Source organism: Corvus hawaiiensis, chromosome 21 (assembly GCF_020740725.1).
Source record: "Corvus hawaiiensis isolate bCorHaw1 chromosome 21, bCorHaw1.pri.cur, whole genome shotgun sequence".
Taxonomy (NCBI): domain Eukaryota; kingdom Metazoa; phylum Chordata; class Aves; order Passeriformes; family Corvidae; genus Corvus; species Corvus hawaiiensis.
In genome coordinates, this window is record NC_063233.1 from 296,145 (window position 1) to 428,156 (window position 132,012).

The following is a 132,012-nucleotide window of genomic DNA, read 5'->3' on the forward strand; positions in this document are numbered from 1 at the left end:
CAGCACATTTATGCCTCATGCAAAACAGAACAGAATGAAAAACACTTGTTTGCCAATCATGGTCTAGACTTGAAATTTGGCACTGCAATACCTACAAACAAATGTAAATGTTTTAATCTCACACCTCAGAAAAAATTAAATAAATCTGTCTTGTAAGCACCTTTAGTTTTAATTATTTAAGATCAATACTAACCTAAATGCCTCTGCCCCTAACATGCATCTCCTCTCCAGGGTCATAGACCTTTCTTGTTCTGAAATCACTGGCTTTCTCCACAAATACTGTTAACCAGTTTCCTCAGTATCATATGCATAAGGGCTATAAACTAATGAGCAGATCTAGGTTATGTAGAAAAAGTGTAGAAAGGAAACAAATGTTGAACGTCACATTTACATTAACTTCTCACAGTTCAAATGGCAATTTATCCACAACATAGTATGAATCATGCAGTAAGAAAAGGAGGAATCTCCAGTTTCTTTGATTTATTTGTCATATGGTTGGCTGATGTCAGTATCAGTGGCTTAAAAAAAAAAGTTTAGACATCCAAAAGAAAGGAAGAGAGAAAGGAGGAAAAGATCTAGCTTTCCACAAAATCCATTTCCTTTAGGATGATGAGCTCAAACCAAACCAGATCAAAGGCTGAGGACGAGCAGGTTCTTCTGTTCCTTCCGTGCTTGTCTCGTGGTCTGGCGCAAGCTGGGAATCAAGGGTATGGGACAGATGGATGTGTTTTTTTTCTCTATATATGTATGTACGTAGGTATTAAAATATATATACATACATACACATATACGCAAACAGAGACAGTCTTCCTAAAAAAATGCTCTTTGCAGTCCAGAGGCAGCAGAGTCACTGTGAAGGAAGAGCTGGGCAACATATGGCTGTAGAGTCTGCACTGGAAAAGTCACTGGCTAAACACACGCCGGCTGTTAGTTTTCTTTATTTTCATGAGGCGAAATAGGAGCTCTGCATAGAGTACAGCCTGTCAATGGGGTTTCCTACTCTAGCCTGCATGGAGTTAACTTCGGAAGAGGCAAGAAAACAGTCGCTCAAGCTAGTTAAAGAGGTATCACTGTCGATATCATGAAAAATGGAGTCGTTTCCTGCAAATGAAATGTACATGTTAAGCTGGATGCTGCGCAGCCAGGGGAGGACACAGTACACACGGATGCTGACATGCTGCACGCTGCAGCAAACGGGAACACTCCTGGTTCTGTAGCCACATGTTAACCTGCTCTGGCTCTAAGGGTCTGACCTACAAGGAGGAGGGCTTGGAATCAACCCACAGGGGTCAACTGGCAGCAATGCCCCCAGACTTGCCAGGATTTAATTTCAATTTCAGTAAGCAGCACATAACAGAGTCTTGGCTGACAACGGGAGCAAACGGTGCTGGGGAGGAGCAGGTCCCCAGCTTCTCCATGGGCTCTGGCACTCGTGGGAGCACTGGGACTGACAAGAAAGGTGGACCAGATATTGAGTGCCCATGACAGGGAAGCATGGCTCAAGAGCCATAATCATACTGGTCTTCATATATACACAAGGTAAAAGTTCTACCAGTGTGACAGGACCCAGAAGAGACCCAGCTTCCCTGGCCTCAAGTGAGATACAGTTGTAAATATGCTCTCCTTTGAGAAAATTCCACTCTTTTAGGGCTGGTTTGGAACAGCACCTTTTATTTCCCTTAGCAACTAAGATTTCAGCTTACCTCAACACTGAAGGCACCAGAAAAAGCTCTAGCTCGAGTCCTGGGGGCTCTGCGAAAGTGTTAGTCTGCTTCTTTTTCCTCACAGACTCATTCAAAAGGGCTTTGTGCCATCCCCTGCACTCCTTTTGGAGCACAGAACCCACTTCCCAACGAGTTTTACTCAGAAAGCCAAGCAAACCAACAAAATCACAAGCCACCTAATGCTCAAGGGCACTTCATATGTCCTCAGCTCCTTACAGGACCTCCCAAATTTCCTGGTGTGCACCACGGACTTGTCTCAGTGGCAAAAGTAATGACACAGACCCAAAGCAGATTTCCTGTTGGCCTGTGCACGCTGTGCTGGGGACACTAATGCACATGTGAGCCTCTACAGTGAAGTGCTCCTGGTCAGCAGAAATGAGTCTGAAACAGGCCCTTGTGGGCTACCGCAAGGCCGAGAATCACAGTCTGAAAAATCCTCTGACATTCTTTTTAAATGCCACACTGCAATTGTCCAGAATCAATAATTGAGCATTTAGTGCTTGTAATGCGTTTGATGTGTGGTCAAGCAATCGTGAAAGCAAACCGTCATCTTGATTTGGGACAGAGAATAAAACTATGCAGGAGAAAAGTCCTGTGGTAACCCATCTCTTAGTAGCTCAAGAACTGTTCTTTAACAAATCCACGCATCCAATCTGAGTGGTCTTACAGGGCTGCTTATTCATTTTGTAATGAATAGATTACTTCTCTTTATTGAAGGCACTTTTTCCTCAAAGCTTCTAAGAAAAAAGGAAAAATTTGTGAGGGAGCTAGAATTTGGTACTGTTTATTTTTCAGTGTCTTGGACAGTGGTTTTAAAAAGTGGAGCTTGGAGAGGTGCTTGCTTTATCATTTATCAGAATTATACTGTGAAATAGTTTTGAAAGGTGTCCAGAGCTTTGTGATGAGCTCTGTTCTACCCTCTTATGTGTACAAGAAAATACACACATAAAACTGACTGGAACAAATTCCCTGGTACAAATGCCAGAAAAAATATTCTAAAAGCCAGTAATGCTGCTGCCCCTGTGGTGCGTGATCCAGCGCACGGACCCAGCTACTTCGGATGTGGCAGAATGAGGCATGCCTTACCATAGGGGTTCATGTGGTCGCCTGGCATTTGTGGAGGGGTAAGACCCTGCTGAAATGGGTCTGTGCCATAACTGCTTTGCTCCATTGCTACAATCTGCTGCTGTGGTGGTGCAAGTGGTGTGTAAGATGTCATCATCCCTTCCATTCGGTTGGACATTACTTCTGCAAAGCAAAGAGGAGGCACAGTTACTGCTGGGGCAGAATCAGTGGCAACAATGAACCCTAGCAAATGCAGTCAGGGGTATCCTGTCAGTCAGAGAAACTTTCCAAATTTTGTCCAAGTGTAGAACCCTGAGCAATAAGCTGAACAGCTTGTAATTTCTGACTACATGATTTCTGGAGCTCCTAGGTGCTTGACCCTATCCTCCTAAAGTCTGTATACTGTGTGTGACAGAGCCCAGTTATTCTCTAACTTCTGATGGTCTCAGTTTTTCTGCCCTGGGTAAAGTGGAGGATTTGAGGCTGCAAGGTCTTGGGAGCTGGAGATCCTCAAGAGTACCCACAGAGCAGCAGGGCAAGCCCTGGTGCCTCTGTGCAGTGCCTGCCCCAGGGTCCAGCCACCCGTGGGGCACAGGAGGGACTCCCTGTGCCTCAGCTGGGGCAGTAAAGCTGATGCCCGTGCAGATTCCCAGCTGAGCACCATGCCCCTTACTGCAGTAGAAAACAAACTGGAGAATCTAGCTGGAGCAAGCCTCCTGAAGATTTCCTCCGGTGCAAGCACCTCCACATAGTACATTTCTTCTAGAAACGAGGTAACAGCTTCCGCGTGAGCCCCTCTGGGGTCTGATCCCACCAGGAGAACTTGGGGTAACCTGGTGTGAGCACAGGTACACCTTTGTGTCCATCCACTGCTGATGGCACATGTCACTCACAGACCTGCGTGCACCCTGGATTGCTGTACTAAAGTATCATGTGGGAAAGACACTTCCAGACAACGGCAGATTCTTTCTCTCTCACTTCGCTTTATCACAAATCCCCTACCTTGTCCTAGTCGCTGCGAGTTCTGTTGCTCCTGCTGCTGTTGGTGCCTTCGTGCTAGCTTTTTCATCTGAAAAAAGCAGAAGAACAGAACAATCTTGTGGCTCCAAACGCAACAATTTTGTTTCCTTACAAAACTCTCTGCAAACATCTTATCAGTTGATACGGACCGTTTATACTTATGCACACACTGTTGCGGGTTCAGTTTCAATTCTAAGCTTAAACATTTCAGTTTCCAGTTCAGATTTGCATGTAAAATTTACTCCCAACCCTGAGTTGCTTTGAGCAAATATGAATTTAATGTTTGTGTCCCGAAGTTGCCTTTCTAGTGTGGATGTAGAGAGCAGAGCAGGCAGAACATGGACAGTTCAGCCATGGGACTTCTGCATGTGTGAGCTGCATGTGGGGCAAGGGCCCCTGTTGAGGCACAACCTGCATTTGACTTTTGATAATGTGACAAACAGCCTACCTTTGCTCTTTGGTTTTGAAACCAGACCTGGACGACTCGCACGCTGAGCCCTGTTTCAGCTGCCAATGTTTCTCTGACCTGCAGGAGGAAATGCTTAACGATGCAATTTTTCATAAATTAAAAAAAAAACCCCAAAACCGAATCAGTTTTGTTAAGAGGAGAATTTGTACTTACAACAAAAATTGCATGTATAAAATTACTTTTAAAAATTAATCATATATCTTCATAGTGTTGTCAAGTTCTGCCCCTGATGGCACTACCAGTTCTGTAACTACTGAACAAAGAGTCTGAGCTGAGGAAAATGACACTAAGTCATTTCTTGTTTTTTATTTTACCCGCAAAAGACTTCTCTGCAAAAAGAGTGCTCTGCCTTCACCCCAGGAGAACTGCTATTGCCCCAGGAAGGGGCAGGGCTGTCTGGGGCTGTGGCCTGGTGTCAAGGCTGACTCAGTCCCTGGTGAAGCACCTACCTTTCTACAGGGTTTAGAAGACACTTCAAAGGATGCTTTGAATGCTCGTCTCTGTTGTGTAGTTAGTATTGTTCTTGGTCGTTTAGGTCTTCTTGGGTCCTTCCCATCATCACTTCCTTTTCCTTGGGTTACTTGGCCCTTGGTGGGCTTAACATCTCCATCTTCATCATCACTTTTGACTGGTGAAAAAAGGATATATAATTGCACTTGTTCCACCAAGAAAACAGGATGTTTGAGAACTGCTCTTCAGTCAACAGGTTCAACTATTGTCCCATGGTTATTTGAATACCTAAAGCAGCTGTGGGCAGGAAGAGACTATCTTAGATCTGTGTGCTCTGCCTAAATCAAATGCCACAAAAGCATAAAAATGTTTGCAATTTTTAATTTAGGACATGGGACTGATCAGGGGATGGAAACTCAGAATATGCTTCAGTATTTCCAGGAATCAGGCACAGAGAGACTTTGTGCCTTTCCAGGATCTCTTGGTCCTGTGTGCTCACCTGCTCCAATCTCACCACCAGATAAACACCTTTACCTTCACAGCTGAACTCCAGCTTCTCCTGAAGCATTATCTGCAGACAGGTACTACTGCCTGCACTGCTACAGCAGCAAAACAGCATAAAGCAAGTATTACACACGTATCTCAAAGCCCATCTAACTAAATATAGTGCAGATTCCAGTTACTGAATATTGTTTTGAATGTTTTGAAGCTCCAGAGATAATATTAAATATAATCTTTGTCATCTCATTTCCACTTCCCCCAGAAAACATCAGTAATCTTCCTCTGTGCATTAAAATGTGTCTGTATGTGCAAGCACAAACTTCTCTTTCTCAGTAAATACGTACAAGTATCTATGTGCTTCTGCAGACCAAAGAGTTTCTTTGTAAAGAGATTCTTTGTATTTTCTATCATTAAATTCTGAATATTCATACAATCCGGTGATATTACGTGTTAGTATATTGTCCTGGGAAATCTCAAGCACAGTGGCAAAGGCTGAGGGGTAAATAAATTTCACATTTTGTTGTGAAAATCAACTTTTCAACTTTTTATTTGAACAGACTACTGATTTTTCTTCCAGAAAACACCATCAAGTATTATAGGGACTTCAACACGAAGAAACACGCTGAAATTTTTATATACTAAAGGACTACATTTGGGGAATCAACAAATTAGACTTTAATTCATTTTAGGGTCTGATTATTATGCACCTAGCAGTCTAATCACCTTTTACTTTAATAAGCATCTTTGGCCTAATGATTAAAGAGAAGTTCAGTCATTTTAATAACCATGACATTATTAACTTTCCAGCATGCCTTTTCTAAGGAAAGGTTTGTGAGGATTAATACTGCTCATTGGAGAGTTACTTTTGTGTCCAGTGGATAAATATTTGATTGAAGCAGGACACATTCTCAGCCAGGGCTTTGCAGATCGTGTGCTCTCATGCAGACCCCTGGGAGATCAGTGTTTTCAATGTGTTAGACAATGGGAGACAAACAACTCATTTAATTTGTCAGCTTGTTTTTCAGGTTTGGGTTTGGCTAACAGAGAATAATGAAGGAAAAAAAAAAGCATCTCCAGGAGTAAGGAACTCCCCTTTGTGCCAAAGGGAAATGAAATTGAAACCAAGACTAGTTTGTGCTACTGTGGTAGCTCCTCACTGATGATCACAAGCCAGATCTGGTCCTGAAGAGGAGCTCACCCCTGCTCAAAGCTGATGCCAAATACAGCTGCCAGCACCGGTTGTGTGAGTGAGGACAGCAGTGGGGGAAGATGCCTGTGACCAGCCCCAGCGTGGGGACAGCCTCGCACGAGCTGGTCGAGGGGGTTTGGCTGGACATGAGGCAGGTGCACAGCAGGTCACTGGAGCTGGTGGGGGGGAAGTTTGCTGACGGTCAAGGAGGAAACTCAAGTGCCTCAGGCACGTTCACCGAGAGCCCAGACCCTACGATGCGAGATTTACTGAGCAGAGCACTCCAGGTCCTGCAAACGCGGCATGGCAGTAACTAAACCACTGCTCTAAGAATGGCCCTGGTCCCATGCATTGCTGAGACTGCAGAGACCTTTGTCCTGAGGGATTCCTAATGCGGAAATAAAAATTTTAGCAATGTGGAGAATATGACTCTCAGATTAGAGATTAAGGATAATTTTTGCTCCCAGTTAAAATGGAGTAATGCATTTTCCCATAAACCAGAGGCAAACATGTGATTTGTACATTTAATGGTATGGTAACTGTTGATTTTCCTGCATATTTTCTTGGGAAAAAAAGTGTGTGATTTTGATGGCACAAACCCACATCTCAGTTACTTTTAGATTCTCTTCAGTATTTCTATATTGTACTTGCAATCTTTCTTAAAGGAACATTTGTAATTGGCAGAGAGATTCCTCTCAAAAATCATATTACTGCTGTGCTCATTTCCCTAATTTAGTGGTGAAATTGTATGTGCATAAGATCCCCTGAAAAATATATTAAGTGGATTAAAGAATGCCTGAGGAGAACAGCATACTTATGCCTCACTTGAGTGAGGCCTCACGTAGCTAAATTCAGTCCGATTCAGACTTTATGATCTTATAGAAAAACACTTCGATGAAAGCAAAAAGATTTTGTCTTTTACTAAGCAGGAAGTTAAGGGAGGGAGTCAGGTTAGGGAAGGCAGACTGCCAGTAGGAATGTTTTCAGCTGTGCCTGCAAATTTGCATAGGGGGCACATGCATTTGGATAAAGTGGATGTGAAAATGAATGCACTTTTCTATGAGAAAGCTCTACAAACTCATGCAGCTTCTCCGGTCAGAGCAGGTGTGGAAAAAGCTCACCTGAGTCTGAGTCGTCTGGGCTGACCGAGCTCAATAAGTCTTTCTCTTTCTCATAGTCACTTTTGCAGAGCAGCTGCCCTTCCTTGAGGACAAACTCGTCCCCTTTCCTCAGCTGGCGCTCGCACACGCAGCAGCAGAAGCAGCTCAGGTGGTACACGCACTCCAGGGCTCGCATCACAAACTCCGTTGGAGCGATCTTCTCCATGCAGCCGCTGCACTTGGCAGCAAACAGCCTGCAAGGAAGAGACAGCACAGTCAAAGGGAGCGTCAGATCATACCCCGTGTGGATCTAAATCAAGCAATATCTGCACAGATCCACCTGGCTCATGCTTCTGCACACTGCAAGACTTGCATCCTTAGGCTTGGAAATGTCATAGGCATGCAATTTTTTCAAATCTCAATCTCTTTGGTCTTGAGATTCCCTAAATCACCTTTGCTGGACAAAGCCCACTAAGATCTGTCCTTATCTCAGTGGTTTTTTCCTTTTCAAAATAAGAAAAAAATGGAGCTCCCAAAGTTGGATAATTGCTCAAACCCAAATGTATTTTAATTCACTTTTAAAGGAAGGACCAGCTAATGCTTTGTTTTATGCAGGGTCTCTGGTTTCAGCACTTAAGCCCTATTCTGAAGAGATTTCATGACTTCCCATTTTTGGTATTGTCTGTCTCTGAGGAGGCGGATAAACACAGAAATGAGCATGCAAACTTTGTGCTTTTGCTGAGGCAAAGTCAGCATGTGCACATGCACACACGGTTGTACACATGCAATCAATAAAGAGAGGAGTGAAATAACCCAGCTTTTCTTTGGATGTTGAGTTATTCCAGAACAACCTGTCTCTGAAGGAAGTACTGTGCATTTTAAATGGTGTGAAACATCCTTTGGCACAGATAGGCAGTGATACAATCTGTCAAATTACCAGTATAATCACAGACCCTAGAACACACACTGTATCCAGACTAGTTCTTATTAGTGCTCTATAAACCCTGTCTTTCATCCGTCATTAATTTTCTAGGCTTAAGTTAGAATTATTTAGATTAATTTTATTTTGCTTTTCTAATGGCAACTGGGAATCTCCCTAAGTGAGATTTCAGAAAAGGGCTGCCTTCAAATAAAGACGAATTGCTAAGTTACATCCCTGTGTCACATGGTGTGCTAGTGATTTGAAATTCAGTGTCTTTTATGGCAATACATCACAGTGCAAGGTGCATGAACATTTACATTTCAGCAAGGAAATGAACACCACTGCACCAGTGTGTTCACAGGAAAAAAATTAGATTCTGCCTTTTAGCATGGGGTATGCTGCCTTTTTTTTTTTTAATCATCAAAACTATAATTTTTCACAAAAAAAGGCAATTGTCTTTGATTTTAGAAGGCTAAGACTGCGGTAGTTATTCATTCCTCCAGAGCCTCCATTTTGTCTGAGCTGAGAAGTGCAGGAAAATGGCAGTCACAAGCCCTCGGCAAAGGGCTGGAGTCAGAGTGGGCAGGAGGGAAAAGCAAATGTCAATACGGTTGCACACGACATCCAGAAAACGGCTGAGAGACGGCAACTGGGGTGTTCCCCAGCTGCACCTAAGGGTGACTGCCCTGGCAGCCTGGCTGGCTCAGCGCACACCTTTGCACGACCACAACCTCAAGGTAACAGCGGTGCAAGGCAGACTGAGTGGCTCTTTTTCAGGCAGGTAATGAATTAAATCTATCAGAAGGAAACTGATGCCACACAGGACCCTGGGCACTGCCGTGAACAGGCCGGCTTATTTCATACCCTCCATTTGCTTTGTCCACAAGGTTTTCCTCACAATGCTTTAGCCAGCAAATTCCTAAGCGGAAAACATTTTTATCTCTACACAATTTTATATCCGAAAGGATTAATACACAAAGAGGAAAAAAAAAGGTGCACTGAAAAAAGTTGTTTCTATTTAACTGCTTAAACCTATTAGACTCATTTAACCAAGCCTGGCCTCTCTGTTCGAGGGGGTGTCCTTAGGACGGGGCACACCTGGAGAGCTCAGGTGCGAAGGCATTGTCCCCCCGAAGCCACCCCCTCTCTCCCGTCCCCGCCGGGAGGGACGGGGCGGCCCCGATGTGCCGGTGCCCGCTCGTACCGGCCCCGATGTGCCGGTGCCTGCTCGTACCGGCCCCGATGTGCCGGTGCCCGCTCGTACCGGCCCCGATGTGCCGGTGCCCGCTCGTACCGGCCCCGATGTGCCGGTGCCCGCTCGTACCGGCCCCGATGTGCCGGTGCCCGCTCGTACCGGGACCGCGGCGGCTCCGGCCGCCTCCGGGCTCCGCCGCCCATCGCGTGTCCGGTCACAGCGCCGCGGGGCTGGGAAACGTTCAGAAACGGGCTCCAGGGACCCCGCCCTATCGCCACCGCCGCGGGCAGGTGCCCACCTCCCCACTCCGGCGAGGGGAGAACGGGGAGCCTTCCCCGGGCGGGGTCTGGCGCCGGGGAGCGGCGATGCAGCCGGAGCCGATGGGTGGAGCGGGCCCGGCGCTGCGGTGCGGGCGCGGCGGCCCGGGCAGGGCTGGCATTGGCCCTGGCGGGGCTGTGATCGCTCCAGCTTGGGCTGCAAATGCCTCCAGTTGTCTCCCAAGCAAACCGCATGATATGCCACCGTCCAGTGACAGTGGAAACACAAATGTAACACAGTTTACAGATAATTTCAAGAAGAAAAGCCCAAGAAAGCATAAATCCCCTGCACCTTCCCTCAAACTGGGACACGAAGATAACCTCCTTGTCCTGTGGAGCGTGTTGTTTTCCTGACCAGCACCTTTGCTGTCATACTGCCTTAGCGACTGTTTGTGTTTTTTCTTTTTCTTCAACATAAGTATATCTAACACGAACAGAAAATACTTCGTGTTATTTACTGGCAGCCGACTATCCCCAGAAAGCTGGTGCTTTTGCAGCAGCGCTTCCCAAGGCAGCCTTTTAGCTATAACGAATTACACTGTCATCAGGGTATATTAACTCATTCAAATGAACATTAAATTGACCTGACAATACTGCATGGACTTCATATCCCGAAATTAACTCTTCTCAAGAAAACTCCCTCCCCTGTCCACAGGTACTCTGTATTATAACATGCATCCGCACAAATACACACACACACACAGAGCAGCGTGTTGGGTTGAATTCTGAGATTATAAAATCTTCATTAAACCTATCTTATAGGGTGTTTATAGGTATTTTTTCAGCTTCCCAAGAGGAACACAAGGTTATGCACTCTTTTTGCACAAGGCAATCTCACAACAGGAAACTAATCTTGACAAATGACCAGACTTTGATAGCTGTGATCTAAACCACTGCTCGTTAGACTGTTCATTTTATAAATGAATGGTAATAAACCTGTTGGGAAGTGTAGGATAGCAGGAATACTTTACAGATCACCCCTTTACAGGTTTCAATCAAAGCCATAAATTTGAAGGGGAGCACACAGATATTCTGTGCTGAGACAAAGACTCTGTCCCACACCAACCACATTTAAAGGAATAGTTCTTTTGCTTTCTATACATTTTACAAATAATTTGCATAACTCTGGCTTTTTACCCCCATGGCTGATTATCTCCAGCACTCCTAAGCTAATGTCAAACCTCAAAATCCTTGGATGTGTTAAAGTATGTGGAGAGTGGAAATCAAATGCCTTTATTAGAAGCCGCAGGAAATCTCTGACTCCTAAGCACAACGAAAACATTCCAGAGAAAACCGTTCAAAGAGGACAAAGAAGAAAAGCAGAACAAGAAAACCTTGTTTTGAATCAATGATTGCGGAGTTTTATAAATAAATTCTGTTGCCTGGACAATTTTGAAAGACAACTCAATAGGTTTAGGAGTTTTTAAGTGTGTTTGCCTCTATGCCTGGAACACTTGGGGGACTCAGCCAAGCTAAAGCTCAGAACAATGGCCTGTCTGTCCATCAGAGTATTTACAATAAATGCCATGAAGCAACTTTACAGTACTAGATAATAAAAAACTCTTTACCAGCTAAAACTGTGTGAACTTAAATTAATTTTGCATATGTGTCAAGGGCAATGCAAATGCTAAGACATGTCCTGACTTTAACCAGTAGATGAAAATTTTCACCAGCGGAAGAGGCCATAAAGATTTTATTTGTTAGGATATCCCTGTGAAGGCAGGCTGAATCAGTAATCCTCAGAAACAACCACAGTTACATGATCCACTGTGCCTTCCTGCCTGGCACAGCCATCTGGAGTGTAATACGGACCCCTGATTTATTATATCCCGTGCAGTTATCTCGCAGTAAGTTTGACCCTGCTTTGCTCCTGAGAATCATGGCTCTGCTGTTTACTCTCCTGGTGTCCTGACAACCCACCCTTTACCTTTCTGTGGCTCAGCCAGGTCCTTCATTTCCTCCTGTCTGTGGACAAATAGATTTTAATTGTTTTATTATAACTAATTTAATCTGTGCTGAAAGATGTCCGTGTGCAGTGTGAAATTTGCTGTTCACATTAAGTGTGGTTCAAGAGGCTTGTTATACAGGACAAAGGTAGAAAAATAGACTAATTCAGTCAGGTTGTTCATTTACTGGGCCTCTGCCGTGAAGCAGTAAATAGGAAGTTATTAAGCTGTGTTTGATGTATGCAAGAGGACAGATGCTGCTACTTACCTATCAGAGACCTTCTGCCATTTCCCTTTCTGTGTTATTCTGACATTACATGTTGCAGCAACCACAGCAGACACCTGGCTTTTCTTCATTTAATAAACATGCAAAGGTAGTGGTCACAGCTTTTGTAAATGCTCTTGGTGTAGTCTCTATGCCTGATGCTTTTCCCTCTGCTCACACCCGCCTGGGACACCCCGGTTGGCCTACTCTGATGCTGGGAGTTTGCTCCGCACTCCTGTGGTATGAAACCGGGTAGAGCTAGAGCAAAATATATTATGCTTTTCACACAACTGAGTTTTATTAAGAGAAGAAATTAAATTACTAATGAAAGACATCTGTTCCTTGTTCTTTGGGAGAAATTTTGATATTTCTTTCTTTAGATGACATAGGATTGGAAAAACTACGCATGGGGCTTTTCCAGCATAGGACTTGAATAATTTTTGTAGCGTCTTACAGCTCATGGGTACTTATAAAGTGGAAAAACTGTTCCTTGGTTGCACTCAATTCTGAACATACAAAACATCTTGAATACAGTAAAGCACAACAGGAATATTATAAATTTATTACTTGAAACCCCCTTCTTAAAAAAGAAATAATCCATTTAAAATATTTTCCCTGCAGAAGAAATAATTACATAGTTTATTAAAGCCAATTTCATAGCTGAAACTTCAGTATAAGAAAGATAATTCCCTTTCATCGAGTAGTAATAAAATGTGCAAAAATTAAAAGTTTCTAGAAAAAACCCTGTAATATTTAGAGAGAAACTAAAACAAAGAAACTTTTCTTCTCTAGGGAGAACTGAAGAAAATATTTATTAACCCTCTATCCACAGGTGCTGTAGTATGAACACTAGCTACTGGTGAAAGCTCGTGTTAAATCTGCACTTCACAACGTGGATTTGGACTCACAAATTACACATTGCCTATCTTGGTAATGAGTGACTTTTTCTTCACTTAAGTATTTAACCTGTATTTCCATGACGAGTGCTGTAGTCCCCTGCCAAGACAAGCTGATGGCTAAAGTAGCAATAGGGACCACATATTATCCCATGCCAAATCTTGCTCTGAAGCTGGTGGGACTTTGACCATGGTCACTGTCAGAGCCACCAGCTCCCATCCTCTGCCCACCAGAAACAGACCCTCCAACATGGTGCCAGGAGTACTTTAGGCTGGCCATACCCAGACAGCAGTCTGTGTCAAACAATGCCCACAAAAATACCACCCTTCATGTGATTTTCTTCCCACTGAGGCCTCTCATGATCCCTCTGCAGGTGGCCCAGCACTCGCTGGCCTCCTCAAACCTGTGGGCATCAGCAGCTCTGGGGCAGAACTGGGATGCTTAGACAAGCACAAAGACACACAGAATTTAAAGCTTACATCCTAACGAAACTTGCTCAAGTGGGACCAGAATGACCTAAATAGTTACATCTCCCTTAACTATAAAGTACAACATAAAATGCAAAGTGCAGAGCAGTTTCTCGCTTTGAGCAGAATGTGACAGAATGAATTCTTCTCTTTGCTTAATTTTCATCCCCTAATTGACCACTTTGTTCAACTGTCTTCCATCACTGCCATGCTGTTCTATTTTATAGTATTTTTCCATACAACACTTTGATGGAAAAATTTATGAAGAATAGAATTATTGCTGTTAGAAGGGAATTAAAACAATTTTTCATTTACAAAGTCACTGATATTGCTCTACTGTGCTCCACCTTTGGGAATCCAATTGCTCTTCTCAGCTACTCCCATTCCTCTTTATAGCACAGCAATTGCACTGTACAGATTATGGCTGCAATTTTCTCCTAATCTTTTCTGTAGAACAGAAACTGTTATAAAAGTTAAGGGCACCAATTGAATTGATAAAGCTGGGACTGCAATTAGGAAGCTTTAATGAATTAACAAAATATGATGATTTTGTTAGAATTATATTTTTAGGCAGTGCAAACATTTGTGAAATAATGTTATTTTTGTCCATGAGTTTCAAAGAGGCTAAATGGGCTTCTGCTGCTGTGTTTTTTTACATTCTCCAAATCACGCTGATGGGCTACAAAAGCATGATATGTGTCAGGGCGTTTGTGCTTCTGCCACAGCTCTACCTAGCTGGGGGGCAGTGGTCACCAAAACTGACCAGGCACTCCTTTTCTTTTTTTCCTTTGGATTTTTATTCAGTTGTTTGCACAAATTAAATTGTATCCACATTCATCTTCTCCCCTTATGCCCTCACCAATATCCAGTGGATGAAGCAGCCTGTGGAGGGGCCCTGTGGAGCAGCCCCGCTCGGGGCCGGGATGCTGGCTCCAGCCTGCAGAACAGTCTCTGCTCTGACAGACATCTTATCCTTCTTGTTCACTAAATGGCACACTGAATTTACATCACCAACAACACAGGGAAATTCTTCTAATGCAATTTTTATACGAGATTTCACCCTAAAGGGCCCATAAGCAGGGAAATTGTACTGTTGTGATTCACTGGCTCAGTCTTCACTTTTACAGAAAAAAATAATCATGTGTCAAAGCAATTCAAATGTAATTTCTAAGTTATTTCTTGGCTGGCAAGAATGACTTAGGGAAAGAATTTACACAAGGCTTTCCTCGCAACTAAGAACATCAAGACGAAGAAACCTTATTTGCCAGTATAAAACAAAATCACTTCCTGTGCCTGCTGCAGTGATGCTGGTGGAGAGCTTGTGCCCAAACTCATCAGCACAGCCAATTTAGCAACTGATTTGCAAGGGAAAGATACCTTAGTCCTGTGGTGTTAATGTCTTTGCAGTGGGGGGTCTATTGCCAGCTTCTCCAAACTCATCAACACAATCTATTATTAATACCCAGAAAGGCTTTATAGTATCTTTATAGCACAAGGCAATGAAAGCTCTGTGGTGCAATCTGTTATCTATATTGCAAAAACATGTGAAATAAAACAAAACATAGACACTTCATAAACAAAGTGTTTCATCTATTATATCTCTCTGCCTCCCCTGTATATAAAGCAGTGGGGTGCAGGAAAGGCATTCAGAGAGATTTGCTGTTAGATGTGGCACTGGCTCCTTTTTAAATTCTATTTGTATTGTGACACATTTTACGCTGAATGAAAATTTCTGCTTCTTTCACGGAGATGGAAATATTCAGATATTTGCAAAATTAGGCTGTGTTTTGTCAGAAGAGCAAAGGGGGGTAGGAGCAAAATACAGCTTCTAAACTCCTACAGGAAAACTACAACACAGGGATGAGCTGGCTGAGCCAAAGTGAGGAGGCAGCTGCAGCGGAGTGAGGAGGGGGCACAGCCTGGGGCAGGGCCAGGTAAGAGGTGTCAGGGCATTGCCATGGCATGAGCTAAAGAATTTGCCTCCAGTAAGCAGCAGCAAAATCAAGTGCCCACTGGAGGCAGTTATTTCTCTGGAAAGCATTCAAGAACAGAATTTGAGCAGAGCTGGATCTTTTCTTCTACTACTGATATGCATGACAATGTTTAATATGAAAAGCCCAGAATTACCCTACCTTTAGTCCCTAGGAACAGACACAATTAGAGACATCATTTAACAGCAAAGAAGTAAACACGCAGTTTAAAACCCAAGAAGGTTTTGTTTCAAATAAACAGATTGTGGCAAAGGTAGAACCAAGAGGGAAGCAGGAAGCAGTTTTGTGTACTTGGTGCATGTATGTTTGCAATACAGTAAGAACCAAAAAAAGTCCTCGACATAGGGCTGTGTCTTATTTCCCAGATGCCTTTTTATGTTCTTTGCCTGTTGAAAATAAATTGTTCTTTTGTAGTGTTTGTCTTTTCAGTCCAACTGTCAGCTATTATTTTTCTATTTCCTCTTTTTGTCACTTTGCATTATTTTTGGTGCTGTAATTCCCATTTGTTCCCACTCCTATCTTCCTGTCTCCCATTGTTCCAATTTTTAATCCCCAGTTTTACTCTTCTTTGGCTCTTTTTTGGCCCATTCTCAGTAGGGTTTGAGAGAATACCCAGGCGTGACTCCCTGCTATAGCAACCACACCTCCCCAGGAAAGCCACAACAATCTCTTCGGGAGGAGGAAAGTCTTTCACAAGCTGGCAGCAAAAGTAAATCCTTCTTCAAGGAACAAGAAGGATTAGCAGGGAGCAGTGGGCTGCAGACTTAACCCTACCCCTCATTTCTTTAGAGCACCAGTCACTCAGAACCCTGCTGTGATGTACAATTAAACAGAACCCAAAAAAATCCTGAATGACACAAGAGCAGGATTGTGTAAAGGTTTAATTCCACTTTAATACCTTTCCAAGTTCAGAACTCAAAGATAGCAATTTAACCCAAGAATCCCCATCCGAGCATGAAAAGTTGCTGCTTGTCTTACAAAAGTCCCAGCTATATTCTGCTCTAAATCGTGCACTTTTAGGCTGACCCTTAATGGATGAAATTTTTCTCCCCCAGTCATCTCACATGGTTTCTCTTTATTGTCCTCCTTTCACAAACTTTGTTGTTCTGATAAAAACAGGAGGCTCTTACCAGAGGCATGGCGCTTTGTAAAAAGGACCACTGAAAAAGGAAAAGGAACACAAAAAAGCCCCAACTCAAACCCCCAAAACTCAGGTAACTAAAGGTGTCTCCTGCAATGTCTAAGAATGGTAATTTATTCTTGTAATGTGAAGTGACTCTTATTATGTCGATTACTTACTATTAATATTAGGACGGAAAATAAATATCCCTCTTAATACAGGGTTTTTTTGAAGACTCGAAATATCTGATTCATCTTTTCTAAATTAAAGAACAGACAAGCCTGGTCATTCTAGTATGGATGACTACTAAGGTTTCTCTATAAACTGAATTTTTAAGATTAGACACAGAACTATGAAAACCTCCTGGCTTCTGTAAGGCCAAATATGGTTGACAGAGTCCTAAGACTCAGCTATCAGCATCTGTGTTTGTATTCAGGCTTTAGTAAACTAGATGCTCTAAACCCATACAAAGAGATTTATCAGTAAGCAGGGCCCTACAGCACGCCCAGACCCTCCTCCTGCCTCAAACGTCTGCACAGGTTTTAAGTCATTCCAGCAGTCAAACATTTATCACACAGGACACTTCCACATGTGTGAAAATGAAATCCCATTAGACACCAACAACATTATTAGGCATGCAAAGAGGATTATTCCTTTAAGCTCACAAGACTGAAAGGTTTGTCTAAACATTTTATTAGCTTTTTCAGATTTTTTTTTAATTAAATGAAAAGTTGTAAGTAGGTCAAAGCTGAAATACTTAAATTAAATACTACTTAACTTTTGGTTGTGTATGTATATATATTATAGACACATAGAGAAAAAAATAGAGATGCCTGTTACAGAAAAAGTGTACAAAATCCCCTCATATCTTAACAGCACATTCCTTTCTTTCAGCAAGAAAATTTGTATGGCTTGGAATTCTACAAAAGCACCAAAATGTTACATGGTGTTGCTCAGGGTTCCATATATGTTTCCAAAAATGAGGTGCTTTTTTGAATATCTGGTTGAAAAGAAATCCTGCTCTGACTGCACTGTCCTTTCTACAAAGTTGACAAAGCCCTTTTCTTCAAAACACAATATTTGCTGAAATGCATCGAAGTTTGCTCACCGGGAGGTCTGATGTTCTTAAGATCATCTGTTAAAGAAAAACAAGGGAGGAGAAGCTGCGTCAGCTTTTGCTTCAACTAAGTGAGATGCAAACTCCTTAGGGAGCATCAGGAACAGGACTGGGTCCTCATTCACAGGGAAGATGACTTTAGAAACGATCGGCTCCATCGGCAGTTTGGTCCTACACTTTGGCATTTAAGTGTTGTTCATAGTATCTCAATTTGTTATTGGAAAGAAAACAATTCTCTTTTTGGATCTCACACCAACACACATGACAAGTCACAGAACAGCCTGCCCTGGGAATGTGAGGGCCGTCCTTGCTGGTCATGAGACACATTCCGGTTCATCACGGACGGGCAGGGCTGACCTACACATTGCTCTTGTTCTCACTTCACTGACAATAGACGTTAAAATATTTAAGATTTGCTTCTAGCACTGTATGGAGCAGGCAGGAAATGTAGAAGCTTGGGTGTACAAGTTAATGAAATATGGTTGGGTGAACATAAGCTCTTAATTTAGACAATAACAGTTACCGCCACAGTGTCTTTGTGTCCGCTTTATGAAAGTCATAAACTCTCCAAAGAAAAGCAGGAGCTATTTCACCCTGATGGTCTTTGACTCCCTCTCACTACCTGCTGGCACAGTTAGAAAGTATCAACTGCCTTTGAACAGATTAGGACCAAGTTAAAGTGTGACAACATCTTAAGCTTTCTCCACATGTTGCCAATGATTTCCAACTAAAGATGTTACCCTCATCACTTCTGCCACAATGATAAGAATCTATAGCCGGCTCACTTGAGGAGATAAAGGCAGTTTAGCTGGAAGTATAAAGTACTCCAACTTGCTAAGCTAAGTGGCTGGCTGTCCCAAACTAGCTGAATTTTTTTCCTCTACAAAGCACAAAATCCTTATCATTAGGGACTTAAGCTGCTTTTTATTTTGAGACAAAAAGAATACTGTTTATTGGCATCCAACTCAAACCAGCTGTAAACAGTTGCTTTGATGAAGAAGCAGCTACAACTTCAGTGTGCCCGAAGGCACAAACCCACCGAATGTCAATCATTAAAGGAAGAATGTAAGGTGTATAGAGGGTCAAAAGAAGGCCAAGGGACATTTGCAACCTCAGGGATCTTGGATAGCTCACTTTGCCTTTAGAACCAGAAGAGGAATTGAAGCTATTCTGCTGTATGACCTCCATCTCCAGCAGCAGCTCTGGGCTTGGCTCAGCCCTGAGTTTACCCACAGGAGCAGCAGACCTGCAGTGTAAGGCTTTTCTCCCCAGCATGACTGTGGGAGCCACATCATGAACTTTGATTTGGCAGAGCCTGAATGGCTTCAGGATGCTGTACCTCATGGCACCCATACAGAACCCACACAGAAGGCTCTGGCAGCAGGAGTCCTGTTAGCGTCCATAGACATTTGAATCACTGACGTGCAGGTAATTTTAATTCTTCTTGTGACATTTCTTTCATCAAGAAACACTTTACTGGTTGCAACAACTATTTAAATTAAGATGCCACCAACAGTTTTGGTGTTGCAGCCAGACTGATATGGACCCTTACGGAGTTAAATGCCAGCTGCTTTGGGCAGCCCAGGAGGCTGGGCTGGCATCCACTGTTGGCCCTCCTGCCACCCTTCTTCTTCCTCCTTACCCTTCTGCCTAGTAGATACTGATGTCTCTCAGTTGTTCCAGGCTTCCTCCCACTTCCCATCCCTGGCACAGCATCAAAGCTTTCCTGGAAAGAGCCGCAGCACAAAGGGTTTCAGCATGGAATAGCAGTGCTGGCTGGTGGGGCATGGGGTTCCTGGTCCTTTATACGATCAGAGTGGCTTTTCAGAAGGAATTCAAATGCTGAGTGAACTCAGCTACTGGGTTGCACTTGCAAACCAGCTCTCACTCATGCCACATGAGCTGGGATATTTTATAGGAACATGCTGTTTCTGTAGAAGGACCTGGTACCACCAGAGATATGGCTCCTCCAGGTACAGGCTCAGCAGCTCCTCCTCCTCCCAATGCTGAGAAGATACACACCAGCACTACTAGTTCCTCTGGCAGAAACAGGGTGCATCTCCCTGCCCACATCCTCACAGACACCACAAACACATAGCTTTGTTTGGGGGATTCAGTTCAAAATTGCTGCCCGGGCCTGGAGCCCTCTCCCAGACTCCTTCCAACCCGGCAGCCTCTCCCTGGCCATACCTGCACCCACTGTCCCGCACTCCTGCTGCCCACTTGCACAGCCACACCGGGAGCCAGGCTGTCCCGCTGCTTCTCAGCCCCACCTCTTCACTCACCACATCCTCGGTAACACCTCTGGCCCCTGCTGGTCCCTGCCTGGCTTCAGCTCCAAACAGCCATGCAATGCAGCAGCAGCTCCTCCCAAGTACTCCAACACAACTGGAATTGCAGGTATTATTTTGGGCTCACATGATAGGCCAAAGGCAGTGGAAGGTTTGCAGTGCTGTTAGATTATACAATATTACATACATAATACAAAAAGAGTAAGTATTTGTAATTTATTCTGTTAAGAAATTTTCCTATATAAAACCTCATAGTTGTTTTTTTTAAAAGAGACAGTGGTTCATCTTTATTGTCACATTGATATCTTTATAAACTTACTCTAGTGATCTACAGGAAAAGCAAACCAGACAGCTCTGTATTTATGGGCATATTTGAAAAGCCTCTTATATTTAACAACTGCATTTAGCTGTGTTAACTGTGAGCTGCAGTAATAAAGGCTCTGCACACTTCGATGCTAAATTAAAAAAAGTTCTGCTGTTCAATAATACATAGATGCTGGTTTTTTCATTACTCTTTAATATCATTTCCATTTAGTTTATAAATAATTGTAGCTAGCTAATGAAACGAAATAAAACCTGCCTCCAACCCATTCCCTAGAGCAAACTAAACTCCTCTTTTTAAAGCTTCTTAATCACCGCCCAGTTCTTACAAAATTAGCATAGTAATGGGCTTTAAATTGAGCCTCTTTGTTTTTTAATTAAGCTCCCAGCAGGTAAAAATAAAACAGATTATTGAAGAATATGCCAACCCTAATAGCCTGCAACTCTTTTGACAATTAAAAAGATCCCATGTTAACCCTTTTGAGGAATCCTGCATGCTAATTAGTCACTCCAAGGCCCAAATCCGTCAATATTCTATCCAGACACCTTGTAAAGTTGAGATGGCTGGTCTGTGTCCATACCTGCCCCATTCCCCACAGAAGGTGAGGAACGAACCCTCGGTGGTGGCCAGATTCCACGGACAGCTGTGTGCCAGGACAGGATGGCATTGCAGCGGCCGGAGCTGCCACCCACCTTGTGCTGGCCAGTGCCCCACAGCTCGCCCTGTGCCCAGAGAGCCCTTCTCCCATGCTGTAAACTCCAGCACCGTTTGGCAATGCCTCCTTGGAGCCTCTGCCTCATTTCATACAACAGAAGGAATGGGGTGCCAACAGAAGCAGCCCCCTGTCCAGCCCTGGGGCTGGTTTGGAGTGTGTGCAGCAGCACCATTGCCCCAAACATGCCAGACGCACAATGACTGTGTTTTGCTTAGCAACACTGCTGCCTCAGAGGCAAAGGTAAATCCTAAGCAGAACAAAGAGGTTAAGAAAGTCCAGTGTCGGAGCCATGTTGTGGGCAGCAGTGATTCTCTGGGAAAATTTACTAGACACTGCTGGCAGCCTAGAAATAGGAATAGCACTGCACTTCCCTGGCAGTTCTCTGTCAAATATTTGGAAAGCTCTGTCCGAGTCCCACGCTTTATCTTCACTGTCTGCTCTGAGCATCAGTGCAAAGTGCTGGCTGTCCTCCACTCGCATCCAGCCAGGATGATGAATCGCCACGGTTGGAAGTGTTGTGTCCATCCAGAAATGAAATCATCAGCATGAAAAGCCCATTCATTTCCACAGACACTGATCGCTCTGCATCCTTCAGAGACTCCCAACAAATGGGGCTGAATGCTCTTGTGTACCCACTAAGGCCCTGCCAGGTCCCGGCAGCTGCAGGAACTACTGTCAGTTGCTGCTTTATATTATACCTTACAGTGTAAGGGTCACTGTGATGGAGTTAGGGGCCCACAGAGAATGGGATCAGATTTAAGGGCAGACTCCAGCCATGAATATATGCTGCCTTCTTTCACTGAAGCATTTGGGAGCCTCTACATGTACTAACATTGCATTTTCAAAGGTAAGTGACATTTCTTGTGTCTCTCAACTGCTATCAGAAAATTTGGAGAAAGAAGGATGCACCTTGCTTATAATGAATAGAAGTACATTTGGCAACGACCTTCATTTACCCTCTCTGCAGGGACAGGCCTTACCTTACTGGGCACCTCTGGACTATGCCCTGTTACAAATAAAACTTGCCAGCAGAATCATTCAACACAATGTAGATCCATCACAACAGAATTCACTTCCCCTGAGCTACGCTGGAGGAGATCACAGTCAATGTACATCAGAGCCAGAGAGGCCAGACTGTGAGATGGTGATGGTGACTTGAAGTTTCTCAGGTGGGATCTTCAGTCCCACAGCCTCCCCACTCACCTCTCCCACTGGGCCTGATGGACAGACAGCATATGTACAGAGATGTTAATTCCTCCTGGGACCATTTCAATTGAGGGAACCTCTCCAGGAATATATTTAGTTTAAAATAAAAAGCTACAATGTTCAGAATAAACTTGCAATATTCCCATCACAACTTGTTGAGACCAGCTGGAGAGGCAATATTGGGTACAAACTTCTCTATCCCTGGCTCAAGATTTGTCAGCTGTTGGTGGGGCTGCAAAGTGGCTGCAGAAGAGCAGCAACTTGTGAGCGAAGCATTTCCCAAATTCCCAAGAGCTGACTTTAGAGAATGCAGCATCCCCTGCACCAAACAATTGCACTCCCACCACTTCATGCTGAAAGCTTCCCAGCAAACTGAGGACAACAATTCCCAATGCATACAAGATTCATATGACAGATTTCAAGCTGAAAAGCATGCTTTTACATTGTGCATTACATACCTTGTGCCATGTCACATGAAACAATCTATTTTACAAAACTCTGCTGCCAAAACCACTATGGAAACATGGATTCACCCCAACGCATCTTGAGAATACAGAATAGTGCATTTAAAAACGTTTCTGCCTTTTTTTAGGATTTTTACCAAGCCCAGAGACATTCCTTACTACATCAGTAACTCCTTCTCTGCCAGAGAATCAGTCAAAATGGGAGAAACTTTTTTCCGTGTCTGATCCTGACTGGATTTCAGCTGTGACTGCAGACGGAGCTAAAATAAACCCACCACCTTCTGCTCTGCGTGCACAGACTCTTATCTCCACCAGCTCTGACCTTTTGCAGATGTGATCCAAAGTGACCTTTCAGTATTATTGAAGCACTAAATGCAGTTTTTCAAGTAATCCTCACTGGAGCATGTTCTACATCAGTAGTTGGTATGCACTGGAAAATCCAACCTTTCTGCTGTGTCAGGTTTATTATCATGGCCATGTCTATGGAGCTGTATGATTTTATATGAGCCTTATATGATCCTGGCATTCTTACTGCCAAGCCATTGGCAAGCAACACCTTTGAACGGGCAGTGCAGCTGTCCAAACAGTGCCTGGTGTACCTGGACAGCACAGAGGTACTTGTTTACTCTCTTCCAGAGTACACAGAGGTAATTCTTCTGGATTTCATCACTGTCCATTGTTTTATGCTTTATATTCAACTTCTCAGGAAATCAGAGGAAGATAGTATTTCCTAACAAAAATATCTGTGATCTGATTGCAGCTGGCAGCCTCAGCCTCTCTCTGTACCCTAAGTGTGGGCTTTGGTTTAATGTCTCCTTGTCAGGAATGTGTTTTATACTGGCACGGTGTGATACGGTTTCTTTTGCATAAAGGATATCCGACCATTGCTTGTTGAAAGCGCCAGTGACAAAACTGCTTTTGCCCACCCTTGTGGGTGAGGACAATCACACTTTCAGGGGCCTGGGGGGCTTTGAGAGCAGTTTCCAGGTATGTGCCTGCTGCAGCCATTAGCACGATTCATACAGGAAAGAAGATGAGAGCACCATTAGCAGCTGCAGTTCACATTTTCTTACCAAAAAATAAATGTAACTTGACAGTAGAAAGGAAAGGGACAGGTCAGGTGTCAATTCTTTTGGTCAGGAAGGCACCATCTCACAGCTGTATGCTATGAAAACCTGTGTTTGCTAATGCTAATGTGATTAAATTTTACCATTGACTTAATTTATGAACTTTACTGAAATCTGATGCTTTCACATGAGTAAATCGATACAAACAAAATAATTTGGCACAAAAATGCTAAGAACAAACACAACCAGTTCACCTTCCACACTCTTTAAGGCACATCTAAGTGAGATGACGGGTTGAATCACTGGAGTTGCAATCTCATTTAGAAAATAGATATTAATTTTTATTTCCAAATTCTGTCAGAACTGAGAGAAAGACTGTGCAGGTTTGGTAGTTAATAGCAATGCAGAAATCAGCATTTTCCAAACACAAGACTCTAGACAGATGTTAAAATATCAAGACTGTGTGCAATAGTCACCAGTAAGAAACTTCCAGACTGGTCAAGAAAAGATCCTGTCTCGTTGTGAGTAAGTACAGGAGGAGCTGCCCCGTGGCCGTGCAGCATCTCGGGTTCCCAGAGCCGCCTACAGCCCCTGGCTTTGCCTTGCTCTGTGTGAGCTGACTTTGGTCATCAGCTGCCAAAGGGCAGAAACTGCACAGGACAGAAATAGCCGGGGCTGAGCACCAAGCCCACATGTGTCATTTACTTTGGTGGTTTCTTCTGCTCTCCCCACATTCCAGTCTCTGATGCCTCACAGAATGCACTGGCCACGACTATCACGGAATTCCAGTAACGATCCCTTGAGTGAGGGTGAACTCTGATCATTTCAACTGAATCTAACTCAGAGAGAACCAACTACCTCTCAAGCTGTCATTTCTCATCGTGTGACCATTTCTGCCACCCCATGAAGCACACTCCCTACAACCTCCAAGTCCATCCTCCACCTGACCAACATCAGCCCTTGGAATTCCAGCAGTTTTTTGTGATTCCCATTAAAAAGATCAAACTCTGCAGTTTTGTGCATAAGGCAGACTTCTATCTGGCAGTAACTCTGCAAACAATTCTGTAACTCTGAAAGATATCATTAAATTAAAAGCAGGAAAATATTTGAAGGCATTGTCTTCAAATTTTTTCCTCTTATTTTTAAGCAGTATTTTCCAATTTAATTTTTGTCTATCTTAAATTGTCTGAAAGTGAGAAAAGCTACCATGAATATTTTATTAGGCTTGGTATTATGCAAATTAGAGAAGTTTGGACTTAACTGTAAATTACCTCTCAGCCCCCAGAGAACTGTTTCCATGATTTCCCACCTACTAAACACTGACCTTCAGCGTTCTTCTGCTCTGGGAAAGCTCAGTGCAATTCCTGACTTGACCTTGTATGGACAGAGAGAGTGAGGTAGGTTGGAACTTTAGGAGCCAGCCTGGACAGCAGAGCTCCTGTGGCTGCTAATAGAAGTGCAATTGTTTTTTAAAACCTTCCAATGTAAGTGACAAACAGCAAAGAGGCAGAAACACTATTTGTATGAATCCCACACTCTGAAGCAGTGCTTTTAATTGGGCTCATAGCACTGTAGTGGTTACTTCAGTGATTCTTGCCACTCATCTCACAAATAGTAGGGAAATCCATAATTAAAGGCCTATTGAAATGCTGAATTCCAAGTCTTCTGACACGCCTGTTCCTCCCCTGAGATGTACAACATGCATCAGAGTAGCACCTATGTGCAAGCACAGCCTCGCAGTAACCATCAGCCTCCTGATCCAAAAAGGGGAGGAAACAGAAAGGTATTTCTTAGGGAAATGATCATTACATATAACGCACAGTTTATTTGCAACTACCAAACACTCCAGGCTGGATAAATCTCCAAGCTCTTCTTTTTGTTACCCCCCAGAATTAGAAGTATGATATACTTAATTTAAACCATACTTCTCCAGCCTCTAAGTGCTTTGACAAAGCTGAAAAGCTCATCAGTTGTAGAAAACAATTTTATGTCATTTTTCTATCAAAAGCACTAATAAGTAAACTGAAAAACTAGGTTTCGAATGCATTTGTACCCATGCATATATTCTTCCTTTCACCCACGTTTTCCTGAGCTCATAGCAGACTTTCTAACAGCACATTGCAGCATAGCAAGATGCATTTGCTACAGGTATGTAACTTAAAACTGTTTGTAAGAAACATCCTAAACATGTCCCTTGCTGTAAATGTGACATCTTTACAGCACATGCTTAGTAAATGAAAGCCCTGGGAAAAGGAGGAAAGTCAGGATACCTCCCATATAACTGATTGTAAATTCTTGGGCACCAGGTTTATATTCTTAATAACCTACTAGTTAGACTTAGTGTGTCTGTTCCATCTAAGTCAATTTAAATGAGGTGTACCAGATACAGTACATAAAGTGTTTCATACTCGTGGAGATATGTTTAAGTATTGTTTCTTTAGGAAAATCTAATAGCTAGCTCCAGTTAATCACTGTCAGATGTTCTACATGCTGCAAGTGGTAACTTCCTTGACACAAACTGCTTTTAATCAGGAATCTCCAGCATATCTTGCACACATCTCAGACTGACTTTTGTGATACATTAAAAAGTCTTTATAGCATTTAGTTTTTGTTCCTGTTACCCTGGTTTACTCTTTGCTTTACTGTGTAGGAAAAACCCTACAAAATAACTTCTTCTTTCCCTGGAAAAGGAGATGAATTCCACAGGGTTTCATAAAAATGAAACCACAAATGCAACCCCCCAGCCTCCCCCTCCCAATGGTGCTCCCCACACTTAGCTGGAGTCAGGGTTATACAACCAACTCTGTGAAAGCAGTGCCAAGCCCAGCCATGGGCCCAGGGCAGCATTCCTGCTTCCCCCGCCCCCATCCCAACCCTTGTTTGTAAACACATCTTGGCTGAGAGCACGCGGATGGAGCACTGATAATAAGAGCCTTCAAACTATGTTCTTTAACTTCTCTGACTCTAAAAAGGCAATCAAAGCCACCCCACAATGTGTGATTAAATATACGCAGGGGATAATCTCTCCTTCGAAAAGCTGGAGAAAAGGTGGTGTTGAGACTGGTTTGAAGTGGTCTCCTTAATAGAAAAGGACGGTCCCTTTCTGTGTACATCATGATTTGCTTTGGGATTTCTGTTGTGCCCCGTAAGCCTACAGGATATTACAGCAGCTTTTGTGTCGCTGGTGACCCAGCTGTTCATTATTGAAAAATTCCACTGCTTGATGCTAAGGGCAGGAAGGCTGACCCCTCATCTTATGGACGTTACTATCTTTCAAAAGATACAGGATTAAAGGGCCGAGCAAAATCTGGAGGAAAGCTATGTCTGGTTTTCTGTGTTTTCATTGTCTTTTGCTATATTGGCCCAGAGAGGGATGTTTGTACAGGATTTAATTAGTTGGAATCAGGCTGAGATTATTGTTGAGACTATTTACTCAGCAAATCTCCAGTCTGAGCTGGAGCTTGAAATGAGTCTGAATAAGAAAATCGAGGAGTGCTCAGCCTTACCGCTCATATTCTGTAACGAGCGGCAAGACACAGACATGAAGGGTCTGCTTATGTGAGGTGCTGAATGCCCTTCATTCCCACTGGGATTGACAAACCATGGGGGGAGCTATCACTGCATCACATGATTGAGCCTTAATCAGCTATATATAGCAAGTGAGAAAATCACAGAGGCCACCAAGGTTTAAGAAGAACTTTACCTACAGTCTCTTGGGGAGCTACAGCACTAGCGCGTGATGCAGCACAGGAAGCAAAAAAAGGCATGTTGCTATCACTACTGCAGCTGTGGGGTTCCACCATTTCATACAGATCAAATTTTGTAATAAGAAGGTTAGAAATATAAATTTTTTTACATTTTTTTTTTTTAATTAAAGCATCAAGACATAAGACTTGACCCATCAGCTTCAGTGGAAAAGAAGACATCGCATCTGATAGATGCAAGTAAGGTAGCTAGAAGAGCCATCACTAAGGGAGAGAGCAAGGAATACTGTTCTGTAGCAGGACATGACATCTCTGGGAACACTACGCATTCACTGTCTCCCCTGGTTCAGGGGGGAAAGAGATTCTGGCAGGAGATTCCCTAGGATTCATATCCAAAACTCCTCAGTAATTCCAGACCCTTTGCTCTCTGCGTTTCAAGGGGAAGGTGGTCATTCTTAGGGAAGATTGGTAAAGATCAATAAGCTGCTGTTCATACTTTGTACAATTAACACAGGTTCTTCAGGCCTGTGTGCAAATGCGGCAGTACTGACCGGGGTGCTTCTGGAGCTCTAGAGGGTGCAGAAGTGGCTCCTCCATCTACTCTTCCAGCAGTGCTCTTCTATGCAGCGCTCAGGTGGGAACCATGGTGATACAAAGTCCCTGGTCTCCATTCCCTTGTAGGAGGGCCTCTACCAAAATCAGAAATAGCTGCTTCCAGGCACAAGCAGTCACTGTCCAGTGATTAGAAGAGGCATTAAGATTGCTGAGAGAAGAAAAATGCATGAGGTCAGCTCCCCTTAGACAGGCACAATTCTCATCAAAAAATTACCCCCTCTGATGTATTATGCTTGAAAACTTCGTGATGACCCAGAGCTAGTTGCCAGGACCTCGTCTTGAACACTAAACCAGTCCAACAGTATTACTGCAGCAACACCCCACGGCTGGTTGAGAGTGCAGGAAAAGCAGACGGTTGCAGGCAGAGGATGTTTCAGGTGAGGTGGCCGTTGCTCGGGCTGCACCGGTTACTATGGCACGGATCTGGTGCTGCGGGCAGGGGCCGGGGGCTCTGCAGGCGTGTTGGGCTGCAGATGTTACCATTCACAAAGCTGCCCTCTGCAGAGGGGAAAAGCCCTTCCTGCAGGCTGGAGGCCCCTTGTTGCCCGGCTGCACTATTTCAGTCCAAATAATATTGTTTTAAACTTTCTAAATTGAAGAATAAGTGACAGAGAGAGAGCAAACACAGAACCACAGTGGATTCTCACCACATCAGACACCAGTGACCGCCTACTCCAAAAGACAAAAGCAGGTTCTTATCCAGCCTCAGAGCAGGAGGCAGGAGGCATACTGAACATCTCCTCAGCCTCCAGAAAATTAAGATCAAGCAAGGAAGTAGAATTCAGTGCTGCTCTTAGGTCCCAGCTGTGACTTTTTACCAGTTTTGAGCAAATTCTTGGCACTGGCTCAAAAGGCTTTTTGTGAGCAAGCATGTTGTCAGAATTTTTCCCTTAAAGACATATAACCTAAGGTAAAAGAATAAAGCTAGACTGGGATTTATGCTGCAGCTTGCTTTCCCCCCCTGCCCCCCCACTTTGGTAAATTACTGATGTTGCTGTATCAGCTCTCCAGGCTGTGGGCATGTGACTTCAAAGGCAGAGGTTTTCCCTTCCAGGAAAGAGGACAAGATGAACCCTTCCAGCACTGGGGGTGTGGATCCTGCAGCTGACCAAGGCAGAAAGGCATCTTATCTGTAGCTGCTGAGTAGCAGTGGGAACTTCCCAGACCCTTGCCAACTGTTCTCAACATGCCTGATGGATCACAGGGCCTAAGGAAATCATTGCCATGTTTATATTACATGGTTATATTATCTGCTTGCAGAAACCACAGCCCCTTTGTGCACTCAGACTCTTTCCTCTAAAGAAAGGAAGAAAATTTGAATAGAATAAAGTCTGAATAGCAGGGAGATGCAGGAGACAATGAACACAAAACCCTCTTTCAAATATTTTGCTGGTGATTTTGTACGAAACAGCAAGCCTGCATTCCTCCTTGCAATGCACTGTGAGCTTTCATAAACAAGGATTTTTTTGAAAGTCCAGATCTTATAAAATTCAGAATATGGAGGAAAAGCTGCCCGGCTCAGCTCCCAACCAGCGCCTGGGGGAACGGATCCAGCTTGGCAGCCAGGGAGATCAGGGGGATCAGGTGGGAAAGAGATGGCAGGGCTGAGCTCTGCGAGTGCTGAACAGGGATCCCGTCTTGTAAAAGTGGGAAAACAGTTCATCTCTTCCAAAAAGAAAATCATATCTACTCACAGAATTACTGAGAAATTAACCAGGAAGGTCTCTTTGTTTTTTTAAGTAGTGGGAAAAAAGAAAAGATCATTTTAAACAAGCAAAGGCCCTGCGAGGACCGACTCATTTAAAGCCACAGAGGCTTGCCTGTGTGTGAGCAGCAGTGAAACTCAAACCCTTTTGTTTCAAACCTCTGAAGCACAGAGTATGGCAGGAACTACATAGCCTGTGAGCATGTCTGCAGTAGGCACTGGACTGCCAGCACAGGCACTGGCTGGACACAGCACCACTGGAAAATGACCTGAGCGAAGGTTTGGGGGTGGAATATCTGCGGGACCTGGGGGTTTGATGTGCTTTGCAAGACACAGGTAGATCATGGACGCACAGCAGTACCTCAAGGGCAAACCATTCGAATCCTTTACTAGTGATGCAAACACTGTAATACCACTAAGCATTCATGGAGCACCACAGCTCCATCTCCAGCCACAGGCTGAGGGACATCAGGCCTTCACAGTCCCTCAAACAGTCAAACCACCCCACAGCCCCGGCAGCATCAGGATACCTGGCAGCTTTGGGACGCCCTTCCCTGGACAGCCGGGTTCTTTGCGCACATGCCAGGGCTGAGGACCAGGGCTGTGTGGCATGGAGGAAGGACAGTGTGGGCAGCTGAGGGACAAGGGGTGCCAGAGCACCCACAGCACTTCAGCAACGGGGATGCAGCAGCTTGGCTGCAGAGGGAATTCCACGCAGGCTGCGGATTCAGCACCACGCGTGTCTGTCCCTCAGATGACAAGAAAAGCACTGCAGCTAATGTTCGTTTCTTGGGCTCTGCAGCCACACTCACTCCTTTGTTGAGCAACAGGCACAGGAACAGCTCAGTGCCAGTGCCACGCTCTGTCCGTCGCAGCCTGGGTGCCCTGCACAGCCAGACAGCTACACACAGAGCACCACGAACCACATCTGTGACAGCCCTGCCCCCTCTCTCGCCCCCGCCCTTCTCTTCACAAAGGGCGAGTGGATGGTTAAAAAGCCCTGATCTGATAGCTCTGTCCAGGCTGCATCTTGAGAGAATGGACATCCAAACTGCTGACAGCCCTATCAACTCATCCTCCCATGGAGAGCAATCAGGGCCAACACTTGTGGTGATTTATAAAGAAAACTGTTTTCACAGACACAACGTGAAAGACACAAGCTCTAGATTACCACCAAGATTAGCATGCAAAAATGTATTTGAATTTCTGATCAGCAGGAGGCTTCAAAGGGCCCGGGCTCAGATTAGCAGGTGTTACGTGAAAAAGGAGAGAGAGCTTTTGTGCTACAAAGTTGCGCCAGCAAAACAAATATGTCTTTCACTTTGAAGAGCTGGGGAGGAATTTGTGGCCATTGCCATGGAAACTCAACAGGCCTTACACTGCAAAGCCAGATTTTGGAGACAGAACTGCTCTTATGTCTGTATGCTGCTGAATACAACATGTCTTTATCAGAAGGCTGCTGAGGAAAATGAAATGACAATGTGGCACCATTGTAACACCTTTGTTTGGTTCGGCTGAATTTCCTTTATTTGGAAAAGGAAAGAGCATAGCAGGCACTTGCTTTCAACAGTGGATCCCCTGAAACTACATTATTTAGAGAAAAAAATATACACATTTCAGAGAACCTTGATTATCACTAACATCTAGCTACATTTTCTGGGCCAATATGGTCCCACCCAAAAACTGTGTAGGGTCAGTTGTTGTGTGTTTGGCTGTATGTTTCAAATTTCTTTTTCCACTTCTTCTTTCATTCATCTTGTCTCTGCATCATAACTGAATGGCCTTCACGTGAAACACAAGGCCCTGACTAAATAGCAAACGAAATCAGGCTGGAGAGGATGCTGCCGCTGTTCTCAACACCCTTGGTGACCTCACTCGAGTTGTGACAAGCCCACCTCCCTGAGCTCTCCAAATGGTGCTGTGCTCCACGGCTGGCCATGTGGACAGGTGACTCCACAGGGCTGTCCTCATGCACTGGGCCCCAGGGACCATGAGCAGTTGAAATGTCCCCAAAAGGACATTTGGGAAGACAAGTCTTCCTCAGTGTAGCAGGGAACAGGAGCAAAGGGCAGCACAGAGAAGGCAGCAGACAGTGGAAAAGGTCCCCTCCAAGGGCCCACAGCACTGCAGGCTCTGGAGCTGCTCCTGCCCAAGTGTCTGCCTTTGGCTGCCCAGTGTACCTGACCCTGGTTACAGGTATTGTTTAGTAAACAGAACACATCCACAATTAACCAGTTAGTCCACCACTAACTCATCACCACCAGCACGGTTAAAACACACAATTAAATAGCTGATGCCAAGATATTACGCTGAAAGGTAATATCCACTCCCTCTGCAGTTCAGCCCTGGCTCATCTGGCAGCATGGGGTGGGGCAAAGACGGGGCCCCTGCTCGCAGACCCCTGCTGTGGGGGCACAGACCCACAGAGCCACCAGCTGGGGGACACAGGGCCTCCATCCCCAGAGGGCACCCAGCCAAGGTCCTACAGCCACAGGAAGTCTTTTCATGGCTGCTGCAAAACAAGGAGGCAGTGAAGGCAGAAGCTTCCTCCAGGGAAGGGCACGGCTGCTGGCACTGCCACCTGTGACCGCTGCCACGGCTGGTGAGGAATGACTGCTCGGGGCACCTGGAAGCACCTCACATAAGGTGCAACACATGAAGGCAAATAAAACTACAGAAGACTTGAAAAATCAGGACTCAGACCCACCCCCCAGGCCAGGGTCAGCAGGACCACGGCAGAGGATCCTGTCTCCAGGCACCTCTGAAGGTGTTCAAGATGCTGCGCGATGCTCCCAAAGGGCACATTCCCCAGGGACTTTCCAGCTTTAGGGGGCTGAAGGGCAGGCACAAGGCAATAATTCTTAGCTTTTCTCCACTTACATCTGGCCTTCCTAGAACACCTCAGGTGGAAGGATCCTGGCACCACATCAGGCATGAAACCATCTCAAAAAGCCCTGCTCACACACTGGGCAGTGCTGCTTTCTTTGCTCTCAGACAGGAGTGTCAGAAGATACTTCTTGGATGCACCAGGTTTTGGTTAGTCTTTTAGTGTTGAAAATCTGAATTGTTATTTAAAAATAATAATCTACTAGTATCTAAGTTAGCCTCATGCAAACCTTAAAAGGCCCTGCTGCATTAAATAAGAACACATTCTGTGAGAGGCAAAGCAGCAGCACTGTCCAGACATTAAGATATCGACTACCTGTGAAAAGAAATGAGTGCAACAGTAGTGTAACGAGTGTAACAAAGAAACAGGGAGCACTTGAAACCCAGTATACTTGCTAGAACATGTATTCACTGCCTTAGATCTCATTTTTAGCTTCCACAACTCCTTGCGTAAGAATACCAACTTCCTCTCCGGCCTGCCCCACCTTTGTGGGCTTCATTCACGTTTGCAAGAATGCATTTTGCCCCGAGAAATCTGGCAGAAAATGGAACTCCTGTCCTTCTCCCCTTGCTGGCTACTTATGAAAAGACTCACAGTATTAAAAGCTAAAGAACTGGTTCCACAGAATTCCACAGAGATAAACACGCAATTTGGTGCAGATACTGCCTGAATTTCAGTGCCATTTGCATTCAGCTAAGAGGAAGCAAAGACTTCTGGTTTTCATCACTAACTAGTCACATCCCTGAATACACAAAATAAAAGGCAAATAACACTTGCATGTGAAAAAAGAAGCATGTTTTAAAATATTCATCCATGAAGCATACTTTGTATGGGTCAAGCACTTCTAAACTAATGAGTTACATCCAGGTATTTTTTGAAAGCTAGTAAGGCAATATTTAGATCTTCCTTCATACCATGCATTTAGGAAAAAAGTATTCCTTCAAGTGTAAGCGTACAAGAAATATACAAACACATTATTTATCTAAATGAAATAAAAAATGCAGTCCTTAAATGTATAGCCTGTTTACATATCTAGTTCAAAATATTTAAATTAATATTTAATTCCAAGATATATATGACAGAATAAATATAATCAAACCAAATTAAAATAATTTCAATGTATGAGTTGGAAATGCTCAAAGATTATTCTGAATGAAGGAAGAAAGAAATTTTATGATAGAGATCTAGAAGTTGAGGGAATAACTTACAGTCAATTGCCAAGGTTTTACACTGTCAGTTATGTAAAACAGCGTAAGACAAGGCAGCTGAATTTGTAACTCACAAAACCCTGACAAGTGTGGTCAACCTCCTGAAAGCAGTAATTTATTATCAGAAATGTCACGCCTACACAATAGCCTTATTGTTGATTCATTAGGTAATTTCCCTTGAAGACCAGCTGTTTCTAGTGTGGTGGGATGAATAATGAGAAAGATATTTAATGTTCAGGGTACAAATGACAGACATAAGGAGGTTCTAACACCACCAGCGTCTCACTGCCTACGGCACCAGCTCTGTTCCAGAGGGTAAAGGTCCTACACCTCCCACTTGCACAGAAAACCTCCCAGGTGTCAGATATGCTCAGAGGGCAGGTTGCTGCGCAATACCTTCAATAGAATCAGGAGACCCATGTGATATGGCCAAGCAGGCCTTGGGCTCATTGTCACCTTCTATTTCCATTGACATGCCCCAGGGGTAGATACTTTCCCCTCCCAGCAGACTCAATTTATTCCCAGGTGCTTCGCTGAATGTCTCACCACCAGTGCAGCTTGCAAAAGACAGTCCCCATGGCTGCGCTCCAGGCAAGCTTTTATCCTGTTTTCCAGAAGTGCCTCTTTTTTAACCCTAAGCCAAGTACTATCTAGATAATAATTATTAAACTATAATTTACTAGAGCTAGTAGTACTATCTGCTAGTTGTTTGGTTTATTTTTTTTAATTTTACACAAATACATTATTTGTCCCTCAAATGATCCCTCTGAGGGCTACTTCTCCATCATGTTAAGTAACACTGCAATTAAAGTGAGTTAAATTCACCAATAAGCAGACAAGCACCATGTGCTGTATGGCTGGTGTTCATTATGCTCAGTACATTAATGCCAACAGTTTGTCACTGCTTCTCCTGTTACAGCCACCTAAACTGCAAGAACCAGAAAAAAAAAAGGAAAATTTGTCTAAAGGCTGCGATTGATCAGCCCTTTAATGTGATCCTGGAATACAAAAATCAGGTGGAAGCGTTTCTTTGCCTTTCAGAATGTATTTGTTTGGAAACACAGCTGCATGCCAAGCAGGACCACAGTGCTGCCCAGAGCAGGCTCCGAGGGGAACCACTGTGGCTTTGGTTGTGTTCCCAGAGGCTGCAGCAGGATGGAGCCTGGATGCTGACACGCTGGCAGCCACCTCCACAGCTGAGTCAGGAAACGTAACAGTGTGCTGATACAAGGTCCAAAACTTTCACTGAAATTGCGATAAAAAGGAAAATAACCACTCTACACCTTGTCTAGTGATGGCTTAAGCTTTGAGATGATGGGAGGACAATTCAAGTTCTAAAGGCCTGTCACTTGCAAGTGTCCCTATTCCTCCTACATTTTGCCTTCAGTTGCAATTATATCAACATTTTCAATTAGACGTGGCTTTAGGAAAAGGAACAGAAGCCCCAGACAGTAAATATTCCTTCAGTATTTCTTTCTGAGGCCAGATGCACTGACACGGCACTTCAAACACAATTGTTTTTCAGTGACAGCGCTATATAAGGTAAATAATTTAGTAAATATCTTCTGCTCAGATCTTACTTGTGCTGCAGCTGAGATCAAAATCAAGTTATTGTCTTTCTCCACCTATGGGGGGGGAGTGTAATAAAAACCTGGATTTACAGTTAATCAGATCTGCTGACTTTGTGACTTCTGTCTGCATTTTAGTACTGCACCACTGCTGAGTAGCTTCGTATCCTCTGACACTAGAGGAGGTGTTCTCAGTCATCTCTACCACACTGTAGTAATTCTGTAGTAAAACTACTTTACTGTAGTAAAGTAGTTGCTTTTAAAACTGTTCCCCTGAATGCTTTAATTGAATATAAACCACATTAAATATTTTTATTATCAGAAGAAAAGATGTGCAAAGACCTTTGTCCCCTCACACATGTGAACACTCGCCCTTAGTGCAAACTCCCCACTCTTGAGCTCTGTGTCTTCTCCCACAGAAAGGTGCCCATTGATTTGGGTGTTCGGGCCTCCCTTGGCAAGCTTGAAACTTTCCTCTGTGTTTGAAGTCTCCAGATTTTAAGAGTGGTTCCTATGATCCTTAAAACCCTGGCATAAGTCACAGCCTGATGCTATTCTCCATAGCAGGGATTAAATTTGAAGTCACTATTTGTCTAAATACAAATAGAGCTGAGACAACTGTTTGGGATTTATTGCTAGAACCTTGCCCTTGCATTCCCTTCAGTATGCATCTTTAAAACATGGATATAGATCCTGGTTTCCTCCAGTCACCAGGAAAAATCACAGGTACTCCTAAGAGGGTGGCACTGCAGCTCCAGGTGTGCTCCAGGGGCTCACACATTCTCCATACCCTCCACCCCAGGGAGGATGGGAATGTGGTCCTCCAGAAGCATTGTGTGGTCAGTGCTGTGGGCACTGGCCACTCTCATCTCAGTATAATCTCATTGCAATTAGCATTTAATAACGTACTTCTTTCTATCAGACATTTGTGATCACCAAAAACCCAACCCAAGGAACCTGTTTGCCCTTCTGAGAAGCTTCCCATGGCAGAAGCATCCCTTCTGTCTTGGTGCAAGGCTCCTTTCCATGACTGGTGGAGCATGCTGCATTAGGATCTGTACACATTAGGAACCAACAAGCACTGAAGAACCCCTCCTGGCCACTTGGCTCAGCAGTCCTACAGGGACACAAGCCATGACACCGACTGCCGAGATCTCACCATGTTTGAAGGAGGGGACTAGACCCCTTTTCCTGTTTTTTGGCCTATTAGACTTTCAAGTCCGAACATGGACATGTGCTCAGTGCAATTTCTCCATAAGGAAATTTATAAACTGTGCCCCATGACAGAATTCTGCCAGCAGAAGAGGTTTCACAATTAGCAAAACCTTGTTCACTGCTCTGTTTTAGAATCTGATTATTGTTCTACATTTATCTTAAGCAAAGCGGCTGACAAATAACTGCAAAATAATGTGATAAAAACCATTTATAATGCCAGGTTATTCCAGGTCTTTCTCCCTAACTATTTATGACAAGGTAATAATGCTGGTTATGCATTTGTCTGACTTTAAATTGGTTACTAACAGCCATGATGGATGAGGGGAAGGATCGCCTCATTCGGAAAAGCAGTTCTTGATTTCTGATCTCATTCTTGCAGGTAATGAATTATATCTAATTAGCAGGTTCCAAATCTAATCAAGAGGTTGAGATGTTGACCCAGAGCAGCAAAAGAGGGTGAGGAGGCCTCCTTTTATGTTTTTTGCTTATCTTAAATAAAGAATACTTCATAAATACAGTCTTCTGGAGAGCACTGACTACACTGGCTAAAGATGGAATCAATTCTAAAAGTCACTGTTTCAGTTAACAGCTTAATGAAACTCATCTCCACAGATGTATTCTTTCCATTGGGAATGTAAACTCCTTATTCCCCATTATGGTCTATTTATTTTATTATTTAGGAAAAGTATGAGATTTTGTTGTTGTAAGCAAATCAGGCTCCAAGTGAAAGAAATTATTTTTCATATGATGAAAAAATTCTGTGAGTTAAGAAAAATTTCCATCAGAATTCTTGAGAAATAAACAATTATTTTAAAAAAATAAAGGAGCTGGAGTGGAAAAAATAGCACAAGGAATGGACAGACTAAAAAATGTTTTTCAGTTTTATGTCACAATAGCTGCAAAGCAAAGAGAGCTCCACTTCTAATTGCATTTTGATCTTATAAGCACCATTTTCCCCACCAGAGACAGCAAAGTGAATATAGGAGTACAAAACCTACCCTGCAATTCCATCAACAAGACGTTTGTTACTCTTTGGCTTCCACACTTGATCTAAACCTACTATTTAACACCTAAACAGGTTCAAAGGTACCTGTGCAATGTTAATACCTGTGCTGCAATTAATCACCTGCCCAGCCCTGCTTCTGCCAGTGATGGGTCTGCAGGAGGATCCATGGCCACTGCATTGAGCCCTGAAATGCAGAAGGATCTTTCACAGCTTCTATTATTTTCCTTTTATGGTTATTTTTAAATTCTCTGTTAAGATCTTTTAAGAAGTCTCAGTTATGAAAATAAAATGAGCATTTAAAAGACAAATAACTTCTGAATTAGAAATCCAGACCTATGCCGTATGGTTTGTGTTCATAAAAAAAGACAATATATTATACAAGTTCTTGAGATGCTGTAGCTAAAGCTAAAATAAATCTCTGTTTTAACTGAAGTCCTAAAGAGGCCTACAATTTTCCTAAATATTGATCCAGTCTTTCTACCTTAAACTTACATGAGTCTGAAGTCTAGCAATAAACCTTAGTCTAAAAATGACAAAATCCTAACCCCTTACTTAAAATTTGTAGATTTTTCCCTATCCACAGCAAGCTCCAGCTGAATGTGACCACAAGAGCTCCAAGCCCATCTGACAGGAATCCCACCTGGCCAGCCCAGCGGCGTGCAGGCAAGGCCACTTTGGCCATGACGTCTGCTGGGGGAAAGCTAACAGAGCCAGGGTGGAAAGAAATGTCAGGAAAGTGCAGTGGCAGCAGGAAATGCCCCGAGTGCTCAGCTGAGCCTGATGCTTCAACGGGAGCTGGTGCACTGGCAGCCACGGGTCAGACAAATTGCCTGGTCTGGGGGGAAGGTGCTTCCCCACGGACCAAGCCACGGGCACAGCTGCCCACCCTGTCTGGGCTGGGCCAGCCTCTGCCTGGCTTGGTACAAGCCTGGGCCAGCTCCTTCCACAGGGCAGGGAGCAGGAGAAGCTTTAGGTCCTTCACCTGGATTCACAGCTTCTGCTGCACGTCCCAGGGATGGCTTGGCTTCACCCAGTTAGGACCTTTTGCTGTGTGAAGAAAATGATTCCGCAGAGAAGGACTCTGAGTGCAGCGGCTACACTTCCCCAAGTCTCAGGCAAGGTGATTGAAAAAAGGGCCAAACCCAAAGTGCAGCTCCACATACGATGGGCTGTGCTGTACCTGCAGTGAGCACTTTGGGGTAACAAGCCATCGGGTCTCACTGCTTTGCAGGGATCACAGGATGCTCAGGGAGAAAGTTGAGGCAAAGAGCTTCTGATTCATTACAGCATAACTTTTCTACAGCAATACAGAGATGGACTTGGAAGCCTTAGAGCATTATCAAGGTGGTCTGAATCCCTGTGCTTCTGTGGTGACACTGTGAGCATGTAGCAGCTCAGAGGACACAAACTCCCTCCTTGACCTGGGCAGCCTGAGTGCACCAGTCTCAGAACTGCTGACTGACCTTTGCTTTCCCAGGAACAAGGAGAACTTTATGTGATCTATTACAAGTGAAATAATCAGAAGTCTTCTGGTATTTTTACCTGCCAGAGTCACTATATAACTCTTATTTCTTGTTTTGATCATAATTTGAGAATCTCTTCAGTGCGTATGGTGTTCAGATCGCTGCCCTTTCCAAGGATGTTCTGCCAAGCCACGAACCAGCTTTGTGCAGTCAAACAACACGAGACACTTAAAAACCCCTAGTGATTGCCCAATGATTGCAAAGGGAGAGCTGAACGGAATGAACTAGAGCCATCCGGTGCCCCACTCACGTTTACCATTGCTAAGACAATGCTACAGCTTGATTAGTGCGTTTCCAAAAGCAAAGGACTTTATTGTTTTACACTGTAGCACCCATGCTCCCAGGCGTTAAGTCTGCCCAGCTCACCTTGTTCCAGGGCACTGCAAACAGGCACTGTTTGGGAAGAGGAGCATTTGCTTGCCAGGCAGACTAGTAAAATGATGGATTTATAGTGCTCTGTCTTTCATCTAATGAGGTTAATGACCAGTTCCAACTATGCCTGTTTCTCAGGCAATACCAGTTTTAAGAGCTCATTTTTAAAGCCAGACAACTTTACTTTGTGTATTTATCTATTTATTTATGCATTTCCGAAGATCACCACAATATTTACTCTGTTATTACACTCTGTGTCAGGCACTAATGGCCTGTAATTATCTTTTAAATTGGATTTGATGTTGCAAAGTTACATAGTACAGACAAGTGTCCTAATGATGTCAGAGTTTCATCATGAGAAACTGTTCTGATGCTGCAATTGACTTAGAAAACACACCTGCCATGCAGAGCATATGAAAACAGATCAACAATGAGCCTGACTTAAAAACCAAACTAGAGCCCAAATATCCCAAATCTGTATGTCAATCCACTTCAAAATGGCCAGAAAAAACCAGTTACCCATGCTCATATTCTGCTGCTTGTACTCCCCTGCACAGGCTTACATGGACGTATTACTACTTTTTCTTATTTAACAAAATAGTTCACAACATAATTCCACAAAATTAGCATAAAAACAAATGTTTGTGAGTGGTATTTTCTTTGTTCCCCCTGAGCCTGGCCGAACTAGCATATTCTATGTCATTCCTTCTTGTGAACAAATGACTGAGAGCTATTGCCTCCAATTCCCCATTAAAGCCCTTGCCCTCACTCATTCTGTCTGCAGAGAGACCAGAACCCCCCCCAGCAGCAGAACCCGCTGCCATTAATTCAGTTACCCAGGGAATTTCACACCTTTGCCAGGCCCTTTACGGTTCTCATTTTAGTGCAACCTAATCTTCAATGGATGCGGAAAGCTGTGAAGAAGGGCAGCTCAAGCTGAAGGCAGCAATTAAATGATAATTAGGGCTTTACTTCATCTTGTGATTGATAGAGGTTCACTGGACCTAAACTGCATCTTGTCATGTGCTAATAGGCCTGGCAAGATACTCCACTGCATCTGAAGGATTTTGCCTTATCTCAAGAGAGATAATCTACTCAACAAGTAATCTCCTGCCTGTGGTAAAGTGCCACTGTATATTTACCAGGCCAGTATTCTTCATGGTTCAGCTCTGAACAAGCCCTAGGAGTTCCTTAGGAGCAAGGGAGCCAAGACTTTCCTATTTTCAGGCTTCTGGGTACCCAGTTCTTGGGTCTCCCAGAACAGCTGCTTCATCTCCCTTAAGCACATCCCTTACCAGCACAGACCCTCACAGGAGCCACCACCTTTTAATCTCAGCCATGGAAAACTTCTGAACCATTTTCAGTCCATTTACTGCTCCTGAGGAAGTGAACAGTCCTGCAGCCGCAGCCCTGAGCCAGGCACATGGCAAGTGGGAGGCAGGAATGCCCATGGTCCAGGGCTGCAGCTCCCATACTCCTCTGTGTCTTTTGGGCCTTTGTCAGCCCAATTACTTATTATAAACAATACAGTTTATCTTTATCAGAATCATTATCTAAATTAGCTACATGACACATGCTGTTTTCCTAACTGCGCTCCCGGGAAAATGTGCTATAAAATCTGTGATTTTGTACTTTGTAATTATCCCTCTATGGGCTATAAAGCATTACTCTGGTGTTTAAAATAGGTATAGCTAGCATTTTCCACTCCTCAGAGTGAAACATTTATTCTACCCCAGAAAATAAAATGCAGCAGAATATTTGCTGCAATCAAGCAGAGGTTTGCTGCAGCCACATCCTGACTGCTGAGCTGACTCCACACACAAAGGAGTTTCTCATGACGTGCTCAATTTTTATTATGGAGTTTCTTTTACTCTGAGCAAGACAAAGATGACCTAAGATAGTGTGAAGTGAAACATGGCCTTAGCTGGCATTTTAGTCTGGAAATGATGAGGTGTCAACAATAACGGTTAACAGGATCATACTCCCAGTGCCATTAATTTTCTCTTTTCAGTATCCTCCACATTTCCTGTTGTAAAAATGCTGGCCAGTTCTTCCCTGGTGCTGACTTTTGTTTTCCTTACTGTTTTGAGAAATTCCTCCTTCCTCAGGATTTCTAAATCTATTTCACACAGTGCCGAGCCAGCAGCTCTCCCCATGATTAAAACAAAACACTTTAGTTCTAAAGAGCAAAGACCTCACCTCCCATCTTGCACAACATGAGGTGTCCCTGGCCTCTCTTTTTAGCTGATTCTGCTTGCTTGATGCACTTTCAGAAGTTCAGTAACTAGCAGTGGAGGGGTCATGTTTGCCCTCAAGTTGCTGCTTTTCATGCTTGACATGTTTTTCTACTGTCCAGTCCCTTAGCTGCAACAGGGTCAAGAGGATGGAGGGAAGGGTGGGGGTTACAGAAAGGGTATTGTATTACACAAACCCCAAAAGGTTTCGGTTACAGAACTTATATTGTCCATGTCTGTTGGGCTTGTGAAGAAGTATCAAGTTCACCACATTCTCATTTAGGGACTTTGATCCTTTCAGTTAAAAAGAAGCTGCTGAGAATTACTCTGCAGAGCAAAGAAATGAATCAGTTGTACTCTCTCACCCAGCACTGAGGAATGCCAATATTTCTGTTAGCCAGCCCAATCCTAGGGAGATTTACCCAGCTGCAGAGAGGCTGGAAGGGGCTTAAGTCTATCAACACAACCACAGGCTCCCCCTGCTTTCAGAAGGGCTCAAGCACCTCTTATGTTGCCTGACTTTTAGTGATGTGGAGCCCTTTATATGTCTCTGGGTTTGAGTATTTTTATGCTCGTTCTGCAGCTAAAGCAGCCGTGGGGACAGCAGCTGTGAATCTTGTCTCCTCTCCCCATCTCTCCTCCAGGTTATCCATGATTACCTAGGTATTCCTGCTTAGGTAATTTATCCGTCAGATAAAAATATATCTGGAATCACCACAGCAGTTGTTTTTGCTGCTCTTTCCTGTTGCCCTGAGAAAGGTTGACATGTCTCAATGAACTTTCATTCTCCCAGGAAGTACGAAATTCTGTAATTGTCTTTTCCCATAGGAGTCCCTGTATTTTTTGCCGGGAACACATTTATGCATATACTGACAATGTTTGGGGTTTTTTTCCCTTGCATTTACATTGGAAATCTTTGTTAATCTAATTTTTACGGCCTGGTGAGCTGTGATGTGCATGCTGGCATTGCTAAATCAGGGAGACCTTATTTATATATGGGGGTTTTGTCTGCATTTACTAAAATAAGAAAAACTTGGAGCCATCAGGTGTTTCAGGGTCCATGCCTGAGCAGTATCCTGAGGGCAGAACCTACTCATGACCTCGATGGGGACTCAGAATCTGCCACATTACAGAGCGTGGGAGAGTTAGAAACCGGCTTTCCTTTTGCTATGGAACAATCTCTTTCCTCTGGGCTCCCCCTGATCAGGACACAAGTCTGAGCTTTGCTGGGGAGCTGAATGTCCCAGTGCAGTGCTTGGACTGACTTTCAGAGGTGCCTTTCAGTATTTCAGGATCCCAGGGAGCAGCCACACGGAAACCCATGCAGTGCTTCTGTGCCCAACTGTTCTGTGTGAAGTGATGCTCCTGTGAATGGGGTCAGAAGGGACCCAAGAAAGGCATCACCAGGCGTTAGCTAAATTTTCAAGGAGCTCTGTTTTGTTGCATTAGCAATTTTCTACAGCATTAAGCGGTTTCATGGTACATTGTACTGCACTGCCCGAGATGGGACACAGACTATTTTCAGCCCAGAGAGGTGACAAATTTTAGACATCAAACATCATGCTGGACAGGGAGACTAGTAACCAAACAGCAGCCATCTGCCATAAGCTTTCCAGTTCACCAGACCTGGTCTCCCTTTTCAGATCTGCAGTCCCATCACAGCCCTGCTCCAGCCTTTTGGCAAACTGCTGCCTCAGTGCCTGGGAAAGTCCACATCTTCATTAATCACTACCTGGGCCTGTCTAACCTGTTCCCTCTCCTTGCTAGAGCCCTTCATCCTTTCCCTTCTTTCTTCCTTCTTACCGTTTCTCTTTAAATAGTCTTCATCTTCTTTTTTTCAGGGAAATTATCCAGAGATACTAACAACAAATAGAATAGCTTAGACAATTGTAGGGTCAAGAGCTTCCCTTTTATATGACAAATACATGTATTTCAGTAACTATTTCCAGCTAAATTTAGATTTCCACTTGTCTCTTCCAGTTACACAAGGAAAACAACCACTTACTGGTATTGCTGCCACAGTGTGAGCAGCTGTACAGGAGGTGTCTTAGGACAGATTTTAGGAAAAAAAGGACTCTCAGGAAAAAGGAAACATTACAGAAGGGCTAGACAATGGATCACCTGTATGCTGTAAACTGCACTCTTGACTTTTAAGAAATAAACCAGACCACATCAGTCTTGGCGTTTTAAAAAGAGCACTCAAGAGCAGCACGGGACACAATTCAACCTACACAACACATCTGGGCTCCACTAAACGGAGCATCATAAAGGGCCACACCAATGCACAGGAACTGCACTGCATCTGACTGAGCCTCTTCACGTGGGACATGGAAGCAGAACCCAGGATTATCTGCAGGCTTGATTGGAGGTAAGGAATTCTGCCTGACTACAGAGATCTTTTTTCTTTAAGATCTCACCTTTCAGAATCACATAACGTTTCTAAAGATAACAACAGTGATAATTTTATTGCTGCTTAATTTCCAGTTTGAATGTTCCAATTTGAAACAGGTTGGAAGTTCTGTCCCACTTAAAATTTCACAAGCATTATTAGAAATTATTGTTATAGAATTGTCACTGGAATATTTGATAGAATCACTGGCTCATAAAATATGCTGAGCTGGAAGGGACCCATCAGGATCAGTCCAGCTGTGCAGGACACCCCGAGAATCCCATCTTGTGCCTGAGAGTGTTGTCCAAACACCTCTTGAACCCAGGCAGGCTCGATGCTGTGCTCACTTCCCAGGGGAGCCTGTTCCAGAGCCCAACCCTGCTCTGGGTGAAAACCCTCTTCCTGATATCCAACCTAAACGTCCCCTGACAGCTTCAGCCGCTTCCTTGGGTCCTGCCACTGGTCACAAGAGCAGAGATTGGTACCTGCCCCTCTGCTTCCCCTCGTGAGGATGCTGAAGTTCACAATGAGGTCTGACCCCAGTCTTCTCTTCTCCAAACAAAGTGCCCTCACCTGCTCCTCATAAGACTTCCCCTCTCTGATTTGCTGAGATGTCTCTGCAGGGCCTCTCTACCCTCAAGGGAGCTGGCTGCTCCTCCCAATTTAGAGTCATCAGCAAGCTTACCTAGTATTGTTTTGAGTCCTGTGTCCAGGTCATCAGTGACGATGTTGAAGAGCTGAATAGAGCCCCACAGAACCTCTCTAGTGACAGTGCTAGGCTGATGTCACCTCATTCACTGTAACTCTTTGTGCTCCATCCGTGAGCCAGGTGCTCACCCATCACACGACGTGGTTATCCAGCTGTGGGATGGACAGTTTGTCCAGAAGGATAATATGAGAGTATCAAAAGTCCCAACAGATTACATCTACTGGCTTCCCTTGGTCATCTAGGTGGGCTATCCTGTCGTAGAAGGAAATCAGGTCTGACATACAAGACTTTCCCCTCATGAAGCTGTGCTAGCTGTGACCGATAACTGCCTTGTACTCCATGTGTTTTTCAATACCTCCCAGAATAATCTTTGCCACGATTTTACCAGTAAATGCTACATTTCTTGTTACCTTCTAGAAAACAACTTGACTAAATGGAACTCACCAAACCTGAACTTGCCTCACAGAGCAGTAGAAGGATGCCTTTTTTGTTAATCTACAAAAATTTTCATAAATTGTCAGAGGACATAACAGGCAGCCCTCCCTTCTCAGTCAGATAAAATCTGAATAAAAGAACACACTAAAAGGCATATAAAAGCACATGTGTGACAGAAGTGCTGTTCACTGGAAAGGGACACAGATAAAAAATCCCTGGAAATGTCATCATGCACTGTTTGTAGATACAGCTGTACCCGTATCTCTAAATTACAAATGATAATGAGGTGTAAAGATTTTATCAGATACCTGGCCGGCTCGAAAGACCTTTGTGTGTTGGCTGGTGTAGTCTCATATTAGGTGGTAGGAATTCTGTTTTCTTTTCTAAGTGGAACATCAGATTACACAGGTCTTATTTCACTGCTGATTGCACTCATCCACTTAACATCTTGACAGATATTCAAGAATGGAGCAAAGCTGGTGGTGCTGCTGAGTGAGGTGCACATCCATCCATCATCTGCTAGCAGATCACTTGGAGGTCCAGGCCTCATGTCATTACCCTGCAGCACACCACAACTTGGTGGCTTTTTTTTTTTTTTTTAATTCCTGCTAACTAGGTTTCTCAACAATTTAGGGACGGCCTATCAGCTGTCATTCCTACAAACAAAAACATAAAGTGAAACATCCTAGGTCAGATCTTGAGTAACACAGTGGGGGTTTCATATATTTTCTGCAGATTACACAGCTGTGTGATGTCTTAGTCTTTTTCCAGTGAATGTTGCCACTGCACAGTCTGTGGATCACCGAGCAGTCTCCAAATGCTTGGTTTACTTTTTACAGTAGCAGGACTGCTGTCACCTATTGCACCATCTCCTGTGCTCCCATCCCAGCCCACTCTGGACCTCCTGTGGAAGAAGATGGGCTCCCAGCTGAGCCCATGCCTCTGTCACCTGAGAGCACAGCAGAGAAGATGAGGGCAGGACAGTGCTCCCAGCAGCCACAGTCCCCAGTACCCGCTGCGGTCATGCCTCTGCTCTCAGCTGTGTTTCAGCAACGGCGCCCGAAAAACAGTCACTGCCTGTGATCTGATCCTCTCCTATCCTTGACTGATCTTCCTGCAAACCAGCTTTCCAGAAGGGTCTGGCTGAGGATATCCCTGACTCCAGGTGACCGCCACACCACCTCTCCTGGTACCGGCAAACCAAGTGCCCAACAATGCTTCAAACCAGTACAGGACAAAACCAGGATCTGAGAAAGACTTTTGCTCCATTGAAAGAAATATGGCAGTTTCTCCCCTAGATGATTACCTGTGCTCTTGTCACTCAGTAAGTTCAGAGAAAAACTGGATATTTTTCAAGGAAAATTTATTTAGGGGAAAGATTGAGATGTGTTAAAGATGTGATCAGTGTTTGCCACCACTGCCAAGCAAAGTGCAAGTGGCAGGAGCACCTCTGTTACCGTGCTGTGAGAGGCACTGGAAACCTCTGCAGCAGTAGGAACCTCATCCAAAAAGCAAACAGGTCAGTCAGCCCAATACTGAAGCTTTTTGTGAAATGCTGAATGTTCTATGTTCACTCATTACTGCTTTTGACACCTTGTTCGCTCTCCTTTGTGACTCCCTTTTTTGGTTATCTTTTCTACTTGGTTACATTAAAAGAGGAACTCTCTTCAACTTCTCTAATGTTTTTAAATTCATAAAGCACAAAGCATGTTCTACTTCTGTCAGCCTGTAAGAGGTATTACACAAACTGGACTTGTGTTCACACCTTTGTTGAAAGACAGAAACAAATTCTTCAGCACTCAAGAAAAAGAATAATTTCTTGTCAACGTGCTACTATGTAGTTTGACTTCACTGGACATCAGAGGAGAGTGATGTCTCTCTCTAACACTGTTCTCTGTGAAACAGTCTCTAACAACAAGGAATGAATACATATGCTACCTGTCCAGGTGAAATGGTTATCGCCCTGTCTGCTTTCATCTAACAGCACAAAAATATGTTTGCTTCTATTTGGGAAACACTCAGTGAAATCATTACAAACCATGGATGAAACCATATAAAACAGATTTGCATTTCCTTGTCCCAGAATACTTGACATAACAAAGGGCATATACTCCTTAATGTAAATAGATCACACTTGCACAACACTAGTCTAAATAAATCTGGGGCTAATGTAGTTTATGAGATACACTGAGGAGGTTAAATTGTTTCTGAGTAGGTGGTTAATTAAAGGATTTATTTTGCAGTTGCAGAGGACCCATAACTCATGAGTTACTGCACAATAAAAGTGTTGTAGATGTGTAAAATAACACCATGATTAACTCCCCCAAGCCACTCAGCCCCACACAGTTTTGTGTGCCCCTTCATTCTGCCAACGGCCCCAACCCAAAACTCAACCACACTGTGGCTTGGGGTTGGGATTGTTGGTGGTGGTGGGCTTGGGTTTTGTTTTGGTTTGGAGGTTTTTTAGTGAAATAGATGCATCTAACCAAGTGGTTGGTTCAGGACTTCTGCAGCTACAAAAGAGGAAAAAATGTACACAGAGGATTAATTATCAATCAAAAGTGCTCTAGAACAGAAGAGAGAAACGGCCAGGAAAGACTTTTTAATATAATAACTCTTATTCTGTTTCTCTCTCAAAAGGCTCCTGAGAAGCTGTGAGCTGTACAGTGAAGCTTCCATCATACAACACACTGCACTTGTGTTTTGTTTGGTAAGGTCAAGCATCTGTTTTACCATTTCCTCAAAGTAATCTTAATGTTTAATGGAAAGTGATAAAGAGGAAGTGTGAAAAAACACAACACGGTTTTCCTTTTAGTTAAAACTCTGTTTGTTTTGGTCCATATTAAAAAAATGATTTTCCTATATATTTAGTCCTCTAAAATCCATGCCATTCGGCTACGAGCATTAATGATGTTAGGATGAATTATACAGAGAAATCAAATTTTCCGTAGCATTTGAACGCCATTAAAATGCCAAACAATAAACTACCAGACTGCAAATTAGATCACTGGAAATATCAAACACATTGCGGTATAAAATCCATAATTGCATTTAGCGCTTTGGCTCCCAGGGGACAGGCTGCTAAAGATCATCACCGTGCCACATATGAGAAGCTATTGACAGAACGATAAAAATCGACAGGCTAACCAAATAAACACTGCAGGCTTCATTAAATATTCAGCAACTGAAATTTGACTATCATGTGCCTTTTTCCCACTAGATGTGTCCTGCTGCAGCGCTCAGGATTTCACCGTGACAGCAGTGTGGGCGGCTGTGCCCCGCAGGGCTCACGGCCGCACGGCGCAGGGCGCGGGCACCACCAGCAGGTACTGGCGCCATCAATAAACACACTGCAGCCCAGACAGGGTGATTATTCTCCCAAATACGTTATTAGTCTTGGCCCCAGGAATACCTCCAAAGACTTTAATTAGAGGAAGCATAATATCTGCAAAAGTTTAACACTCCTGCTAGGAGAACAGGGACATTTTGTCCCTAATGAAGCTGAGCATTAAATGGCCTCCTCTCTAGCCCCTTCTGCAGGTGGGTGCCACAGCAACTGCAGGACCCTGCACACCCTGAGACAGGCATGCCCAGCTGTTCCAGGCTGGCCAGGACTCCAGTGGGCACCTGTGTCTGAGGAGCACAGAGCGTGGTGCCCACCCCCAACAGCCTGACCCTAAGACCAGAAGGCACCCACAGGCACAAGCTCTGGGATGCTCATCAGTGCCTGGCTCTGACCTGGAGAATGGTAATCTGCTTTGTGTAGCTCTGTCTTGTACATGGTAAGAGGGACACAAAAGAAATGAGCGTCCCTGGCAGAAGACAGGATGGTACTAATTTTAATTTTTACTAACCACTTATTTTACTAACCACTTATTTTCTGTTGCTTTCTTGGATCACTTGCTGGCAGGAAGAGTGCTTTTGTGGCCTAAACAGCCATTCTTTCTGGTGACAGTGAGATAGAGCTACAAGAGAGTTGGTACAGGCAGAGGGCACAGAGCCATGCCATGTACTTGTGGAAGAAAATGGAACTTAAGTAAATCCAGTGTGCCTCAAGGAGTTCTAGAGCCCAACAGTACTTGCTGCTTGTGGACCCAGCCTGACCAAAATGGTGAGAAACTGGGACCTGGAACAGGGCTTGTGTACTACATTGTTTAAAATATTTAAAATACACTGTTGTATTTCTTAAAATTACATTGAATGTTTCAAATCCTGGAATGAGTTCCCACAACCCTGTCAAGACACATTTTCGCCTGCTTGCATGCTCATGCATGCAGAGTAGCACACTTACTGCTGCAAGAGAAAAGAAAACAACGAAAAGGCTGCACGTTTCCTGACTCTGTTCCTACAGGCCTTGAGTCTGAAATTAGAACAAATAAAATGTATAATGCATGCTCTGGAAGCACCCAATAGGGTTATAAGCAGCCATTCCCTCTTCATGGAGAAAAAGTTTATGTAAATGACTGATGACAGTGTTATTGTGTGAGGAATATCAATGGAGTAATTACAGTTACATAGCTTGCTGCTGCACTGCTGCTCTAAGCCTGTGTTAATTTTTCACACCACTCCCCTGGGAAGGATCGCAGTGTGCTCCTAAGAGCAGAGCTAATAATCGGAGCTCTGAGCCACTGCCGCTGAAACTAGCCCCAAGGTCTTTCTGAGCAGACTGCTAAACACTGCCTGTCTCCCCAGAGAGAAGAGAACAGAGATAAAATGATTAAAAACTGCCAAATTGGGCTGGCAATCACTTGGCTATACTGTCAGCCCAAGACAAGACAAATCTCAGTTATTTTTCCTTTTGTGAGCTGGAGAACAAGACCAGCACAAAGCAGCACGACTGCTAGCAGAGCAGCGGGATGACCACGTTCCTTCCAGGTCCTCACCACTTCTGTGTCAACATCTACAGACTCAAGTGATATCTCAGTGCTTTTATTTAACACCAGCACAAATCCAGAATCTGAGAAAACCAAATTCTATTTAGGCCTACTGGGACACTTACTAGAAGTCAATTCCACTTGTTTGATCCCAGGAAGAATTTCAGAACTGAGCAGATCACAGACCCAATAACTACATCTTCCTCCATATGAGCAGTTCTTTGGGGTTGCATACTGCTGATACCGTTTGTCCTGAAGTTTTAGACAAATGACATATTTTGTCCAGCTCTACACAGTGAGAGATAGCAATAGGATTAAGTGACAGAATACATATTAAGTGTGTAAATTAAAGCAAATGCGCTTTTAAAGACTTAGGTGAGGTATCTACACCTCAGTTGTGTGAGCACTGTGAGAGGGTCTTAAGCCATAGCTGATGATCAGTTACACAAGTTATCACTTCCCACAGGCTTGGAAGAAATACTCCATAACATTAAAGGAAAGTAGCCACAATTAAGCCTATCAACTACAAACCAGCATCCCACGTAAAGCAACCTTGCAGTCCTGACACAAATCACCTCACAAAGGTGCCTACACCTTTCCTGGTGAGGCGAAGAACAACAGCCAGAACGGCTGTGGAGAATCCCACAGACCTTGTGCATGGCTGGTCCACAAGCCCTGTGCAAGCTAAATTTCCTGTGCGAAATCTGTCAAAATCGGTCAACATCACTTCATCCCTGTAAAAGGGCAAAAGGGTGATAGCTAGGGACCTCTTCTACTGCTCATCACAGTATTTTTAGTTTGAGTTCACTGCATGAAATCCTAAGTGCAGATGTCAGCATTTGTGTAACCACCTAGCCAGATCCTTTTCCAGAGGCCAATTGTCAAGTGGCTCATGCATATTAATGACAAAAGTTACACCAGTCTGAACCTGGGGCTCCCCAACCCCTTCCTATCTATCCACAGAAAGGGGGATGACACACGGTCTTTTCTCCTATACCCCACAAATTTCTCAAACATTTGTTTGTGATTAAACCATTTGTTTGTTATTAAAAATACTTTAGCTAATACCCTTTTGAAGCAAGAGGAAGAAATCTGGCAAGATGGAACACTAGCAGCTGGTTGGGATAAACGGGCTACAGGAGGCAACTTGCTCTGATAAATCCTCCAATTTTTCCAGTTTTCACTGAAACATCAATTGCCACGCCTGCTCCCCAAACGTCTCATTTACTGGACAACTACTGGAGTTTCACAGGGATTAAAATGACCTCTCGTCTCTGTTTCTCTATAGGTCCATGGCAATGCCCCCAGGGCAGGGCACCCCCATGTGCCTGGCTGCATGTCTGCCGCAGTGAGGGAGCAAACCCTGCACCTGGGGCTCTGCCAGCCCCGAAACCCTGCCTGGGGCTGTGTCCAAAACCAGTTTCATGCACGGGCAAAACAGGGTTCGGTCCTCCACGTCCCAACAGAGATTTGGAAACAGGACATTTAAAAACTTGCAGGGGAGGGAGGGAGGGAAGCAAAGCTGGGGCACACAGGGACACTCGGGGCCCGGAGCTGAAACCCCTCCCCAGTGGGGATCAGCGGCACTGCTGAACTGTGCAGCCTCTTCCCCAGGAGAGCAGCGTGCCGGGGGCTGGGCCCTGCATCAAAACCACATCTGAGGCAGAGTATCCTCAGCTATTAAATAGGTTTTAGTTTATTTCATTAATAGGTCAAAAAGAATCAGCTAAAAATGAGCTATCTTAGAGTCTCGTCTGCCGTGCAGGTCCACCACGGCTCATTCTGGCTGTGTTGAAAAAGCCCATCCCTCTGTACACCTTTGGTTTGCATCAGACTAAGGTAAACGGAATCCTTTTCACCTGCTCCAAAACTGACCTTGCACAGAGACCAGACACCATGACACCAAGCTCTGTGAAACCACATTTATTACCTCCCAGTTATCTCTCAGTTAAAGCAAACATTTCCTCTGTAAAACAAGCTGTTGGGGAAAGCCTCTAAAGTAGCCAGGAATGATATGGCCACATCTACAGCCCCTTTACCCTCAGCTGGACACACTGGTATTCAATAAAGAGAAACTATTCAATTAAGAGAATCTAAATAGGCATGTACTTGCAGCCTGGAAAAGTTTAAGTTGCTGGAGCTGTCTGCATGGCATTTGTGGAGTGGAAATGGTTTAGGCTGCTGCATCTCAAGGAGAGTAAGGCCAGTCTTTGTGGATGCGACACAGCCCCGATGGACATTCCTCACCCCCTTGTCTTCAATGTAACACAACCTTACGGCCAGCTGACAGACATTTTCCAGTGTTAACAACATGGGCTTGCTTACTGTGTTTGTTTCCTCATTTCCACTCCTAAAAAAAAGATAAATCACTATAATCTTAACTTTGATACACGAAAATACACCTTTTTCACACACTAAATACATAGCCAATGCACACCAGAGGCATTTCACTTAGTTACTGTGAGCAGAGAGTCATATTGTAAACAGAAAAACAACTTTCTACTTCAGCTGCTCTAGATCCAGATGCTTTCTCTGTTCTGCAACACTCCAGACACTTATGATTAAAAAGAACATACCAGGTATTACAACTATTAAACTGTTAGATACAATTTACAATGGCAATAACCCCCTTGTCGTTGGTCTTTCCTAAAGTTAACCAGAGGTTTGTCAGGTATTTAACAGCTCACGGAGAGAACAGAGTTTGGGAGTTGTTTCACAGAAGTTTGGTCAGTTATTTCTTAAAATCACCAGCTTTTGGTTTAACTCAGTTTGTTCAAGTTAAGGAAAATGTGAGGCTAACTGGTATAGGTCTTTTTACTTTTGGTCTATTTGTACAGTGTCTCATTTCACTCATATTCAGAGCAGATCAGACCTGAGTCCTGCTCTGAGCTTGCAGACTTGGGGTCAAGCACCTCCCAAGGCAGGCAGGCAGGCAGGCAATGCACCCCTCAGCAGTGCCAGTGCCGGAACCTCAGCACTCAGCTCTGGACAAAACCACCGCCAAGCCCAGCGGCACCGGCTGACAGCACAGGCCGGGCAGGGGGTCTGCAGCCGGCCACAAGCCCGGCCCCTTGGGGCTGCCCATCCCACCATATCCCACCAAGGTAATATGGCTGGGGACTGTCAGCCTTGGTGTCCCTCCAGAAGTGTCCAAAGGGATCATTCAGAGGCAGAGGGATGTCTGCTGGATCATTCTCTGCAGCAAAGGCAGGGGAAGGCAGCAGACTGCCCTGAGTGATGTACTTCCCTGGCTCCCAACTGCACCAGGACATGCAGGGCACAGCTTTGGCATAGGGTAAGGTGGACAAGGGTGGTAGGACTGGCCAAAAGATAGGAGGAGAACAAGCACCCAGTGGTGTCCTCCTTTTATAAGAAATTTAGTAACTTTGCTAGAGAAGTACTAACCAGGAAAGCTGACAGTGCTTGTTCACTGCAAGTAATGAGGTTTGACAGATTTTTCTCAAGGATCACAGGTTATAGACTCCCCTACTCATCAGAAGCAAGATGTTGTCACGGTGGATGTCTATCTTTCCCAGAAAATATGAACAATTTAAACATGTGAGAGCATGTTGAAGTCATCATAAACTTCACAAATGGCTTACTGTCATTTCTGTCCCTGCTAGGGTGAGCACTGCAAATGCAAACCAGCCTGGCCTCAGGACACCCACCAGCATGATGCAGCCCTGGGAAGGATCAGCAAAAGCTGAAGATGAGAAAATGATCAGATTAACATTTTCTCACTACATGTCCCCAAGCTGACTGTGTTGCCTGCCACCTCCGGTTAAATTCACACAGAATTTAGCCCCAAGCTTCCCTGGATTTTTAGCTTAGCCAAGGATCCCTGGGTTTAGTAATTCCACCAGATGATAAGAGCAGTTTACAAAATGTCTTAGCTTTTCTGTTTCTGGAGAGCTGATAATTTAGGGCTTGACACCACGTGCAAGTCTTGCCTGAGCAGGAACCCTGCATGGTATAATTGCTTCCTGCTGCGAGGGCACAGTGTCTGGATCAAGGCTCACAGCTGACACACTCCTGCCTGACATCAGGCTGGAGCAGACACCTCTCCATGCCATCGGCACACTCCTGCAACCATTCCTCACTAGCTAACTTCCTCTTTCAGTGGCACGAGTGGTGTCAATGAGCTGGGTATTTTGATTTTGGAATGATCTGGGAGGTGCAGATTTTATTATGCTAATGAAATAAGAACACAATAGTCCTCTGAAGCATGCAAGCCAGAGGCCAGGGGCAGTGCTAAAAACTTCTCCCACAGGAAAAACAGATACAAGGCTGGCTTTGAGAGTGGGCGTCTTCTACACTAACCACTGCATTGTCAGAAACCACAGCTGTCCACCACATGAGCGAGCTCAGACAGGCCTGCCTTGGGCGTGCTGACAGGTCAGTGCCTGCGGCGTGGTGCTCCCCTGCAACACAGGGCAGCTCCTCAAGCTCTGAGCTGGCAACCTCGCAGCCCAGCACCCGTGAGGATACGTAGGGCACCAAGCTGAGCTGTGCCAGGGTTGCCCTGCCTGTCTTCCTAAAGGCAAGGGGCTGATCGGCCTCCCTGGGCATTTCTAACGCTGGCATTTACACACACAAACATGCTTCTCTTTGGCCCTTTTATATGTGGCACTTTTTACTAGCACGTGTCTTGCAGCACAGCATCAACGTGAGTCTGCAGAGCAAACCTCCAGCTGAGCACCTGCACAGTCCCCTGGCTGGCCCAGCTTTCGAGGTGCTGTGCATGATCCTTCTCTCGGTCTGCTCTTTGCCCTGTCATGCTCCTACAGTACACACAGAACAGCTTGGGTCTTCCAGGAGAAAAAACACACAACAAGCTATTATTAAAATTAGTTTAGTAAACAATAATCAGAGGAATAGTTAATAAGCACAGCTTTGCTGTGTTAAGTAGGAAATTAGATCCACTGCCCCATTACTATTTTGAGTGAGAAAGCAATGATGCCTTTAATTATGCATAGTCTGCTTTATTTGAACTGTGTTGGCTGTTGTGAAGGAAATAATCAATGTAAACGCCTCCTGAGGTCGCTCCTGAGGCAGCCGTGAAATGAACTAAGTGAGCAGAGCAGTGCGTATAATCATATCAAGCAAATCCCCAGGTACCAGCCTGAGAAACACACACATATGATTTATACACTCTCCACAACTCAACACTGACACCCCGAGCCATTTTAACAGCAGAGCCTACACATTGCTCTGAATTCTTACCTATACATGACAAGTCAAATTTTTGAAGCTGGAATTAATCCTGTGCATTTTAAAATTAACATAGCCTACCCTGAACTCTGTGGGAATCCTTCTTGATTAGAAATCGTGGAACTCAACTCCTGTTTAAAACCAGTTTGTATTCTAGGGACTTAAGCAGAACTCCCCAAAGAATTTCTGCACACTAAAGTTAATCTTCAGGAGAAGTTCAACATGAAATAAAGTTTAGAACCAAACTCTACCGTAGTGAGAGGGGCAAGATTCAGGCTGGAGGAATTATCTTTTAAGTTCTGTATTTATTTAATAGCAAACTTTTATCTAAATTTGTTTACAAAGCTAATCAGATTTTTGTTTTTTTATTGTTTTTCACATTTTTGAGTTCAAGCAAATATTTTAAGTACAAGTATCCATCTTTAGTGTGAATTGGCAGAACCTGTGTTAAACTGTGAAGGGGAGAATACAACACCCAAACAAGACTTTCTGTGCAGATTCCTTCACCAGCCACCTTTTGGTGACTGAGGTGCTGCGGCAGTGTCCCAGCTCACCCCACCCCTCCCCACGTTTTACTTCTGTGGAAGCCGCACCAAGAAACTTAGTTAAAAAAAGAAAAAAGAAATTATAAAAAGGGAAATTGTGTTGTGATCACAGCTTGTAGGGAAATCACGGTGTAGACATCAAGCCCTGGCACAGAGGCTGGAGCCTCTTGCTGCACTGCAGGAGCCCACGCTGCTGCAGAGAGTAGCACCCCAGAGGGGTCTGCAGCACTCAGCAACGGCAGCCCCAGCTGCCCTCTGCTCACACAGGTCAGGCAGTGGCCGGGAAGGCCACGCTCCACGGACCTGCCCAGAGCCAGGAGCCCTCTGCCCCCTCAGCTGCTTCCCTTCTGTGACACCTGCACGCTCACACATCGCGGTCTCTGCTGAACTTTCTCGCCGATGTTGCCCCCCCGCCGCAGAATAAAGTTTCTCAGCTGTCTCATGCAAGGCCTCCTGCTCCAAAAAGCACAGAGGAAAGATTTTTTTTCTCACAGCTGAACCGCCACAGAGTTTGTTCAGCACAGTTCCCTGACACCTTGTCACTGCCAGGGCAGGAACCATGTCACAGCAACACAGAGGTTTCCCAGTGCACATTTGGGTGGTTTTGTATAGACATCTGCTCTCCACTCCACATACAGGATTTCTGCAGGTCCCTCATTCATGTGCTAAAGGGAGTTTGATCTTTCACTGAGACGTGACTGGCGTGAACTTCACCCTAAGGAGTTAAATCAGCTTTTGCTGTGGAAACTCACATGATAAAAATAGATCCTCCTGCTCTACAGGATCTGTGCTGTGTGTGATTTAAGGGTCCTTACTGAACTACCCTGTGCGGTTTGTTTTGTTGCACAAAAATCATATTTGTCAAAAATTTCTTTCCCCAAGATTCATTTGAATAGGTGATGCTGTACTGGCCACAGAGGGAGAAAACAGCCTATTTTTCCCAAATGTAAAAGGAAAGCTTATGCTTCTTAGCATTTAGTATAGAAATAAAAGTTTTAAGGAGTAAGAGCATATGGTGGTTCATAATTTTCATACAACCCATCCCTAAACATGCTACCATAAATCTTTTAACACTAAGTAAGTCTGAATAGAGGTATCCAAGATCAGAAAGTAGTATTTTGTGTGACTTCAGACTTTTCAAGTCTACAATCAAAACAGCTATGTCCAAAACATGCTAAAAATTTCCAGCAGGAAGCTAGGGGCTATTGTTTGCATTCTTTGATGGATTTGGCTATTTAATGTTCTTAAAACTGAAATACTGTAATAGTGATTCTAAAAAAATATATTCATCCCCATGTTTTCTGAGAGTTGGGTAGACACAGATTTGGGTATCAGGACCTGTTTTTCAAGATTATTTGAAATGTTGTTGATTTATTTCAGTTTGAGGGTTTTTTTAAGAGGGCTGTTCTGGTCACCTGAAAAGGCACATCCAGTCACTACAGGCAGGAAAAATGAAACTGGCATGAGCTCTGAGTGAGGCTCAAGGCAATGACAGATGAACTATCACCTTACTACCTGCCCAAGCAGCACTCTGCATAGAGGGTATGATCTTTTTGAATAAGAGGTAGAGCATTTCTCATCCCAGCCTTGTGCTTCACCCCCCTGTAACATGTACAAGACATAAAGCACTCTCTCAGCAGTTTCTGAGCACCATGGAGTGATGCTCTGGTCACTGTGATGCTCGTGCTCATCTGTCAACAGGACTGGGACAATGGGCTCTGCCAGCGTGTGCAGCCCCAGAGCTACAGCTGCTCCAGGAGCCTTGGATGGGTTCCTGTGCCACACACAGAGCTGGAACAACCTGGAACTGATGTCCCCTCTCTTGAAATAATATGGGCAGAGGTGAACAAGATTCTGAGAGCAGGGTGTGCTGGAGAGGCCAGTCTGCCTGCAGGATGTGTCACAGGCGCTGCCACCACCTTCACCTGTGGGGCTGCACTGCCCAGGGGCACAGTGGGTCGTCCTACAGGCCTCCCTTCAGGCAGAACTTGAGGATCACACAGCCATACGCACATGTGCACACAAACACATCTGCACACACTCACATTTTCCAGCCCCTTAAAGAAAAAATAAATCGCATGAGCATCGTGCATATTTTAAACTGATACCCTGGGGGATTTTCAGACCAAAAATGCCTTAACCAGAAAACTTCATGTTTTCCTTGCTCTCAAAAACTCAGAAGAATTCATATACAAACGATGACAAATACTTCATTCAAACAGACAGTTACTCCCAGAGCAGAGGGAACAGGGCCAGCTCAAGTAGTTCGGATGGCTGCATGCAGCTAGGCCCTTTGCTTCAAGACCACAGGAATTGTTTATCACTGAGACTCTCCCAAGCTAATTGAAACCAGCCCTGACTTTTGAACCTGCCAGCACTAAAGAAACTTTAAGTGTTTTCTCCTACTGAGATTTGGCCTATGGGGACTGCTCATTGCTTACCCCTCAGTCATTTTCAGTTCTTTTTATTTCCACCTTGAATGGATCCTTGGACTAAAAGATGCTTAAGCAGTTCTCTGGTAAAACACTTCATTTAGACGACAATGAAATTTTGAGACCATGTTGCTCATTTTGCATCTTTAAGGACACTGAATCCAAGTTTGGATTCATCATTGAGGACTCTGATTATGAAACAGTGTCAATAGTTTGGGGTTTTTTGCGCTTTACAATTTACAAATGTAACTTGGGCAAATGACATTTGCAGCATACAGCATGCTCTCACTTAGGATTTGTACAAGCTCTTGGTAGCAAAAATTTAAGTAAGGAGTTGGGAAAACAGTCCAGTTAACCTGAAGGTGGTTTAACATTTTCTAAAAACAAGCTGAAAAACATTTCCATCCAAAGGCAGACCAGCCTGGTATGTGCTGTACTGGACAGGTATGCTGGCCTGCCCTACACAAATGGGGAATGAATTCTATGTATCTTCATTAGGATGCTGTTATAACAGGAGCACCAGTGTCTAATGCTGCCCTCCAAAAAAACACTTTGGAAAACATTGCAACTGTGATGCCTGACTGCTAACAGGCAATCCACAGCCTTATCATTGATAGAGAAATGGATACAGGTCGTAGCACCAGATTCTGGCAGCCTGACATCCCAAACTTGCTTCCAGCCCTCCTAATTCCCCCAGGACACTGTTCGGTGCATCACAGATTAAGTCAGGACAAGCAGGCAGGCAGCAGCACATTTATCTTCTCTGCAAACATCAGTTCCAAGAGATATTCCACAGATAAGACAAGTTCATTCAAATTCATTCATCTGAGAATAGAAACCTAAGCCAAAACTAACACGCATTTTATGCTTATTTACAGACCACCAGAGACTAAAGATTCACCAAGAAATTCACAGGTACCTTGTCTGCAGCAGCAGCAAAATGCCACAACTCATTCTCCTGGGAGGTTTCACCACACACCAGCCTGAAGTTCAGCCTTTCCCCACGGCTCTTCTTCCCCTGTGGTCCTGCTCCTCGTGCCGAGCTGACCTTGGTCCATGCAGCAGTGAGGAGAGCACTCTGTGCCTGGTGCTGTCTGGACAGACGATCCACCTTGACAGCAGTCAAACAACTGCAAGCCCGCAGGCCCTGAGAAACACTTGCAACGGGATCACAGAAACAACTTCTCTGCATTCTTAGACTTAAGCACATTTATCTGCCCAGAAACTCAGGGTGCCCTGAAGAGCAGCACCACCCTTGTGCCTACAGCCAGTCCAGCCCTGCAGCCCAGCCCAACCCCCAGGAAACAGCCAGGGTGGAGCTGCCATTTTCAAACTTCTGGGGAATTTGGCAGTAGGTGAAGCCAGTAACAAGGAGCTACTGGCCCTCACCTGTGCCTCTTGGGAGGAGAGGCACAGAGGTTCAGGGAAGAGTGAAAAAATGGTTGGGTGTTTGTCCCCAGGATGGTTCCAAGATGCACTCGTGATACTCTGCTGGATCCCTTGTTTAAAGTCCCGGCAAAGATCAGCTCCATCCCTGACACTTTCTGTACATGGTACATTCATTGCCTTGGTATATGGAATACAATTGATGGCTTGGAAAAAAAGAGGTGAATAAAATTTAAACTTCTGTGTAGGTTGTGTCCAGAGGAAGTCTGTGCCCAGATATTGCCAATTTATAAAGTCAGTAGCTAGGTCATGTCATAAGTGAATAAGGTAGTGATGATGTCAATGAACAAGAGAGAAGAAAGAGTTTTCTCAGTGAACACATCATGATCTTCTGTAGAGAAAAGAACAAATACAGTGCTCTTTTTCTTGTATGCACCTTTTTCCAACCCTGCCTCTTTTGAATGCGCAGCTGATAGTCCAAGGACCTCATCAAAAGAGGACACAGAGCAACCATACCTGTCCTTGTGGGAAGGACACAGCAGAGTAAACAGCGTATGACAGATGGTAGTCATAGTGCTGACACACAGTGAGATGTTGTTTGGGTCTGGAGATTCTAAACACTGAGACATTTACCTACTAACATCAGGAAGGTGAGAGGGCTTTTGTGCCTTTGAACTCCACATGCTCTGAGACTCAGCCACTGCAGCAGGGACCGCTGGAGCAGGAGCGAGGGAGACAAAACTATCCACAGGTGTAATGGGGCTCCAGTGAAAAGGGGTGCATGGGCTGGACCGTGTGCATGCATGGATATGGCTGAACCAACGTAACCCCTGTGTTCACAATCAGGGTCCTGTTCACTACGCTCATGGACACCAGCACACAGGTTCAGACAAGGAGGCTCTTGGCTATGCCCCTGCTCACCTCGTGAGCACCTCTCCAACGGGCTGCCAGCAGTGCTGGTGTACATCAGCAGGAATTACAACTTCCAGGAGCTCTCCAGACCACAGAACCAGTATTTTCCACACATGCCAATACTTTCCAACTGTGGGTATACCTTCTTGACAGGATTTGGGAATGCTTGGGGGCTTTGGATTAGCTCCTGGAGCTGGAACAGCCATGTCAGCACGGCACTGTGCCCAGGCTGAGAAATGTGGGGGTGTAAAAGTCAAGTTTATCTGGAAGTGGGACAGGGGGTACAACAGCTTGGGAAGTGCTGACAGAGGCTGTTTGACACTCAGCCTGTCCTGAGGAAGCTTCAGGAATCCTGCTCAGTATCATGCAGGGATCAGCCTGGCAGGCTCACACGTGCATACTAGTTATTTCCCCCAGGACTGCAGCAGCAGCAGCAGCAGCAACATCCTATCAGCTTGTGTGTGGGAGCAGTCCCAGTGCCAGTGTTGATTCAAGTGGAGAGTCACCCCCAGCTGGCACCAGGCCAGCCTTTTGAATTGTCTCCTCACCCCATGCATCCTCAGCCTTTATGAAGGGAAGAGCTTTCCACCACACCTCTGCTCCAGTTCCACTGCGGGCATCTGTGCCCAGTGCAGGGGTGCACGTGTGACATCTCACAACGTGCAGCACACGGCCCTGCCTCTGCCAAGGGGATGTCACCTGCATACCACATGGGGACAGTTCCATACAGACCTGAGAACGGTGCAAAGGGGCTGCTCATTCCTCCTTTGTGGGACATACATTAATGTATGTTATCTTACAACACTGCAAATAGTAATTAGGGCTCAGTTACGCGGTCCTATAGAGAGGCCTAGACCTGCAGGCTGCAAAAATGACATTTGTGGGCTGCAAATTTGTGGGTTGTGTGAGACATCAGCTCTTCCCTCCCCTTGAGAGGTTCACACCTTTCACCAGCCTGGAGAACACCCTCACCTGTGAGCTAGGGGGTGACACGGGCAGGTCCCATCTTCACCCTCCGCCACACAGATGAGTCACCGGGTGAGCATCCGGGGGCTGGTGTGATCCGGGTGGACAGCAGCGAGGGCACTCACCTGCTCGAGGCTACAGGTATCAATCCCTGCTCAAGGCTGGCCACCACTGCCCAGGCTGCTGTCTTGGGAGGAGCGCGGCAGCGAGCACTGCGGGTGCTGCAGGAGGGAGGAGAGGGGGGTGCACCACCGGCTCCTCCTCCGGCAGTGCTTTAAAAGAAGGTTTTGGCTGCCGCTGCATTTTGTGCGAAACCTGATCTTGTCAGCGTGCGCGGTGAGCTCCTGCATGCCTACCGCGGCGTCGAGCCCCGCGGGCCCGGGCGCAGCAGCAGCTCCTCTTGGCGAGCAGTCAGCTGGGAGCGGGCCAGGTCCTCTGGAGAGGCCGATAGCCCCGGCACCCAGGGAGTGCTGTCCTGGCACCCAGGGAGCGCTGCCCCAGCACCCGCGGACTGCCGTCCCGGCCCAGAGCGCGGCTCCCGGTGCCGGCAGCCAAGGGGCGTCTGCCCGGCGCAGCACCCGTGCGCCCCGGACTCGCTCCCTCTGGAACCACCTCGACACCTTTGGCTCGGCGCTGAGTGGGGCCGAACTGCTCACCGCCACCAAAACCTGTTTCTATTAATTTTAAACTATAACACATCTTAATTATAGCTATTAAAAGCTACTCTATATTTATACTTAATAACAGCACCTTTACTGGGGGCTTGAGAGTTCACACTCATCTGGCAGCCCTGTTCTGGAACGTCTGAGCTAGATAAAGTTGCATAAAGTTTGCACTAGTCTTGCTCTGCATCAAAGTATTGTCGATTTACACTACTGCCAGACAAAAAATTTAGATGTAAAAATGGGAAATTACAAATCCAATCGTTAAAAAATCCCACCATAACACAAGCCGAATTCAAATTCCTGGCACAAAATGTTTTCTTTTTAAAATCCTTCCATTTTTAAGCAAAAATCCATTTCAGCCCATGTGACCCTTTCTGGCAGCCAGCTTAGCACTGCTCCCTACTGTCAGTCCCAAACCCAACAGGAATTTACAGCCTTTCTTCCACTCAACGTTGTCACTGAACAAATTGCCGAAAATGAGCAGTGTTCCTCACCACAATTACTCTGTCTCTCTTTTGCACAATTGCCATGTTCTAACCCTAGTATTTGCACTCTGGCCATTATCCATCATAAGCTACCTCACCCTGCATCCATGTGTTGCTTTAGACAACCTCTATTCCCAACCATTCCAGCATTGCTAAATGCACATTGTGAGATTAATTTTGAAGAATAAACAATAGTTTATTTGTTTTGCTTTTCACAAACACGTGTACAAGTAAAGCTTAATGGCCAGCCCACTTCAGAAATAGGATGCAAAAGCATATTGAAAACAACTGCTTTAAAACAAGTAGTCAAGGGAAATGTTTCCCCCTTTCCCGTTCCCCATTGATGGGACACAGGGAGTGCTGCCCTAACATCCCTCAGTGAGGGAGCCAGGATCATGTCCCTGCCTCTGGCCACTTGCTTCCTTACGCTGCAAGTCTGTGACGTGTCTGGAAGAACAGAGATGGTGAGAAAAAGAGAGAAAGCTGCACCCAAGGTGACACAGAGCAGCCAAATGCTCCCGTCTGCCTGCCGAGCCTCACTGACACAGAGAATGTACACAGATTCACTCAAAGTGGAGATTCTACTAGTTCCCACCTCTTGGTAAAGAAACTAGCTAAATGTGGCATCATCCTGCACCTACCTAAGTTCTGCAGATCAGCTAACAGGACAGTGTACCCTTTGGGCAGGAGACATGGCATCAACATTTTCTATTTTTCCCCTCTGCAGCACAGAAATTCGGGTGTTTCAGCAGCATTCCAGCCCGTTCCCTACCCAGTTATCTTGGCAGGAATGCCAGCAGGGCTAAAACACAAGACAGCACTGATCCTCAGCCGTGACTGACCCCAACTTGATAGTCCCGTTTTTTTCATGGAGGATTAATTCATAAAAGATTCCACAGCTCCACCTAAAGCTCCTTCCTCTCTGAATTTCCTCGTGATGCAATCCATTGAAGTTTCAGGATGGCCTTTATTACAGCATATGCTGAGGCTTCAAATGTAAAGCAACATTTTGAAAAGGCAGCATCTGTCTGCAGGCAGGAAACCCCTTTTGTTGCCATATTGAACTCTTACACATAGAGAGGGATGCATTGCAAGCAGTAAACTCTTGATCTTCTCTCGAAAGTCTCTACTTTCACTTATCAGCCTGACATCTCACAGTGGGGCCACCTGAGCAGACGATGGGGCTGGCTCCAGGGCTCGCAGACTGGAACCAGACCTCCGAGGGACGGAGGTGGCCAGCTCCCTGGGACCCTCCAACACAGTTCAAAGTGACATGTTTCAAACAGCCCTCTCCTCCATACCCCATGGCCTTCAAAGCACAAACAGCTTTATTGCCTGGAGCATGTTGAGGATCCGCTCGGGGATGTGTGGCAGTTGCTGAGCCGAGGACGGAGAGCTCGGCAGGGACCTTTGCATCCTGTGCTCTCAGGGCTGTTTGTAAATGAGTTTAAAGTGACTCCACTCTTTGATTTCTGACATCCTATTTCTGCCAGATCCTTGCAGTTCTCTCTCAGAGTTCACACACAAAGAATTTTAAGCAGAAATACAGTAAACCCCCCAAATTTTTTTAGAAGTTTAATAAATAGATAAATAAAAGCTTCACAGCTATTGGACTCTGAAGTTCAAGACAAAACTCCTCTGAAGTAGAAAATGAGTTAACACATAATTAGGGGTTTTCCCAAAGAGACTGAATAATTTATGGAAAGTTACTGACATGTTCCTGACATGTTTGGTCCGGTTACACCTTTGCACAATATTAGGCTGTGACATCACAGCACTAAAAGGCAGTGTTTTCAAACAAAAAAATCAGTTATTGTCAAGCCAACAGAGCAGAAGCTACAGAAACTGCTAAACGTAGACCATTTTCCTAAATCACTGCTGTATAAAAGGAAAACATTCCTAGCTGTGTGCAATGTGTGCAGAAGTCACAGGATCCCACTTGTAACAACTTTCCTTCCCCTTGTCACAGCTCAAATTAATGGCACTTGGGAGGCAATGAGCAGAAGTAGAGTACTCTGCCCAGCTCCTCCAGCAATTTCTTATAAGAACTATTCCTAGAGCAGAGACCTACTCACCACTGGCCAGAGTCACTCTGTATCCAAACAGACAAATTTTCCAATACTGATAAATGGATTAATGGACCATACATTTTGCAGAAACCTGCAGGAAAACAACTGTCCTCAAACAATGTGAGGGTGCAGCTCTGTGTGAAGACACAGACACTGTTTATCTAATGGCTGGAAAGTTTACAAGAAAACAGCAAACTTCGTGCTGTGGTTGTTGAACTGAAGTAGTACTTTACTAGAACCAGGTTTTTTCGGTAATTTTGCGGTTGTAACAACTATTTTCTTTACATACTGCTATAGAAAAGGGACTCTTTTTAACTTAATTGAAGACACTATCAAGAATAAATATACTGGGGCTTTTAATAAAAACAGTATGAGGAGAACATTCAAAGCTAAATAATCAGAAGCAATTTGTGTTCATGAGCAGAATGATGTGTCATTTTTTTTTCCTTGCAATGCTCTGTACTGGATCAGTTTTGAGACTGTGGCAAACTTTAAACCTATCTTAAAATAATGAACAGCAGTGAGGGTTGAAGATAGTTTGAAAAATACACTGGAAAGAGAAAACATATGCCACAGAGTGTGGTGCAAAAGTCATATTTCATGCATGACTTTAGAGAATGTTAATAAGGATTAGAACCATACTTCAGCAGAATAACAATCAGTCAGAGAAGTGTAATTAATTTTTCTTTAGATCTCTGTTAGACAAAAATACAGGAGAGATAATAATGTTGCCTATAGATTTTGATCCAGTGAAGAAATACAGCTCTTAAATACTTGTTGCAATTGTACACTGTAACTGCAGTGCAGTACATGACTCATTTACTTTATAGTTGTTGATTTTATAATAGTATGAATCCAAAAATATTTTTTAATTTTTTTTTTTTTTGCTTTGGCCAATAAATATGATTAAGATAATACATCCAAAAACATATGTAAGCTGTGTATGTGAGACATATGGAAAGCAGATGTGTTCTTAATTTACATATGACCTAAAAAAATCAGCTGATTACCAGAGATGGTACTTTGTGGAGCTGTTTTGGAGGCAGAAGCATTGTTGCTAGCTCAGCACCATTTTAAAGTAGGCAGCTTGCTTCTCTTGTGCCTGAAACCCCAAAGTCAACGCAGCAGATTGCATCCCCGGAACAGTGATCACTTGGCTTCACACAGAACAGCCCAGAAAGGGAAAACCAAGGTCATTTGTTTCTAAACACGATTGTTATTGAAAACCTCTTTTGAATATCTTAAGTGTATGTTCCAGCATGTGCTTACAAAACTCCAGCTATGCCTGTAACAACGCTCCTTCAACCATAATGACAATAGAGGCCATGCTCAGATTCCATCATAAGCCAAACGCTGAATGCCAAAGTCAAAAGGCAAAACTGTGTCGGTCCCACTGGTGGGGAACCACACTGAGGTGGCAGCCACCTCTTCAAAACCACAAAGTTACTTTTATCACAGTCACAACAGATCATGGAAATGGCTTCTTAATTAAACCCCCTGTGACAGAAGTTCTCTGGGGGCTAAGTTCTGGTTTCATTTTTTTAGCTATACCCTGTAAGAAAACAGTAACTTACCGTCAGATACGAAAGGCCCAAAACACTTGGCTCTTGATAGCAAACACAACCAAGAAGGCATGTTCCCATTCCAGTTAGCATCAGAAGTCCAAGCTGGGCTGCAAAGGGGAGCACCAGAAATAAGCAGTTCCTACATTTCTTTAAAGCAAAACATTATCTAGTCTTTTCCTCAGCAGAGGTGGTTCAAATGGCAGGGGAGACTGCTGGAGCGATGAGACAGCTTTTCCAAAGCTCAGGCTAATTGAACGCATCACTGATGAATAAACACATATTTTTTTCAGGCAGGCATTTGTCACAGTTAGGAAATTCTCACTCTTCTGCCAGGCTCCAGCTTGGCAGCATCCATGGGAATCGTTCCAGCCAGAATCCCCTTCTCAGCAGTGCCAAGATGCAAACCTGCTGCTGCTGCCTTGCTCTGGCAGTCATGGTGCTCCACAGCCCTGCCTGCTCAGGGGCCGGGCAGAGTCAGGCACCCGCGCTGGAGGCGGCAGCTCTGGCTGACTCCGCCGCAGCCCCTTCACCATCCCCTCCTGTGCAGGGCACACCATCCTCCCAGCAAGACAGATCTCAGGAAGACCTTGAAGAGCCTCCGCACTCCCCCAAGCCAACAGGCAGTCGGTGCTTTTTTTTTAACAAAACAGTATTTTAAATTCTGTATCCTATTTTTTCACTGCAGATGTAATTCGAGATTTGCTGGTGCAGCAGTGGCTGCAGCAGACCCAGTGAGGTGAGCCCAGGCCCAGCCCCACTGCTCACATACTCTGGCAGCAGCACGGGATGGGGCTTCCCTCCGTGGAATCAGGGAAAGGCGCCCACTGTCACTTCCAGCTGTGTTGGGACTGACTGGTGAGAGCGTGAGGTGCTCGCACCCATGCCTACCTTGGTGCTCAGGGTGGTCTCTGAGGCATCTTCTCACTGCGATTCCTGCCTGGGAATAAAGCCATCCTCCAGCCCCACAGGGCCTCTGGTACCTAAAGCCCTGCACTGAGCTTGGGAATGGACATGGTCTCTGACAACACACACCACCAGCGTGCACCCAAGCACTACAGGACTGGTGTCTGCTGTTTCTCACGTATTAAGCTTTAGACCAAATAGACTCAGAGTTTGTTTCTCCAACTTGGGCTCCACAGCCTACACTGTTCTCCTGGTGCTTGTGCACGTGTTCAGTACATAATTCTGGCCTACTTCTTCACAAACCTGGATGCCAGACTCACACACCTCTTTGGCCCAGCAGTGATGCTGAGGGATGCTTTGCCCTGGATGCGGTGCAGGTTCAAATCCCTGTGCCAGGGCTAGGTCCCAGAGCTCCTGTCCCCAGGGTGGGTGCTGCCCCACCGGGTCTTCTCCACTCCTCCCAAGGCAGGAGCACCGAGATCAGCTTGCTGGGACTGGACAGAGCCAACATGGCCAGTGGTCAGTGCCTAGATGTTTAGCAGACCTACTGCTGAGTTAGGATCCTGAATGATTTCTCCTCCTCCTCCATCAGTATTTTTCTTTCCTTGTTCCAGACCCTGTCCTCCTTCCAGGAAACCTCTGTCTATATCAGAAAAGACAGTGGGACATGCCATTATTGTTGGACTCTTGTCCAAAAACTCTCGCTCTTCTCAGACAGCCCTCCATGGGCCACTGTCAGAGCTGGCAGCACACACAGCCCAGCCCCACCACCACTGCTCTGGGTGCCCCTGCCAACACCCATGGGGCAGAGCAGTAACCCACTTCCCAGTGGGAAATTAAAATCCCACCCTGCTCATCAGAGTTACCTAACACAATAAGTACCATGATTCTTCCACAGTAAATCCTAAAAATGTAATCCTGTGAGATGTGACAACATTATACAAGGAAAAAGAGCTGCAGAGAAGACCCCAGCCCAGAGGCTGTTAGGGGCATTTTCTCATCATCATCAGAGACCTCATGATCTGAAACATCTGCATTGTCTTACACTGGTCATCAAGACCCACTGTCCCTCTGAACTCCAAATGTTTCCCTTCTCTGCTGCTTGATGCCTCCCTGGGTCACAGGCCGTTGCTCACAAATCATTTCAGCCTTCAGAGGGGGCTGAGAGTAAGGCAGGGAGGCTCTGAAATTCAATCCCCAAAGGGTTTTTTGTTTGGTTTTTTTTGGTCCAAACAAATGTTATTTTTCTTTCAATGAGAATGCTGTAGAATCAAGTACTGCTAATGCAGGAACACCAGTCCAAACTCACTGTGGATGAATGTTTTTTCCCTGTTTAGTGATCCTTTTGCTCAGAGAAAGGCAGGACAGGTCAAGGAAAGCAAGAGGAGCTGTTGTGTATAGCATCAGGGCACACAGTGAGGTTTGGTTCTCTCTGGAAGATGCAGAACATGCTGTATTTCCTACACCTTTCTGCAACAGACGTGTTTGGTGTTAGGGTAGGACACCCCAAACTGGCACCACAGCTGGCAGAGCTCCGAGGGGAGTGGTAAACAGCCCTCAAGTTCAAACCCACAATACTCACAGGATCTCAGATGCTTTCTGAAGTCCTCTTCTCTGTCATACACACAGCTTCATACCACACAGCTTCTGCTTGTATTTAACACTTCAGATGTGTTACACACTCCTGTATTTCAGTAAGGCTTTTGCCAATGTTTTGATGCCCTTTACAGTTTTACTGAACCTTCTCCCCAAGCTCACCCTGATGTCACACTGTCTGCTCAATTCACCTATCAGTTAATTGACCTGAGAAGTTTACATACATTTATGGACTCCTGTACCAGCCTCATGGATTTCCAGGGTACATAATTCTGTGTTCAGCTGAGCACCTCCAGCCCTGTCTGTGCTGCAGAAGCCACAGCAAACTGACACCAGATTGCACTCCCAAGATCCCAGCAGAGCTGGCTGTTCAAAGCAAACATGCTCTGCTGCAGGAAAGCCGCAGCCTTGCAGGTTCCTTTGCGTGCTGTTTTTTTAAAATAGGATCCTGTGTATGCTCCCTTTTGCACTTCATGTTGGCAGCCGCTGGTGCTTACAGTGGAAAAACAAACGCAGGCAAAGCAGCAGCGAATGGCTCCGCACGCCCCAGACATGAGAACCTTCCCATCCCGGGTCCTGGGGCAGCCTGGTCCTAAGAAGACATGGGAAGAAATTGTGTGTCCCAGGGATAAGCACGCCTGGGACAGGCTCCAGCCTGCAGGAACCCCAGGCAGGTCGCTCTGCAAAGGACTTTGATATCTGCTGAAGCAAAATGCCACAAGAGATGAAGCATCTGCCCAGGATGGGATGTGAGCACCCACCGGGGAGCACTGGGTCGCCAGGAACCGGGGCAGGGGACAGGGAGGAAAAAGGGGAATTCCTGAGGGATGATTTCTTAAAACATTTAATTAGCACTGACTTTTTACATCTAAAATTACTTTAAAAATGCATATAGAGATGAAAAATACAGAGGAGCTGGACACGCCTTCTCAAATGAGGACTGGTGAATAGTGCTGACAGAACCAGCTTGTAGCAGATGAGGTGAAGGAAGTTTGATGCAGTTTCTCTGCCAGTGGTGCCAGTCTGGATGAAAAGAAAAAAAATCTTAAAACTTTCCCATTCCATTGCTTTTGATTACAGCTTGAAAAAATACTTAATGCAAGGAAAAAAGTAATTAATTAGACTATGCCCCAGAATGCAGCATTCTTTCAAAATTTCCCAGACTTCTGTTTCAAAAATTACAGCAACCAGTATAAACTTCACAAATCCACTGAGGAGGCAACTCTTCAAATACCTGTGGTTTCCCACATTTTCCAAGGAAAACAAAAAGATTTATAGTTTCTCATGTTAAATCTGAGGGGCTAAACTTTGAAAGATGTACTTGCCCACCTGCTGCACATGTATTAGTTCTAGCTGAAGAGAAGTCAATAAAAATGGAGAAAGAAGAATTTGGAGAGCTGGTTAAGGTAATAAGATTTGTTTCAGAGCATCTGATCTTTAGACTAACAGACTTCCAAACAGTTGGACAAGTAAATAAAGCACCACAGGGAACCACTATTTGCAATAGGTTACCGCAGGGATACGCACAAAGGAATTCCTACAACTAAGAAAGGGCTGGAGCTATGAAACTTATAATAGCAGCACTGGGATCGATTGCTGACTTCTACAACATTGATCCTATGCTTCTGAAAAGATAGGGGGTTTAGTTCCACTTACTCTTTTGCCTGGGTGCAAAGTCTGAAGAAGCTCAGTGAGACATTTCACTACATGATCTTACAGACGCAACACAAAAGGAAGTATTTTCTTTAAAGGCCTTACGTTCTTCAGAGAAATAAAACCAGAATATAAACAAAATCAGATAGCCTGTAAATCATCCTACCATCTCTCTGGGATTTTCCTGCCCTGCAGACACAGCTTCCCCCAGGCAGCAGCTGTCCAGCGTGTGCATCGTGCGGGGCAGTGGTGGGCAGGACACGCGAGCCCTGGGACCAGAAGCGGGGCTGCAGTGCTGCAGGCAGAAGCACAGCACAGCCGGCGAACAAAGCGTCCCATGTCCCATGTCCATCCAGCACCAAGGGGGTGGAGGTGACACTGTTGTAAGATGCCATCTGATCAGAACTTCTTTTCTGTGCCTGACATGAATAAGGGGATTAGGACGGCAAGTTTCCGTGAGCTCACTCTATTGGACAAAAGGCCCCGAGGTTTAGTGTCACACTGCCTGATAAAAGTACAGGAGGCTGTCAATCACAGGCTCCTAGGTACTTGTGTCGGTGACATAATCTTATTAGAAGATAAACCAGTGAAATCCTTTTCATGATGAAAAGTTACATTTAATTGCTCCTTGGCTTTTCTACTCTTTCTCTTATTCATTTGTCCATTTAACTCTCTTAATGTTTGCTATTACAAGAATATAACAGCATTCAGATGCCAGCCATCCCCACCACAGCCACGCTTTAAATACATGAACAACCGAGGGTGCTGAGGGATGGTGGCGTCTGGGCAGGAACAGCACCAGTTGTGATCTTTTAAACAGAAGGTCAAAAGAGTTACTGAATTAATTAGCACAAGTGCTCACGCACAGGGATAAAGCTAAATGTTTTGTCACTTGATTTAATACCAAAGAAAGCTGACAAAAAGACTAAAACATGGTAAAGCTCAGTCTCTGTACAACAAAAGGACTTTTAGTATCCTCTTACAGGAGCAAATCGATATTAGTCTCAGTAATGTGACTATTTCACTTTCAGATTGCTTCTTTTCAGCTTCACAAACAGGCAGCTGATGCTGAGAGCATGAATCACCTGAGAATGAATCAGGAGAAACTTCACGGAGCCAGGAGGGGCAGTTTGGGGAGCATTAGTGTCTGCACCCCCTGTGTGCCCTCCGCAGCATCTGGGACCCCCCATGCTACACTGTGGGCTCGGCCAGAGCTCAGGGTCAGCCTGCATCACACAGGCCAGGGGGACCAGAGGAGCCCTGGCAGCACGGCACTCCCCCGCCCGAGGAAGGCTTGAGAGGACACACGCAAGGTCTGCACAGGACTCACTTCTAGGAGAGAGGAGGAGGGCAGGACAGGACAGGACAGACCTCAAACCCTGGTACAGAGGAGGAGGCTACACTGCCACTGCCCCTGGACACCCTGCAGCTGGGTCACTTGCATGGCTGTGCAGCCACTGCATGAGCCTACACATGTGTATCTGCCCTGGACAACAGGCAGGAACTGATGGATGTGAAGTTCCACCTGAACATGAGAAGAATTTCCTTACTGCAGGGGTGACCGCACACTGGAACAGATTGTCCAGACTATGTGGGGTCTCCCTCACTGAAGATATTCCAGAACTATCTGGATGCAATCCTGTACCATGTGCTCTGGGATGACCCTGCTCGAGCAGGGAGGCTGGAGCAGGTGACCCACCAGGATCCCTTCCTGCCTTACCCGTCTTGTGATTCTGTGAGCAGCCAAACCCTTGCTGGTACAGGAGAGAACTGATCAGGTTACTGTGCCCCAGAAAATGCCCCTGGGAAGTAAATGATCACTTACCACACCGCTTGGGCACCTGAAGGCCCCCAGTTCTTCGGCCAGTTGTGTGTGTAACTTTGCCCCGTAAATTGCTCTTGAGAAGATTGAGTAAAATTAGCCAACTTCTAAATATGGGAGCACAGCACAAGCCAGAAGCTTTGATTCTCAAAATATAGATTTTTAAACATCATATAGTTGTTACAATTAATAAACTACAAACATATTCTCAGCAAACAACTAGTGCCATTTGGTGCTATGGAGTCCCACTAAAATAAGCTTCACACAAAGCACCTGAGTGTCCATGTTATCCATATAATTTAGCTCCACAAAAGTGAAATGTTCAAAGAAAAAATGAATTCCATTCATTTTATACATACTGTTCTTCATTTTATCCAAGTGCCTGTCAAACTGAAAACAAACTAGCACTGGGAGCTGAAATGCTTTGAGAAATTAAATGTGTAACTCCCTCCCATAACTCAGATGATCTTAAAGAAAATAAGCCCTCCAGAATTCTAGAAAACCACATTTTCATTTAAGGACTAACAAAAAAATATCTGACAAATGCCTCAATACTTTGCTTGTTTAGTGAAAGTTCACATGAAAAATTGTAAGAGAAAGATCAGAGTGGCTGATGGCAGAACAAAAACAGCTAAAAAATGTGATTAGATGTTGGTTAAATCAGTGGTAGTGGTGATTCAGTGAAGAGACAATTGTTGCCTTACCGCGGTACTGGTCACATGTCACCGGCATGTCACAAACACTTTGCCAGTGGAAATCCAACTCCAGGTTTTGGCAGGGCAATTTCAAAACAGTGCAACATATTATAAATTAATTATCTTACTTACTATTTTCTCTCAAAACAACAGTTCCTATATCATGGATATTTGCAAAATCCTTTGCTACATTTTTGAATATTTAATCACATTTCATATCTGTCAGTTCTATATTCGACTCTAGAGACTCCGATTAGTACGCTGAAAGCCTGTCAAAAATATTTGCATACAGATTATTTGCTCAGCACCCAAATTCCTCTGACATTTTTTCTGAAATCAGCAGGAGACAGAACAAGTTCAGCCCCACTCAGCCCCTATCCTGGTCACCCCCATTTCAAGGCTGCAGGGTGACCCATGGAATCAAGCTCCTACAAACGAGCATTTCAAAGGTTTTGAAGCAGCGATGAGGGAAGAACGATGGGTGAGCTCTGTGCAGAAATTTATTTTTACTGATTGAACTTAAGCAAATCCAAGGAACAATTAGGAAGTGCTGTCAACTAAAGCCTGAAATCTAAGCAAGTCGCCATTCAAAGCACAGTAGGCCCTTATAAACAGTTAATCCACGCAGCTGCAGTAGTTAAAGCAAACACACTGCCCTTCACTGCGCCATCAATTACACCTTCCCAGAAAAAATTACACAAACTTTGCAGGATTTTTCAGAGAGAAGATGGATTCTTTTGGAGGCTTGAGGTCAAGGCTGGACTGTTTAAAGTATATTATTAACAAATAAACATTTATTGCAAAAAAACCCTATAGGCCTTTGGGGAGGAAAATGGTGTTATTTTTGGCATCAAATGACACAAGCCATTTATGACATGAATGGCTATCACCAACAGACTGATGAAATGGCAAATGTCTCCCACTTAACTTCCCTTGGCTTCCTGAATAAACTTTTTCAAACACTTTTTTCCTTCTGAAATGGCAATAAACTCCATGTAATTTTGGTTTTCTCTCTGTTATAGCTATTTCAAGATCTGTAGGTGGAAAGGGTTGAAGGTACTTCCAGATGGAAGCTGAAGACTCCCCAAAGACTGGTAAGGTGATGAAAATCACATTGTTGGGATCCGGGACCATAGACTGCCCTTGTTTGTATGTATTCCTGCCTGAGTGACAATGTCCAATTAGCTTTTGGATGGTTGGGTGAAAAACCTGAGGTTTAATTGTGGCAATCAACAAATTGAATGTTATAACTCTTGTCATTGAATGTATCCGCTGTACGCTCAGACAAACCCCTGACGAAGTATGAGCTGATTTTTTAAGAAAAAAGCCACAAATGGGACACACTTTGATTACTCAAGACAAACAGTGTTCGAGGGACATGAATGAAGCCAAGAAAGCACATTTGCCTTGGGCCTGTTTTCCAGCCTTTCTGTAGGACACAGCAGCTGAGCGAGCTCCACTGCTGCTGGCGCTCAGTCCTGGCACCCTGGGCCAGCTGTGGAGTGCAGTGGGACCATAGACCATCCTGCACTGGCTTTGCCATGAAGGATGCTGCATCACCCAGCCCTCCTGTCCCCTCTTGCTGCTTCTCTCTGTGGGGAACAGCAGCAGGATGGGAAGGACGCTGCACTGGGCAAGGCTGCACTCCCTGTAATTGCTCTGGAATCCCTGGGGATTCTCCCACATAAAATTAATGCAGGCGCCATCATGACTAATTTATTCTACACTCACAAAACCATGCTGGGAACTAGCCCCAGCATGGGCTGCGAGGCCGGGGAAGCAAGATTGAAGGAGCTGCTGGGAGCTGCATACCCCAGAGCAGTGCCGGCTCCCTGCAGCTCAGGACACCCCCACAGAAGTTCATGGACCCCACAAAGGTCATGCATGCTCCTGCAGCCTGAGTGCAAGACATGAAGGAAGCTGCCGCTGAAATACAAACTCTGCCTCCTCCGTGGAACTTTGTTCCACAGCAGCTCTGGCCAGGAGCAGCCAGGGCGCAGCGGGAATCCCTGGCAGTAGGATCCGCCTGTGCCTCCATTACCAACGTAGCTGTCAGTGTTATTAACACTTTCTGCTCCCATCAGCTGAATCACTTGTTTGTTGCAGCTCCAACCACTGAGCCTGGCAGGTTCAAACCAATAATGCCGTGCAGAGATAGCATCGCTGCAACATTACACCGCCATTTCTTCCCTCAAATTGTTTTACTCCATTTGTATCTTTGCACGATTTGCACACTTAATAATAACCAGCCTCACTGCTGGTGCTAACATTCATGTCGGGCCCCACCACACTTTCTGTATCGACTCCAGAGTGAGTGGGACCTGACCCTACAGGGTCAAACTCCATAGGGGAAACTTTTCTTATCACCAGATGAAGCCCATGCCAAGATCCAACTGTGAAGACAACGCATGATGTTAAACTGCGACTTCCGCTTAGGTGGGGGGAAGATAGAAGGCAGTGGGTGAAAAGCTTAGGCCTGTGAAAAGCCACATCCCCAAAAACTGCAGTGAGCAGCTCCACTGAGCTCTCACTAGATGCTTGCTGTCAGGCAAACTGACCTTGCATGACACTGCAAGCTGCTGCACGCCGGGGCAATTGGCTTCACTGGCACTACTGGGAGCAGGGATTTGCTGGCTCAAACCCCCACCCGGGGCCTGTTGAGTGGCAGCATCAGCACCTCTGCACAGGGAATGTCCCTGCCTGCTGACGGCTGCTGGAGAATGTACTGCCAGCCCCACAAGCTCCTGTACCCGCTGCTCACGCTGCTCGTCGAGGAGGGCTCCAGAGGGATGACGGGTACTGACTCAAGCTTCCATGTACACACAAACATTCATGGAACAGGTATTTAGTCTGCAAACCACGATTATTAACAGTGGGGTGGAGGAGGGGGGAGGATCAGCTCTTCCTCTTCTGGAAAGTCAGAAATGCTGGAAGACCAGCAGACCCACCTGTACAGGTAACCTGCATGACCCCACCCCACACAGGCAGGGAGCTCCAGCTTGCTCCCCCATGGCAGCTGCCATCCATCCACCACAGCCCGTGGCTTTGGACCCTTGTGAACTACCAGCCACACCACCACAGCTCCAGTATCCTGAACACATCATTCAAATGGTGAGAAGGATATATGGTGCCCGGCCAGCTCCAGCCTGTGCAGCCACAGTGGAACCTGGGGAGCTGGCTCAACCCTTCCTCCCTCTGCCCTCTATCTTCCCCCCACAGCACCCAGTACACCTCTTCTGTGGCTCCTGACCATTCAAAAGGTTGGGACAAGGCTCATAAGTGGGTAGAGGGCCTGCTCCTGGCCACCGTCTGCCACAGACCCAAGGCACAGCAGAGGGACACAGCCAAGGTGCTCAAGATGGGTCACCACAGAGCGTGGTGCCATCCAAGAAAAATCTGCAGGAGATCCTGAATATTTAAGAACAGTGCTGGGGTTACCAGACTGTCACGTACAGCTGGACCACTGTACCAGGTATCCCTCCGGCACTGGTAGCTCACCTCTCCTGTGGTCATTTCAGTGTTTTGTTTTGAGGTTTTTGTTTTAGTTTCATTATTTCCTACAGTGATTTATTGTGATTTGCTAATAAACCTCTTTTTATGATACCAAATTAAACACTTGTCTCATTTGATATGCACTATCAAAGGAAACCTCAGCAAATGCACTTACATCCCCATGAAACTAGATTAATGTTGTGACATGAGAGAAAAAAAACAGAGTAGAGAGAAGCCGGTTCCCTTGGGAAGGAAGGAACTGCACTATCAGGCAACAGAAAAACGCAAGCTGTTGTCAAGCTGGTTCTGTTAAAGGCCAGGATCTCACAGGTTGGATACAATTCTTCTGGGGGGTCGGTGTTTAAGAAGAACTTGGCCTTTCTCACTAACGAGCTTTGGCAGGTATCGTGCCACAGCCCAAGGGTCCAGTCCCACCGAGCTGCCGAGGACCTCGGCTCCAGTTGCGCAAGCAGAGCCGGGCACCCTGCCGAGCTCCTCTGCTGGGGAGTGGAAAGCTGTCCCCGTCCAACTGTCCCCATCCACAGGCTGCAACACACGTGCTCCCTCACTGACACACAAGGAATGCACCAGTGCCAGCCTGTAAAGAGCAGTGGTGCTTCTCTCAATCACAGCAATCCCTGGCTGTAACCAGAAATGCTTTAAAACGATAATCATAGTTTCTTCTGCAAATTCAAGCTTGCTTGCTCCCTATCATAACACTAACATGATGGAAGTAACAACTGAAAAAAAAAAATATTGATGTAGACGATTATTCTTTGTTTGGTTTTGTTTTGTTTTTGTCATCAGTGAATGGTGATTCAGGTTACACCAAGGAACAAGCGTGTGAAAGTAAACTTCCTACCAGCTACCGGGAGGATTTGGTCCTCAGCATGTGCACATAAATCCCATCAGCTCTTACTGGGAGAGTGCACGTGCACTCTTGTACATTATAAATAAAACACTGATTGCAGTAAAATCAAGAGCCAAATTCCCTCCTTTGATGAGTGAGGATGGCTCTCACTGAAGCCAATAGGAGTTGCGTGTTCACAAGTTCATGTCAATGTTCGCAGAGGAAAATTTTGTGCATATTAGAGAAAATAAAATGTTTTGGAAGCAAAGCAAATGACCTCCACGACAAGTGTTCTACCTGCTTGTTACAAGAGAATCAGAGCACAAACTCTTATCAAGTCCCAAAGAAATGCGCTATACCTTGTTTATGCTGATATCAAGAGAATTTAATCAATCTGTGCTACAGCAGTTCTGCTGTATCTGTGAGGAAGATCACTGTAAAATTTCAAACCCGAGAAAACAAGGAACTGAAATTAGTCATATTAACAATTCCTTTACTGTAATACAATCTCAGAAAAGTCTACTTGTTCTCTGCCCACAGGCAAATAGTTTTTGAAAGGTAAAACCCCCATTCTGTGAGAGTGAGGTGATGAGCCATGCACAGGTGGGCTGGGCCGGGCTGCTGGGGTCCCGGTGCAGCAGACCCTGGGTGCCACTGGCAATGCTGACCTCAACATTACACCCTTCAGATGCTTAATGGCGACTGCAAATACTTCATCGTGAGGATTTTGATTCAATATAATTTGCATTAGAACTGCGTAAAATGCCACACATGGTGTTTCTACTTCCGAGGTGTATTCAGCACACGAAAAAGGGCCATGGCAGCACACCTATTAGGGGTACGAGTTGGTCATATAAAAGGAGAAAACAGTTACCAGTAATTCGTTTTTTAACAACCAGAGTCTATTTTGCAAAATGGCTGTTTTGAGAGCAGCCTGTTGAGGCCCAGGTGCAGGAGCCCTTGCCCCCCCAGCCTGCTCCTGGCAGTGCTGCTGGTGCCAGGGGCTGTCTCCTCTGGGCTCAGGCCTGCAGCTCTCACGGTGTGGCCAGAGCAACTGCAGGTATGCCGAAGAGCAAAGCAAGGGTAAGACAGTATTTCATTTAAGAAGTATAAGTCTAGCTAAAGCAAGTCCAGGAATGTAAACGTAAGGTTGATATGTAAAAATTATTTAAAAAAAAAAAGAAAAGGAAAAAATAAAGTATCTGCCTCAATTTTATATTGAATTTAAAGAGGCTTCTAAAACGAGTGAATAATTTGCCTGAACAAGGCGCTGAAGATTCACATCTATATTGGCATGCATGTTAGAAACACTAACACTGCATTTCAAACAAAAAGTCAGGCTCATTTTATCTTATGAGTATTTCCATTTTTTCCTCTTTTATGCTTTCTCCTCTCAGACTCGGAAGTCTAGCTTGACTTTCAACATTTAAGTTAGATGTGAAGCAGTTAATGTATTTTTTTCACTTAGTTACTAATGGAGAAAAGTGATGTCTCCTTCCCAAGTGTAACCAGTGCTGTTAAGGCTCCCAGTGCTGCAAAACGAGGTTATCTCCCTGTTACATTTTATAAAATACCGTAACTCAGAAAACACCTCTGCTTTCTAAATAAATTCTAATACTTATTTTGTCAAAAAGATCAGTTTTCAGTCATAGCTTTGGCTATACCAAACCACAACTACACAGTCCGCAAGGTGGCTACTCAATAAAAATTTCCTGCCCACTTCATTTAGTTATTTCAATTCACCTGGAGAAAGGAAAATTCTGTTCCTAATTGCACCCACTTATCTCCAGACTCCTCTAGTTCCCTCCTTTGGCTGCTGCAGACTCATCTGTTGGGGCTCACAACACACTGTTACTTATAATTAATCTTGTCCTTTGTTCCAAAACAAATGTGGAAATTTTATATTCTGCAATGAACAAGAAACTGTCATTTCATTATGAGTCAATCTTTGCCTTGTGAGTAATGTAATCATCCCAAATCATGCCAAAACCCCTTCCTACCACACCAAACCATCCCAGAGCAATACCTGGTTTGTTTACTTTTACTGGAGATTGCTGATCAAGTCACTTCACCGTTTTATTTATTTATTTGCTTGGTTCTTACCTCTCTTGAGCATTAACATGACTTATTATGTGGGAAAAAAAAATCTGTAGGCAAAGAGAATATTCTTTCCCTGGTTTTTGCAACTCCGTCATTTGCCCTTGTACACCTTCTACAGAGGACACAGCAACGGCCTTTTTCCATCTTGCTGGGGTTTAAAATCCACAGCCTTCCTCTGACTCTGCGTTTTATGCAACTTGTGGCATGGTCCAAGCTGGCCCGAGAAGTGTAAAGTCCTCTTCTAATTTTGTCATGAAATGCTGCTGTTATATTTACACTCCACATTCTCCCCAAAGTGCCACAAGCTCCGCGGAGCGCGGGGAGCTCCGCGCACGGCAGGCGGGCACGGACTCTGCTCTCAGCCTGGCACTGACAACAAACACGAAGCGTTCACTGAGCCCTCTCTCTTGCCCCGAAATCGCCCCGCTGAGCCACGCCAGCAGCCACCCGTGGGTGCTCGGGGTGCGCTGTGGGGCGGGGGTCCCTGTGCCCGCGCAGCCCCAGCGCGGCCGCTGGCGCGGTGGCTCCGGCGAGTGTTCCATTACAGCCGGGAGGGCCCCAGTCGTTCCTCGAGCGCTGAAACCTCCCAAACCTCCCGCTGGCCTCCACACCGAGCACGCAGGGGGCTCAAGTCTCCTCTAATCAATCCCTTTATCTGCTGCACTCGCCATTCCAGAAGAAAGAGACATTAAATAAAATTAAATCAACTCCTGTTACTGCAAGAAATAGCAGATTTAGTATAAATCCAAATTTTGTCTGGAATGAAAAATAAAAATCACAGCTGCGTTAGGAAAAGCATACTCCTTTCTCTCCCGAATATTTATGCCCAGATATCTGACCAAAAGAAGCAACCGCTGGCTAAATCTGCACACACACCCCCCCCCCCCACTACTTTCAGGTTCACCAGAGCAGTGAGCACTTTAGAAGATACCAGGCTTTACAGGCTGCTCCAAAACGGAGGGAAGTGACAGGGGTGTGTGTTTACCATTGAAATACACTAATAACATAATTATTAGTTTATTAAGTTTAAAAAGAGACATTACAATCCAGCTGTTTTATCGTGATATACTATTGATAGTTGGAAAGGGCATGTATGCCTTTGAGCTACCTCAAAAGTTTAGACCAGAACATAACAGACTCAGTTTCTAAAGAGAATGCAAAATATTCCTGTTTGTTATAACAAGTGAAGAAATTTTTGCAATGTATTTCACATCTCCGATTATTTTTTTTTTTTCTCAGGGTAGTAGTAAAACATTATAAATTACCCTCCTGTTAATTTAATTGCATATTGCCTATATCGCACAAAGATCTTCCCTATCGTTTCCTGCCACGGATCAGTGCAAACCGTGTCTTTCCATTGCAATTATTTTGTCCAATGTTACAGTGATCGCAGCAGCAAACCAAGATGTCTCCCCAAATCCTCAAAACACATTCCATCCCAGATCCCCGCCAGCACTCAGGCAGCCCAGCCCCGACCCAGCGGGTGGCCCGCGGCCAGCGCTGCCGAGGTGCCGCCGGGGCCAGCGCCGCTGCCGCCCGCGGGGCCGGAGCCCCGCCGGCACGGGGGACCCGCGGGGGCCCGGCCCCAGCACGGCCACTCTGCTGACGTCACCGGCTGAAATAACAGCCACATTTCCTCAGCGCTCCCGCTTCGGGGACTGCTTCGAGATGCCACAAAAGTCTGATCGTACCGAGGGGTTTTTTTATGGGGCTGATGAGACCGACGGTGCGGGGCTGGTGGGATTTTCAGAAAAAAAAAAAATGCCGGAGTATTTCAGTGACTTTGAAAAGCATTTTTAGTGGATGACATAACTTTAATCATTACTCCATGTCCTGGGGATGTGCTTGGGCTACTCCTGTCTCTAAGTTTCATCTGGTTTCTGTGTTGTTTCCTTGTGACCCGCGCACAAGAACCAGTGCCCGCCCAGCACAAGGCAAGAGCAGCTGGAGGGACCCCCCGATCCACACGGTTCTGCTGAGCTCACAGTGCTGCACGACTGCACCCACGAGCGGAACAGCTCCTCTGTTAAAAATAAAACAGGAAAACTGGAAACACATCAAATCCTGCCGTTGGCACATTGCTATTGTCCACTGTGCATGCAGCAGAATCCGGGAGCTTTGGTCCCTCCTGCACCCGGCTCCTACCACATTCCACAGCCCGTGCTCTGCGAGAAATAACAGTCACAAAACCAAGAGACACTGACGGGAAGCTTTCGTTATATTTTGAATCTAAAATGCAACTGAACTGGGAAACATCAGCCTCAGCGTTACGCTCGCGTGAAAGCATTCCCAAAATCTGGAGAGGGGAAGGCTTCCCCACAGCACCGAGGCTTCATGGGGTTTTCTTTCCTTCCTGCGAGGGACGTGTTGCTCCGTGCTGACTGCAAAGCAAAACCAACCCCAGTCACCGACAAGAAAGGACTCAAAGATGAAGAACAGAAATACATGGTGGGTCCTTTTTAATAGCATCCAGAAGTGATGCTAAAACAATACCTGACACGTCTAAAAGAACAAAAGCCTGAATATTTCTCTTTCTCACCCTAAACAAAACTTAGAATGCATTAATGAAAAATTATGAAATAGCAACTGTGGGTGTTTGCTATCTGGTCCCTTGAATAAAAACCTCTTTTACAGCCTTTATTTCCAAAACTAAAACAGGAATACAGATCTTTCTCTAAATTATATGCATAGCTTATATATGAAATACATATCCTGGAACAGTTATTTTTCATAACATATCTTTTTTTACTATCAGAAATAACTAGGGCAATCGTTATATAACACCGGGCAGTGAGAGAAAAACAAACCAGAAAAGCGCAATCACACAAAAAAAGGAAATACACAAATGGAAAAGAAATGTAGTATTTACAAATACTAGCATTTTGTAGCAGAAAGCACTGCTATGAGTAATACAATAAGTAAATTCATTTAAGCAAAGAACCAAAATACAACTACCACAAGCCTTCTGTTTTTGAAAAAAACATTCATTCTGAAGGTTTCAGCTTGTCAGAAAGAAAAGTTCTTTTAAAGAAAAAAAAACACAGTGTAAGTGTAAGGTTCCAAAAGCGCAGCAATCTGGCAAAGTTCTAATTAAAATCAAAGTGTTTCTGCTTGACTTGTGCTTGCGAAAGCCAGCCTTCCCTGGTGCCACTGCTCTAGGTTTTTTCTCCTTAAAAACCTTGCCATCAAATGCACCTGACCCTCAAAATCCTAAATTTTAGCAAAGTAAGCACTTTGCATTAACTCAAAACATCAGGATGTACTCATGCAAGAACGTGCTGAATTTCTTCTTTAAAAAGAGACCAAAATACATGCCCATCTTATCCCACTGACACACTGATGATATTTTTGTGATAAATTACATTTATCAGGCACCTCTGACTACTTCAAACTGGGCTTGGGCCACTAATCCACCTCCCCCAGGACTTGCTGTAACATTCCAAGCATAAGGGTAGCTTCACACAGCCAACATTTTTCTTAGAAAAATAAAAAGAAAAAAGAAAAAGAAAAACTGTTTCCACCCTTCCCCCTAATGTGAAATGCCCTCATCCAAGGATGGGCAGCAATCATTCCTGACCTAGGGAAAGGTGTAAGGTCTGATATCTGACCCATCAGAAGCTTGCTTTCATTAGAAAGATGAGACACCATTTTCCCAAAGATATATACACAGCACTTGATTATAGTCCTGGGAGTTCTGGAGAAATCTGACCTTTAAAATTACATTACTACGTACCGAAAAATCTATTTAAGGCAAATTTCAGGAACTGAGATATTTCAGTAAACTTTATTCTTCCTTTTTAAATTATTTTTCCCAGTTATCTGTAAATAGGACTCAGGATAACAAAAAGCATCTGATATTACTGATCCCTGTCTTCCTCCGTACCGATTCCACTCCATCTCACTACCCCAAGGCATGCTCACTGAGCACACAGGCATTTCCCATCCCAGTGTTCCAGCATCGGCTATGTCCTCTTACTGTAGTCGCCTTGCACAGCTCGCTCACGGCTTCACTCCCCACAGTCTGATGAATAAAACTGACCCTCTGTACTGCACAGCCCAGGGCCACTTGCACGGATAGACAGCTATTTTTATCCTCTAGCTACCATAAACGAATATTTCTCCAGCTCTGAAAGGACACACAATCCGTGTCAGCACAGTTTCACACGTTTGCTCTTTTGGGCTAATAAAATCTCAGAGAAAACAAATTTTGATTTACCGTGTCTCCCCTCCCCTTCCCGTGAGCCGCTGCCGCTGTCAGTCCTCGGGGGCACACACAGCAGGGCACCATGTCATGTCACACTAGGTGCTGGGATTCAACAAAGGCCAACATGTTGATATCTTTTTATTGCTCGGCAGCCTGGATACCCCATTTTCCCCCTCTACAATTGGACGCTTTTGGTAATACGGGAAGTTCTGAAGCAGTAACAATTCTGTTTTTAGTCAGAAAAGTATTTTTGTTTTACAAAGCAATAGTGTCTGATCTTGCTTTTTAGGTCACTAAGTACAATTCTTTATTTTACAGGAACTAAAGTAGGGAACTTAGAGGGTACATTTATTTGCAACTAATGTAAATATTTACATTGCCAAATAAAGCTTTTTAAGGTAGCTTGAAGACTATTCTACATTCTTTACTAATTAACAAAAATACGTAAGGCGTTACTACCTACAGAAAAAGAAGTTTCATCGATCTACAACTACAGCTACCCCAGGGTGGTTTATTTTGTGTAGAAATGAAAGGCAAAGCCCATGGATGGGCTTCCTGCAGCGGGCACGAGAAAACCCTAAAGGTACCACAGCCCCAGCCCCACGAAGGCGGGATGGCGGCAGCCCACGGGCAAGCCTTGGGTTATTCCCATGCACAGTGCCCGGGCCATGGAGGACTCTCTGGGAGCTAGCGAGGGCTGCAGCATGAAATAACATGTTTTGTTGTAATTCCTAAACAGGGGGACATTTATCTCGGCCATTTATACAAGAGTTATAACCCTCACAATATTTATACTCAGCATGTCATGTTAGCATTTACTACCCGTTTCCATGGAGATGGATTTTCATGCTGTAGCTATGAAATGCACATTGTTGCCACTAAGCCACTTCAGGCCTTTCTGGATGCCTGCTGAATGCCTGACAAAAGTTGATGCAAACCAATAGTTGTTGTTCTTTGTTTGTTGTCAGACTTCTAGCAGAGCCATATTATGTCCTAGTGATTGAAATGCCCATGTTCGCCCCCCTCCCGGCACAAAAAGGATCCTCAATTTAGGTGACAAGCATGAAGTGGGCTTCTGCAGGGGAGGGCGGCCCGGCGCGGGGCCGGGCTCCGTCCCTGCGCGGGGCCGCGACGCGGCGGGGGCCGCTCCCGACAGCGCCTGACATTTGGGGATAAAGCCGGAATAAGAGAGAGCGCAGGCAACGCCGGGGCGGGGGCCGTGGCCAAGCTCAGCGCCGGGCTTCTCCCTCCGCTGCGCCAGCCCCTCGGCAGGGCCCCGCCGCGTCCCCTCCGCGCCCGACGGCCGCTCCACCGGGCCGGCCCGCAGCAGCGCACCGAGCCCCGGCCCGCCGCCGGGCTGTAGCATCGGCCGTTCTGCGGGCCGGGCGGCGCTGGGGCTGGCCTCGGGCCTCTCGGGGCGGCTCCGGGGCAGCGGGTGGCGGCGGGACGGGACTTGCGGCGGGCAGGAGAGTGCCGCGGGACGGCTCCGAGCGTGGCGCTGCCTGCGCAGCCCGAACCGGACCGGGCCGCCCCACTCGCCGTCCCCTCCGACGGCGCCGCAAGGTACCGGACCGCGGCGGGCCCGGGACGGGGGGGCAGCGCCCTGCCTGGGTCGGACGCCACGGCTCGCCGTCTTCGGTCCCGTTCGTGCCCGCCGCGCCGCCTACGCCGGGGTCCCCACTCGCCGTGGCCGCCACCCGTAGCCGCGAGCCCCGATGCCGAGCTGCCCCGCTCCGCCGGGCACGGGGTGCGGCCCGGTCGGGAACGCGCTCAGAGCCCGCCGCGCGCCCCGGGCCGGGCCGGGCCGCCCCGGCGGGACCCCCGCCGCCCCCCGCGCCCTTACTGTTGGTAGTCCTGCTTGCAGTAGAGCTTGCGGTCCCGGAAGTAGCAGCTGGTGGTGAGCGCCTGCTGGCACGCGGCGCACTGTAGGCACTCCTCATGCCAGGAGGACTCGTTCACCCGCATCAGGAACCGGTCCGAGATGGGCCGCTGGCAGCCCTCGCAGACGGCCTGGTGCTGGCACTCCGACCCTGCAACGGCAGACGGCGGCGTCAGGCGCCGGCCCTGGCCCCGACCCGGCCCCGCTCCCCAGACCCCGTCCCGGGCAATGCAGTCCGCTCGGCCCAGCCGGTCGGTAACACAGAGCTCGACGGCTGCTGCCGGCCCCGCGCACCGCACATGCCGGCAAGACAGTCCCGCGCCCCGCACCGGTCCGGAGCTGAGCGGCCATAGCCCGCATCAGACCGGCTGGGCCCCTCGGAGCGCAGCCCCGGGCACCGAGTGGTGCGCGGGGCCGCTGTCGGCGTAGCCGATAAGCGACCGGCAACTCACCCAGCAGCACTCCCAGCGTGGCCGGCCCCGAGCGCAGGGGGTGGTCTTCCATTTTAATGCCGTCCAGCATCTTGGCGCAGTCCGGTGGGCCCCGCGGGAAGCACCTCTCCAAGGACTCGGGACCCGTCGCGATGTCCATGAGCCGCGGGTCGGGCCGGCGCTCCGGGCGGCGGGGAGAGGCGCTGCCGGGCGGCGGGGCCAGCTCAGCCCCGCGTCGGGCCGGGCGCGGGGACACTCTGCGGCCGGGAGGAAGGAGTCGCTTTTATTTTTATCTGGGAGACATGAGGAGCGTTTCCTGCCCGGGCTTCCAGAGACGGGGGGCAGAGGCAGGAGCCGGCGCCGCCGCCCATGGGGCCGCCCCGCTACACGGGCGCGCACATGCCGCGCACACGGCGCCGGGCAGCCGCGGTGTCACCTGCTCGCCGGCAGCGCCGGACCCACGCCCTGCTTGGCGCGGAGGGCCCTCCCGGGGCGGGCCGTGCCGGGCGGAGCGCGGGCGCGGCGGGCCGGGCGGGGCACGGGGCTCCCGGCGCTCCCAGCCCCTGAGCCGTGCGGCGGCCCGAGGAGCCGCGCCGTTTAGAGCAGGGGCCGCGGCGGAGGAACACACCCCCCGGCGCCTCACCCCTCCTCAAACTTGCTGACATTTGAACTCCATTGGTGCACGGCGTATCGCTGCGCCGCGGTGATCCGTCTCCTCGACGTCAAATAGTGCCCTGGCCCCGCCGGGCCCCCGCGGCCCCTGAAGCGCGGCGGCGCCCGGGGCGGCCGGTTCCGCGCACCCCGGGGCGGCCGAGTGGCGTGGGCAGCGTGGGCCCGGGTCGCGCTCCCGCGGGTCGGGGAGGGGGAGAACGATCTTGGCTACCGAGGGTGGCGGATGAGCGGGGCCCCGGCTGCTCCGCTCCCCCGTCCGCGCCCCGCGCTGCTCCTGGCCCGACGGCGGCTCTTGGCTCCTGCCCTGTCCGGGGTAGGTAGCAGCGCGCGTCCAGCGCCGGGCCGCGGGCAGGTGGCGGCAGGACCCTCCCTCGGGGCGCCCGGGACCGGCCGGGACGCGGCTCTGTCCCGCGGACGGCGGAGGCGCGACTCGCCCTGGCGGGCACGCGGGACGGGGCACCGCGGTTTGCGCCGCGCACGCCCTTTTTTGAAGGCCGGCTCCGAACCGTCACGCCGAGGCTGCCAGCGGGAGAGCTCAGGCGGAGCAGCGGCCCGAGGGCTGCGGGTGCTTCTGCGGCGGTGGACCCCGTGCCCGCTCCCGCAGCAGCGCTGCCCGCTCGGGTCGTTCGCTAACGCTTTTGAACGCGCAGGGCTCGGTGCGGTGCGCGGCGCGTGCGTGTGCGGGACAGCTCTGTCCGAGCTCACCGCGCCGGGATTCCCTCTGAGGAAAAAAACCGACGGGAAAAGCGATCCCGCACGGAGCGCCGGACCCCGCGCCGCCGGCTCCCCTTTCGTGGTTTTTTTGTTTGTTCGTTTTTGTTTGTATCTTTGTTTGCTTTTTCCCCCCGATACCGTTAAAAAATCTAAACACGAGAAAATGAAAATCCAGAAAAGATTATTTGTGGAGATTCTTAATGGGACCCGTGATATGCCATGACCCTGCCGAAAGAAGGAGTATATTTTGTAATGCTCCCAAAATATTGATACTTAATAAGCAGGACGAGTGTTAACTTGAATTACTTAGTGCTTCTGTTTTGTGGGTCTTAAGACAAAACTTCTTTTTATACTGTTTTCGTATGGAAAAAAAAATTTTGAAAGAAATTCGTCGCTGTGTTTTACTTAATTGTTCTTGAAAAGGTTTTCAGTAATAGAGCTTATTTGTTTTTCTTCTAGACAGTAGAAATCTGAAAATCTTTGTCGTTAATGCTGAAAAAATAATATATGATTATTTAATTCTGAGATCAAGATAAAGGCTGCTAAGATTTCACAGTTCAGTCGGCGGCAAAAAAGCTGCTCGTTCACATTAATTTTTTATGTCCCTTTCCTATTTTCCCGTAAGGATTCGGAGTTCTCCATCACACAGGGCTTCCGTCAAATTATCTTCTACAATTGCGTGGAAAATTAAAGCCCTTGTTTCCTCAAGAGTTTTCATAAATTCTCGCTATAAAAGAACGGAAAAAAAAACTCTTCAAAACCCAACGAAAAGGCAGCGCTGAGCGGCGGGACCGGGAAGCAGAGCGAGAGCCCCTAGCCCTGCATCCGCAGCAGTAATTCCAGCTTTGTTCATGGGCTTTTACTCGCAAATATCACACTAAAGGTTTGTTGCTTCTCTCCGTGTGTGTATACGAGCATTGCGCCGGGTAATTGTTATCCCCGCTCCTGCTCCGAAAACAATTCGATGAGGTGTTATATAGGTTTATATAATGCTTTTAACGAAAAACGAAATGCAATTAAAACACCCACGCGCAAAACCATCACAGAAATAAACCCAAACCAGACTAAGCAGCCCCACCTCCCAGCGGCTTCCTTCGAATTCTCCTTTTATTTGCAAGGCAAATCTCTTTGTTTTGAGTTAATTTTGAGAGTCGAACAAGAAATGCAACCGGTCCCAATCTTCCCAAACGAGGTAGGAGGAAGGAAACCTCGGGAAAACTAACAACGGCCGAGCCCTCTGCACCGACTCCCCCACCGCCCGCCGGGACGCGCCGCCCCGTCTCCGCTCCTGGCCCGTTGGTCCCGCCCGGTGCAGATGCACGCGGGTACCCGGCGCTGCGGGAGAGCAGCGAGACCCCAGTCGTGAGCGGGACAGAAACGAGCGTAACCCGGGAGGGCCACGGGCGTCTCGGCACGAGGGAAGGGGGGCTCCGGGCATTCTCCGCATAAGCGTGCGGTGCCGGCGGATGCGTGGGTGTCTGTGCAGTCTGTCTGTGCACATTCCCGGCTGCCTGGACGCGTATTTTCCCCAGTACTGACGGGCACCGCCCGCTTCCCTGCTGAGGTGGGCGCGACCAGTGGGTGCCCGGCGCTCCGCAGGCTGCGGTTTGGTGCGGGACGTGTGGTCCACTCGTGCGGCGAGTGCTGCCCCGCGAGGTGTGCGGCCGGATCCGCGCTAGCAGGGCTGCCCTCGGGCGGGGGGGCGGTGACGGCGCGGCCCGGCCGGGCTGACCTCGGCTCGGCCGGGCCCGGTGCCCGGTGCGGCGGGGCTCGGGCGCAGCCTGCCCCCTGCCGGCGCGTGGCGGCATGGCAGCGGCTCCGCGGCTGCGGGGTCAGCCGGGGCGAGCGGCGGGGCCAGGGAGAGCGGGGCACGGGGCAGCGGGGCAGAGCGGACCGGGTGCTGTGCAGCGCGGAGACGGCGGCGCTTCCCACCCCTGGATGGGCCGGACAGGCCTCCGAGCTGGCGGTGCGCGGCCGCCGGCCCCAGCTCTGCAGCACCACGGCAGCGGGGCGTGGGGGGAGCCACTAGGCAGCCGAGTGCCACCGGCTCACTGTGTCCTGTTGTTTTCCACCCACAGCCGGACTCCGCAACTCGCTGCCCTGCGGAGCCCCAGCCTTCCCCTCCCGCCAGTGGCCGACGCCGAAGCATCGGTGCACAGAAAAAGGCCCGTGGCGGGAGCGTTCGGGGAGCCGGGGCACCAGGCTGCCGGCACGGTGGACAGCTGCCTAGCTTCGGCACCGGCACGGAGACCGGCGGGCGCCCCCCGGGCGGCCTCGCTGCCGGTTGTCCACGGAGCTCCCTATGCTTCCCTCAACCGGGCACTCCCCAGACCGGCTCTGCAAACCTGCAGCTCCGACCGAGCCCCCGGCGGCCGCGCCCGCCGCCCGGTGCCTCCACGTCGCCGTGCCTCTGCCCCCGGCCGCTTTCGTGCGGGGCAGTCCCACGGCCTGGCCGCGTTGGCTCGGTAGCCCTAGCGGAGCGGCCCCGGCCCGGGAGGAGCCACCGCCGGCGGCGCACGACGGTGGCTGATCCAGCCCGTGCTGCCCCCCTCGGAAGGATGGATGTGAACGAGCTACTAAGTGTAGTTACTAATAACAATAACAATAAATTTTTGGACTGTTGTTCAGTAATGCAAACAAATGTTTCGTGAACCACACGGAGTCTCCCCGTGCCTCGCAGAAGCCCCACAGGAACCGGCCCGTCTGACCACCGGCTGTTCCCCGGCCCAGGGAATGGACCCCCGGGCAGCCTCACGGAGCAGGTGACAGGGCCAGTCATCAGGGCCGGGGCCAGCTAGGGCGGCCGAAAGGGGAGGTGGTGCCGGCGGTATCCGGCAGAATGCGGTCGGAGGCCGCGCCGCATGAAAAGCGGCGAGCACCGAGCCGGTATTTTAATAAAGCAGGACGTCTTTGATATAGGCCGCTTGATGCTATCTATCTCTGCGCTGTGTTCCCGTCACGACAGTATTTGGGTAGGAAAATTGCTGAGCGAGGCGGGTCAGGCAGGGCGTCAGGGCCGCGCCGAGAAGCCGGAAAGCCCCAGGGAGCGGCGGGGGCTGCGCAGCGCTGGGAGTCCTAACCCCTCCGCGGTGCGGTACCGCCGTGTGCCTTTTCGGGGGGCCCGGAGGAACGCGAGCCAATTTACCATGATTAAAGGCACGGGCGAGGAGGCGCCAGGCATTTGCATGCGCCTTCATCTTCCTTAAGTGGATTTTTGAGGGCAGCGCGGCAGACAAGCTCGGGCTCTGCATCTCCTCCGCCGATGGAGCGCCCGTCCGGACGGCCTCGTGGCATGGAGGGGTCGAGCCCCCCGCCCCGCAGGACCGGGCTCAGCACCAAGGCCCGGCGCCGTCGCGCTGCTCCAACGCGGGGCAGCTCTGCCACCCGGCCCCTCCTGCGGCGACCGGCGGCTCCGTGCTGTGCCCGCGACTAACCCGGCGCCGGGCGCGACCCACAAGGGCTGCGCCCAAGGTGGAGGCTGCTCCTCAGCCTCATCAGGCCCCCGGCTCTCGCTGCCCGCTCGCCCGGCTCTAGCGCGGGCCGTGTTACTGGCGCAGCCCTGTCCCTCTCTCGCCCTGAGCGCGACCCAGCGGGCCGGGCAGGCGGCGGAAGCCCCGTGAGAACAGTGGGCGCCGGGCTCGGGTCCGGCTTGGACTGAGATCAAGCGGTCTCTCTCCGGCCGCTCGCCGGGGACAGCGACCCGATGGGGCGGGCGTGACGAGCCCGGCTGGCCGCAGCGTGTCGCGCACATGTGCCCCCACGGCGACCGATGCCAGGTGCGAGGCTGGGGGCAAAGTTTACCGCCGGTCTCTGACGGCTCCGCGGGTTTCCCAGCCCAGGGGGTGTGGGAGGGGTCCTTTCCCAATTCAGGGCAAATACCTTCGTTTCACTGGGAAATTTAACCTCTCCTTGGAGCTGGATCTATTATACGGGTTTAATATCCGCTCTTTTACAGCTCAGTGTTGTAAAAGGCAGCAGCCAGGTCTGTGAACTCTGACATGTGCACCCGGGGGGGGACGGGGGGGGGGGAACGACAGGACCTGACGGCGCGGGGAACGCCTGCGAGCGCAGCCTTTCATCTGCGTAGCCTCTGCACCGGCCCCGCGGGCCGGAGCGGGCCGGGGGCGGCGGCGCCCCCCACCCATGCTGCCCGCCACGGCCCTCGGGGCCCCTGCCGCGGCCGCGGAGTTCGGCAGCCTCCGAGGCGCTTCCGGGGGTCTGGCGGTGCCCAACCGCTCCCGAGGAGCGGTCTGGGCCAGCGAGGCAGAGGCCGTGCCCGCACTGGTGGCCTTCCCCGCATAGAGACTCGGCAGGTGCCCCGGGAGAGCGGGCGGAGGCCGAGGGACCAGCGAATCGGTCCGGGCGCTGCCTGTCCCGGGGCTGTCCCTGTCGGCGGGACGTGCTTCGGCAGAGCTGCGTCTCCCGCGCTGGCGTGAGCGGGGCAGTGCAACGGAGGGACGGGAAAGGACGAGGCCACCCCAGTCTTCTGCTTTTTCTCCCGAGAATTGCCAGGTGCGTGGAGTAGCCCGGGCGGGGGCACCGGGCCAGGGCTGTGCGCGGGGCACGGCGAGCGCTCGGCGCCGGCCGGGCGGCGCAGAGAACGGGGCGGGAGCCCGCTCCGCCGGTTCGGCAGCTGCGCCAGGCTGCCCGACAGGATCCCGGCACCCGCGGGACCCGCCGCCCCCCGAGTAGTATCTACAGCTCCCGACGACCGTCGGGCCGGGGCGGCGGCGAGAGCGCCCATTCGGCTGCCGAGCGCGGCGGGACCGCTCGCCAGATGGAAGCGGGCACCCGTCAGAGGGCCAGCTCCTCGGAGGAGGAGGGAGCTGGCCGCTGCCCTGCTTTTCCGAGGCGCTGCGGGGTCATTTCTGTAGGTTTAACCGAGGAACCTAAATACAGCTCCATTTTCAGTGGGAAAAAAAGTAACAACAACGAGAAATCGTTTCCTTTTGGTTCTGGGAGACCTCTCCGTTATGACTAAGTTTTCCCCCTGCCGTGCCGAGGGGAGCGCGGGCCGCGGCAGCCCCAAGTGGCTCTCCTTCTCCCACCGGGGCCACCCAGAGCCCCGCGTAAGGCCAATGAAGCGCGTGGGCCAGGCAGGACCGCTCAGACATCGCTTCGCCGCCGCGCCCTTTGCGCGCCCACGCAGCACCGCTGCCCCGGCGCTTCTTGAAGAGAGACGTGAAAAAACGCGTTTGGGAGGAAGAGGAGATGAGAGGAGAGGGCTCTGCCTGCAGACGGCGTCGCTTTTACGTAAAGATATGAACAGCAGGAGCTGCAGTCAGGGGCGACGGCGTTGCAGTGGCTGCTGTGGCTCTCCGGAGCTGCCTTTGTCAATAGAAAACGATCACGTACAACGGGAAATATCGGAAGCCGCGCGAATAAGCAGCGCTGCCCCGAGCGGAGCGCTCCGCTCTGGTTTGTATTAGTGATTATTGTGCTGTCATTGAGGAATGCAGGGTGGAAGGATTTGCTTCGGGACTCGAAACACACGCGGCACAAGAGAGAAGCAAAACGCTGCAGCCTGCGTGCCGCACAGAAAGCGGAGATAACGCTGAGCAAACCCCGAGAGAGGCTAAGGGGGAGCCGGGGGAGGCCGTCCCTCCCATCCCCCAAAGCCGAGCCCAGTCCCGGGGGCTGCCCCTGCCCCGCTCCCCTCAGACCCTCCTGCTCTCCAGCACCTCGCGCCTGGCAGCTCGTCGCGCTGAGCGGTGCGTGATGCAATTCCCAGCGTGGGATTCCTCACCTGCTGCCAGCTGATCGCTCGGAAGACGCACGTGAGGCTGCAGGCTCTTCTGGCAGCGTTTCCTTGTCCTCTCTCCTTTTCTTGCGTATCTGAGTTACCTGACATGCTAGGTGCTGGCATGGCGAAACCTGGAGCGGTTCTTGGAGTGGCTCCGGGACCGGAGGGCTGCCTCGCACAGCACCGGCTGCCCCGGCCGCTGCCCGCGCTCCTGCCGGCAGGCATGGGGGAACACGGTCAATTTTTTCTCCCATTATCAATAAGCTCAGCTTATTGCTTACTATTTCTATTTATCTCTAGACGTAAATTTATATAAACTCAGCTGTGGCATCGAATTGTTGAGGAATCCCTTTCCCAAGGTCTTTTCCTGAAAGAACCCCTCTGATCCTGCGGCTAAAAAGTTATCATGAACAATAAGCACTTCCACCCTCAGCCTCAGTTAGCCAAGGAGAGATGAGTCCATATGACACCACTTCCCGCACCACAGACTTGCTCATCTCAAAACGAGGGAGCTGCATATTTTTCGCTGGAGTCGCGGTGGCCGATTCTGCCTTAATCGAGGCGTTTTGGTGTCTCGTGGCTCCCCCCGTGTGACAAATGGGGAGAAAGAGTCAGAGGGCGATGGAGCAGGGTCCCCGTTCCTCGTCCAGTTTTGGCTTTGCTCTTCCCGTCGGGAATCCCTGGGTATTTCTGAAGTTCAGTATTTGCATAACAGACGGGGAGAGATGCTCGCCAGGAACAGACAGGTTATGCGACACACGCGTGCCCAAGCAGTCACATTTACTACAGACGGGAGCATCTTTCCAACCTGGGTGAAAGGGACTATAAAGAGAGAACTGAAAGATTGGATTGAGAACTTCAAAGTGTGATTTTCGATGTGGTCCCTGTGGATATGAACATACTCGCGTTTTGTCGCGGTCACCTGAACGCTCGGTCGGGCTCAGCATACCACCCTCTCGGGAATGATCTTATGCTTTAGAAGAAGCGAGTTTCGTAGCAAAAACTCTGATTTGTTCAATCACTTGCCCACAGAGAACGAGTTCCGTTCGTGCTCAACCCCTCATCATTGCTTAAGCCCGATTTAGGAAACAAACAAAAAAAAAACAACCCCAACCCCTCAGTCCCAAGAAGACCATCATATAAACGGATCGATAAATGCATTTACACTCCTGATTCTGGCTGCGGCAGAGCGATTGAGGCAGAGGGGCACTACAGCACAGCACAGGCTCCGCTCTACAGCCGCGGACGAGCCCCGTACCGGAGCCAGCCCCGCAGCCCGCACCGCTTTGCCCGGCTCGGGGCCTCGAGGACTCAGAAGGGGAATTGACAGCAGGAAAGGCAGGAGGGAGCCGGCCTGCCCCGCTGCCCGTGCGGGTTCCGCACCTTCCCCTGGTGGAGGCTCCCGGCGTGCGGAGCCCCGGCCAGCGGTGAGGGACCCCGGGCAGCTCCGGTCCTGCCCCGGCGACGGAGCCAGTATCTGGTGGGACGGACACCGAGCTCAGATTCTGAAGTATCGACAGCACGTGAGCTCCTGGGTCTTAGTTTTTATAAGTGTGAAGGAATAAACCCATCGCTCATAAACGTACGGGCAGACCGAGTGTGGTGATGGGTTTGTACATGAAGGTTGTTAGATTACTCTGGAGGCCAATGCAACCCGTTAAAGCGGCACCCAAGTCCCGTTTTCCTCCGCTGTGAAAGCTGGTGAAGGGAAAGGTGAGGGGGGGTCACATACTCAGGCTGCCTCTCTCACACAGGGGAATCTCGCCGCAGAGCACAAGGAAGGCAGGGCTCTTCTCGAGCTGGTTGCCAGCCACCGGCACACACAGACAGCTTGCAGCACCTTCAGAATTTCGTTTCTGACACCTTTTATGATAGAGAGTCTTTTCCCTGCCTTTGTGTGGGAAGTAGAAGTTGCAGTCAAAAATGCTAAGAAAAATTGTGGTTAATTAGTAAAATAATATATTTAAGCAAGACATTAATAAGATATATTGAGTTATTGATAAGACATTAAAATGCTGCTGTTAATGGGAAAAAGCAGGTGAGAAGACTGTAAGATTTTGAATTTTCAAGCTCAGTTCCACAAAGAAGATGGAGAAACATTGCACGCTGTCATTCTGTTGTGAAGTCCTAAAGCATCTCTGCTGCCGGAGCAGGAGATAGAGAGGGCAAAACACGGTAAAGATGAAGAGGAATTTTCAGGGTAACATTTTGTTTCCTTGTGGCAGGTAAAAGACATACAGAACAGTTGCTATTGGTGGTTAAACAGAGTTTTCAGCACTGTGAGATATGTAGCTGAAAACATCATGTCCTCGAGCAAGAATGTGTGCTTCTAAAATATAATTACATAGGAAAAAAATAGCATTTTAATTTCAATTACAATTGTTCTATGGGAGACTGATGTGAACTGCTAAAATGTTTATATTGTAGCTCAATATTGTAGCTCAACAATAAAAACCCAGATATTAAAGAAATGTGTGTCACTGATGGCATTTGATTGGCATGCTGTATTAATTACACGACTTTCACCTCTGAGACTGCTGTTTCAATCCCGACAGTGTCCAGGGAAAACAATTTAAAGTTTGTTTATATATTCTAAAATTATATTAAGTCAAGTAGGCATCTTAAAAAAAAAAAAAAGAAAAAAGAAAAAAGAATAAAAAAAGAAAAAAGGATGAATTTCACTTCAGTGAAATACTTAAAAAGGAGCATCTGCTAACACATACATTTTGGTCACCATCCTACAACACCAACTTGGAATATTTACAGTCGCTACCACATGCAAATCATATCTGTTGGATCCGTAATTTGGAATGAAGTGAAAGATATTACCCGAATTTCTCAGAGACCTGCATGTCTCCAGCAGGTGGAGGCAGGAATGCTGTTCATTGTTAGTGAATTAATAGAAATAAAATAATCAACGAGGGGAAGCTGGTTCCAGTAGCACTAAGCCAAGGTGCTCAAAATCCATCACTTAGCTTTAGCGAGCTTATAAGAGCAGTTTAAAAGCATGGGATCTTAAACCATCCTTTATTTTCATTCCTAGTGGCTAAAGCAGAGAGTCCTTTCTGGTCACATTTGTAAGTTTTCTTTGCAGCCAGAAAAAGAACTTTCTTAACCCTAAAGCATTGCTCAGCATGTGCCTGTGTGCAGGGAAAAGCCAAACTCCTCTCCACTGAGCATCCCAAGTGGATTCTGTACAGACTGAGCAGAGACACCCTGGCCACGGAGCCAGAACCAACCTTAATACCTGCATTTCCAGGGCAGGCTTCTGGCTTTAGCAGGGACCCCGTCCTCTCCAGCCATGGGCACCTCACCAGCACAGCCAGAAGCAGGGAGACGCCAGGGCCTTCTCTCTTCTGTGCTGGCAAGAGCACGCAGTGCTCTGCCAGGCTCTGATGGCACCAACAGACTGTGGGAGAGGAGAGCTGAGCTCTCTGCCAAGGGGAGGGCATTCCAACTCGTTCCATAAGTAAAGGATGGAAGCAAAGAGAGGATAAGCCGTTTATGTAGAGCCTGAAGATCTTCAGCCAAAGAACCTCTTTGGCTCTTAAGCTTCCACCAAGTGTTAGGGCACAAGAGCGGAGCAGAAGGAACCGGCACTTCTAACCAGAAGCGCAGGGATGAGAGGCAGCACAGGCAGCCCAAGCCCTGAGCCATCCCCTCCTCAAGGCCTCAGCCCTCTCCCTGCTTGTCCTGGGGCTGCATCCATGTCACCAAGACCGTGACAGGTCACACCAGCTGCCTGATGAGGAATCCTGAGCGAGATCCCAAGGGATCTGCATCACCTGTGTGCTGATTTAGGTAAATGAAGACAATCAGTTTACAAAGAACAAAGGTGTGTTTGCAGTAGAAACACCAACATTTGAAGCACCATCTCGAGGTAAGATACAGCCCCCATGTTAAAATGGGAGTTGGAATAAATAAATCTGCACTAGGGTAATATTTTGAACCGTAACCCCCATTTTAGTCTATTCTAAATATTCTATGGCTATCATTTTATGTGATTTGGATACAACTCCACTGCTACATTAAAGTTTATTGGCCTTGAAAACAATGGCTGCATCACTACTGATAGAGACTTAGTGTTACACTGTCAGTGCATATTTTATTTGATCTCAGTCTTAAATAAAACTCAGACCTTTGGACTCCATACTGAGTTGGACTTTAGCCTTTTCCTGTAATTATTTGGTGTCTTGTTAACATTTTATGAGCACATCTGCTTAAATAAACTTACTTGATGTGCATTTGTTTTGGCTGTAGCCTTCTTCATAGGATGGATGTGCTTTTCTCTTTGTCTTTTAAAAGAAATCAAAATAAAGCTGAACAATGGAACTGCAAGGGGAATAAATTTAAATACAGTGTTTGTTTCATTTAACAACAATACAATACAGTTGAAATCAAATAGATCTGACAACATTATTTATGAGGATTTAATATTTATGTTCTAAATGTAGAACATTTGGGTAATTACAACAGTAAAGCATTGCTTTGTTTGCCAGTTGCCTTGACTGATTGGCACTGGAGCACCATGGGCAAAATGTGTTTGTAGAAATGGACTGTAAAAAAGGGTGGAGTTTTAAATCTTTCTAAAACCACAATTCAATGCTTTTTATTCACCTTCTGAATACTTCTAGAGGAATAGAATATTTTAATATTTTTTCTCTGTTTGCATGAAAAGATCTTACTCATTTGTTTGTCTCTGCATGGTCACAGCACATGGAGAAGTGGCATGGGAAGGAGAAGGCGTGGCCAGCCCTTCTCAGACACTTGCCTAGGGGTCTGTGAAGAGAGAACACACTTTAGTCCTCCTGCTGCCATGGTCCTCCTTCCCAAATCTCCGGCAACCAAGGGGCCCCACATCCCCCCCACCAAATACTGCATCAAGTATTTATTAAACTGTGCAGACTGTGTGCTCTCTGTACCTCTTTAAAACATCTGATTAATCTCCTTTGGACCTGTTGGTACCTTTGGACATGTACTAAAAGTGTTGTGCGAGAATTCAGAGCTGCCTGCCAACCTCTGCCTGGAGTGTCCTGCCTGGGGAGCGATGCTGGCCTTGTCACACCCAGTGCAGCCCCAGGAAGGGACAAAGACAGGTAAGAGTAGAGCAAGATGGGAATAATGTTAAGCAATTTGTCTTTCTCAGTTCTTCCCATACAAAGTATTCCTGGTGAGGATTTAAACCTCAGATGCTGAAAATAAGACAAATGCAGAAACAGAAAGAACTGGACTAAATCACATTTTTCTCCTTCACCTTTCTCCATGCGATGCTTAATAGAACTTGGAGCACACAGAGATGTATTTGTTGACCACTAGAATGCAGCAACTTCCAAATAAACAGCATTTTCACACAGCAACATTCAGCAAGAGTTAAACCCAATTAAAGACATTAAACAAGGGAATAGTTTCTGAGAGTTGCAGGGAGGGTTCAATACGGTGTCATTCATCTTTTCCTGTTTCAGCTGCAGTAACTGCCCCTTACACAGCCTGCTTGAACTGCTCGAGGTGTGCAGGTGCTGATTGTCCCTGCCCTGCTCTGACCAGCCAACCCCTGCTCCCAGGGCTGAGACAAGTTCCCCCCGGCACAGGGTCACCGGGACATCGGGTAAATGCTCTTCTTGGTATTGCTGAGCTCTCACCTGGACATTCACCCACCCCAATACCAGAGCTCCGGAGCTGGCCAAGACAGAGCAGCGAGCGTAAGATGGGACAGCCCTGGGTGGGGGGCAGTTCTACCCCCTCAGTGAGGTGCAGCCCAAGCAGCACAATTCTGAAGAACCATCAGGCCAGTTAGTAACTGACTGGTGATCCTGCAAAAAACCAGAGGCTGTTGTGAGCACTTGACTTGAGGTTTTTTCCATTTCTCCTGGTTAGTAAAGTGTTTTCCCTCAAAACACAGATATAAACTACCTTACACCAAGCCAGCACATATTCTAGAGTGCGCCTTGGGAAAAACGTTATTGTTCCAACATCCATTGCAGCAGAGTTTGCTGAGCATACACCACCTCCACAGCTCGGGAGCCCATGGTTAGGGAAGGTGGCCACAGTCTGTTCAGACCACAGGGCCTCAGAACAAGCTTGTGCCAGCCCACTACAGAGCATGAATGTCACCTTCCATGTACCTCCTGCTACTGCTGACAAGGGTGTCTCTGGGGAAGCCCTGGACAATGGGTGATGGCACCGATGCTGCAACCTCTCTGAATCTGCTGCCCAGCAACAACATTCTGAGTGCATCCTTGGTGATGCTGAGGATAACTCCTGCCCGGCTGAGTAACTTTTTAGGAGTCACAGAAGAGGAAGGAATATTTCAATGCTCAAAACCCTATTGCCACCCTCCCAGATTACTCTCCTCATCTCTCACTTCCCAGAAAAATAATACAACTATCCTCTCTCCCTTCCACTATATACTTCATCCCTCAAGATAAACTGCCTCCAACTTGTTACTTTTCCAAAAGTCACTGTTTTCCACCGGGTATTGTGCTGGCAGAGCTACACATAATTATTGCCTGTATTACCTTCAAAGCATCAGGAACTAAATGAAATTTTTTTTCTTAATCGAGTTAAGTCAAGCGCTAAACCTGTACCGTGGGAGAAATGCTGCCATCCTCAAACCTTTCCTTTCTCACTTGGCTCCATCTACTGCTGCCGCTGTAGATTGCACACGGCTGAGGCACCAGCACCAAGAATCGTTTAAAGGCTAATTCTTCAAGAGATTAGGAAAAAATCTGCTATGAAGGAAAAGACAAGTTCTTGTGTGTGTTTACCCCGCGGGGTTTTTACATCAGAAGTGTGAAGTAGGATAATCCAGCGGAAAGTGAGCTGCTTCTCACTGAAAAGCATTTTGGAGCCAGTTTAATAACCCACTATGAGACCACACATCAAAATTGTATTTATTTAGGGAGCTAATTGAAACGGAGCCTGTAAGGAGGAGCCGACATCAGAAGCAAGATGCAGTTAAGATCAGAGAGCGGGCGGTGTTTGTGGGCAGAAAGAGTGAACAGCGAGGCCAAGGCTGGTAGCCCTCACCCAGGCAGCGCTCCCACTGGGTGGGGTGGGCTGCCATCGGGAGCTGGTTTGTCAGGGGAAGGCTTGTTTGCTCAAGCCTCTGGGTAATTTCCCTGAGCAGTGATACAGGTCTGCTTCCACCCGTGCTGGCACTCCGTCTGGTCCTGCTTCTTCCGAGTGCGTTCTCTGCTGTGCCAAGGACGTGCCTACAGAGCCATGCTGTGCCCCCTCCCAGCACCACGGAGCAGAGGGGTGATGGCATTTCACATTTGGTTGGACTGAACTATTGACTGGGATTGTTTGATTGGCACTTTTCGGTCTGTGCTGGAGGACATTGTAAGATCGTTTTTACCAAAGGAATAAAAAAGGAACATCAGATTGGAAAAGCCTGTCATTGTATAAACTTCGACAAGCATTTTCGAGCAAAATGCTGAAATTCTTGTTCAGCAAAAAGCTTCAAACCAGGTTCTTAAAATCCACTCAGGTGGCTTAAAACCACTAATACCAATAAATGAAGTTTGAGTTCCTTCTGCCTTCAGAGCAGCACGAGTGGCACTGTCAGCTCTGGCTGTGAGTGCAAGGACTGGAATCTCAGTGCAGGGAAGCTCCCTGAGGGCTCCAGGTGTGGCACTTCTAAAGGCAATATTGCATGCCATGATGCCTGAGACAATACCCCAATATTGTATATAGGGGGGTCACAGTCACTTATTTAAGAAAAGACTGAGTAAAATTGCCATGAGACAAACAGCTGCATTTTGCCTTTTATTTTCACTTTGGAACAGCATTTTGAGGCTCATACTTTGGAGAATTTAGTTAAAAACCTTTGAGGTGAAGCAGCCAATGTTAACCAGTTCCCTCTGCTATGGTCTTCTCCTCCCAGCATGGGGCAGATACTCCAAGGTAAAACTTCCTCTACTTATGTTAAACCGATAGTGCAAGTAGAGAAGTCTTTTCCCTTTTGGTTTAAATGAATCTTTGCCACTTAAGTTCATGTTTATTTTTATAATATGGACTCTTTGTCATTTATTGCTCCCAAAGCGACTCCAAACACCATGATGGTTATGAGTGAACCTGGGAATATACTTCTGAATTGCTTGTGATTTATCCTGGTTCTGATGCACGTAATAACACAGCTCTTCTGAAGCTCTTCAAGGCTATTAATTATTAATTTCTGTACTTTGTGTTGCACCACGTGACAGTTATTGTGGCTGTGGGTAGGAATTACTGTGTCTGTGTTCCCTGGTAACAGCATTGTCATTGGGAATTTCATCTTTCAGGCTAACTGCTGAATGGCTTTGGAAGAACTTCAACCTGTCCCCAGAAGGGGACTTGTGCCATTTAAAACAAGATCCTTTGCAGGATCAGGATGCTGGGGAACACAGAGCCCAAGGGGGAAGGTGAGACCAACAGGAGCTGTGAAGACATGTTGTGGAAGCTCTGCAAACGTGCAGCATGCTTTCACCTTCTGAGTGGCCTCAGACTTTGCTGTACCCCTTACTGAAGATAATACAAGAATAGGATGACCCTACATACAAGAAATTTTTCATTCCTCAGTGCCAGTTGCCAACAGCTTTAACCTCATGTAACTCCTTGGAGAAGCCAACAGATCCAAACAGGCAACAGTCTGAGGGTGTCTGTGTGCCCACCTGTGCTGGTGAGATCTCCCACAGCACTGGACAAGCAGTGCACACCACAGAGCCCTTGTCCTCCCCTGCAGCACAGGGCCCTGGCTGTGGCAGAGTCTGCATTGCCCCATGTGCTAAAATGGGGCTGTGGCTCTGTCCCGCTCTGCCTCGTGCAGCCAGCTTCCCTTAGGAGAGTCAGAGATTTTCCCACCCTGGACATGCATCCTGCCAGGATCCCTGCGCCAAGGATGCTGCAGAACTGGGTCCATGCACAGGACCTTCAACAATGATCAGAGGAGAGCCTTCCCTCCCCCCTTCCTCCTCAGTTACTAAATCTGTTTAAACTAGGGGAGAGGGGTGAGGAAGTGAGACCTTTTGGAGAAGTCACATAGATGTTTGTTTTCCTTGGGGGTTTATATCAACACTGGTCTTGACATTTTGCCTCTTATTATGTGTGGCTCTTTAAAAGGTGAAATAATATTTTCTTTTGCTTGAGAAAAGGACAAAGTTCAGACAAGGCGCTCAACCCCAAATCATTTTCTTCTTTCCCAACAGTTTACACATTGTCTGTGCTATGGCTCTGCATAAAGCACCACTCTGCAAACAGCAGAGTGGCAGGGAGACCCAGCTCCCCCAGGTCCACCCAGCCCACCTGTCCCTGGCACCCTGCACTGCTCCATGGGCAGGGGGCACCCCACAAGCCTACCCCAGAATGCAGGTGACTGACTCCAACAGGTCTCACAGTGTCTGCCCATGGACCCTGATGTCACCTGGCAGAAGCCCATTGCCAGCTCAGGCCACTGCGTGCAGCCAGGCGGGGAGGAGGCCCCAGCCTGAGCGGCATCAGTCATGCCCTGCCCAGCAAGAGTCTCCTCTGCCTCTCTCAGCCACAGCCTCCAGCCCCGTGCCTGGCAGGGAAGCAGCAGCAGTCGTCTGGCAGAGAAGAGTCAGGCATAAAATGAATGCTCCTGAACAGGAGCCCCAGGACCAGGAGAAAGCCTACCTTAGCCCACATTGATGTTTAATTAGGGTCAATCTAACTCGCGTGGGTTTTTCTGGGTTTTTAGTAGATTGTGTCTTCTAAACCCACTGGAAAGTAATCAGTGCTGATGCTTGGGGAATAATGTGCTTTCTACTTGGAAAACTGGGGTTGATTCTTAGTAGTGTAAAGTTGTAGTTCATTTTTGGATTAGATAAAGTTAGCCACTTCAACTGCCCTTTGCAGACAGATTTTATTTCATGAAAGATGATGGAATTTGCAATTGATTTCATTCAGTAGAAAGTAAATATCATACTAAAATTGCAACATACTAATTGCTATAGATACAGATCTTGGGGTTATAAGCACAGTAAATCACTTGTTTGCAGAATTATTTTACCCTGATATTTAATTGTAACCTAATAAATCCGCATCATGTAAAATCAAGTGAAAACAGACCTAAATAATAATCTGCAAACTTCTGGTAGTAAAATGGGACTTTTCTGTAACATACATGCATTTCTATTTTAGACAGGTTTTTTTCAGTGTTCTCTTTAGAAATACATTTTACAGACAGAGTCTTCTAGCAATATCAGCCCATAAAACACATATCAGCAAAAGGTTTGCAAATGTTTTATAGAGTCACATAACTGTTTGTGATACGAAATGAACACTGAGCCACACCGTGCTCTTGAGGTGGGATGGAGAGGTCGCCCACAGTGATGTAACCTGCCCAGGCGACTCTGAGGTACTGACGCATTACCATTACCTCAAACCAGCTGTTCAAATGCTGTAGGACATGCCATGGACCCCTGACCCACAGGTGAAGAGGGAACGAGTGCAAACCACAATTCCCCAATTATTTGGAGGTGAAATATGACACTGGAGTTAGTGCTCACCAATCAGGTTAACAAGTTAGCTGAAACTTTATCTTTCTGTACTTAAATTACTGGGAAATCATCTTGCTGCCCTGATGGAAGAGATACCAGTCATCCCCTGTTTACCAAAGGGCTGCAGGGTCAGCCACTGTCCATGACCGGGCACTGCAGCTGTGGCTGCCTTGGGCACGGTCCCAGCTGCCCTCAGCCCTGCCACAGCTCACACTGCGCCGTGTGTGGCTCCTGCCTTGCACACGGGGGGCTGGAGCAAGCAGCAGCCCCTCTCTGTCCTCGAAGCCACCTAAGCCATCATGTCCACTAGACATTTGCCTACAGACAAGTAGCTTGCTGCCAAGTGAGAAGCTAATGAGAAGTCAGGAGCTCTGCATGTCTCCAACACCTCCACGCTGCCGGTGCAGGATGGCGAGCTGTGCTCAGGAGTGCTACCCCAGAGCATGCAGCAGCTGCTGCTCTGCTGGGCCCTGAGCCAAGACAAAGAACCCTGCCCACCCTGGTGGGCACAGCCATGCCCCCACGCCACAGAGCTGGGCAGAGCTGCAGTGGCAAACCACAGGTGCTCCCAGATCTGCAGAGACACCTCTTCCCCAAGAGCTGCTCAGGAACTCAGGGGCCCTGTTAGAGCCGTGATGGTATTCTGGTGGAAGGCTGATGCTTCTCTGAGTTTAACAGCTTATGATAAATATGGTGCATGCTGTCAGGGTAAGATTTATCCTTTCCTTTCATTCTACCAGCTGTCAAACATGTTTGATTTTTCTCAAGCTTTGAATGTTGCAGGAATTTAGCCAATAAATACAACTGATGACGATTTCCACTTCAGTTTCAAGCATCTGCCATTCATAATGAAGCCTGATTAAAAATGTAAGAAGATTATTTTTAGTTTTAAAATGTGTCAGAGCCTTGCTGCAGAAGATGGTGTAACGCATGAGTAATTAACTTTTTTAAAAAATCAAGGTATATCAAACCCCATAAAGCAAATGTGGGAATCCTCCCCAGAGCTCTGCCTTGGCTGTGATGTATCCAGTGTGCAGAGCATGGTGTCACAGCTGTGCTGCTTGTGGGACAACCAGTTCTTTGGGTCTCATTGAATTTCTGTGCTTTTATTGTGTCTTACTGGCAGTGAGTTACAAGTTAGTGACTCCCAGCCCTGTGCATGACTTCAGCAGAGAGTCAGAGCCTACAGATCCTTCAGAAAGCAATAGGGAAAACGCAGGAGCAGCTCTCCAGGTGGTGGCAGGAGTAGACAGGACTCTTGAAATTCAGTTTTCTCTCTCTCCATGAGGTTCAGTGGCTCTGTGTGTGGAGAGTGGCTGCTCTCCCTGCTCAGCTGGGGCTGTGGAGATGCAGCTTTTACATGGCATAACACCTGTCAGCATCACATGCACACACAGCCAGTGTGCTCCCAGCGGGAACCTTCCCTGAGCCCTGCTGACATCTCCCCACAGCGATACTGGGGCTCATGGATGTGTCCCTCCAGCTCCATGTGCACAGGGTAGGTGGTAAAAAGGGCTTTTCCCAGAAACTGTGTGGCAGGTGGGAAGCAGTGTCACTGAGCAGGGACTGGCTCTGTAACTCTCCATCTGTGCCAGAAGCCCGCGGGCGATCCTGTGAGTGGGCATCCCATGAGGGGACACAGGAGATGCTGGGACAAGACAGAGGGAGGTGACAGAACTGCAGGCCCAAAGCTGGTGGTGGCTGCTCTTGTGCCTGTCTTACTGTTAACTCCTGAGTGTTTAGGATATGGAGATGCAGACAATGAGGATCAGTGGTTTTAGGAATTCACTTGCTTTTACCCACATTAACCACCTCCAATCTCTTGGAGGGAATTGACATTGACAGGACTGAATTGTCTGATAATAAATATTAATATTAATGTTCATCAGCTTCTCTGTGTACTACTTGGCAAAATCACTACAGGTCTTCCTATTAGTTGGAACTGCTATCCATTTAGGGCTTGCTTTGAAATTTTATCTTTCCATCTTGTTTTCTGTTTCCTCCTTTTTTTTTTTTTTTTTCTTTTTTTCAGAGACCTCATCTGTTTGCCAGCATTCTCTGATCAACATCTCTCATATGTTTCCCATTAGGGCTATGATGTGTCTAGCCATTTTACTTCTCCTGCCCTTTTAAGTGGTGTCAGTCTTTATGCTTTGCTACTAGTTGCCTTTTATCTCTGCAGTCTCCAATTCTCAGCGCACATCATTACCTAACTCATGAACTATCTTTTTCTTACTTGCTATGACAAATCTCGGAGGCCTGTGGCAAGCCCTTGCAGGATGTAGAAAATAATGCCTGACTGGCTGTCAGGAGAGGTAGCTTTTCATGAAAAAACAAAGTCCCTGTTTTTGTGGCCTCCTGGATGGGGCCGCAGTTGTGCCTCCCACACACCTGTGCTGTCACTGCCATTCCCAGCTTCAAGATACCCAAGAAACCTCCTTTGCAAGCATCTGGAACACCACAACCTCTTGCCATCTCACTGCCATGCTGCCCAGATCCCCTCAGGGGCTCACTAGGCTTGTGCTTCAGGATTCACAAACACTGAAGTGGTAACTGGAGTGAAGGCACAGAGCTGCTCTTTTTCTGGCTGGAAGAAAATCTACTCACTACTCCTTGACAAAAGCCAAAGCTTTCTATTTATGTAAGAACAGGAGTAAGTGAAGCAGAAGGCAGCAGACAGTCCCTTTGCATGGCTCTCTTTAGTGGGCAAGTGCTCCTGAATGTGCCATGCCTCTGGCATTCCTCACAAAATACCATGGGAAGGGCTGCACAGTGACACCAACAGCACAAGAAATCGCAAGACAGTCCTCATTTTTCAAGTGCAAAGTGAGTGATAACTGTTTAAGAATTCAGCCCCGTATGCTGAACCAAAAAGGTGTTCCTGCTCAGTTTTCCAGGGGGTATGAAAAGGATTTCCTGCAGTGTGGTTCGTTCAACTCACTTTTCATAAGCTAGTTTTCAACAACATCATCCAAAAGCCATTAGTTTCATTGTATGTATCATGCAGGGTTATTTAGTAGGTCAGGAGGAAAATTTAAATGGACAGGTGCTTTAAATTACAAGATGGTGGAGGTGGTTAATAAAAAAATACTAGAAAACATTGGTAACCTTATTTCGGGCTTGAAGTGGGTTCTGTAACTGATGGGAAAATGGCTTGTAGAAACACTGAGACCTGTCAGAAGTGGTAGTTTCAAAATGCATTCAGGAAATCAAGCTGCTCCCCAGAGATCAGTGCACGCTTCCCAGACATTATGCACCTTTAAAACTATTTATTTCCTCTTGGATATTTGCACTGTGGGTGCAATTAATTATATCGTGCAAATGTCCTATATGTGTGACAGAGAGAAACCTCAAAACACTTGTATTTCTTGTCACAACCTGAAAGGTGTGAGAACCACGAGGGGCTGCCTCCAGGTACACTGCAATGGACCTGGGGAGAGACTGAACTGCCTCTGCCCTTCTGTGCCTTGGGCTGCACAGACATAAAGAGGGAAGAGGAGACTGTCCAGAGCTCAGGGTGCTTTGGCCATAGCCTGTAGCTCCCCTGTCCACTGCTTGGAGCACCCACCTTTTATCGAGGCTGTGTAAGGGGTCCTGGCTCCTATGGAGAACCAAGCGAAAGGTTTCTTGCAGCTGAGCATCTGTGGTGTGTGCTGGCCATCAGTGTTACCCAAAGCCTGGCAAATGGCCTCAGCAACAGCTTAACAACCTGCTGCCACTCCCACAGCTTCACGGGTGGGTGCAGTGCGTGGACACAGCGCCCAGAGTGCAGACACAACGCTCAGAGAGCAGTCCAGGGGTCTTTCAGCACCCTGGGGCTCCTGGGGTCACACTTGTACTGCTGCCACCTGGCCCCTGCCCAGAGATATCCAGCACCTGTGCAAAGGCAGAGCAGGGCACTGACAGGGCACACAGAGGAAATGGTCACACGTGTGCACCCAGTCCCACATGCATGAAGGATTGTGATCACTCAGAAGTCCTGCCGGTGTCAGCAAGACAGCTTGGAAGGAAAGGAACAGCACAATGGAGAAAAAACACAAGAAGGATTTACCAAGGAGATGAGGAGGATTTAATTATTTTATACATTAGAGGCTACTTGTTGAGATGTCTGCTGAAAGATCAGTGCTGTAATGCATTCATGTATGCAGCATGTGAGAAGAGTGAGTCTGGTTTGTATAAACATTCCCCAACATCACCACATCTTATCTGATTTCTTTGACTTGGAGATCAGGCAGGAAATCTAATGGGAGTCAACTGCTTTCCAAGATGCTTGATACTTCTTAATTATTCCAGGTTGGAAACATGTCAGCAGCTAGAGCAGAGAAGCTTTGCTATGTTTTAATTCCTGGCCAAGATCAGACTGTTCCTCTGTCCCTGAAGCTCAGGGCACAGGAGAAAGTAGGAAGGCAGCTAAGCTGCAGGGAAAAGCTACTCTGTGCAGTGGGCAGTAACAGGGAACAGGCAAAACACTGGGGCATGACTGGCAGCAGGAACAGCCAAGGCTTTGGCTGCCTCTCCTTCTTCCTACCCTGCCCAGGACAGCACAGGAGTGCCTGTGGTGAGGGTAGGAGCCTTGAAGAAGCAGCCTCCTGCTACACACATGCCTGGGTGATGTTCCCAGGCCTCAGGGGCCATTCCCTTCTGAGGCTTGGAAAGAAGCTTGTCTTTATTTGCCTACAGTTTGCTTTACCATACCACAGAGAGGAGAGCATTTGTAACCAGTTTGATTATTGCTGCTCCAGCATGACTGAATCAGGCCCTTTGGCCACCTGAGACCCGCTAGAATCCAACCACAAGACTAGGGAAAGACAAAATGCACAAGGTCACAGGGAAGGGAACAACAGGAAACAGAAGGAGCAAATCCCCCAAGGTTTTTGGCCTTGGTCATGCTGCTGATGCAGCCTCAGATGATGCTGTGCAGCCAATATTTGGGCAAGAGGATGGGGTGAGAGTGGGAGCCCCAGAACAGGTTGCCTGCTCTGTGCTTCATTAGACTACTCATCCTCTGAGACTGCTTCAGGCAACATGACTTGCAGTCACTGGAAATTCCAGGGTTTTTTTCTTTTTCCTCAGCATCTTCCCCCATGCGCATAGTTTGCATGCCAGGGGATGAGCCGCTCTGCCCAGATGCTTTCCTGATGGTTTGGCTCCTGGACATGAAAAGATTGAGTAACATGTACCAATGCACAAAGAAACCCAAGGACTGCTGCAGGAGCAGGTGATGCTCTGGACTTTGGTCTGCAAAGTACACATGTGTATATGTTTTGCTCTGGTATAGCACACTTAGTGTGCTTTCCTTGCCAGCAAGGAAGGATGGAAGAATCTATAGGATACCTTTGTTCCCTGCAGTGCAGTACCCATGCCATGATGCAGCAGCACGTAAGTTGGAAACTGATTTTACACACTATCAAAATAACAGACACCTTTCGTATCCAGGAAAGAAATATTTTAGTCAGTTATGGTGGGCCAGATCCCTCGACTGCCTGGCCATTTGAGTCCTGGGGGCATTGGGGAATCTGTTTGAAATCTGAACATACAGTCGGGTTGCCAGAAGTGCTGTGATAGGATGAGTGGGAGATAACTGCCATTGAGGGTTGTGTGATTTGTGTAGTAAAACACAGTGTAGAAACCAAACTTTGCTTATTTTATCAATACTATAAACCGATTTAAAAAGCTGTGATATTCAATAGTTGAGATTGGCAGAGTTTGGCCTGGAATCTGGATTTCACATCAGAGGTTTTTAAGACAGGAGGCACAGATCCAATAACAGACCCACAGCAGTGCTGTGGCACCCACTGAGTGCCTCATCTGCGGGGCAGTGCAGGGACAGCCTCGTGCCCCAGACCGGCACCACCACGCCCAGATCCTGAACAAGTGAGGGGTGTGTAACCCCACCAGCCCGTCCCCTGGCCACGGAGGTGTGGCTATCAGGACCTCAAAGTTCTCTTGAAACTGAGCACACGGGAGTAAAACCAGGGGAGATTACACGTGGGCAGAGGCAGAGCCCTGGGCAGCATCCTGACATGCTTCAACTGAGACTAAACTAACGTGGGATCATACACGTGTTTCCAATGTTTTTGGCATTTCTTTAGCATGCTTACAGTGTTTGCACTACTAAACCACAGCTTCCTACTCTGAGGAAAATAAAAATATCAGATATTAGTCTGACTGAACACAAGCACAAAAAGAGAGAGTTCTCCCTTTTCCACTCCAGCAAAGTAGCATTAAATAGGAGGAAAGACATGAAATAGTAGCTGCTCTTTCTCTGATTTTTAAAAGCAAACAATCAACAGAAGATTATTTTTTCACCATAGAGTTTTCCTCATGAAAAGAGGAAAGACATGAGAAAAGAGTCCCCTTCCATTTTCTATGTTTATCTCCTCTTTCTCCCCAGAGCCTCTTGACCTGGGCAAGGGTCTTTCTGCACAAGGCGCAGGGGCAGGTGCCTCTGAAAAAGGAGAAGGAAGATCAGCAGCCAGACAAGGGGAAGAAGCATCTGTTCAGCTGAGAGTACTTTGCTACCCAAGAAAGCAGCTTTTGCACAAGACACCACCTTGTCTCTCTTATTCCAGTAGTTAAAAACCATGCCTATGAAAAGTTATACTAGATGGATTAAGAGGAATTCACTTCAGTAAAACTTGGCAAGAGCAAATCTTGCAGTGTTATGGTGTTTAGGTGTGAATTTCCTGTTCTATTGATGACTTTTTCTCTTGTCCACAACCAGAGCTCAGGCCTGTGCTGACCTGACACAGGACAGTGAAGAAATAAGTCATCAGCCTGGTGTGACTGGGAGCAGAAGCCAACTCGGGGCAGCTCGAGCCAGCAGAGAACATCACAGATCCTCCAGGGAGAAACAGCCTAATCCTCAAATCTGGTTTTCAATCTGCCTTGTTCAAGAAAGCCCCAGACAGAGAATTGAGGGCCCTTAGATTTGGTTTTGTGTTTCAAGTAAAGAAAACTCCAAAACTGCAGAGAAGGGTCAGGTGAAATCAGTGAATTTTGCCTGGTTCTCATCCAAAACCTCACAGCCACTTGGGTCATACCAAACCTCACACAGGTTCACCAAGAGCTCACCTGGTTTCCAGTTTCATTGGCAATGTTCTGCATAGCTTTACAGGAATCCCAATTAAATCCAGAGGGAATCCCTTGTGAAGCCCTAGGTATAATACTTCTATATTCTGCCCTTTTTTATGCCTATACCAAACAACTGCCAAATCGAGGCATCTATGAGTATTGGAAACACTTCAATTATTTAAGGGTACACACAGAGTGGAGAGTCAATTAAATCCCTCACATGCTTTTTTTTTTTTTTTTTTTTTGGAGCTGTGTTTCCATTTGGAAGCAATTCAGCCCAAATTCTAGCAAAGCCCTTCAGAGCATATTGAACTGATTTAAGGAATTTGCATCCAAAAAATTTGAAATTTAAACAATGAAAAAAAGAGGTTAAAAGGTGCATTAAGGGTTGTTTATAAATCATGCCCTCAAATGTTAAGCAAACATGCTGCCTTCCTTGTTGGTAGGAGGGGAGAGAAGGGCCAGCATGGCTGCATGGGTGTGGGCAGGGACCAGGTGAACATTCCCTGGTGCTGTGGCAAGGTGGCCCAGGCCAGAGCTGCTGGTCTGGAGGGAGGGTGAGGGGCTGTGACCTCAGCACAGGGCAGCAGCTCCAAGTGAGCCAGTGCCAGGCAGTCACTGTCCATCAGAGGGGCCAGACCTTGCCATGGTCTGTCACCATGTCCTCCCCAGGACAGCTGAAAGCCCTGCTGTGACCTCAACCTGCTGGGACCCATTTGCAGGGGATACTTCTTTACAAACAAAACACTTCTGCTATTCTTTAACATTTCATTTCCAGACTAGCTGCAAGCCAGCTCCAGGGAGACCAAGCCTGGACCCAGGGGATAACATCAGCACACCTGAACAGCACTTTGTTCCTTGCGTGCACTAAGGAGAAATTAAAGGGATCTGCTTTCATCTATCTGAAAGCAACAATTTCCTATGAAACATCTTTGGCCTTGAGGGTGCTATGTGTGTCTATGCTCCTCCCCATCAATATTCTTTTGCCTGCACAAATGGAAAAAATTGGGGCAGCCCCTAGGCAAGTAATACTTCTCCAAAGGTTTCTCTCAAAATAAAACAAAAAACAAAACCATAAAAAAATCCCTCGTGACTGCTGCAGACTGTATGCAAAATCCATAGACTTCCCAGAATTACTTCAAATTCAAAATTCCCTGGGGAACTGGGCCTTGTTTTATAACAAGTACAGGAGCTGGTGACTCCAAAGGGGTGGAGGCACAGGAGGGAGCTGGTGTTGGGGGAATTCACCCACAGGCTGTGACGGGGGGGGAGAAAAGATGTAACAGACCTGCTTTAGGACCTGTGTCCATGCTCATGCCTCTCCTCCTCCACATGGGCACCATCCCTGCAGCTCCCAGAGCTGTGCCAGCATGTGGACAGAGGGCCTGGGCAGGCTTGGGGGCAGTGTCCATTCCGAGGGCCAGAGAGCTGCTGCCACAGGAGAGGTGGATATCAGGAGATGCCCTTGCTCTTCTGAAACAAGAAACACCCCAGTCCCACAGCTGTCCCAGCACTCTTGCACAGCGGCCTTTGTGCTGCTGGCATTGCTGGGAATTAGGATCCAAGATGATCTCTTTGGACTCCCAAAATGTTATGCACCAAAATTAGAGGAAGCTTGGAAAATGTGCCGTGGTTAAATAACTCCTTGCCCCGGTGAGCCCAGCTCAGCCTCCCCCTCCCACCTGTGCCCCTCCGCACACAGTTTGCTCACGCCTGCCTGGTTGCCATGAGGGTCCTGCCGACCTATTTATGTTGGTACATCGGCCAGAGCTGTGTGACAACCTGTCCAAAAAAAGGCACCAATGGAAACCTGAGGCTGACTTCATGCCTGCTTGTGGGTTCAGTTCTCTCTGTTCCACTGTACACAAGGGTGGGCACACTGGGAACCTCCCAGCATCAGGAAGAGGAGGTCCATTCCCTGTCGCCCTGTGACATTTTTTGAGAACACATCTGCATGGATCCACTGCCAGCAGGATGGAATCTGAGTCTAATCTCGCAACAACATAAATGTTGCTGAAGAAAACTGAATCAATGTGACGCAAAAACAATAAGAGAAGCATCTGTGCTATATCCACACAGACCTTGCTCAAGGACACCCTGAAGAGACAGAAGGTGCACGTGGAGGCTGTAACTTTGCCACACTGTTTCTTTGCTCCCATTTCCTCCTGTCCCTTACCTTTCCCTTATCTTTCCCTCTACTTATCAGCAAAAGAAACAGGGACATTTCACCCTAAAATAGTAAAACAGCAATTTGCAAACCATGCAAAACAGAGTAGAGAGCTACAGGCATGTGTTCCCACCAGCAGAGCCTCAGAGCTTCAAAGGTCTTGGCAATGGGATATTCTGCCTTGGGAAGCCACAGACTGGTCTGAGCAGACTGGGACAGCTGGAACCAGGATTTAACACATACAAAACTGAGCTCCCTGTGGTTTCAATACTTCAGGTGAGTGTTTACCTTTGCAGGACAGGGCCAGACACTTACTGGCAGCAGCAGTGTCATACCGAGAATCAAACCATTGAAAATCCTGCAAAGGAGCTCATTTTGTGATGAATTTCCAGGGAAAAATCCATACTGTTGGAACACGAGATGCCTCAGCCAAGCCCCAAAGCCCTGTGCTCTGGCCTGACAGCAGGTATGGCCACAGAGCCCGCGTTGTCCCCGGTGCTGGGGCCGCTTCTGCCCACGGGCAGGGGCCATCCCTGCCGTGTGGGAGCAGCCTGTGCTATCTGTCCCTGCTCTAACCCATCACAGACCTCAGCACGCGGCCCTTTAATCTGCTCCCTCACTCCTCACTGTTATTTACAACTGCTTAAAGCACCTATTGAGCCTTGCCTGTAAAAGGCCTGGGTGCTTTTTGATCACGCCATGAATCTTTTCCTCGCAGACTTCTCCTGGACCTACACAGTTTTCCTGAAGAGCCGCACACACTCCTGTTCCTTTCAGAGGAGGAATGAGGATTACGGAGCTATAAAAGCGGAAGGAGGCTGCTTGGCAGAGCATTCCTTGAGATTTGCCAGCCTAAGCACACAGATGTTTCTCAGATGGGTGAATCTGGAGATGAAGATCTACGTGGCATCTGTCAAAGGGCCGTTGTTTCTGATCTGTGACAAACACTGTGCAGGATCCTGCCTGTTCTGCCAGGCAAAGGCTGCACACAGCAGATCTACCCATCACTGATGCTAATCCCCAGTAATTTATGAACTTTTTTGTGCACACTCGTTTGTACCTCATAATTCTCTTGTCCACAATGAAAAATTATGGACAGGAAAAAAGGAGAGCTGCAACTGCACCCAAATGCTTTTTGGATGAAGGACCACTCTTTGACTACGTTTGCCCAGCAGCCCTCAGACATACCAACAAACCCTGCGGACAGAGGCAGCCCTGGAGCTGCAAGAGTTTTCTTTCCAGTTATTTTCTTTCAGGAGCTGATGGGAGCAGCAGTGAGCAGCTCTATCTGACACCAGCATGGGGCAGGATGCTGGCAGCACGCCCTGGTGCAGCTGCTGCAGGGGAGGAAGCTTTTTAGTCTCCAGCCGATCCCAAAATGCATTCCTCACGAGGCATTTTACCTCGGACAACTCACACTTAGGGCTCACACCCACCCCTGCTCAGGGCTGCCTAAGCACTCAGGGCCTGGTCAAGGGTACAACTGCAAAAACCCTGTGCTGGACCTTCATTCTAACACTGCCAAGAGATCACAGAATTGTTTAGGTTGGAAAAGCCCTCTAAGATCATTAAGTCCAATCATTTCCTCAGCACTGCCAAGGCCACCACTGACCCATGTCCCCAAGTGCCACATCTCTATGACTTTTAAATCCCTCCAGAGATGGGGACTCCACCACTGCCCTGGGCACCCTGTGCCCGACGATCCACCCTTTCTGTGAAGACATTGTTCTTATTGTCTAATCCAAGTTTCCCCTGGAAGGCCCTGCAAGCTCACCTGCCTGCTTGCTGTGATGTGCAAGGGGCTCTCACTCGTGCCCAGAGCTGCCTGCCTGGGGTGGAGGATGGATGTACCCAAAGTGCTTGGGTGTGCAGACACAGGAGCTTCCTGCTCTGAGCAGGGCCAGGCTGGGGACACAGGAGATGAAAAGTGTGTACAAACACCAGAACCCTTTTCTCACTGTGAGTCCCAAATCATAACTCTTCACTTTGGAGTTTCTAATAAAAATCCAACTGCAAAGTGCTTACAATTGGTGTAATAATCTGTAAATCACAAAAGAAAGAGAAAAGAACTAGGCTAGGTTTCTGAGGAGTTATGAGTAATGGATTGTCAGCCTCAGTTCAGACCTATGCTAAAAATCTTTTTAACTAATGCATTAACTCTTTCACTGGTCCTGCAGATAAAAGCATTGGGGTCACAAGATGTTACAATTTCAACATCCTGCTCCAATTCATCCAGAAATATTGTAGGTGCTTGTGGGACCCCTTCTGCAGAGTGAGATTTTACACTCAAAGCTGCTGACAATGTTAATTAATTTTAAGAGTGTTGCAGAAGACACAGGGAACTTGTGTGTCTATGTAAAAAAGTTTGCCAAAAGACATCAAATAAAGAAGACACAATGAAGGGAAAGGAATTACTGGTAATTTCTCATAACAAGACAGCCTGCAACATGCAATTCTTGCACAGAGGCTAAAAAAATAATCATCTATGACCAGAATTCAATGCTTTTTGATCAAACAGTGCTGTCACAGGGCTCCTTGGACTCCTGCAGTACTCTGCAAGTTGTCTTTACATGTACTACTGAGATAAATCCCCACAACTGAGAGAATTCCAGTGTCCTAAGTCCTGCCCACCATCCCACAGCCTGCTGGACCAAGCACTAACGCGGCCCCTCACAATGGGGCTGGGCCAGCAGCAGCAACTTCTCTGCTTTGCTGGGCCAAAGCCAGAGCAGATCTCACCTTGAGAGCTCTGTGTGTGCTCCTGGCTGCAGCAGGACAGAGAGCACTTCATGAATGCCTCAAGAGCATCCCTCTGCTCTGCTGCTCACCCAGATTCACGTCACAGGGGCTCCCACAGTCTCACCTCCATCCATCAGAGGACGGTGGTGTCCGGCACAGAAAGGGCTGCACTTGCTGCCCTGCACAGGAAGTGCAGCTGGTTTTGGCACAAGGCTGGTAACACAAGATCTGCAGAGACAGCCAGGTGACATGAAGCACATCACACACACTCAGTTACCTCACACCTCTCCTTGAGTTTGCTGCTGCCTTGCTGTTTCCTACTCCACCTTGTTACCACTGACCCCTGCAGTCAGGGCCCCCCCAAAAGCTCCATTCTCTTCCCATGGAGAGACTGGCAGTGGATGTAAGCAAGCAAGAGGCTCAGGAAACTGGTAACTACAGCAGCAGGACAGCAGATGAGTGCTTTCTGAGCTGACCTTACCTGGCTGCTCATGTCTCACTGCTGGAAACCTTGCCAGACTCCCAGAGGCCCTGAATGCTGGTGCCCTGCCCTGGAGACCTTGCCTGTTCCCTCCTTGGCACAGCCATTCAAGTGAAGGCAGTCAGGTAGGCCCTCTGCCAGGCAGCACACCAGACAGGATGTCTGACCTTAGGAATATTCATTAATGAGGACACGACTGTCTGCAGAAAGTTTATTGAAGTTCAGCAATGAATTTAATTCATACATATTTTTAAAAAGGCATAAATGCATCTGTGAGCCCAGGAAGCCTCAGGCTGTGTCCATTCACTCCACTTCTCCATCAGCAAGCCTGGCAGGCACCTTCCTCCTGCCACCCACCCTTCAGCTGTGCCAACATGATAAATATTGAAATAGCCTAATGGCAACAGTAAATAACAACGTTTTTGACCTCACACACTCTTTAATCTAGGAACACGTACATTTTACAACAAACATTTACAAACAGAATTTAGTGAAAAATAGAGCATCCAGTGCCAACCCTGCCACAGTGTTTATTCTGTGTATCTGTATCTGACCCGCTAGAGCTCCTCTTGTGAGTGCAACAATGGACTGCAGTCGGACTGCACAGGACAGCTGCAGCTGAAAGGGAAGGATGCTCACACGCAGGGCAGCAGGTTACACACAGCCCAGGAAGGTGTCCATGTCGCAGAGGACGTTTGCTGTCCCTCTGCAGCTGCAGGGAGAGCTGCACGATGTGGAGGAAACGGGGGTTTTGATAGGAATTTGAGTTGTGCGTCTATCCCTACTGCTAATTAGTTTATAATCTGTAGTTGCGAAGAGCACTGCTGCTGCTGTTGCACAGACAGGCGCAGAGGCAGCTGCTCAGGCTGTCACCACGGGCCAGACCTCCACGGCAGGGTAACTTCCCACCCCGCGCCGGTACCCTCCAGCTGGCAGCATCACCGTCCTGGCACAACGCACAGCAGCTCTGCAAGGGGACAGAGTTACCCGGTCCCTCCCGCTGCCGGCAGCGCGCACCCGGCACGGGCGGGACCCTCCCGGCCCCGCACGGCCCCGCCCCGCCCCGCCCCGCCCGGCTCCGCACGGCCCCGCACGGCCCCGCCTGACACCGCCCGGCCCCGCACGGCCCCGCACGGCCCCGCCCGGCTCCGCCTGACACCGCCCGGCCCCGCACGGCCCCGCCCGGCCCCGCACGGCCCCGCACGGCCCCGCCCGGCTCCGCACGGCTCCGCCCGGCCCCGCCCGGCCCCGCACGACACCGCCCGGCCCCGCATGGCCCCGCCCGGCCCCGCCCGGCCCCGCCCGGCTCCGCCCGGCTCCGCACGGCTCCGCCCGGCCCCGCCCGGCCCCGCACGACACCGCCCGGCTCCGCACGGCCCCGCCCGGCTCCGCACGGCCCCGCCCGGCTCCGCCCGGCCCCGCCCGGCCCCGCACGGCCCCGCACGGCCCCGCCCGGCCCCGCACGGCTCCGCCCCGCCCCGCCCGGCCCCGCCCGGCCCCGCACGGCCCCGCCCGGTCCCGCACGGCTCCGCCCGGCCCCGCACGGCCCCGCCCGGCCCCGCACGGCCCCGCCCCGCCCCGCCCGGCCCCGCCCGGCCCCGCCCGGCCCCGCCCCGCCCCCTGGCGGCCGCGCCGGGACACGGCACCGCTCCCGCTCCTCGCGGGCCCGCGCACGGCAGCCCTGGGCGAGCAGAGCGCGCCCCACGGCATCAGTCGCCACCAGGTACTGAAGAGAGCGATCAATAGGCAACAGGGATGGTGACGGTGATAACGATGATAACGATGATGATGATTAGATGCAGGCGTGCTGCTTTAAAGATCAGCAAAAGGAAACGCCTTGGCGCGGCAGTTTGCCAGTGTAGAGTCTGCGGTGAGAATTCCTGGAGTTTGTGCAGAAGTGACGGTGTTGTACCTGCAGCATCACTGCCATTCTGCTGAAGTTGTGCTACTTATTGCTAGGTGCGGGTACAGAAGTGACCTAAGCCATTATTTCCTGCAAATCCATCTGTTAGTAAGCACCTAGGAACACTCCTCCCTGTGGTCGCTGGAGTTCAGTGGCACCTTGATCCTGACGTCTGGCCAGGATCACAGCGGGCTGCTCAGGACTGGCTGGTCCGGTATCTAAGGATGGCCAAGGCCACCCCCGCTGTTTGTACAAGTTTATCAGAGGTGATACTTCAGACTGGAAGCCAACAGCTAACACAGGACTCCCAGCAACATCAGACATGCACACCAAACCGATAAAACATTCCAAAATAAACTCTGCAAGTGTCAGGAGCTGCCGGTGCAGAGTCCGACCCAGCCTGGCTTTTCCCCTCCCAGTGATGCATTGGTCATTCTGATTTGTTGTGATGTTCATTAGTACCTGGGGAATTCATTACTAAACACACACAGGTCACCTCCACTGCAGCTACTGGAGGAAACAGGCACTTCTGTACACAGTTACACATTTTACAGCTGTAATGACATCAGTAAGGGGCATATTTGGATCAGACTTAAAACTGAAAAGTCCAGGCAAACTCAGATGCCGCAGTTGTGAGGAACTGCCACAAATACCTTTGGCAGAGCTGGATATTAAAACCTGTGAGCTTGTTTGGTCAGAGTCAAGTCATAAACCACAATGTTCAATCACATTGGAATGCGAGGGCTGCAGCGAGGCGGCAATGCCTCTGCACTGCCGTGCCCCTTCCAACAGCTGCTGCACACAAACTTTCGGCAAAAAGTCTGAAGAAAAAGTAAATTCTGATGCAGAGAAAACACAAAGCAATATTGCAAAGGGCAGCAATGACCAAAAACTAATCATCATGACACTTCAGCATGTATGACCGAAGAACAAGGGACCTGTTGCTGAGAGGCAAAGGGCAGCTGGGCTAAATTAGCCAAGCAAGTTTGAGTCTGGATAGTGTCATTAGGAGAAAAGCAGAACTATGCCATAAACTCTAATGAATGCATTAATGGATGGCTTGTGCCTCTCAAAAGGGGAAAAAACGGTTTAAATAAAGTTATTAACACAGCCCACCTGTGTTTGGCTCTTGGACTATGTTGCTTAAATAGGCCATTAACTCTTGGAGTAACTAATCTTGAAAGTGAATATGGCCTTTCTGAAGTAGACATTTAACTACATTCATATAATTCAATTAGATGGAGCATTCTCAGTCCAAAGCCAGTGCTCCTGCTTTCATCTCTAATAATGGTAAAGAGCAAACTTCATTAATATGGTGCTAAAAAAAAGAATGGCAACCAAAAATAAATTCCCGCGACTGAACCCTAAAATATAACATGTAATTTCAGTATGAGCTAGCATTATTATAACACAGAATTTTAATGTTGCATTTAATTCTAAAATCTGTATTACAAGAGTGAGCAGAGTTTTAAGGCCCTGCCTAAACCCATAGAGAAAAATAATTAATTAAAAAAAAAAGTTATTGATATCCTAAAGCTTCTTTTTTGAGCACCAGAGCTCACATCAGTTGGTAGATAATGCCTTTTGCTTGGGTTTTGGAAGGGGGAAGAAAGGGAGGGGATGAGGAAGAAAAAACCCAAATTGCAGCCTGTATAAGTTCATCCAGTTAATAAATAGTTAAAGCAAATTCATTAGGAAACAGGAATTTTATAGATTTAGTTAAAGGTTTCTTCCTATTTATGTCACTGAGAAATGATAAAATTCCTTTTATCACTCTACAACTTGTTAATGTTTTACCCCAGGACCACTTCATCTGTAATAAACATCTTAACAAAATATGCATCCCTAGGGAGGAACCGTTAATTTCCTTAAGGCCTCACACATGTAATAGGGTTTTATTGCATGCAGGTGCTTTGTGAAATTGCATCGACTTGTAATAAACGTCCAGTAAAGAGCAGGTAGCACCTAAAAGGGGGAAGTGTTTGTGCACCTGTCTGAGGAGAGGCTGAGCACACCCTAATCCTCCACGGGCTTCTTCGACGGCACCCAGACACCGCTCCGAGCCTCCCATCTAGGGCACCGCTGCCTCTAAGCACAGCAAGGTAAATGCTCGTGTTTTCAGTTGTATTTGACCAGCTTAATCCATAAATGTGAGGTGAATTTAAGATATATATTCAAATAAATTTATTGCTGCTTTGGCTAAAGCTACAGCGTAAATTGCAATGAATGAAAAGCGCGTGAAAGGACAGGGAACAGAGCATGGCATCTCCTTTTCCTCAGCAGGGAGCTATCCGGGTAAGATGTTTCACGGAATTAATATATGCTAGTAATCTGTTTAGAATTAAGTCAAAACAAAGTTTAACTTAATTCTTACCAGTAATAACATACCTTAGATTTTTTGATGAGGATAGCTTTAAAAATTATTTTTTAACGCCATCTGAACAGAGCTGTATCTGTGGTTTCCCAAGGATGCTGACTGCAGAGGACTATTCTGCTCATCACAGTAATTAACATGAGTGAAACCTCCACATCCAGCAGCAGCATCGCGTGTGCTGCAGCTGTTTGTTGCTCGAGCAGTTGCTTTTTCCAGTTCCCAGCATTCACTCAGGAGCTGGGAGTTCATGATCTGTGTCACTATTCATGGCGATACAGCTGAGTTTGTCTTTGAGGAATTTTTGAGTTTTGTTTCAAAATCCAGAACTTACACAAGTTCTTCAGTAAAATCTCTCTGTATTTCCTTCCTTTCCCACACCCTCTCTTTTTTTTTTTTCCCCTTTCTAAACATGGCTTTCCAGTAAAGGGGTATCAAGGAAAAATTGCAGCCAGAAGCCAAATAAACGGCTCTGGATACCTCAAGCAGCTCAGATTAAAAATCTCCAAGATGAAATTGGATCAAATTGGTCTGAAACCCCTCAGTGTCTCTGCTGCAGGTACCAGGAGCAGCTGCCAAGGGCAGTACCACAGCCCCTCAATGAGCCCCCAGTTGAAACACTGGGTAAACTGTTTCAAAAGCTTCTGTGACACATTTTAATGTTCAAGTTTTGTTAAAATCTTTACCAAAGTGCATAGGAGACCTCTTGATCTTTAACAAGCCTATCACTAAAACACCCAAGACACTTTTTCATTTCAAATTTGGGCATTTAAAAAAAACTGTAACTTTATGCAAAATTAAGAACTTAAATGTTTTGCCCGGCCCAGACAGAAGGATATGCACTCAGTCCAGAGCATCACCTGAAATATTTATTAATGGCTGTTGGAATCTGAGATGTATTTTAGTGCATGTTTAGTTTAAAAAAAACCCCACCTTTTCACCAGTACCTTTCTGAGCTGGGTACGAAATGTAAAAAACTCAGCTGCGATGTTATTGAAGTTAAGAGTTGTAACAAACTAATAGTGAAATGAATACTGACTTCTTGTGGGGTGCTAAGGAGGTGAGCAATATACTGATTACCGAGGAAGAAAACTATTCCTATCAAAGAGTGTGAAAGAGAAAAATTTAGAATCCTATGTACATAAATAATAAATAGTAGGGGAGAAAAAGTGAACAAAACACCAGTTTAAGGGCAAAGACTGAAACGGTGAATTCTAAAGAAAATCTCCACAAATTTTAAAAAAGAAAAAAACCACAATAAGTAACCTCACACCTGAGCTAAGATGGCAAAGAAATAAATAGCCCTGCAAAAGTCAGGAAAGCATTTAAGGACATCAGTCACCGGCACGCAGCCCCATTAGGCTCAGAGGGCTGCGCACAGCCGGCTCTGACCCTGCCGGAACACATCTGCCCGGGGAGGCTGATGGATGACACCCGGCATCCACGGGGCATCATTAGGATGTTCCACTGGGCTGGGGGACAGCCGGGGAAGGCTGTGGGGATGCCAAGGGTCTTTGGGGTCTCCTTCAGCGCGGGACGCTGGTGCAGAGCCACGGGAAGCAGCACGGGGGCCGTTCCCTCTACACTGACACGGGCACAGCTCCCATCCTGCCGGGGCAGGGCTGTCCCCTCCGTCCAGCTCCACCAGGCCGAGAGAGGGAGAGCTAACCAGGGGCGGCTCGGGGGGCTTTCAGCCAGGAAAGCCCAGCCGTGCTGGGGAAGGGCAGCCAGGATGTCCATCCCCCCACCCTGGGTCAGGATGGGTGCTGGGGGCTGCGTGGTGCAGCAGGCGCTGCGGGGGGACCCTGCTGCCCCAGCCTGTGTGGGAGACAGGAGAGATGAGCTCCCAGGGCTGCAGGCGTGGTCAGCCGGTCCATTCTGGGCACAACGAGACACTGACATGGACAGGGACCCCTGTCCAGCTCGGCAGGGGATGGAAGACAAGGTGGTGAGCAGCAGAGCCCACTGCCCTCCTCTTCCTCACGGGCTTGGAGGGGCCCTGCTCAGCCTGAGCCATGTCCTGCGCTGAGACCCCGTGCAGTGTGTTGGACCACAAGCAGGCCAGCAGGATTTCACAAAAGGAAAAAAGCTTATACTTGTCAGCAGGCAGCATGTGAGCAGCTTTTCCCCCAAAACAGCCATAGGAGTATTTATGGGTGCTGCTGGGTCCCAGGCAGAGCTCTGTGCAGGAAGACACGTCCTTGTTATCACAACACTCGTTATCTCCCTGCGAGCACTGAACCCCAGTGTTGCCACTGCAAATATACCCTCAGAAAAGCTTGATGCAGTGTCTTGATTTTTCAAAGGAAAAAACCAAACACAAACCAAGACAAACACTCAGCCCCTCTGTGCTGAGGGAAAAATAGACAGGAGTCAGAGAGGCAAATGTAATTAGGAAACATATGAGAAGAGTCAAAAAAGTTCAAAAGAATATGAGAAATGAAATGTATAAAAAGTAAATAAAACACATTGTTTAAAAATGTTTCATATTAGACTTCCCCTATAAACATTTTACTTTTTATTTTATAGATTTCATGCTATTCTAATCAACTTTATTTTTGTAACTTCACAAGTGAAACTGCAAAACTTACAGCCTGTTTTCACATTTCTGGGGTGTCCTGTCAGTCTTTTATATCTCTCTAGATGGGGGAAAAATAAAGTCAATGAAGTGAGCCAAAAAATTCTAATTTCAGAACTTTTATAGAAAATTCTGCTGAAGAAACTCAGGCACCACATCATGGAAAGACCATAAAGGTTTGGTGAAAACAGTTCAAACTCCCAGACAAATCAAAGCCTAAATAGTTTACTGTTGCTTACCAAGAGTTTGTAAACTTGTAAAGGATATTAATGAAGGTGTAAACTCTTACTGTGGAAAACCAAATCTTTGCTGTAGAGGACTGGGGTATTAAAATCAAGCAAACACAACACCTCATCTATCCTAAACCACAGCAGAACCTCAGAACTGGAGCAGCCTCATAATCTAAAAAACAATTTTGAGATGCAAGGCTTTGCTGGCTGTAGTCATCTGGAGGAAGGTCCCATCTCATCTTTACAATCAAAGAGTTAACTCTGATGTCCCAGCACACAAATAAGTAAATGTGGGATAATTAGGAAACAAATTCTGCAAACATCTTGAAAGGGGCTGGAGACCTTTGATCTTTATAGAAAAGAAAACATTACAATACAGTCCAGCTTTTGGGGTCTGCACACATTTTATACCAAGGCAGAGGATGGTATCTTTCTTAAAAATCAAGTAACACCTAATTCCATCATACCCTAATTATCTTAACTGATTTCATATGTTTAAAGGTATTTCACCAAAAGATTAGAGTAGAAAGAGGGACTGACAAAATAATTAAATATGCAATTTGCCAAGCTTGGACAATATGGCTTTGAAATCACCTTTTCAGGAAGTTTTACAGCTTGTTCATTGACATATATATTGCAGCCTTCAGATTCTTATTTAAGCTCTTTTGATTACTTTAATGGATTAATACCCGAGTACCATCCATGTAAAGTCTAATACTCAAGCCTGTTTCTAATTTGTCCAAAGCTGCACTACTTTCCTTTTGGTGTTATGCTATGAAAAAATACTCCATCTTGATTTTTTTTTAAAAAAAACCAACATATTTTTTTCCATAATAGTTCTGTAAGCACAGAATTAAGCCTGTATCTAGTGTCCTTTTTGGTTACCTGAAGTGCTTTCATGTTTTCTAAAGTTTTGGTGACTCAACAAACAAACCTGCAACCCACCAGCACCACGTGTAGCTGGGTTTTACCAGAAGAGAACACAATGGCTGCTTTAACCCTTTCAGATTTTTTGTGAAAGCACTTGTAATGAATTCCTGCCTGGAGCCCTCACTGCTGCAGCATTTTGGGGGGCACACAAACGGGGGCTGGCATGGCAGCACCTGCCCTGGTGCTCCCAGCAGAGGTCTGGCACCAGCACCCGCGCCCTGCAGCGGCACAGGGACAGCTCTAAGGACAGACCCCGGCCCAGGTGTGGCCTCACCACACTCCCAGGGCTGTTGTCCAGCCAGACATGGGAAGGGTATTTCTCTACTTACAGCAACAACAACCTTCCTACTCCTCTCTCCTGCTCTTGCCTCTTTAATGTTGCAGAGTTTTTGGGAAAGCTTTCCACCTAAAATCTATGACCTGCTAATAGAAAGCATGAAAGGAAGCACCAGAAGTGAAAGCAAGGGCTGCTTGCTTTCCCAGATCCTACCACAGGCCAGGAGCAAGCAGCCGGGGCAGAGCGATGCCTCCTGCGGATGAGCCTCCAACACTCCAGGGCCAAGGAGCTCCCGGGACTTGGGCGGATTCTGCGTCTAAACCCACTTTGGGAACGTCTTCCCTCCCAGCTCTCATCGCAGCCCACAGCAGCACACCTCGTGTAATGGTGACAGGCTGGGTGAAACACCACCACCCTTGGCTGGTTCACACACCACGAGCAGCTGACGCTGCTGCACACACGGCTCACTGCCCTCCTGTTCCTGGAGACCCAGGCGCAGCTCTTTCACCCAGGTGAAGTGTAGGAGGAACACTGATGAAGTTGAAAGACATTTTACAAAATAAAAGTAAAATATACATCTGAAGGGGTAATTTTTGGCCACAGACACCAGAGTGTCACTGCTCAAACACAACTCAGGCTCAAACACAAACAGACAATGGCATAGCAGAGAAAGGTCAGCCAACACACAAGGCAGCAGAGCCGAGCTCACCCAATTCACCCACTGAGATTTTTGTTCTGCCCTGTACAGAGACAACCAACCATTCAAAACTCCTTGGAAAATGAGCCTCCTCTTCCTAACATTTTTGACACCCTCTCCTGTGCTGCTCAGCCTCTGCCATGCACATGGTCAGTGCTTGTACAGCCACAGCCAGTTCAAATTGGGCTGACCCAGCTTCTGCTCCCACAGCCTGTGGCACCCCTCCAGCTCAGTTCAAGTTTTGTGAAAACAAAAGCAAAGACAAGCTTTGAATATTTAAATAGAAAAGAAATGCAAGTTTAGAACTGCACAAAACTCTGGATACTAGAAAGGGGAAGGTCTCAGCCATTCCTCCGGAAACCAGCACACATTCTTTAATGAAGAACAGTTTTTCTCAAAATTTAACAAAACAATCTAACCCAAACCAGCATGGCCTTTGCCTCTGCCTGAAGAATTCCAACCTAATTATAAACTTCCTCTGAAAGATGAAAAAATATAGCTGATACCCACAGTTTGGGAGGAGAGACAGGCAGCAGCTCGGAGGCAGCCATTCAGCCAAAACCTGCTGATGGGCCCCAGACCTGAGGGGAACGATGAGAAAGAGCTACTGAGCAGGTGCCTCCTCCTGATCTGCTGGGACCTGATCTTGCACCGGACCAGCTTCATCGGGTCACACTGGCTTCTGTGTGACTCCCAGGCATGTTGGGTGTCAGTGCCCTTCATCCTCCTCCACAGCAGACCCAGTTCTTGACCATTGTCTGAACCAGTGGGAGTTGTTTCCCACTGACTTTTTTCAGGTTTAGTATTTCTCTGTTTCACATTATCATTCGAAGACATCAGAAAGGATACAGGATAGTGAAAGGGTGCTTGAGGAGCACAAACGTGTGAGTGGTCCTTGTCAGAAAGGCTGTGGGTTACCTGGAGGTCTGGAGCAGGGGATGTAGAAGTGCTGGTGGACTCCAGGCTTGGCTGCCCCTGGGATGCTGCTCTCGCTGCAGGGGAAGCAGTGGATGCCAGGGTGAGTGCTGATCCAATGTCTCCCGTTCCAGGGCAGAGCCCTGCCCTCACTGGCCACACCAGGGCCACAGCAGGGGAAGAATTGTCCTGCTTTGATGCTGAGATGTAGTTCAGGGACTTTTTGTTTATTAGTGTTCATAAAGTTTTGCCAAGTGACACATGTTAGGGTTAAAAATATCGGTAATGTTGGAAATGTTCCTGGAAGCCACAGTTCAGCAGACGCCTTTAAAAATAACTGATTGAACCACAACAGAGACACCGAAGTGACCCAATCCTTCCCGTCTTTAAAACTACATACATGCACCATATTTCAGGGTCAATTTATCACAACATGCCCCCTCCTCACTGGTGCATAGCAAAAGGGAGAGCATGGACATATTTATAGCAGGCACTGCTTATCAGACAGTATAAATATGTCCATGCTGGAATAAATCATGGCGTGGGTGTGAGCTCAATGATCCATGGTGAGGAGGAAGTGTTGCTGAGCACCTGGGAGTCCCCCTTGGGCATGGGGTAGGCTGCCCACAACCACACAAGGCCAGCTCTTGCTCGAGGGACTGTGGGACAGGGGGCCTCACCTTTGTGTTCTCCTTCCTGCTTGCACCAAGGCACAGATGGACAGAATTAAAGGGGCTTTCTCTGTATTCTTCTCTTCTGATCACTCCTTGGGAGCTGTTTACCTGTTTGCAACTTGGATATAATGAAGCTCCCCAAGACAAGAGTTCTTCAGCCTGTTCTTGGACCTGCCTCAGGTGAGTGATACTGATGGCAAGGCACCATTAAAGCATGTCATGCTCCTCTGCTCCTGTAGAAATAATAGATGTTTTCTTTTTAAACTTTTAGCTGTTACCAATTTACTCTAATATCAATATCACCGTTGTCCAAATTCTAAACATTCCTGCAGGTGGAAAACCCCAAGTAGACTTCCAGATAGCATGGGATTAAGAGAAAAACCAACAATGTGGGTTCCCCATTAGCCATGCTATGAGAAGAATAGTATCTAGAGGGTCTGCAGGGACAGGCTCAGAGCGAGGGAGGACAAGGAGAGGAGCAGGGATATGTCTAATTCAGGATATTTCTGGCTCACTTGTACAACTGGTGTCTTCTGCAGCCTTGGGAAACTGCTGAGATTTAAGATTTACAAAACTGAAAATACGAATATATTGGTATGGAAATCAGTTTAACTTTCAAACAGCAAAACCTAATAATTTAGAAATCATCAGGAGTTTTGGGGCAGAACTGCAGGTAATGATGCACAAAATGTTCACAAAAGAATTGCAGAAGGTGCATGGAAATGGCTAGTTAAGGAGACTAAGGGAGCAAAATGCCAGCAAACCCCACCAAGACAGAGCTGCTGTGTTCTTGTGGGATTATTTAAGATAATGTCCACTCCTGTTCACAGGCAGTTAGGGCCTTCTAAGAATAAACTGATTAAAGAACATTTTGCAACCTATAAACTTGGTGCAGTTTAAATGAAGTCTTTTAACCTTGGAGGTCTTACTTTCCTTATTAAGAAGTTGGGAAAGCCCTTGCCTTCCCCAGTTTGATCAGCTCATTAACAGACTGACAATATCTCGGGAGCTGCTGATGCTCAATGCTTTAATAATAACATCTGCTGACTTCCTCAGGGCCCGTTTCAGAAGAAATTAGGTACAGGTTTGCATGCCAAAGCGAGCGGGGATGTCATGAATCTGCATCCAGCTGGGAAAAGCAGACAGGCTGCGGAATCGCTGCTGCCACCGCCACTGCCCAGCCAGCCCTGGCTGAAGGAGGCAGGATCTGTTAGCAGCCCCCTGCCCTTTGCAGAGAGCACAAACCCAGGCTGCCTGTGCCCCAGCACCCCCGGCCATCGCCCCGCGCGGGACCGAGGCAGGCGTGCCACCAAAGGAGCTGGTAACTGCTGGGGGATTTTTTTAATCTAGTTTCCTATGAAAACAAGGTTCCTGTGATCCCTGTGTGCTTGTCTGTCTGCCTGTCCTGCCCAATAACTTTGAACTCTTTTCTTTACTGATTTAAACCAGATTTCATAGAGAGGTAGAAGTCTCAAGGATAATTAAGTTCCTAAAAGGTTCATATGAGTAGGAATTTGGACAGAAAAAGGAATTTAGAGTTAGAACAGGGAAAAAGCTTGCATTAAGGGCTTTGAGTCCATTGACTGGCTTCTGCCACCCATGACAGGTCATTGCTGGGGACTGTGGGAACAGGGTTACGTGTCGGTGGGAAAAGCAGAAAGTCTTTGTGTAATTCAGAGAACAGTCAGTTACAGGAAGCCACCTCTGTGGCCTCCAGAGCTCATGAAACTGATCCTCACATATCCCCAAGTTTGTACTCCTTGGATTTTGCCAGCCCTTGGCCCAGCCCATGGACATCACAGCTTTTCCCTGACCAGTGGGGAACTCGTTTGTCACTACAGAATAGTCACCACCACCATCTCTGGCACAGAGCTATCCTGGTCACTCCTACTCTCCCTCTCTCCTCACTTTGCTCACCCCACGCCCTCTGCTTTTGGCCTGATGCATCCCTGTCATGCTCCTGTGAGACACCCAACAGGGAATAACCACCATGGGCTTCTTGCCTTGTTCTTGAACAAGGACCGTGTTCCAACACTCCTGGTGGGAGCATTGCCCTGCTAGGGAATTAACCTGAAATGATCTTGCAGCACGTTGGCTTCCTGGGCTCTCTGTGTTCTTGACATTTCAGTGACTTTGGAGTCGCCTCCCCCAGAAAACCCAAACAACCCAAATCCCAACCCTTTGCCAAGACCGTGGGAACAGCCACTGTTGTGCTCCCTGAGGAAGGGCAGAGCCATGGGAAGAAGGACCCACTCTTTGACACTGCTGAGGTTCAGCCTCACCTCCCCTGCTCCAACACATCTTTGGCAAAGAATGATGGAGACTCACCAACCTCCCAGGCCTCACCCGCTTCCCCTTTAGGAAGTTTTCTTAATATCCAGTGTGAATTTTCCTTATTGCCATTTTAACCCCCATTTTGATGCTTCTGTCTTAGGGGAGGGGACCTGCAGAGGGCCATGGGTCCTCCCCAGCACCCCTCGTGGCCGGAGCCCCCAGACCAGCAGCGTGGAACTTGTGCAAACCCACCCAAACCTGGCCCAAGCCCTGTGCTTGAAAACTATTTGGTCAAGCTTTTTAAAGTTGAAAATCAGATTTTGTTTCTTTGTCCAGCTGACAGTGCTGTCCAATTTGGTGAAAAAAATGTTTGGGACAATTAGTATCTTTGTTGTTCCACACCAGATTAAATTATGAATTATACATTATAAAAACTATAAAATGTAAGCAACCCAGCGAGCAGACGTACTTGCTGTCTACACATCTACACAGCAGATGTGACAAGGCCCCTGAGCACAGCCCTCTCCTATCTCTGCCAACAGGTAGTTGAGAAACACCCAGTTGACTCCCTTTTTTCAGTGATAACTGGTGTTGGCTTTCCTTCCCCAGGAGAGTACCTGCCCTGCTCTGCAGCACCTGGAGTTCTGGGCTTCAGGTGAGGACATCTGCTGTTTGATTTCAGGTTTCTTCACTTGGAGGAACCTCCAAGGATCTGCTTTGATCCTGTTGGACAATGGACATTAAATTTGGGCCTTAAAATCTGTAACTGGAGCCAATCTTTTCAAGCAACACTCAGTGGAGCAGACTGCATTTACAGCCCTGCTCCCATTACAGCCCTCAGAGAGATGCCCTGGGGATGCTTGGGCTGTACTGGCTGGGAGCAGAGGAGCACTTCTTCACCTCTACAGGAACAGCTCAGGAGGTGTGGCACAGTTCGGTCTCCAGCGCATGAGCTGGTGGGAAGACTGTGAAATAAATCCTGGCAGACCAGCTGGATGAATACTCAGTTTAATTTAAGATCCAACACTCACAAGTCCAACTATAAAGTGGTCTCACTTGGGGCATTCCTGTACCTTTTGCTTTAATCGAGTAAAATTCTAGAGGTCAAATTTCACCCTCAGTAAAAGGATGTCACAAGATTTCCAGCATTTCTGGTGGAAAAGCCCCAAACTAGAGCCCGTTTGCTCTGAGAATCGCATGATGGTTCATTGGGGTTTTTTCTCCTTGACGTGTTGCCCATTTTATTAACTTCTGCTTTGCTTTAAAAAGAGGCATCTACCGTTCTGCTTCCCTAAAGAAGCTCATGTTATAATTCAAGTGTCAGGACAGATTAAGTTAAATGTGCTGTGTGACTCCCAAAGGAAAACAAACTTCCAAACATCCTCTGTTTGCCTTGTTCCATGTCATGGATTGCATTAGAGCCGAACATGTAATTCTGTCGCCTAATGTGTTAAAGTTGGCAGGAATTTTACTCTCTGTGCAAGGTGAGAAATTACTGAGCTAACAAAACATTTCGTTTCCCCCTCCTTGCGTTCCTTCTTTATGAGATTCTGAATGTGACATTTTCACAAAAAATCCCTACACTTATTTGTGAAAAATGTATATTAAAACCAAAACACATCAAATGGAAAGAAATCACAGATGGTTTTATTCACAAGCAGCAGAATTAATGGCCTTCCCTACTCTTTATAAATATTGGAAGCAGATGAGTTCATTACTATTTCACTCTAATAAAGAAAACCTGCTTGATTTTGACAAGACATCTACTTATCTAGTGTTTCTACTGAATAATAAATGTTTTCTTTGAAAAATAAAAGTTATCAATAAACAAAAACCTGCCTGGAAAATTTGCCAATCAAAAAACCGCCAAACATCTTCATTTCTGATAGTGCTGAAATGGAATTTGAGGGATTTTGAAAATGTCACTAATTTTCAGAATAGAAAGTTTTGAAATGTTTACTTTGTGGTTGTCTTAAATTTTTACATCTTTCAACAAAGCAAGCAGAAAAGTGAAAACATCTGAAAAGGCTTTTGAAAAGAAAAGAGTCAGCACAAGCTGGATGAAGCTGTGGGCTCCTTTATCTTCCAGAAATCCACACACATGGAGCGGAGTTTATGAGGGTTTTTTTAACCCAGCATTCAAACACTTCCCAGTTCACAATCCTGGCTCCATCGAGTTTGCCAGAGCTTCAAAGTGCTGTTGGCAGCTTTTCCTGCACTGGGATAAAACATCTTACCCAGGGGAAGCAAAAGCTGAGTCATTTTTAACCCCAAACAACATTCACTGATGTGGTCATCTTGTTAGTCATGGAAATCCCGTGTTAGCTCTGTTTGTGCTTCTTTCAACACTTATTAACCAAGGAGTGAGGAGGTTTTATTTTAAACTGCAGAAGATGTTTATTCTCTCTAGGGCCATGACAATCAGTTACACGGCTTATCCATCATTCCAGAGAAAGGAAAGGATTTTGAGAAACTCCCCAGGCAAGTTAATTTTTAAAGCTGTAGGAGGGAGAGGAGAAAAGAAAACAAAACACCAGCAAAGCCACCGGCACACAAAGCTCCAAAGAACCCTCTGATGACACAGGGACCGTGCCAGCCGCCTCCAGCCCCTGAGCCTGCTACTCCCCTCAGGCACTGGGAGGATTTCCTTGGGGCAGGAATGGCTACAAGATACCTCTCCAGAGAGAAGTGGCTGCTCCCACGTCTAAAAGCACTAAGCAGAGCAGAAGAAATTAGAAATTTTCCTTAGAATCCAAATTCCATGAATGATGGATGTAAGCCAGCTCCAGTCCCAGCCCAATGCTGGGGGGATGAGGGTCCTCCTGGCTGGCTCAGCTGCATTCCCAGGCACTGGGTGTCCTGTGCCACAGGACTGAGCCCACAGCCAGTGGCAGCAGCTGATCAGGTGCAGGTGAGAGAGATGCTCGCAGGCGCCTTCAGCGCAGCCAC

The 132,012-nt window shown here is 47.1% G+C and overlaps 2 protein-coding genes across 3 annotated transcripts; one reads left to right on the forward strand and one right to left on the reverse strand.

Annotated features, from left to right (window-relative positions):
* Nucleotides 1-465: 465 nt before the first annotated feature.
* LMX1B (LIM homeobox transcription factor 1 beta) lies at nucleotides 466-86,589 on the reverse strand. Of its 2 annotated transcripts, none has more exons than XM_048325714.1 (8): nucleotides 86,147-86,589; nucleotides 85,659-85,845; nucleotides 7,540-7,772; nucleotides 4,728-4,906; nucleotides 4,258-4,335; nucleotides 3,792-3,858; nucleotides 2,811-2,972; nucleotides 466-694 (listed from the first exon to the last, which is right to left on the reverse strand). In XM_048325714.1, exons 1-8 carry the CDS (start codon nucleotides 86,283-86,285, stop codon nucleotides 576-578), a joined length of 1,164 nt encoding a protein of 387 aa, XP_048181671.1. In that variant the 5' UTR covers nucleotides 86,286-86,589; the 3' UTR covers nucleotides 466-575. The 2 variants fall into 2 exon arrangements, with proteins under 2 accessions (XP_048181671.1, XP_048181670.1); XM_048325713.1 differs by having other exon boundaries at nucleotides 603-1,101.
* Nucleotides 86,495-90,427, forward strand: LOC125336871 (translation initiation factor IF-2-like). Its single transcript, XM_048325981.1, has 4 exons — nucleotides 86,495-86,661; nucleotides 87,291-87,458; nucleotides 88,907-89,075; nucleotides 89,590-90,427. Exons 1-4 carry the CDS (start codon nucleotides 86,495-86,497, stop codon nucleotides 90,160-90,162), a joined length of 1,077 nt encoding a protein of 358 aa, XP_048181938.1. The 3' UTR covers nucleotides 90,163-90,427.
* Nucleotides 90,428-132,012: the final 41,585 nt, after the last annotated feature.

Bases quoted from the DNA above. Each gene is read 5' to 3' on its own strand.
- LOC125336871 (XM_048325981.1), top strand. From the start codon at position 86,495: ATGGGGCCGCCCCGCTACACGGGCGCGCACATGCCGCGCACACGGCGC. The intron at 86,662-87,290 runs GCACGGGGCTCC...CCTTTTTTGAAG, and splicing joins GGCGCGGCGGGCCGGGCGGG to GCCGGCTCCGAACCGTCACG. The intron at 87,459-88,906 runs GTGCGCGGCGCG...GTAACCCGGGAG, and splicing joins AACGCGCAGGGCTCGGTGCG to GGCCACGGGCGTCTCGGCAC.
- LMX1B (XM_048325713.1), bottom strand. From the start codon at position 86,285: ATGGACATCGCGACGGGTCCCGAGTCCTTGGAGAGGTGCTTCCCGCGG. The intron at 4,907-7,539 runs GTGAGCTTTTTC...TTTTTTCACCAG, and splicing joins CCCAGACGACTCAGACTCAG to TCAAAAGTGATGATGAAGAT. The intron at 1,102-2,810 runs GTAAGGCATGCC...TTTCATTTGCAG, and splicing joins CGACCACATGAACCCCTATG to GAAACGACTCCATTTTTCAT.